Consider the following 121744-nt stretch of genomic DNA (forward strand, 5'->3'; position numbering starts at 1 on the left):
TATTATTCCATGAAATGCTTTACTTTTTGAGAAAACAGCAAAACAATACAAATTATCGTTAACGAGAATTACGGATTTATTTTTAACACATGTCATGACACGGCGAAACGCGCGGAAACAAGGGTGGGGTTTTCCGTTGTTTTCTCTCGACTCCGATGACCGATTGAGCCTAAATTTTCACAGGTTTGTTATTTGATATAGAAGTTGTGGTACACAAAGTGTGGGTGTTGGACAACACTGTTTACCGAAAGGGTCCAATGGCTTTAAAATTGCTCTCAGGTTGAATATTTACAAGGAGGTGATTATACCTATGAAAAGGGGTGGATGTGTGGTGAGAGTAGAGGGTGTAGTTAAAGGAACACGCTGCCTTGGATCGGACGATTGGTCTATAAAAAGCGTTTGTAACTATTTTTTTTATAAAATGCATGTGGTTGGAAAGATGTTTTAAAAGTAGAATACAATGATCCACACAAGTTTGCCTCGAAATTGCGTGGTTTTCCTTCTACTGTGCGAACTAACACCGTCGGCCATTTATGGGAGTCAAAATTTTGACTCTCGTAAATGGCCGACCGTGTAAGTCGATGTAACAGGAAAACAGTGCAAATTCGAGGCATGTTTGTGTGGATCAACTCGACCGATCCAAGGCAACGTGTTCCTTTAATGACTATGGACATTAAAGGAACACGTTGCCTTAGATTGGTCGAGTTGGTCCATGCAAAGCGTTTAAAACCGTCTGTTATCAAATGCATATGGTTTGGAAGATGTTTTAAAAGTAGATTATAATGATGCACACCATACAATGCCTCGAAATGGTAGGGTTTGCCCTATAGGCCGTGAACTAATACGGCACGCCATTTTGTGGAGTCAAGTTTTTGACTCCATAACATGGCCGACTGTGTTAGTTCGAAAATAAAACATATCTTGGCGGGGGCTCGGGCTTTAAGAAGCCCTTTAAAGACACTGGACAGTATAACGTGGTAATTACTCAAAATAATTGTAAACATGAAAGTTGCTTGTTAACATTGGGAGCTGTTGTTAGTCCAAACGGCTCCCTCTGAAGTAAACTAGTTTTTGAGAGGAGCTCAAATATTTGTTACAAACTTACGGCCTGTAGTCTTGTTTTAGACATCTGAAAACATTTTGTGAATCTATGGTGTTTATCATTCTCTTGCAACTTCGACGACCGATTAAAACCTAGTTATGTGACATTTTATGTATATGTTGGGATCCACCAAGTGTGAACAGAGTCAGAGGGAACCGTTTAAAACTAACAACAGCTCGCAATGTCTATGACAGTTACCAATTGGACCAGTGCATTCAAAGGCAATGTATACCACTCGGTTTTGTTTAAATCGGCTAAGTCATAAGTACATTATGCAACAACACTGAGCATGTGAATTTCAAAAGGTGATCGCGTTATGAGATATCGCCGAATTTCCATGGCGAATAACGTCCACGCAGAAAAAAAGACTAATCTGCAATAGGAATACACAATCTGAGCAACGTTATTTACAGTAAAGCTTCTCAAATTCGAAGTGAAATTTCCCAAATTTAAAAATGCTTTATAGGCCTTAACTTAAACGCTGTACTGAAAGCTTCTGACAAAGTTTGTAATGTAATTTATGTTCAGTTATTACCAAATGTATATCCTTCCTTTACTACAATCTGGTTGTTTGGCTGTGCCCAGGATATTTCGGATGAACGGGCAAAAAAACAAAAAGAGTGAAAAAAAAAAAACACAACAAACAAAGATTTTGGTTCTGTCCACCTACAGGGTGTTATGTGTCGAGTTTGAAGAAGCTTTACTGTACTATCAAAAATTATGACTGGTGTACCGTTTCCTCTGCTACGCAATTATTATTATACAAAAACATGTTTGCTTAAGCAGCATAATGAAATTTCGGGACTTGACTGCCGAAACCCAGCAGTAGGTAAAGGAGAAATTTAAGGGTCAACTCATAAAAAAAAATTAAAAATAAAAATATGTTGATTCAGTAAGAGATGAATATCAATTGACAACAATAAAACAACAGAAACAAAAACAATACAAAACAAATGCTGGTTAAATCTGGTTAAAGGAACACGTTGCCTTGGATCGGTCGAATTGGTCTTTGAAAAGCGTTTGTAACCGTTTTTTATAAAATACATATGGGTAGAAAGATGTTGTAAAAGTAGAATACAATGATCCACACAAACATGCCTCGAAATTGCGTGGTTTTCCTTTTACATCGTCGACTAACACGTCGGCCATTTATGGGGGTCAAAATTTTGACCCCCATAAATGGCCGACCATGTTAGTTCGCACAGTAGAAGGAAAACCACGCAATTTCGAGGCAAACTTGTGTGGATCATTGTATTATACTTTTAAAACATCTTTCCAACCATATGCATTTTATAAAAAACGGTTACAAACGCTTTTGTTTTGACCAACTCGTCCGATCCAAGGCAACGTGTTCCTTTAAGGCATTGACAAACAAAAAACAAACAATCAAAAATATAAAACAAACAAAAACATTTCGAAAGGGTGGCGATGGTGGCAGTGGGGCGTGGTGACGGTGGGTCGTTGGCGGCGCCCTTCTGATAAAAGGGATGCAAGAAGAACCGGTTACACAATACTAAGAATACTAATTTCACATTTTTATTCAATCAACACAGATGTTAGTACAAAACCTACTTCCAATCTCAACAAAGCGCTCCGTCTTTGTTAATCTTTTCTTCGTGTCATCAAACAAAAATATGTATTTCGGTCCACACCCTATGGGTGCCCCGCCTAACAAATTTCTCGCCCGACTGCTCTTTCATGAGGCATATTCTAATGGGTAGACACACTCATTGCTGATTTAGAACTAAACAAAATGAAACTGAACCAGCAGAGGGCATTATGGTAGGTTTCTTTAGTTATTACTAATCAACCAAACATGGTCAATACCTTTTGACTAGCCAACGGGTTTTCAAATTGCTTGAGTAAAATACTAATTACTTTTTAAAAGAAACATGAAACAGCCTAAGGCTGGAAAGAAGGACTAGAAGATATTGCGTCAAATTTTCGAAGAAATGAGAAATGAGAAACGAGAAATGTTGAGACCGTCAACACTCTTCAAACAGGCACTGTACAATCCCCTGACGTCTTCTACAGGGTGTGATACCCAGAAGACTATGGTAATGAACAAGGAAAGAGGAGCGCCATATAGTTTTACTTTGTAGTATGTTCAAGTTAATGTATACACATGACTGCAATATTGGAGTTTTGCTTTTCAGAACCATTGTGCATAATAAATGTTTAAAAGTGTATCTAGAGAAATACACTTGTACGAGTCTAGTTCGATGGGAGACTTAAACAATATTGATGCGACAAAAGAAATTGTCAAGACATGGTGTTTCCTCTTTGATTTGTACGGAAGCTCTTTAAGTTCAGAGCTGACTGAAGCCCTGTGCTTTCAAAATAACAGAGAGAAAGGCAATAATGTAGTAGGACATTACTGAAGAGATATCTGCATAAAATATTAACAACTCCTATCGCACACATCATGGGGATATCACGGAAGATAGTTAGAAAAAAAGCAAGACAGATTAAAGACAACGAAATTAAAGTTCAGATAATTGTTCATTGGTTTTACACGGAGCCGATGACCACTCTAGACTGGCGCCTTTGCCGAACGAGGAAGACAGCGACCAGTGCAAAGATACCAATCACGATGATGACAGCGACGACAACACCGACTACAGTTCCTGCAGCGGCACCAGCGTTTACCACTTCATTGGCGTTGGATTTATCTTGCATGTCTTTTGAGTCGTACCCTCCGTGAGCATGACCGGCCATGAGTCCAGGTCCCATATCATAACCACCGCCGCCACCATCGACACCGAAAAAGCCATTCGTTTGCTCACCTGAGTTTTGATTCGTGTTTCTGCCCCCAGAGGGAGCCGCGGCTTGTGGGGCTAGGACATCGGGGCCGGTTCCGCCATTGTAATAGTCGTGGGCTCCGAAGCCGGTCAGGCCACCCGATGAACCACCTGATCTACTCGGGTCGGCGTTGGCTCCTACAACGGCTGGGAGTTGGGGGTTACCGATCGGGGCGGCGCCATGGGGAGGCTTGGTGCTCGACTGAGATCCACCCAGTTGGCCACCGACTGGTACAGCTTGCTGTGCAGCTCCTCCACCGACCCCTGGTGCAGGATGGGCCCGCGGTGGTAGGGTGCTGGTTGATTTCCCCACGTCATTGAAGAAGCCATCTCTAGTGTTGTCATACCCTTGTCCTTGCATTTGAGCTGCAACCAGCCCTGTATCAAGAAAAGGGAAATAGCATTTCGGTTTTATTTATAACTGTTCAACAGGTGTGTGTAATCGATTATGATAACAAGTTTTTTAGAAACACAAATAAAGCCCAATACGTGCCAAGACAACCCCTGCTGATGTTTTTTCATAAACGAAATCAATGTATAAGATGCAACAAAATCATTCACATTTTGCTGGGGGAAAAAAAACACATTATGATTTTATTAACAGGCACCCCATTCGTCTTCAATTTGTTAATGCAGAGACAAATAGGATGACTTACAAATGACTCGAGAAACAAAAACAAGAAATGACTCTTAAGCCCAATATCCTGACCGGAAGTAACTGCTGATTAGTTCAGAATTCCTTAAGAAGGAAAACTCCCATTGTTTCTATTTTAATATCGTTGATCTTTGTTATGACAAGAAGGATTGATGACGAGCTCAAGAAGGGAACGCTTCAAAAGTTCTTAAAAGTTTCTCAGAGGAAGTTCAACTTTTAGAAGAAGCTAAACTCTTCTGATTAAGAACTAAACAATGACTGTCTCGAAACGCGCGAGTTGTTTAGAGAGTTGGTCGATGAAAGTTGCGTCTAGAAGAAGACGGCCGATAACATAACACCAAACTGAATACAAATCGTGCTATAAAACTCAAAGAGAAGTTTTTAAGGAAGTAATTACGACTTATCTTTCATTGAACAAACAATGTGTGCTTCTTTCTGAACTGTACGTAGCATTGGGTAAACCAAGCCAGCAATGTTTAAAATCGGAACACAATTAAACTATCAGAGAGTAAAACTTTACTTCAAAGGTGTTTTAAAACAAGACGCTGAAAAGGCAAAGTCAGTCAATAAATATATTAAACTTACCCAAAAGGGGGAGTAAAGTTAGCAGCATTCTCATCTTGAATTCGTCTTCGGAACTTTCTAATCTGTAGCCGGGTTGATTTTGTTGGTTTGAGGAGACGAAGTGTGTTTTTTTGCAGTTCAATCGTCTAATGCCGACTACAGGAATAACTGTATCTACTTATACATGCCGGCAGTGGCGCAACAAAGTAGTTCGTCCTGATGTCCTGCTGTGCGCTGATCCGTATGTAGGTTCTGATTGGCGTTAAGTCTTTCCGGAAGTAAACTGGATGACTGGGGTGTAAAATCAATCCGCCCTATAAGGCATGCGTAAGCGATACTGGCCCACACGTAATACCCTTTTTTACATTGACGTATGTATAGTCATCTTTTTATAGCGCACGTCAAAGCGATTAAAAAAACCTCACCCGTCACTAATAATAATACTTTAATTTTTAACAACTTTATGCGGTTGGTTTTGTTTCTTACGAATATGACATTTAGCCTTCTTTGAGACTCTGCTAGGGTAAAAATATCCTTCCCTTAATACTACGTTTTGGTTCCTATTGGGCAATTTGAAACAGCTTCTATTTTCTCACGAAAAGACATGATGAAGACACAACATTCTGACATATCTGAAGTTATTCAAAACATTAATTCCGTAAATCTAAGATTTGTGCGTGTGCTATTGATCCATAATTTAAACATTTTGTTTTATTATTACTTTGCATAAAATTAACATTTCACAGAAACTCGAGTTTTGTTTCGTTTTTATTATATTTTAACCTTAAATGATGAGCGTAAAACAAAATGTAGTCTGATACCCGAGCAAGATGCCTTTAGTGTAATTGGTTCTCTTTACCCACCACGTGTATGAACGTATATACGTACCTCCCAGGGTAGAGTTTGATACTGTCCTTGAAAAAGGCAGCTCGGGGCTGTATTTATACTCCCAAGGGAGCTGAGAAAAGTCACACGAATGATACTTGCTCAATGATAGGGCACTATCCTGATACGTCTTCGTAAAAATAAATGTGATATTTCAAGATCTAGTTATTATTATTGAATCATTTTTATTTAAATCAATAAGTGAATTAACTAAACAATGTCACTTTATGTTTACAACTCCATTCTGCTGGAGCAATCTTATCTATACTTCTCTACACAAATCATTCCGATCAAAGCGAGGCTGGGTATTAAGCACAAACTCCATGATCTCTTTAATCGCACATCTCACTGGGTCCAATTTCATAGAGCTGCTCAAGCATTACAAGTTGCTAAGCACAACTAAATCATGCTTACCAGAATAGCTTTACCTGAAAAACTACCATTCAAAATGTTCAACCTATGACTGGTATCCTGTTCATTTCTGCTCAGCAGACAGTATTGTTAAGCAAGCCCCTGACAGGGCTAAACAGGGGGGGGGGGCGGGGGCTCTGGGTCAGTAAAATTAACCGGAAGAAAACAAAGTTCAGACACTATAGAGATCACTAGTAAAAACCCAAATTGACCTGACATTAGTTTTAAGGAATAACCTTATTCAGGTCAATAAAATGACCCGTAAAAAAATCGAAGGTGACTAAACTGATTGTGTTGTTCGTTTGATAGTGATTTGCCCCAAAGAATTCCCCAAAGTGGCATGTGCACAAACATCGTGCGAGGGAAAACGCGGATTCACTAGTGACACCTGCCCCCGTCAGATTTTATTGATTACAAGTTCACTGGCTGGGAGTGATCAGCATCTCTTGGGGTCGTTCATGAAGTGTCATCCCCATGGCTTTTCAGGTGTTGGATTTTAGTTCATTGTCTTTCCTTGAGGAGTGACTGTTGCTTCTCAAGGCAAGGGCGGGATGTCATTTTGTTTGCTATCTTGGGGGAGTTTGATTTTACCTCGCCCTCTGGAAAGTTGATTCAAACTGATAAAAACAAATTAGAGAAAAAAAAAATCATCAAAAGACTCAAAAACAATACAGAAATGGGTGACTGTCTACGACTACGGCCATAACACCGTGGATTTGAGCGACTCGTCCCTTCATTGTGATCTTGAGACGACGACGAGGACATGTTGGGACACCGATCACAACACTCAAAACGAATCATCTCAAGCACGCCCATGTTTCAACACTTTATACTGGTCATAAACAAAGGTTTATACACACCCACGTGACGCGCTCTCCACCAATTGGAATAGCGAAAATGTCCGGGGTATTTGCGAACGTAGTATTTAGTTTCTACAACTAAAAGTGTTGAAATAGTTGGTGATTAGCGGTTAATTGATTCATCTGGCTTGGCAAAGCGCGTACAGTGTTTTGTTTAACACCTACAACCACAACCACCTCTTTCGGATTTGTTTTTTCTTTTTTGAAAAAGTAATTATTTTCAATCATCTTTTTTTTTTAACGAGGAGAAATAAGTAAACAATTGCGCCTTATACTTAATTAGAGCAACTCAAAAGCTTAATTATGAACAAAGCAACTGCATAATTGCTTAGCAGAATTCTATAAATACTTCGATTTTATTTTTTGCCAGATCAGGATGTGTCATTCTATAGGCACACGTGTGGCGGAAATACAATGATTGTCCGGGGGTGGAATGAGGTGGCCAACTGGCATTTCTCACTACCCCCCAGGTAAAAGATTGCTGTCAGACATCTGTGACGTAACATAGTAACTCACTTTTGCACCCTGTCTCGATGCATCATTTCCCCCTTTTGGATAGTTAATTGAGGGGGGAAGGTTATGAAAAGGTTATGATTATACGACCTCATTCCGGTCATGCAAATGTCACATCAGAGGGTCAGGAAATAAAGCCACTGGACACCTTTGGTTATTGTCAAAGACCAGTATTCTCACCTGGTGTATTCCAAGTGAAGACTTGGATAAAATGTTGGGTACATTTTTGGTTTATTTTGGTAAATACATTAATTGCAAGGGAATAATAAAAGAAAAACATCCTGGTAACGTTTTCTCCGTGTATTTTCAGATACATAACATAATGCTTCAACTGGTGGGGGGCGTTAAGTTGAACATTATCTCTACCTCAAAACTTTTTTTTTTTTTTAAGGGAGCCGTTTCTCACAATGATAGCCCTCCATTGCTCGCCTCTAATGAAGCTTTTGTGTTAAGGATTATTTGTTAGTAATGTCCAATACAATTGACTACCTAACGATTAATACCTGAACAAGAGACGTATGGCTTTGTTCTTTGTTATAAATGTGTGTCCTTTTTTGTTAAACTTGGTGTATAGCAAATAAATTCAAATATGAATAATTATTGCGAAGTCACTTCTTCTTGGGTAAGAAGGTTTTTAACGGAGTCGGAAGGAAATGTCTCTCTTCTTGCGGTTTTAATGTGAGTAGTTTGACTTGAAGTGAAAATACACTTATAAGTGTGACTGTACCGGTGATGACGCAATTACGTCAAGAATAATGAACACAGCTGTCGATGACATTGACCTTCAAGAACTGGCTCCTATTTAAGTCACTCTTTCTGTATAGATAGAGTCTTAATTAATACTCATAATGTTGAAAAGTGTCACTTCTTAGTTATGTATTACCATTATCTTAATCACCATTTTGTTACAACTGTAATATATTTTGAAAACTAGAATTTGCATATGTTCATTATTTTTTTTCATTTATAATCATTATTTATTATTTAAACAGTATTTTATTTTTTATTTTTAAACTAGTAATTGATATAATAATTGAGAACTAAATCAATTATTATAAAAAAACCCATTAAAGTACCAATTTTAAAAACATTACCATTATTTATCTATTATCATTAGTTGTATCAGCGGGAAACTTGTTTCACTTGCAAATCCCACTAATAAGCCATGATGACTTCTATAATAACACATTGTTCTTTTAAGAACCGCTTGTTCTCAACTTTGCTACAGGCCGATGTCAATCATCGCGAAACCTTGCAGGTTCGCCCTCACTTTAAAATCAGTAAACTTATTGCCGTCCTCTTTAGTGTGTTACTGACTCATCTAATAAACACCAATCATTGTCCTTTACCTTGAATAATAATTGCACCATCAACCGTCCTATATACCCTTTTTGGATTTATCACCACGAGTCCTTATTAAAATGGTCTATATGTTTTAAAGCCATTGGACCATTTCGGTAGACAGTGTTGTCCAAGGCCCACACTGTATACCACAACTTATTTTAAATAACAAACCTGTGAAAATTTAGGCTCAATCGCTCATCGGAGTCGGGAGAAAATAACGGGAAAACCCACCCTTGGTTTCCGCGCGTTTCGCCGTGTCATGACATGTGTTTAAAATAAGTCCGTAATTCTCGTTGACGAGAATTGATATTGTTTTGCTGTTTTCTCAAAAAGTGAAGCATTTCCTGGAATAATATTTCAAGAGAAGTCTTTCACCACTACCTTCTGTAAACCCTGTAAGTTATTTGTAAATCTGTGAACTTTTTTTTTTCTTAACCGAAAGGGTGCAATGGCTTTAAAATGACTCATATTTGATGTAAACAGGCACGTGACAAGACGTACGTCAGCTTTGGAAAGTCTAACACATTATTGAGAAAAGTACTGCGGTTGTTGAAAAAGATATCACTTATAATGCAAACAAATTTGAAGTTAAGAAGCAATACTGACAGTGACATTTCTTATGTCGTGTATTCGCATATTATTCATCTTGCGTGGACAACGTTGTGAAAGGTTTTTCAACGTGACACAATTCTTCTTTTTCGGGAGATCGTCGGGTGCCCCCCCCCCCCCCCCTCAAGGGGATGGCGTAAATTTTAGACGTCTTTTGGACAGGGCCGACAGGATCAATACATTTAAGGTAACCATGGATACGCCTCGTGACTGGTTCCTCGCGTGGGACGCCTTTATATTTATAGGAATTTAATAAATTGTGATCTATTATTATTTCATTTTATCACAGCATGCAAAAGAAAGATGTCATTTTCCTTTGTGCCGGTAACTCCTCGAGTCGGGCTACGTCCCGTAGCCTTAGATCTCAAGAGTCTTTCTCAGGATCCTCGCTGTTCCCAAAAGCGCTGCCTTCTGTAACAGATCTACCCTCACATTTGTCCCTATTTCATCTAGATGTTTCCCCAGTGCTTTGGGAATGGTGCCAAGTGCTCCAACCACCACGGGGACTACTTTCACTTTCACCTGCCAAATCTTATGAAGTTCCCTAGCCAGGTCCTGGTACTTCTCGATCTTTTCCATCTCCTTCGAAGCTACCCTTATATCACCTGGCACAGCTAGGTGATATTATTATTATTATTATTATTATTATTATTATTATTATTATTATTATTATTATTATTATTATTATTATTATTATTATTATTATTATTATTATTATTATTATTATTATTATTATTATTATTATTATTATTATTATTATTATTATTATTATTATTATTATTATTATTATTATTATTATTATTATTATTATTATTATTATTATTATTATTATTATTATTATTATTATTATTATTATTATTATTATTATTATTATTATTATTATTATTATTATTATTATTATTATTATTATTATTATTATTATTATTATTATTATTATTATTATTATTATTATTATTATTATTATTATTATTATTATTATTATTATTATTATTATTATTATTATTATTATTATTATTATTATTATTATTATTATTATTATTATTATTATTATTATTATTATTATTATTATTATTATTATTATTATTATTATTATTATTATTATTATTATTATTATTATTATTATTATTATTATTATTATTATTATTATTATTATTATTATTATTATTATTATTATTATTATTATTATTATTATTATTATTATTATTATTATTATTATTATTATGATTATGATTATGATTATTATTATTATTATTATTATTATTATTATTATTATTATTATTATTATTATTATTATTATTATTATTATTATTATTATTATTATTATTATTATTATTATTATTATTATTATTATTATTGTTTCCAACAAGGGCCAAAGTTTTCAACTATCACATGGGTTAAATCCAACAAATAAAAAGAGTTTTGAAAAAAAAACAAAAAAAAAAAACAAGGGGTTAGTCCAGCACTTTTTTCAAATTTGATTTAGGATGGAAAAAAAGAGGTAGGTCCTGTATCTGTATACATTTTGAACCAAAGTTTGGAGAAACAAAAAATAAAATAAAATTTTCATCCATTTTGGGACAAAATAGAAAACAGTCACAAGGGTAAATCCAGCGTTCACACAAAAATGTAGGCAGAAATCTATGAAGAAAAAAAAACGAGGGCTTAGACAAGCATTCTTATCCAATTTGAATCCATATTTAGAAAATCACAACAGGTTAGTCCAGCATTTTTTCTCAACTTGGGCCAAAACGGTTAACAATCACATGGGGTAAATCTAGCATATAAAATTAAGGCCGCCGAACAACTAATAAAACACAGATTATATGGTTTGTTTCCAACAGGGGCCAAATTGCCAAGTATCACAAGGGTTAAATCCAACAAATAAATAGAGTTTTGAAAATACCCACAAGGGATTAGTCCAGCACTTTTTTTCTTTCAAATTTGAACCCCCATCCCCCCCCCAAAAAAAAAAAAAAGAAAAAAAAAAAAAAAAAACGAAAACAAATCACAAGGTATGTTTCCAACAGGGGCAAAATTGCCAACTACAGGGTTAAATCTAACAAATAAATAGAGTTTTGAAAAAACAAAACACAAGGGGTTAGTCCAGCACTTTTTTCAAATTTGACCCACCATCCCCCCCCCCCCAAAAAAAAAAAAAACGAAAAAGAAAAAGAAAAAAAAAACTACAAGGTTTGTTTCCAACAGGGGCCAAATTGTCAAATATCACAAGTGTTAAATCCAACAAATAAATATAGTTTTGAAAAAAAAAAAACACAAGGGGTAAGTCCAGCACTTTCTTTTCAAATTTGACCTACCATCCCCCCCCCCCAAAAAACAAAAAAAACAAACAAAAAAAAACAAAGAGAACACATCACAAGGTTTGTTTCCAACAGGGACCAAATTGCCAAGTATCACAAGGGTTAAATCCAACAAATAAATAGAGTTTTGAAAAAAACAAACCACAAGGGGTTAGTCCAGCACTTTTTTCTTCAAGTTTGACCCCCATCCCCCCCCCCCAAAAAAAAAAAAAGAGAGAACAAATCACAAGGTTTGTTTCCAACAAGGGCCAAAGTTTTCAACTATCACATGGGTTAAATCCAACAAATAAAAAGAGTTTAAAAAAAAAAAAAAAAAAAACACAAGGGGTTAGTCCAGCACTTTTTTCAAATTTGACCCCCCCCCCATCCAACCCCCCCCCCAGTAAAAAAAAAAAAAAAAAAAAAAACAGAGACACCAAATCACAAGGTGTGTTTCCAACAGGGGCCAAATTGCCAAGTATCACAAGTGTTAAATCCAACAAATAAATAGAGTTTTGAAAATAAAAACAGAAGGGGGTTAGTCCAGCACTTTTTTCTTCAAATTTGACCCTCCATCCCCCCCAAAAAAAAAAAAAAAAGAAAACAAATCACAATGTTTGTTTCCAACAAGGGCCAACGTTTTCAATTATCACAAGGGTTAAATCCAACAAATAAATAGAGTTTTGAAAAGTAGAAAAGAGTGGGTTCGTCCGATATTATTTCTCCAACTGGGGCCAAATTTGTTTACAATCACATCGGGTAAGTTTAGCATTTAAGCAAATTTTTAGGCCGAACAACTTTGTTTCAAATTTGACCCCACAAATTGCTAAAAAAAAAAATAACAAGGTTTTTTTCCCAACTTGGGCCAAAATTTTCAACAACCACAGGGGGTAAGTCCATCAATTAAATACAATTTGTTAAACGAAAACAAGGGGTTAGTCCGACATTTGTATCCACCTAGAATCCAAAATCAAAAAGTCACAAGGGGTTGGTCCAGCATTTTTTTTTTTTTTTGTTTAACTGGGGCAAAAAATGTTAACAAAAAAAATTTAGGCCGATATCGAAGAAAAACACAAGAAGATAGTTTTGCATTGATATCCATTTTGAATCCAAAATTTTGAATCAAAAATCGAAAAAACACAAGGGGTGTTAGTCCAGCATTTTGTCCCCAACTTGAGCAAAAACAGTCACAAAGGGAAAATTCAGTATTTAAATAATTATAACATAGGCCGAATTAAAAATAATTAAAAAAAGCGGGTTAGTCCAACATGTTTATCAAATTTATAAACATTTAAAACAAAATCACAAGGGGTAAGTCAGTATGTCAAATTTTAACCAAAATTAAACAAATCACAAAGGAGTAAGTCCAGCATTCAAATCTAACTGAGGCTGGAAACTATAAAGGTAGGGCCAGCATTTTTTACTAAATTTAAACCCATCAATTGAAAATAAATCGACATTGTTATCCAATTTTGGAAAATAATTTAAAAATCCCGGTTGGTAATTTTAGCATATTTATTCAATTTTATCCTAAAGTTGAAAAGAAAAATTCTACCAGGGTAAACTCAGCAATTTTAATAAGATTTGAGCCAAAACCGATAAAGAAAACCACATAGAGTAAGTCTGGGCTTGTTGTCACATTTAACCCCAATTGTTATTAAAGTTAAGGTAGTCTGTATCGCTAACTAATGTTGACTTACATTGAAAACAAAGCCACAAGTGGGTAAGTCCAGGAATTGTATCCAATTAAAAAACACAACAAGGGGTTAGAGTTCCAATTGTTTGTTCTTCCTATTTTAAACCCCCCAAAATAAATAATGAATAATCACATTTTTTAGTAGTTTGAGCAAGTGAACAAATCACAAGATCGACATTTGTATAAAATTCTGGGCGGAACATTTAGATTTTCATGTTTTTCTCAGCCCAATTTTATTATAAATGCTGTACATAAGGCCTACCCAATGAAATTGTATTTTAAAAATCAGGTCTCGATACTTAAGTCAACAGTTTATAATGTTCAATAAAATAAAACTAAAGTAAATTTGTGCAGAAAGTTAGTTAGAGTGAAGACCAGGCATTCAGGGGACTCAAAGTCTGATCGAAACCAGCGTGGTGATCACCCATTAGAACCCTTAAGGGATGGCTAGTCCCGGTCCCTCCTTTACTTTCCGACCCGGGATAATCATCCTACCCTAATTTGGGGAGAGACATGACGGACCCCAATCACTTACTGGTGCTAGCAGTAAAAGTCATGTCCCTATGGTACGGGGCGGGATTCGAACCGGGTCTCCCAGCTCTGGAACGCACGCAAGCGAACGATCCAGTGCACCGTGTCGCCACAGTGCCCGTTGGTGTTTTAAGGTGGTTTTTCGTACTACTTATATAATTCACTGGCATCTATAAGCAAAATGAAAAAGAAAGAATCACATCCGGGAATCGAACCCGGGTCTCGTGACTCTCAGCCAATTTTCACTTCGTGTAGCCACGACCCCGGTTAACGTATTTGGACAATCACATTGAAACCAAATTAAGCAAACCAAATCAAATCAAACACGCCACTTTACACGGAGTTGCAGAGTTTATAACAGTCTTCTTATTTTATGCATTAGTTGAGATACACCAATTGAGAAGAATTGTCTTTGACAATTACCAATAGTGTCCATTGCATTATTGTCAAATTTGTTATAGGAGTGTATACATATTATTTTTAGTTAACCTTCTCTGCAGTGTTTAAAGACACTGGACACTATTGGTAATTGTCAAAGGCCATTCTTCTCAATTGGTGTATCTCAACGGATGCATAAAATAACAAGCCTGTGATAGTTTGAACTCATTTTGTCGTCGAAGATGCGAGATAATAATGGAAGGAAAAAAAAAACACCCTTGACACACGAAGTTGTGTGCTTCAAATGTTTATATATGCTTACATATACCAATAGGGTCCAGTGTCTTTAAACACTGCAGAGAATGTAAACAAAACATAGTATGTTTATACTCTTTTATCAAATCTGACAATAATGTAGTGGACACTATTGGTAATTGTCAAAGACCAGTCTTCTCACTTGGTGTGTTTAAAGATAAGCATAAATTTAACAAACTTGTGATCATTTGAGCTCAATCGGTCATCAAACTTACGAGAAAAAAAAAACACCATTGTCACACGAAGTTGTGGGCGTTTATAGTTGATTTCGAGACCTCAAGTTCTAAATTTGAGGTCTTGAAATTAAGTTCATGGAAAATTAGTTCTCGAAAACCATGGCACTTCAGAGGGAGCCATTTCTATACATCAACCTCTCCCCAGTTTTATGCAAATAACTATTTTGAGTAATTACCAACAGTGTCCACTGCCTTTAAAAAACAATAAAGTTCCTTGTATGAACTTGATTGAACATTAAAGCCCCCAAAACGTTCGTATAACTGATATTTTCTGAGTTTTTCCTGTAAATTAGCCATTTCCTAATTCCCCAGAGGGAAAAAAGTGTTGTTTTATTTATAAGGAACGTATGATATTCACCAAGGTCAGTCTGTGGGGAGATGGTGTGGGACTGTGTCGTGACATCTCCATCTTAAATAGTCAGATAAATAGTCCCTCTTGAACATGAGGCACAGTGAGTAACAAGTCCCCAAACTGATCCATCACTTTTGTGAAAGATCTCCCTCAAGAATGATTTAGATGTTCTTGTTTTCCGTATATCGTTCCTTGCAACCCCCCCCCCCCCCACGCACAAAAAAAAATGTATGTTTATGGTGTAGACCGTGCACTTCTACTTGCTCTCCCATTGTTTGGTCACAGTTTATTATTTCCAGACGTCCCCATTGGTTTTGTGCACAGACTACCGAGAACTGTCCCCGGTGTGACTTTTTCCGGATCCCTTTTGTTAATGTCCTCGGTTATCAAAAGTAGATATGTACACAAACACAAACCCCACCCCTTAACAAACAACAGACGCTACAACTACGGCCATTTTCGAAACAACGTCCTCGGCTTCGGATTCTGCTTTAGGCTCCGTCCTCTCGTCTGAAGCCTTGAGCGCGTACGCAACGCACGCGCCAACTGTCAAAACAACCGCGCGCGGGGCCAAGCTAGACTGAGCCGAATCAAGGCCGAAACCGTCGTTTCGAAAAGAGCCCGTGTATATGAAAAGATGACATTTCCGAAAACAAGATTGTTATTTTCTATGAAGGGTGTTATTATGATCTCATTTCATAATGTATGGAAATCCAGTTGATGATTGGGGCTTAAATATGTTTACCTTTTCGATGGGTTCCGCGGGAAATTTAAAGAATCAACACTCGACTGTGTTTGAGACTTAGGAAGTGACCTAGTGGGCGACTTTAGAACGCTAGCTGGAAGCAGACATACTAGGGCCCAATTTCATGTCTCTGCTTACCGTACGTAAGCACATAATTGGGTACGTAAGCACATAATTGGGTACGTAAGCACATAAACGGGTACGTAAGCACATAATCGGCGCTTACTGAAGCAAGGAATTATGTGCTTACGGCAATCGCATTTCATCGACTAGCGGTGAAGTTTAGCTTCTGCGCCTGCGTACTACGTAAGCAACTTGTTCATTTCTGTCGCATCATGCAATTAAAAAAAAAGATAACCAGCAAATTTAATATTTCACTTGAACAGCGTTCAAATTTGCAGCTGTTTTCGCACAAAATATGTAACTGCATTAACTCTGCTAAGGTGATGGCGATTTTAGCACGTCTTATTAATTAACTAAAATACTTGCTCTAACATAAATTTAGTCTAGTTGGTTTATGTAAATCAGTGTGCCCAATGTGAAATTGAATGACAGTTTCAAACGCCAACGTTAATCCCTTATCAATAATCGAATGGCTGTTGTTTGAACTGAGCTCAATGGTAACCAATGAGACATAATGACACAATCAGTTTTACATTGAGTTTGTTATAAAATTAACAGCTTCTTTATTCACCATACTATATTTAACAAACACTATACCAACACAATGCATTCGTTCTCTCTTGTTTGTTTTAAACCCGATGTCCATACACACATTAACGGTGGGGCACACTTCCTGTTAAAAAGTTGTGGAACGTATTATTATATGAAGAAACTTCAAGGAGGAAATTATTTAACATATTCATACATTCGATCTTTACCATTTCACGGAAGTATAGTTTCAATCGTCAATACATGTATATTGTTGTCGTCAAATCGGTCCGATCCGAAAACAATTGTGCCTCATATATAGAATAAGGCTACCATTTATTAATCCATTTTCACTGGCACCATTTGTTTCCTGCTTAGATTTGCTTAGCAAGAAACATTTCCAGCACTAAGCCAGTCTGTGAAGTTGTACCAAGCATTAGAGGCATGAACTCTATGTAGACAATGCATGTTAAAAAACATAACGTAAAATATCTGATACAAAATAGGTGTATATACACTATTATTGTTGTATAAACCTTTACTTAAAAAACAAAGATTTTCCAAAGGTTTTACATAATATAAAACTGTTGTACAGCCAGTTTTCGTATTTACTTTTTTTTGTACACGTCATCATGTATGCAAAATAGAACATATAATTTGTTATTCATAAGTTTTATAAATCTGTAGCATGATGTTACACCTTGACGACGCAAGCAACACGTATGACTCACCCCCCAAAAAATACTAATCACACAATATCAACTTCTGTCAGATAAATCTTAAAGTTTCCATGTTCACATTTTGTTCAAACATTACACAATGATCATTACATACATCAACTCTCGTCGATTGTTAATAATTTCTGTATAATAACATTATGTACACGAGGGGGGAAACGGAATAATACAAATATATACAGTGGTGTTACCAACCAGATTAATTAACAATAACCAAATAAGATTATACAACAAAAACCACTCGAGTTAAGTAATAAAATAATGCAGTTATAAACTACATTTCTGGTAACAAGAAAATAATAATAGTAACTAAAATTAAAGGGTCATGTACTTTTGTAGGATTTACAAATTTACATGAACCTTGTACAGTTTAAAGATGATGGTAGTAGAAAGCTCCCCTGAAAATATTACATGCTGAGGTGCTGTAATTTCAGAGAAACGAGTAAAACAATGTCCTGAAAATAATTTTCGTCTCAGTGATCATGAGACGGAAATTATTTTAGCATGAACAAACGTATTTTCATGTCAGTGTTTTACTCATTTCTAAAAAACTACAGCACCTTTAGCAACTAATATTTTCAGGTAAGATTTCTACTATCATTATCTTCAAACGGTGTAAGTTTATATGTAAATAATTTACGTGGATATTGTGTTTTGTGTTACAAAAAGTACCCAAATCCTTTAAACAAACACAAGTATGTGCTCAAGATATTTTGGGTCCGAATTTCCCCATGTGACCCAGACTTGACCCGGATCTGGGTCCCGTAGGGCCTGACCATTCAGTGTCAGCCTGATCACGAGTATAAAAAAAAAAGATTGCGACAACTTTGATTATTCGTCAGTTTAACCGGTTTGTGTCTTTTTTGATCGGATTCTGTGTAACATTAACTCATAAATGGTTCGGATACGGGTCAATTCTGACCATAACCCTGACCATTCTGGGTAAGCTTGACCACGACTTAAAAACAAAATTATTATAAGGTTACAACAACTCTGATTCTAAGTCAGGTTGACCCATTTATGTGTCTGTTTGATTTGGATTCGGGTTTAACTTCACCCATAATCGAGTCAGGTCCAACGTGAACCGGATACGAGGCAATTCTGACCCGGATTTGTTTTATGTTTATTTTGTTTTCCCCGTTCAAGAAAACAGATAAAAATGGGAAGGGACCCAACATGTGAAGATTTAGGCTGAACAGGCCTAGAAATAAGCAGAAATTGTGTTAAACTCTCAAAAAGATAGTTTTAAACATTTGTTTCAAGGGAAGTTTTTCACCATGACCATTTTTATGGGGGTACGTGCAAATTGGGTAACATGTGTGTGTGTGTACGGTCAGTCTTACCAATGTTAAATCCACATTTCGGTGCATAGACTGTTTGAAATGTTTTAGTTTAAAGTTGTATGGCTCCAACGAACTGTTGGAATAGCAGTGTCAGTTATAGTATAACAAAGCTCTATTATGTCGGCTCGCCTGGACACAAATTGGTGAGCAAAAAATTAACTCATCTATCATTTGGCATAAAATCGGGAAGTGAATTGGTGATATTAGGACTGAGGTAATTAATGGCAATACATTGCTTTATATAAAACTGTTTGTAAATTATGATTGTTATTATTATATAATTTTAAATCATTGTTGTTGTTCTATTTTTGCATAGAAAAGATATTAAAGGAACACGTTGCCTTGGATCGGACGAGTTGGTCAAAACAAAAGCGTTTGTAACCGTTTTGTATATAATGCATATGGTTGGAAAGATGTTTTAAAAGTAGAATACAATGATCCACACAAGTTTGCCTCGAAATTGCGTGGTTTTCCTTCTACTGTGAGAACTAACACGGTCGGCCATTTATGGGAGTCAAAATTTTGACCCCCATAAATGGCCGACGTGTTAGTCAACGAGGTAAAAGGAAAACCACGCAATTTCGAGGCATGTTTGTGTGGATCATTGTATTCTACTTTTACAACATCTTTCTACCCATATGCATTTTATAAAAACGGTTACAAACGCTTTTCAAAGACCAACTCGACCGATCCAAGGCAACGTGTTCCTTTAAAAACAGATTTTGTAAAACTATACACAAATTCTTCAATATTTGATGAAAACTTTAATACAAAGTTTTCTTTTTTATTATTCTTTACTGCATTTAATTTTGAAATGTTATAATAATCATTTTGATATTACGTTCTTTCTCTTCTGGATAACATTGAAGTCGCTATTTACCAAGCACTATGTACAAGGGCTTATTCTCAAAGGTCGAAGGAATGCAACAGCGTTCCCCGCTGGTCGAAATTACCCGTTTTAAACACACAATACTGCTTAATAACAAACTTTCTGCTAAGCAAACGCAAACAGGAAAACCAATCGCAAATGGTACATTAGGCATGGTAGATTGGCTTGTAACCATCTTCCTGTAAGCAGGGTTGGTTTGTGCTTTGCTAGTTGTTGTTAGGGAACTAAACCCGGAATTGCTAATTAACCGTATAAAAGGTGCCAGTACCCACATAGGTCAACTGACGAAGCAAAACACGAGTGATGCACCAGTAGCAATGTTGCAAACCTTAGTTTCGGCTGGTAACCAGTTTATCTTAAGCAATATTTGTTAAGGTTGAAGCAAACTCTCTTTCCCTGGGGGGGGGGGGGGGGGGGGGGCTTGACCTAATTATTGGTCAGGTTGACCTAGAATCGGATTAAATCTGCGTCTTCATATTTGACACAGTTTCGGGGTGTTTCCCTTTATAAAAATGCAACCCGGCCAAACTATTTACAATTTTAGTACAAAGTCAATCATGAAAATATTGTGTACCAACTTTCATGTTTTTGCCCACTTTGTCGTGTCCAGAATTACACTGAAAATAAAAGCTCTGGCATAATGTATATGCCGTACTCAAATCTATGACACATATCCGAGCTGGTATTAAAGGGGGCTTCAAGTAGGCTTCACGCGAGCCAAATTGTGAACGTGAACGTCAGAAAATGTTGTTGTACAAAAACTCACGTTTAAGCATACGTGAAGTTACCATTTCTCACGTCAGTTACGTCCGTGCAGACATCATTATGTTAGCATGAAACAAGCCCAAAGTGTTGACTTCACTAAAAACGAAAGAATTTCATGACGTTCACGTTCACGATTTTGCTTGCGTTACGTGCAGCCAAACCTCCCTATTATAGGGGTCGTTAACCTCACTACATGTTTGAACTTTCTGTTGTGATCGAATCATTGAATGATCTTGAGTCCATTTCTTTCCACGCCACTGCGTCCTTACTGTCCATACTGAAGTGTTCGTACTTGCCAATGCGTGACTTTCGCCTCTGTCGCACCACGACGATGACCAAGAAGGCGACAATGGCAACGAACATCAACGCGCCGAACACCACGGCGACAATGTGTCCCGTGGCCGGTGGGTCTTGGTCTTTTTGTTGGCTCCTGTCCACAGGGTTGATGACGTTACCAATAGTCGTAGTCTGCCTGTCGGGTTTCACCTCGGGTAATTTGTTATCCTCCTTTGGAGTAGTCTTCGGCAGAGTGGTCACATGGTTGGCTTTCACGGTTGTCACACTCGCCTCCTCTTGGTCGTTGACCGTGGTCTCAACCACCTCCAGACCGTCGGTGATGACGGCCGGGTTGGTCTTAGGGGTACCCGGCCCGTCGGTGCCACCACCTGACGGTCCTTCTTCATCGGTGTTGTCCGGTTCTTCATCCACGGGGGTGGTGAAGTCATGACTACTCTCACCGAAGGAAGAGTCGACCGAGAAAATGTCGATCTCGGGCCAGGAGTAGTCGACTATTGGACCTGATGTCGTCTGCAGTTTCGGTGGTGTGGTCTTTACAGGAAGGGTTGTGGGTTGCGGGGTGGTTGCAACTATAGCGAGAAGAACAAATAACAGTTTTAAACTCTTGGAGACCTGCGTATTATGGACGATCCTCGTGTATTTGACTATTTCGTATCCCCTATTAAATATTCAAGTTATAGTTAGTTATAATTCATAATTTGTATGTAATCATAATAATGTTTAAATCATTTGATGTTAAACTCTTCCTCTTTTTTTCTTCGGAAAAAATTTTAGAAAACTTGTAAAATAACAACGATGATTCATTGTATTATTTTGGATGGCAAAAAAGGCCCTGGACCTTTTGTGTGACCTTTGCTCAGCAGTACCAATTGGGTGTTTCTGAGCTGCGTTATTAATTGATTGCTATAATTTTGGTGTTTAACCTTACACTTATTAAAAACACCGTAGACTAATTGTACTTTCCACAGATCCATTAAAAGAAAGTCCATAAAGGCAAATTACTCTGAGCATTATTGCCTGTGGATGTGTTTTCAAGGAACTCGGCCAAGAATTGATTACAAAGTGCCAATACACAATGGGGGTGCGTTCGTTTAGCTTCCCTAGGTCGACCCCGCAGTGCTCACTCGGGTGAGCTCCTGACAAGAGCTACTCGAATGATCACACTCGCCCTCTCGTGGTGACGGCATGCACCTCAGGTCACCCCCAAGTAACCCACTCCACAAGCAGGGCACTGGGGGCTGACCCCGGTGAGCCCCGTCAAAGCTATTCGAACGTACCGGGGCAGACCGGGGTCGACCCAGGGAAGCTAAACGAACGCACCCAATGTTGTATTACAGAGTAAAAACGAAAACATAAAGTACATAATATTGAATAATTATCCTTAAAAGCTTATTTTGATTTTAAACCCATACTCTTTGCATTGTACTGTGTGTTCAACCAACCCCAACAACCACATGCCTATATAGTATCTATCGTAACGGAGTCTCAAAACTCAACCATGTAACAAACTGAACGTTTCCAACTGCAGGATCTCAGATACCTTTGTTTTGTAACCAGTTCCTCCCGCCCTTTAATTGTGATGGTTTATCCTTGCACACAGCATTTCCCCTTCTCCCAAGTTTCGCAACCAACCTTGAGCTAAAACTATGCCCCCGCTACCCCGCGTGTCTTCACGGTGACCCTAATGTAAAAATAACCCCCCTCTCCCCCTCTCCTAGGATCAGGAAAACGCAGGATATCCGGACTGGGGGTCTAGTCATCAAAGTGACTCATGACACCAGCAAGTCTCGAAATAAAACGTGACCTGTTTTAGTCACACGAGACCCGTACCTTGTACAGCCCGACACAGTCTCAATGGAATGTATTTATAAACCACGTTATTGAATGGTCGCGATTGGTTGGGAGATGGCAATTTTGGGGGGAAGTTCGTGGGGTTACTTTGTTGCTTCGGAATGGGCACGTTTTTGGATAAGTTTATATTTAACAATAAAGTCACATTTGGAAAATGTCAGAAAGGCGTCACATTTTTTTTTTCTCAGAAATGTTTTCGTTTAAAATTGTTTGACTATTTGCCGTTCGATATAAGCAAGGTGAAACGCAAGTATGAAAACAATAACCTTCTAAAGCCCCATTTGAATATCATGTTGAAATACTTTCTGGAGACCAAGGGAAAATAAAAGGACTCCATAGGGTAGTTCTAAAGACAGGGTAGGGGTGCTCCACAAGAAATTGTGTGTACAAAGGTTATGGGAAAATCTTAAGAAGGCCTACAGGACCAATGGAAAGAACAAAAGATGTCTCCACGGAGATGCATTTGAGAGTTCGTGAACTTTTTAGCATAAAGGTAGCACAGAGCTGGTCTATACGGGTTTAAAGTGTGTAAAACCAAGGCTCTTGCCTCACCACTTATGACCGTCATGTTGAATTTCCCGTACGTCGTCGTTGGCTGAAATAAATAACAGTTTCATTGTATTGTCCGGGCTCATCAACGCGTCAATTTGTAAACGGTTTTATAATGGTATCTTTAAGAAGGTCAAGTTTTCACTAATTTGCCTTTGAATGACAGGGCCTTTATACACAATCGGTGACGTAATATTTTAGTGCTGTGCGCAAGTGCCTCAAAATTGGAGCTGGTGGCTGTGGCTGTCGGCTTAGTTCTGCCTATGCTTTAACATAATGTTCGCAGGAGGTTGATCAAGCCAAAGCCATACTGCAGCCGTACGCAACCGCACGCAACCGCATACTCATAAAAGTCAACACATCGGCTGTCCCAGATTAACTTTGATTCGTACAGTCACATGAGGGCGCTGTTAACGATTCTTTACAGGCCTTTTTCGGCCCGAGTGTAGTAGACTAGTCCCCTAGATAAGGCCGTGTCCGAAACGGCGACTTCGGCTACAGCTACGGCTAGATCGCGCGCGTCTGCCTATTCTTCAACACTGGTAGACGCGCTGATCTAGACGAAGCTGTAGCCGAAGTCGTCGTTTCGGACACGGCCTAAGAATAAAAACAGGCACTGCTCTGTACATGGCAATAATGGTTTCAGTGGAAAAACTTATAGTGACGTAAGCTTTTAATGTCGTTGTTAAGATTGGTCTGCTCTGAACACTTGGTGTATCCCAAATGTGCAAAGGTAATCCAGGGAATCCCATTTGGGGGGAATAGATATGCACTGAAGGAAAATGATTCAAAAGAGGGCGCTATCAGAAGAAGTTTGTGCACAGTTGCCGTATCAGGGGTTGGGGTTGGGGCTGACTTCAGATGTTCAGATGTTCGCGTTGGTGGCGCTCTGCCAAGACACTATGTCCCTTTCGAAACCACGGCTTGAACTTGGGTTTTGGGTTTAGACTCTGTCTGCTGCCTGCTCAAAGCACCATACAGAAACGGCCAAAACAGGTGACGTATTATTGTCAAAAGGTCTAAAGATCGTTGCTCAACATGAGCAAATTTGTTGAATAGCTGACTTTAGGCATGGCCTTTGGGTTCCATCCAGTCTAATGTAACGTTTGTGTCATAGGGGATGTTGTCCCCTGGTGAATCTTTGTCCCCATAATGGTAACACGGGCTGAATGAAGTTGGCTCAAAAGAGGGCGCTCTCGGACGATCTATTTACACATTTCGCCATGGGCATGGTGGGGTTTTGTGGAAAAAAACTTCAGAGGACAGAATCTCATGTGCCTAGATTGTTCAAGGGGGCTCAAACGATCCCAAATCTTGTTTTACAATTTGCTAGACTACACGGATAAAATATAATTACCTTGTTCACAATAATGTCCATCGAATCCTACTGGACAGGAACACGTATGATAATTCTCTAAATCCACGCAGGTCCCACCATTAACACACGGGTTGCTTGCACACTCGTCAATGTCTTTAAAATAAAAAAAAAAATAAAAAAACATAAATTATGGCACACAAAAAACATATCTGGGGCCGATTTCACAAAGTTATTTTCAGTGTTACCATCGTGGTGATTTGTACTGTGACATCACACTTTACTTACCTTTGAACTACGATTGATTTGCAGCTTCTTTTCGGTCACAGAAGATCCTCAGCTTTGGCAAACAGGAAAGCCAATACAAGACCTTATCACCGACCATTTATTTTCCCTTTGCACTATTAATTCACGTTCCGTTGTTTGCCCCACAAATGAAGCGATTAACTGTGACAACGTATACGGCGCCCTCTGTTGGTTATGATGATAATGTGGATTGATCAGTAATTGAACTCACCTGTTTCGCACAAGACGCCTGTGTATCCAGGGAAACATAAACATTGATACTGGTTCTGTCCTTCAATGCACACACCTCTGGAACATGGACTGCTTGCACATTCCACAATGTCTGAAATGAGAACCAGAGATCACGTTTTAAAAATGGTTGGAAGCTTTGAATATTCCCCACCATAGGCTGGAGCTCCATCTTAGGTCCCGTAGCACCCCCCCCCCCCCACCCCCGATACGGCGAACTGTGTACAAACTGATTAGCGCCCTCTTTTGAAACACCCTCCCTTCAGCCGACGTTAATTTCCTCTTAATTTTGGACGCTGATCGGTACATACATCGACTATTCTCATGTGTGAACTTTCTAACGTAAAAAAGTGATCATTCAGTCTTTTGTCAGCCTAGGGTCAGTTTCACACTTTTTAGGAAATCTCGCAACCTGCGTCACCCTTTATGAGTGCAATTTGAACGAACTTCACTCTAAATCGAGATGAAAGTACCCGCCTTTCACTCTAAAACATATTCGCCCGCCATAATGGCTCTTTGCAAGAGTGGTATGGCGGACAAAACGAGTGGTTGGTCATTCTTTTACATTATGAGAGGCGCTCTGTTATTTGTGTGGTACCCTGTCAAGCTGCCCCAAATAGCGATTTGTGTAGACATTTCATCCGATAGCGCCCTCTTTTGACTCAACTTCAACCAATGTTGTACCATAGGGCTGGGTGGACACACATTCCCATACTGACCCCAATACTCTCCTGATCATGATCTCTGTTTAATTGAACTCAACATGGAACTCACTCAGTGGGGACATTGATTCAGTTACCAACACTGGCATGCACACAAAGAATATTCAGTGCAGTATAACATCCTTACCTTGTTCACATGTTGGTCCTGTCCATCCAGGCATGCAGGAACAGTTAAATCCACCCACCATATCCCCACAAGTAGCGCCGTTCATACAGGGTGCACTTGCACACTCGTCGACCTCTAAATTCAATAAATACATAAAATCTCGAATTTGAATCTGTCATTTAGGAATTTAGTCCCTGCTGTTTTTAAATGTGGACTAAATGATTTTGAAGCATCAATTTGGTATAGCGCACACACTCCAACTGTGTATACCAGGTTAATTTACCGTGTTTATGTAGTTTTGAGCACGCTTACATTATTGTTATAATTAGGGCCATTTTCGAAACGGCTGGATTTGGCTTTGGATTCGGTTCAGGCCAGCTTCGTCCCGCGTTGTTTTGACAATGGGAGACTTTTTGGACGCTTGGTGGCAGCAGATTTACCAAGAAAAATTTTTCTCGGTAATGTGCGCATGCACTACGTAAACAATGGAAATGTACCTGGTAAGTCTGCTGCAACCTAGCGTTCTAAAGTCTCCCAACGCGCGTGCTTTGCCTATTAATGCGCCAAGGGTTCAGACTAAAAAAAGATGGTGCATGAAGCCAAAATCCAAAGCCGAAGCCCTGGTTTTACAAAAGGCCTATGAAAGAGATTGGTGTACCTGGTATGTCTGCTGCACCTTGTGTCACTAAAAGTATTACCACATGCAATGTATATCATTAAAATTATACTTGTCTCTGAAGAAGGTCCGGTTTGGACATAGAGCTATATATCTAGCTCTATGGGTTTGGATCGAAAGCTAAAAAGGTCATCTACCCTATCATCATTTAATACAATTATACATCAATACATAATAACTCACAACTGGCCTTTAGGCAATAACTGTTGATGAGTATGTGTCGTCCTTGGTGGTTAAGGGAACGTAGCTGGACGACATTTTAGTTTTTTAAACACTGCTGTTGATGATACCTAAAGAAACGAAAATAACACAGAGCGGAGACGACACAAAGGACCATGCTGGTCTTTGTGCCACCTTTTTACGTCTGTACCGCCCTCTCTTGAATTATGCCAGGCAATGAACTCGGGTATTCTTGTTTTGATTGGGGCTCACCTAGTTCACAAGAGGTTCCCTGCCATCCTGATGGGCAATTGCATATGAAGAGCCGTTGACCAACGCCATGGTAGCACGAGCCTCCATTCGAACACGGGTTGCTTCTGCACTCGTCAAAATCTACGGGCAGAATAAACAAGATTAATTTGTTGTAAGGAAATTGTTGGTTAAAAGCACTGGGTACTATTTGTTATTATTCAAAAGAAAAGGTAGGCATCAAAACTTACTTCGTAAAGAGCAATGGAGAGTTGTTGTTAGCTCCCTTTAAAGTGACGTATCGTTTTCGAAAAAAAAGGTAATTTCTCATTTAAGCCTTTTTTTAATTGTGTGCATATGTTGGGAAACACCAAGTGATAAAACAAAATGGTCTTTGATAATTACGAAAGGGGTCCGGTGCCTTCAAGAAAAAGATGCCTTTTTCATTTTTCTGTTTACTGATAAGCAAGTTGTTAAGCTACCTTTGCAAAATAATCTGACATTGCCAAATATTGTTAGAGGAACCGTTTGAAACCATGTTCCAATGGGCGAATGACATTTAAAAGATTTGGGTACTTTTTCAAAGTGTCCCTAGATTTACATTAAACTTACAGGGTTTGAAGATAATGGTAGTGGAAAGCTTCCCTTCAAATATTACTTACTGATATGCTGTGGTTTTTGAGAAATGGGTGAAACAATGTCATGAAAATACGTTTGTACAAAAGTATGCTTAAAATAATTTTCGTCTCATGAGACGAACATTATTTTCATGACATAGTTTTACTCATTTCCCAAAAGCTACAGCACCTCAGCACATAATGTTTTCAGGGAAGCTTTCTACTATCATTATCTTCGAACTGTGCAAGTTTAGTGTAAATCTGTGGACATGGTGTTTTTTTGTCAGACAAAAAGTACATACACCCTTTAACACGGGGTTATTCAACAATATTTAACATCTAGTCATTTTGATATAAGCATAGCAAGACAACCGTCGATTTCACAAAGAGTTGGGACTCTTCTTATCTCGAGTTAGGACGAGTAACTCGTCTTAACTTATGATTAATCTTAAGGTCTGCATGCTACAGTGCAGGGTTGGGACTCGTCCTAAGTCATAAGATTAGTCTTAAGTTAGGAAGAGTTTTGTGAAATCGACGGCTGTGCTCTTAGATAAATCAGCCTGTGTCTTATTTGTGTCCGGTAATTTGGCAAAGTCGCATAGTGGAACTAACGATGAATCCATGAACCTATAACATCACAAAAAATACTCAACATCAACGTTTACAGAAATGTTTTTTTTTTCAGAAGGCCTATGACAAAACAGTTGAATATCTGCATTCTAATACAAGTCAATGTACAATAATTTTATAAAAAAAACCGTACCGTATTGGCATTCTGTACCCGTCCATTCCTGTGGACAGTGACAAATATACCCATTGGCTAAATCTTCACATCGTCCACTGTGCTGACAAGGGTTAGAGGCACATTCATCAATATCTGTAGGGTGGAAACAAAAAATATCGAGTGATTTGTGACGTCAAGGGAATCGGACGTCAATAAAACGTGTGAAATTAGTATGCAAATGTTTCTACATATTATTAACGTTTTCCAAGCCAATTTCAGCAAAATTTCATTCAATTTCATATATCCATTATTTACGCATTTCCCCTGGTAAACTTTTTTTTAAAGCTATTAATTAATTCATTTTTTTTCTGTGTAAACATAATTTCGTTTTACTCATTCACATTCATTTCAGTCATTCTGTTTTATATAGGCATTCAAGACTACACTTTGACCATTATTTTTTAAGTTGAATTTCTAATCTATCTTAATACTTGATGAAATTGAATAGTTGACCACCTCGTGTTGCTGGCTTTCACGAAATTAAGTGAATTATTGTGGCCTAATGAAATTGATTGATCTTATTTTTGATAAGTGGGTGAAACCGAATAACTCTATTTGACTGTTGAATGCTGATTCCACATTAATTTCAAGTCAAATTGATATGGCCATGTGTTAAAAGTTACATATTTTGTTTAATAATTGGACGGGAAACCTTTTAGTACAAAAGTTCAGCTTGTTTTGATATAATAATTATCAGTTTACCTGTTTCGCAGAGATTTCCTTCGAAACCAGCGAGGCATGTGCAGTTGTATCCTAAGAGGTCGGCTAAGCATGTCCCGTTGTTCAGGCAAGGGTTGCTTGTGCAGATATCCACATCTTGAAGATATAAACATATAATGACACATATTAAAATCAAGAGTTTACAACACTGTAACAGTAACATATTGCACTTTGCATTAATGCCCTGGGCCCAAAGCTGCTTAAGCTCAAATTGAAGCTAAGCACAACACAATTATGCTTACCAAAATAAAATAGCCTAACAGCCTAACCACCATGTCACTTGTACAATCTGTGACTGGTATCCTGCTTATTTCTGCTTCGCAGACAATTGTTTGGCTGTATTTTCTGCTTAAGCAGCTCTATGAAATTTGGCTCTGGGCATTAGGCCAATATTTAACCCTTCTGCAATTTGTCTCAGTTCACTGGGGAGTATACAGCCCAGAGTGAGCGTGGCGCTCTAAAATGCATTAAAAAAATCAACCTCTCTCCAGCATGTACCCTTTTATAGACCCGGGTGAAGAGAAGCAATTAATTAGTGAAGTGTATTGCTCAATGACAATGGTCATCATTGAGTAGTGTGTTCCCATCCTGCAGGATGGGAACCAAACTCTAATGATTACCACCAGAACTGAACGCGGTGCCCTAAACCACTCGGCCATGACTTTTGTAGCCTTGCTCAATTCAAGGAAGTCGAAATTATTCACTCAAAAAAAAAACCGCCGCTGTATAAAACCCACCCGTATTCACTGTGCGTAACATCGCACGACACGATGCCCCCGTACACTAGCCGCATGCGTCGGCTGACGGCCTCCGCATGCGGTTAGTGGTACGAGTGCGGATGACTTGTGTGCACAGTAGTCGTACGATGTGACAGTGTGTATACGGGTGGGTTATGCTGTGATCGCACGCACCACGCACAGGGTGTATGGGTGGGTTTACAGCGGCGTCTTTTCAGAGCGAATAATGCGACTGCCTTGAGCAAGGCTATGACTTTTGAAACATTGAAATAAATTCATTTATGCCTACACCAATTTTCCCTTGACTCAATATACACACTAAACAAAACAATGGTTGGGGGTAATCCAGGAATAAGAGCATTTTTGTATGACCTTTGACCCACAGCTTACCTGCTTCGCAAATGTCGCCTCTGAACAATGATGTACAAGCGCACTCGAATCCGTTTGGTCTGTCTACGCATGTGCCATTGTTTAAACATGGGCTGCTGGTGCACTCGTCGATATCTTGAGAGGGAAAAATAAACACGTGTAATCTATACTCTCTCATAAATTACAGAAACCTTTCCCCAGATTTGCATTGTCCATAGTTATGAAAATTACAAAGACATTTCACACGATTTTGTTGATTTAAAAACTGGAGGGTTTATATGGAATGCACAAAAAAAAAAGTTTAAAGTGGTTACTTCTCTACAACAAGCCCAGGTTATTAAGTACCAATTGGAAAGAATCAAACATTGTTAAAAATGTTTATAATTGTCGATTAAAAAAAAATGATTTGTTTTAAGAATCCGTCCCCTGAGATTAATGGCAGGTATTATAATACGCGTTGGTAACAAAGGAATCGATTGACCAATCAGACACTAATTGCATTATAAATACCATTTTTTTGTGTTAGCACCGATTCTAGAATTTAAACAATCGTGCTAACAATTCAAAATAACACAAATCAAATCCTCTCAAAAACAAATCTGATGACTGAGGTAATTTTAGAAACAAGAAATCTATAGCCAATGTTACTATTAAAGGAACACGTTGCCTTGGATCGGACGAGTTGGTCAAAACAAAAGCGTTTGTAACCGTTTTTTATATAATGCATATGGTTGGAAAGATGTTTTAAAAGTAGAATACAATGATCCACACAAGTTTGCCTCGAAATTGCGTGGTTTTCCTTCTACTGTGCGAACTAACACCGTCGGCCATTTATGGGAGTCAAAATTTTGACCCCCATAAATGGCCGACGTGTTAGTTGACGAGCTAAAAGGAAAACCACGCAATTTCGAGGCATGTTTGTGTGGATCATTGTATTCTACTTTTACAACATCTTTCTACCCATATGCATTTTATAAAAAACGCTTTTCAAAGACCAACTCGACCGATCCAAGGCAACGTGTTCCTTTAAAATCACCACCAAATTGTTCACATTCCTTACCTATTTCACAGTTGATACCCTCGAAGCCCGCTGCACACGTGCACGTATAAGAATCGATCCCATCCACACAGGTTGCACCATTCTGGCACGGACTGCTAGAACATTCATCTGGAAATTAAACACAAGCAAATTAAGACAAAGTTCTCGCCCATCAACTGCATGTTGTACAGGAATCACATTGATATATAAGATTATGCTTCAATTATTGTATATTTCTTATTGATGTCCAGTGAAGATATATGCTGGATTTTTACGGGCCGATATATATTTGAAAAACAAATAATTATTACAGACATTTCAAACGCGTTTCTGCTGCTGCATGCCGATAACAGAAATTATGTTAGCCCGTTTGAATTCTTCAATACTGATTACCATTTCACGTTATGTATGATAAGTGGTGTTTGAAACTTTGCATGGTGTGGATAATCAGAAGTAAGTGAAGTTTTAACTGACAGGTGTTATGGGTTCATTAAATTAAGACGCAACGGAAAGAGACAATGACTGCTTGACTTGTTTTAGAATTCCTTGTCCAGTCCAAGTGATGACAATTACCAACAGTGTCCACTGCCTTTAAAGACTGATGTCATGACTGGATGAAACTTCCAGAAATTTACATAAAACTCGAACATCTGCGCATAACAAAACGCAAGGATTGAAGATAAAAATGTTATTCGTTTTGAAGCCAAGGATGACTCCGGTACATTCGGGAATGATTGTCGGTCTTCAAAGCCCGAGACCAACACCCACGTCTTGAAGATGAAATTTGTTCCCTGCACAGGGGCTTCGAACGGACGAACCTCTATGTCAAAATGTCAGGGGGTACATGTTAGTTTTGAATGATTCCAGATTGTTTTAGGAACTTGTGCATTTGATGATGTGTGTGTTAATAAAGCTCTAATTTGAATTGACGTTGGGGCATGCGTGTGTGACGTGCTCTAACGGTATTGACTTTTAAACTTCCTGTAACGTTTAAAATTGAAGGTTTCGGGTTTCAGGAAAATAAGTAATAAACCACATGGAAGCTGACGTGGTGAACAGTAGAAAGAACGAAGAACTAAATTGACATAGAGCGGGACTTGCACCGGTGACTTCTGTCTCCCTAGGGATTATGTACTCCGTGAGCGCCCTCTCTATAATCAACCTCCTTTGGCCCAAGTTATATTCCCGCATAGGGGACAGATTCTCTAAGGAAACACTTTCCTATAACAACGGAGATTAAACTGATAATTACAGCCCTATGTTGCCGGTCGCCAGATACTGTCAATAATATTTGTTTCGGGATGTAAGTCGGAAGTCTATAATGAAAGTCAAGTCGTTGACTGTCTTTACTGTCGTCTTTGAGTATTTTTTTCCCGAGCCAAAATCCTCACAGAGAGCTGAACCTGGGAACCTAAGTATATATATATTTTGTTACGAACAGTGTGTTCACTCCTGTCATAGCATTCCCATGAATATGACTAAAGTGACTGCTGCATGATAGGTATAGAGGTGTGGTTGTTCTTTCATCAGGGACTTTAAGCCTGTCCACCAATCTAGCTTACCAATGGTGATCGATCTGAACAAAAGCCACGCCCGTTACCGATCACTATCAGAATGACGCTTTATCGTTCCCCTCCCTTATTCACAAGCTTATTCCCCATAACTGCACTTGATGGATTTAATTACCACATTTAATCCCTCCAGTAAGCTGTCTTAGCAGATTGAATTACTGGGAAATTTAGAATATGCTCCTTGACTTGGCTTGATGACTTCGCGTCGAAAATTAATAGTTCCGAAGAAGTAAAACGCCCGGATGAGCGCATCTTCAGAGTTGATGGTCGTCAACAGAGGGCGTGCTTTATACTCACCATCGATGCAGACGCCACAGCTCATGTGACAGTTGGCCATCATGTAGTAAGGGTTCTTCTTACATTCTCCAAGCTGTTCCCACTGAGGACAACTTTCATGGGCGTCTTCGCAAACTGAAATAAAGTAAACAATAATCGAGCGGGTAAGTAAAACAAGAAGTTAAACTTGAAACTTGATCCGTAGCCAATGCATGTATGTTGGGTCCCAAAGTGTAGTTAGTGAGCTAAAGAAAAACAAATGAAGTGCATAGAAGAGAGCTTTTTAACACCAGTGCACTTTTCCCAGACATGGAATCGAACCAGGGTCATGGTGGAAAGAGGATAGCGCTTTTCCCATACATGGAATCGAACAAGGGTCATGGTGGAAAGAGGAGAGCACTTTTCCCAGACATGGAATCGAACCAGGGTCATGGTGGAAAGAGGAGAGCGCTTTTTCCAGACATGGAATCGAACAAGGGTCATGGTTTTATAGAGGAGAGCACTTTTCCCAGACATGGAATCGAACCAGGGTCATGGTGGAAACAGGAAAGCACTTTTCCCAGACATGGAATCGAACCAGGGTCATGGTGGAAAGAGGAGAGCGCTTTTCCCAGACATGGAATCGAACCAGGATCATGGGGGGTTGAGAGGAGAGACGAGCACTTTTCCTGGACAGGGAATCGAACCAGGGTCATGGGGTTGAGAGGAGAGAAGCGTGTTTTTCCTGGACAGGGAATCGAACCAGGGTCATGGTGGAGAGAGGAGAGCAATTTGCAGAGACAGGGAATCGAACCAGGGTCATGGTGGAAAGAGGAGAGCACTTTTCCCAGACATGGAATCGAACCAGGATCATGGTGGAAAGAGGAGAGCGCTTTTCCAAGACATCGAATCGAACAAGGGTCAGGGTGGAAAGAGGAGAGCGCTTTTCCCAGACATGGAATCGAACCAGGGTCATGAGGTTGAGAGGAAATAAGAGATTTTTTTCCCAGATAGGGAATCGAACCAGGGTCATAGCGAAGAGAGGCGAGCGCTTTACGAACTGTAGCCCCGTGCAACCCATTGTAATTTGGACATACCTTTAGGGAGACGGCAATTCTAACGAAGGTAGTGTGATACAGTACTTAAATGAATTTGAGCCATTTTTGGTAATTATTATTGTCAAAGACCAGTCTTTTAGCTTGGTGTATCTCAACATTATTCATAAAATAACAAACCTGTGAAAATTTTAACTCGGTATTGGTCGTCGAAGTTGCGAGAGAATAATGATAGAAAAACAACCTGCTTGCACAAGTTGTGTTCTTGTCATGCCTTGATTTCGAGACCTCTGCTCTGAATTACCTCTTTCTTAAAAACAACGTTATTTCAGAGGTAGCCGTTTCTCATACTGTCAACAGCCCACTATTGCCCACTACCAAGTGAGTTTTTATGCTATTAACAATTATTTTGAGTAATTACCAATAGTGTCAGTGCATTTAAGGACAAAATTATTAAATCATTGCAAGTAATTCCTGTGTGTCAACTTTTTGCTTTCAGTGAGGCACTTGCAAGTTTACTTACTGTATTGCTGGCAGACTCCACAAGATTTCTGACAGTAGAACAGCATATAATTGGGGTTGACCTTGCATTCTCCAACTGCTGCCCAGTACATACAGTTCTTGTTGCTATCTTGACACTCTGATGCAAGAATGAGAAAAACGATTCTAACAACTGAATCATAGAACAACAGACGCTTTTGATGTTGTGAGAATGACTTTTTCGAGAACAATTTACTGGATCGATTTTCATGCTACATGAATGGTTATCTTTGACATGCTTAATTTTATTTACTGATAACATGTCATTTTGTTCTATTAAACACAGTGTTTCTTGTTTGTGTAGGGGAAACAAAAAGTATAAAATGTAAAAAAACTCAAGGACATAATTTTGGTTTGATCAGTTTGAAAACGAATATGGGAATCAACGGTCCAATTTTTTTTTTCGACATCTGCAGCGTATTCCTATACGTTCCCTAACCTGAGACCAATTTCATTGAGATGCTTAATGCTAGCCAAAACTGGTTTTGGCTAGCTGTTCTTTGTGTTCCACATTCCTTGCAGGATACCAGTCAAAAACATCACATGTGACGTGTTACTTTGACCTGGGTACTTACCCATTTCACAGTTCTCACTATGCCAGCCATGCGGGCAGGTGCAGTTATGGCCTCCCTCCGTATTGATGCACGTACCACCATTCAGACATGGACTGACGCTTTCTGCACACTCATCAACGTCTGCAAGTAAAGACCATAATTTCCAGAACATTAAAAATGAACACGAACAATAGTTTGTGAGTTTCTTCATTTACCCAAATTGCAAGCATCAACTTCCCAATTATTTAATTTAAAATATCACTAATGGTCTCAGATGGTCTGTGTATGTTTTTTAATTTGTATAGGTAGCCTAAGGGTGAAAATGAAAAGGTCAGTTGCTTTTAGAAATAAAGTAACACATTGATGTAATGAACAAAATAAAGATACCATGCACCTTCCAAAACGCTGTATCTGCTTTACACGCAAGCGAACAAGCCAAGCGCCCTCTGCTGAAGAGTTTAACGGCAGTTATTGACGAAATGAATCCTGCAGATATTGTCGCTGTTACTGTTGTGTTTGTGTGGATTTGTTTTCAGTTTTCTCAACAACAAGTTTCTGCCTTTGTTCTGGGTTGTTATTCAAAAGAGGGCGCCCCACTCGTAAGATCATGCAAGCATGCCTCATGCCCTACAACCGATGACGACGTTTCAAAGGCATCGACGTATAGAGGCATCAAGACCCGGATAAGAACCAGATTAGCATGCTACAAACAAACACTATCCACGTGCGCTGAAATTCATTCAAAGTAACAACTCTTATTACACAAGCGGTAGCTAAACAACACACACAAAATCAAGGGCAGTTCTAAACAAAACAAGCTGAAATTGGAACACGTGTACGTGTTAGGAAATGTTGTCATCACCATGGGGAAACAACTGCACTTGGAGTTCAAGGTCATAATCGCCTTTTCACACCAAATTGTCTGAAGTGTAGAGTCGCAGATGCTGGACACGGAAAACAGAATCACTTAAAACTTAGTCACCTTAAAATTCAACAAATTAATATTATGTTATTATTTTATTATTGCTGTTATAAATGTTCGTGCCCTGGACACACACCCATCAACTTCTGTGGAGCAAGCGAATTGGTTGTCAAGATATTGTCAAATCCTCGAAAAGAAGTGTTTTTTGTCTTTCTAGTGTTTTTTTTTTTTTGAATGTGCAATGTTTTACTGTGTATTTTTTTTTATCTTTTATCTTAAGTGCACTTCTGTAGATTGTTATTAGCTGGGATCCATGTGAGATCAGTGAGTTGTTCTTACTGAATGGATTTCACAGGATAAACAAGAAATAAATAAATAAATAAAGTAAGAAACATCATTTGGTGGAAATATAAACTGGCGATTTGGAATTGGTACATTCAGATCTCAGATTGGTCGAGCGCAAACAAACCGGACAATACAAGAAGATCTTAGCAAAAAAACAAACGCGCTAAATTTAGGTTAATACTAGGTAGATTATAGCACACGGAGTTTGTTTTTAGTTGCATTGGAGCTATGAAGACTGCAGCGCAACAAATTGGAAATGGGACAATCTTAAAAAATGACTTGGATGAGGGTGACGAGTTTGATGATCACCTTTGGTGCCCTTTGTTGAGTTCCGTAGATTTTAGAAGGTGTGGTTTTGCCGAGCGACTTTCGTTGCGACCGTTACATTGTAACTGATGTCGTTGAATTAAAGCCGGGCCCAATTTCATAGAGCTGCTTAAGCAGATAATATTGCTAAACAAATTCTGCAGGCAGTATTGCTCAAGATGTTTCTGCTAAGCAGAAATGAACAGGATACCAGTTGCAGAGTGTACATGTGACATATGGTTGGTAACACTACTCTGGTAGTACAATTTTGTGGTGCTTGGCTGCTTGTTGTGCTTAAGCAGCTGTATGCAATTGGACCCTGACCGTGATCAAGCCGTAGCCATTATAAGCCATAACCTTTGGAATCTAATGGTCCGTTGTAAGCTTCCATTATGACGTGACATATTATAAAGGGATTAAAGGTCAACGCTTAGTCTGCCTTTGTGATTGATGACGGATCGAGTTAAATGATTCATGAAGGCGAGTTTAGAAGAACCTGTGTTGTTCAGGATGTAATGGACGTATCAAGTCTTTAGTAGGCAGGATAATAAAGTCTCGGGCGCTGACGAAAGATGGGGTTGGATAAGTTTCTTCAAGGTCCAGACACTGGCAACAAACTTGACCTTAGCTTAGGGGGGCGTCGTACTAGCTGTTTGGTTTGTAAGAAACTTGCTTGTTTGTATGACAAGTAAGCATAGAACTTCATTTAGGCAAATAAAAACTAAACAAATATTGCTCCAAGAGATATCGAAAGAAAAAGATGTGCAATTTGAAGATACTTTCTGCGAAGTTGTTTTGAATGCTGTTTTGCTATTGCAAGTAGTTTTATGTATGTTCGAAAAAGTTATTAGTGAAATAATTAAGTACATTATTGAAACGATGTTTGTGACCCTAAAACATTGTTAAATCTACCAGGAGTTTTAATAGTGTCCATTGAGTGGGTTTTAAAAATCAAAATGATATAACCAGTTGCAATGAATAAATTATTGTGGGTTAATAAAAATCAAATGAAGCACTAATATTGGCTTTGAAAAAGTGAACCGTGTTTTTAAGTAGGAACCATATGAGTTTTATTTTAGGCCGAACCTTCTTCACAGTGTTCGCCCGTCCACTCCTCGGTGCAGCCACACTCGTAATGGTCGAAGAAGCTTGTACAAATCGCAGAGTTCTGACACGGGGAACTCAAGCACTTGTCGATGGAATTACGATCTTAGAAAGAAGGGAAAAAACACCATTTATTAAATGTATTAACTTATTTACGGATAAATTTTTAAGTAAAACATCAAGGTTATTTTGATACATTGGCAGGTGGCCTTACTTTAATGTTGAGACTATTTCGGAGGAATGCACTTTTGCATTCTCGCGGCTCGGTTGCAGTGGCTGATTTGAAGTTCGCTATGACGTCAGTGTTCTTTATAAACCATCCGTTTTAAATGTGCCCCTCCCTACATGTTTGATAGTTTTGCTTAAAGCGATATTTTTTTTTCTCGAAAGTCCTGCCTTAAAAAAGTGCAAACGACGAGTCAATGCAAATTTTATGTCATCGCAAGTTAAAAAAATTACACTCCCAAAATCTAGGGTTGAGATTCATTCATAGTTATTGACAACAATCGGAATCCGTGCTTTGGCAGGAAAAACTACTACTTAACTGGTGGGATAAATACATTACAGTGGACTGCAGTTTGAGTATCAATGGGATTACCGGTATTAAGGATTTACCACTGTGTTATCAAGGGGATTACCACTGGATTATTATGGGGATTACCACTGGATTACCATTGGGATTACCACTGGATTAAACATGGATTACCGAAATGCATTAATACCTATTTCGCAGTCTCCTCCGGTCCACTGAGGGGCACACAGGCACTCGTACCTGTCCGGGAAACTCACACAAGTTGCTTCGTTCATGCACGGGTTACTCAGACACTTGTCCAACGTCCGCACGTCTAAAAAAATACAACAATACAGTCAGGTTATTTGTTTAACGTCCGCACTTGTACAATACTATGCAAACATACTGATGATCAATGTTTTATTTCAAACCGGGCTGGACGATATATTCGTGTATCAGTCGTGTTGCATGATGTGGTTTTATATCTTCCGAACGAACACTCTTCGCACAGGTACGAAAACATTGTATGTGTCGTGATAAGCCTTTCACATTGTCACCTTGATCAAGTGGTAAGACTGACTGACAGGCAATCCCAAGGTTGTGGATTTGAATGCACTCAAGCTAACATTATTTCACAATGGCTTTAAAACGGGTATTGGAGTATAATAAACTTTATTCTAACTTCTTCTATCATGCATTGAAGAAGATGATGATTCTGAGATGTAGCTAGCTGTTGACGAAGATGAAAAAGCCAGGTGTTGTAACAGACGGGTAGACAGCAGTGAAGATCAAGAAGCAGATAGTATTGAATCGAGAGAATGTGGCTCTGGATTTACCGATTGATTTGATTAAGGGTTGAGAGGAATTTATGATTAACCAAGCTGGCTGCCATATGCCGTAGCTAGGTGGATTGAACCACCTGCTATTGACAGTTCCAGATTTACGTCAACGAGGATGAGATCTTTAGATTACAAAGAAAAAGTCTCGAAAGTTCCTAAGCCCTTGTAGAAAAATCGGGAAAGTTTATTACACTATATTGATAAAAATAACGCCGGTTTGTCGATCCAGGTGGCTATCGGTTCAAGTCCCGCTAGAGTTTACTTTGCTTTTAGTTCAACCCAAACAATGTGTAACTTTTTAACAAATTCCTAGAAGCGAAACATTCGTGTGGCATGAGATGCTAGTGCGCAAAGCGCTAGCCTCTCATTAACACATTGACTCAGGTTCGATTCCCGGCTGAGACCATAATGAGTGCAGTTGAGGGTTGGTTCTCCCCATTGCCTCGCGTTTTTTTTCCGGGCCTTGCGTTTTTGTCCCCTCAGGAAAAATAGCAAACATCTTCGATCTTTAAGTATGTGCTTGTCATAAATGGGTCAGTGGGGCTGGCTGCCAAAAAGGCCATCGAATGTTGCAGCCACGACCACATTTTACCCGCGTCCTTTGCAATTCAGCGTCATAGCACGGATGATAAGCATCTTCATGGCGGATAGTTGATCAACTTTGAGGATGCTCCTATTAAAAAAACTGTTGGTTTTAATGGAATTAGATATACTACAGCTTTCGATGAACGGAAAAACGTATAGGAAGTGCTGTGTATACGTAAGGCGAAAGTCGCCCACCATTTAAATCGGAAACCACTAAAAGCTTTTCAAAACCATAAGAACGTTTCGAAAGCTGTTCGAAGAATCTCTGATAAAGATCAAGACTATACAAGTCATACTTGAAGACGAACAGAGCATACTGATCGAAACGTCGAGTTAACCCAACGGTTCTTTTCATAACCACCCCAACTCATTTAGAGATTGTTATTACATGGTGTTACCGCAAACTCTTCTATAAGTCATACTTTCGGAACTATGACAAAACCTTACTTACCGATGTTGCAATCGTTGCCGATCCAAGGGTCGGAACATGAGCAAGTATAGTTGCCGTCATTGCTTGCGGCACGACCGCAAGTTCCGCCATTTTGACACGGATTACTCTCACACGGATCAATAATAACTACCACTGTAACAAATAAATGGGAGAATAACAAAATTTAAAATTACTACGGTTTCCCCAAAGCTGTGTTGTTATAGAAGAATATTGTTTGCAGGCTGCGTACACCCGCAAAAACCTACTGGATAAAATTTTTTCAAATCCAACATTATTTTGCAGGTGAACGTCCTTGCTTTGCATTTGTCTCTTTGACAGCCCTGTGTATTGGGTATGCCTTTGTGGAGCGTTCTTCCCCACTTTATTTCCGGCATGAAGATGACGCAAAGTGGTCATAAAAGTTTGAAATTCGGATGCAAACTGCGTCTCTCTATAGCAAGCCAATGTCAGAAGTTACCGTGAAATGAATAGTTAGTGGTCTGACGTTTCAGGGAGTCTTTATCGAAAGCTAAATGAGAAGATTGTTTCATCCATTAAGAAGCTTCGACAAAGACTCTGCTAAGATCGAAACGTCTGGCCGCTAACTAATATATAATGTTTGTTGCTGCATTGTAGAAGAAGAAGACAACATGTTCAAATAGGTAACCTGTTTTCGGACAGAAAGTGTTCCCCCTTTCTATAATTTGAAAATCTTGTTTACCGGCCCATTAAAAAGTTGACCTTACTTGTGTGCAATTTAACTGTAAACTATTAATTATGTGAAAATAAAACTTGAGATGTTTACACATACAACTACAAGTTCAAGACACTGTAAGTACCAGCTACCAGACAATTTACGACCGCTGTCAGTTAATCAGTTCGAGCTGAAACTTATGGCGATTTTGAGAGCTCCCTGAAGTGTGTTTTTAATTACCTGTTTCACAGTGAGCTCCGGTAAACTGCTCTGGACACTGACACCAGTAGCGGCCATCTGGTCTCCCTTGGCAAGCACCACCATTGGTACAATGGTTGACCCGGCATGGATCTGGGATGTCCTCTGATGGGTAAAGGCAAACATCAACCGTCGAAATTATAACCAAAACTCAGTAAATGCAAACGTTTCAACAATTGTACCAACTGAGACTGTTGTAAACAACCTTTTCCTGTTCTTTGTCTGAGTTGCATAAAACAATTGCCGCAATTATGAGTCTTCGACACAACTCCTTTTTACCAGGAATACATTTGAACAATATTACAATCAGTGTTAAAGTGACAGCAGGTTAATACTGGCAGGTATCGCTGACCGAAACTGTCTCTCTAGTTGGCTATGTAATTGAGCATAGAGTGCCTCGACGGGCATAGAGAAGAACAGTTACCGAGAATGGCTGTAACTTTCCAGTCTCAGATACTCGAGTCTACTAAGCAACAACCACCGATATGGGTCATTGAGGGTTGAGACGCGAATAATATACACACAATATTGCTGATGATGCTACCATGTGACAAACTTACACATTTAAAATTGTGCGGGTTTGACGCTCATTGATTGACCACTTTTTGCCGATTGATGGCGCAAGCAACCCTCACTTTGAACAGGTGAGTGTCATGTAAAGACATGAGTAGGCCCTACAACCAGCACGTTTTGTGTGTCCATGTTTATGGCACATACGCCTCTCCTCTGAACTTGAGTGTATCGTTGTTCAAGTCCCTTTAATCCTGTTCGAATCTCCGTCTCGCAAGAGCCTTATGTGGTGACTACAATACACTTGAATTGTCCTAATTTTGTTTTAATATTAACACTAAGTTGCTAACATTATGATCGACAACTCCTACTCACCAACATCACAATTCTCTCCCGTCCAGCCTTCCTTGCAGTCACACTCGAGAAACGTAGTGAAGTTGTAACACGTGGCGTTGTTCTGACATGGATCCGGATCACACATTGAGTGGGATGTCTCCTGCTCTGTAAAATCACAAACCATGCACATGCAAATATTCAAAATAATCAAGGACATCAACACAAAACCCGAGCTAAAGTAGACACAGTGCATACCAATCAAAACTTACTTGCATGCTCACAGATTGTTCAAATGCATCATTCTGTGCAACGTTTCCGGGAAGACATTTTAAAACAGCTTGCTTTACCAGTTTTAATTCATACATCTTCCGCAAGAAAACGTATGGTTTTGTTTCTTGCTGCATCATATTACTTGCAAAATTAACAAGTATTTTATTTCATATTCGTGTGAATGTTGTAGTGTTGTGATTATTCACCTGACGTCATGACAATAATATTGGTTGTGTGAACACGTATACAACTGGGGGATGTGGTGCGTATGCGTTTACAAGTTGACCGATTCCCAAAAATACAGTGAGCGTCGCACGTGATTATGCACAGCTATCGTCCAATTAATTAGCACCTTGAGCTGCTTTTCGAGCATGTAACGCCATACGGAATGGGTCTGTAAGCACTTTAACAAGTTTTTACCACTATGCTTTATGACAAAGATCGATTTCAATATGCAAAACCATGCAATGCAATACCAAATCAGAGGTCAAAACGTCAGGTGTCATCAAATGTCGAGCTCACCAGTTTGACAGTTCTCCCCGGTCCAACCAAGAGGGCACTCGCAGGAATACGTCGTGCTGTTAACAACCACACAGTGTCCGTCATTCAGGCAGGGCTTGCTGGAACATGAGCTGACTAGATGTTCTTAGAAAACAAAACAGAACCAAATGGAGAACAGATTTAGAGTCAGGTTGTCGTATGGTGGTAGCTATCTTTCTCTTAATTTGAAAGGACTCGGGTTCGAATCCCCCTCGAGCCAGAAGTAGAATGTGAGTAGAGTGTCAGCTCCTTGTTAGTTTTCCTAATTACAATCTGGACTTAAGAGATTAAAAGGTAGTAAAAGGTAGCTTTTCAGGTAGTAATTTCGATGTGTTTTTCTAACTATTTTAATATTACACGCACATTTCTGTTACAACCTCCATCCCAGATTATTTTATAGAAATAGTACACAACAAGAGCGCTGAAATAGGGTATTGTCTAAGAAAAAAAAGACAAACATAAACGAAAATTTTCATTGACCAGAAGTGCATCCTATTACACCCTCCTTGTAGCCTTCAAAGTAGAACCCTGTTTCGCCGCTTCTTCGCGTACACGTAGATTACCTAAGTCCCTTTATCAAGAACCATCTGCTTTTACTTTCTGAAGCTACGAAATGCAAAGCCAAATAAACAGTAAAAAAAAAAGTCCAATGTTGGCTATTTAATAAACAGAAAAGACAAATTAGAAAGAGAACACAGCTAGCTTGAAGGGAAATACCTCTGTTGCAATGGACTCCTCCCCATCCTTCCGTACAGTTACACCTGAATCCGCCCACAACAGGCATACATGTCCCTCCGTGTGTGCATGGGTTTGGACTGCAGTGGTCTCGTCTCGTTTCGTTAACTTTCACTGTAGGTAAGAGCATACATTTCTATTCATTTCTATGTTATAGTTTTGTTTTAACACCAGAAATGCTTAGAACAAACAAACAATGACTAATATTGACGAGCTAACTAACTAAGGCCGTGTCCGAAACGGCGACTTCGGCTACAGCTACGGCTGCGTCTGCTATTCTTCAACACTAGCAGACGCGCTGATTTAGACGTAGCTGTAGCCGAAGTCGTCGTTTCGGACACGGCCTAACTTACTAACAACTAAACAAAACAAAATAATCAACCACTCATCAAAATTATCTTTCGACTTGATCTGATGATAATAAGGACAAACCCAAGCCAAGAATTGTGTTGGTGCTGCAGCAACATTTTGAATCCCTTAAAGTTCAATATACAGCATGTATATTGACGATGCCATTGCATAACATAAGCCGTATTTACAAATTAATTAAAAAGTGGCTGAGATGGATGGCACGTACGGAAAGTGTTTTTTTTTTTTTTTTTTTTTTTTTTTTTTTTATGCAAGTCGCCTGACACACAAGGCCTGAAGGCCACTTTAAGGTGTGGGCTACAATTAATTTTTCCAGAGGCCGTATTCACCTACTCCTAGGGCTGAAACAGGGTTAACCCCTTTACAGTCCATACGGATGTAGGCTTGGGTATCATCAATTCGAAGCCTGGCCGGTAGAACAGAAAGCACTACCTCCCCAATTGGTACATGAGAGCATGATCCGGCTATACTTTCTGCTTACGTAAACGAGATGAGACATAACCTAGTTCACAAGCTGAATTACAATTGCTGAACTTGGTAGCCTTGCTGACTCTGTAGCATCTGCTCAAACCCAGCCCGGGTGAGACACTGAATCTAAGGCGGATGCTAGGGGGTAGACACGGTGTCCACTCGATCACCACCTCCCCCCCCCCCCCCCCCCCACCACCACCCTTTCCCCTAAAAACCTTCATCATGCCCTCAACGCAGCAATGTAAGAATAGTATTAGGAAATGAGGGACAGGGTTAATACAAAACATTAATTTCATAAGTTGGCTATCAGCCAAACATGGTCCCCTTTTTATCATTTTGTAAACAACCATTTCCCCCTGAATAGATTCCCGTCACATCAAAGGCAACGTTTCTACCTTATGCTTTTGCAACCGTGCGATCGTTTTTATATCTATATAAATAAAGATGTATTCAACTAAACTAACTGTTATGGGAATATTTCATTTCAATCAAAAAGTGGTTGCGTTGCCGAAATCCAGCATGAATTATGCAGGAAGAATAATCCCCGACAGGAATAAACAAATCTGTGAAGCGTTTACTGCATAACACCTTTTGGGCTTTTTCCAAAGCTTGACTCCAGCAGCTTGGGCTCTGCCATCAAATTTAGAGCAGTTTGCATTTCGGGACTTGGCTTCATAACAGTAGACGGTACAACCCGAAAGCTGGAGCCGGTGCCGAGGTTCGGGAAAAGCCCCCTCTCTCGGTTTAAGGACGGCACACTTCGAGGCTCATGTATCACGTCAGAGATCTATCTGCCCACGTCCAAGATCACTTTTGACCTTCCATTAATTTTACATGACCTTCATGGTTCTGGATATTTGCAGTAAAATTGGACGTACGTTACTATATTAATGAGCCATTGACTTTATCCTTAAAGGCGTGAGGCCAGTCTAGCTGCACCAGAGACTAAGAACGAGTTCCCGGACTTGCAAAAGAACACAATTTCGGTAAAATTATGATGACAGAGAAACAAATCTGAGTGATAAGTGGGGAGGGTCAATAATGTGCTTAGGACCTACATTCTCGTAAAGATGCAGCGGTGACGCAGTCAGAGCCAATAAGCTTGAAGTCATCAATGGCGATGTCCCCTGACGATCCGTCACCACGAATGCCTTCAAAGACAACCTTCAAACATCATAAATAGCACAGAAGAAATATTAATCTTAAAAGATTTATCTTATCATCAAACTGAGCCAGATGGACATACAAGGAACAGGTGTATGGACACAGGTGCGCGTAATTGACCAGGGGTGGATTTCACAAAGGACGTAGTCCTAACTTAGGATTAGTCCTAGGCAATGCTAAGAGATAGGACTGGTCCTAGGACCAGTAACTCATCCTAACTTAGAACTGGTCCTATCTCTTAGCATTGCCTAGGACTAGCCTAGGACTAGTCCTAAGTTAGGACTACCTTTGTGAAATCCACCCCAGTACGGAAATAAAGCACAAAAGTTCCACACCCTTCCATTTTGGCTAATCCTTTATCAAAATTGCCATACACTTTTAAAAATATTTCGGCAAATTTTATTTAAAGACACTGAACACTATTGGTAATTGTCAAAGACAAGTCTTCTCACTTGGTGTATCTCAACATATGTATAAAATAACAAACATGTGCACATTATTCTATGTTGTTGAGCTCAACTGGTCGTCGAAGTTGCGAGAATATAATGGAAACCAAAGCACCCTTATCACACGAAGTTGTGTGCTTTCAGATGCTTGATTTCGAGACTTCAAAATCTGATTCTGAGGTCTCGAGATCAAATTCGTTGAAAATTACTTCTTTCTCGAAAACTACATTACTTCAGAGGGAGCCGTTTCTCACAATGCTTTACACTATCGACCTCTCCCCATTACTTGTTACCGAGTAAGGTTTTGTGCTAATAGTTATTTTGAATAATTACCAATGCTGGTCATTATATAATTGACCTTTGATTTCTTCCAGCATTCATAGTTTCAAACTGTGTTCATCTTTTAAGGTCTGACAAAACGGTAAAAAGTAATTTGCTGAAAATGTTTTGGCAGAAATCAAATCGTTGTGACATTTAATTTCCTCGGGTTCAAATAATCAGAGCTTGGACCGGCTTCCTGAACGTAGCTGGTAATGTTCCATCAGATGATCAACCATAAAGTGTAACTTGTTCAATTGAATTGAATTGAATTGAATTGTTTTATTTTTTGTTTTGCATTTGTTTTTGTTTTTTAGCTTGAGTAAACTCTTGCACTCATTTACTGATCTAGAGATAGTTTTCAAAGAGTCACATTTTGTGTATTTACTCGTTTTCAAAACCTTTAGGGTAGGGCCTGATTTTTAAGTCGATATTACGCAAAATTCAGAAGTGTACGCATATCAAAATCACATTAAAATGGTGAACAAGTGCATTATAAACAAGTTAAAATACCATTTCCGTTGAAAACTTTCCGCTCAGGTAGCTGTTTAACAGTGAGAATCTACTTCAGTGCCATTTTTTCATTTTTTCTTTTTTAAAGAAAACTATCGCTCCAAGTTTAAAGGCTGTTATAACTAGAAGGACACGTCGGCAAATTAATGGGAAAATGAGGGATAGACAGGATGGTTCCAAGCAACCTTTTTATTTTTATTTTAGGGGCAATTGGTTTTAATGAACTATCTCCTCCAACCTTGGGGGAAACACCTGTCACCTGTGAGGGTCACGTGTTTCCACATTCCATATTCCTGACTTATAACGTAAGAAATCAGTAAGACTTCAGCAGTGGTATCTAACGATAACGAGCTGGGTGATTGAACGTAATGAAATCGTTCACTTAAAGGTTGATTACCCCTAATTTATAAAGCTTTGGAAATTATACTGACTTACTATAAGAGCATTTAAGAGAAAGTAAACAGTTATTTACAGGGTATGGTTTAAATGATCTTAAAGACCTATAGTTTTCACATAACCAACTGGGGGTGGCTAATGTTTGTCAAAAGTCTGGGGTTCGAACCCGTTGACTAAGCCAGGTGAACTGGAGGAGGACAATGTGCTCGGCAGCACAGCAACGGCCATGCTGAAACATATAAATAGTGTAGCGTAGGGGTGGGGTTGAACGTTAGAGGTTAACTATAAGATCGTTTAAGGGAGAGGAAAAAATTGTGGGAGGGGTTGGTTGAAAATGGTCTTAAAAACCTAGTTTTTGGATGGCTAATTGTTGTCCACGTCAACAGTCTGGACCGGGGTTCGAACCCGTTGACTAAGCCACAGGAACTTGCTAGACAGCACAGGCAAGCTGAAAGCCTATAAATGGGTTGCGGGGGGGGGGGGGGGGTGGGGGGGTAGGGGGTAGAATTAACCATGGTGTCCAATTAAAGCAAACTGAACACCTTGAGCAACCTTCCTGGTGGTGCAGAAACGGAATGTGACATCCGAAAAATCAATCATGAACATGCCTTTGAAAATGTCGTGCCCTTTCGAGAGGTTCACCGGCTTGTATTCTGTCCAATCGGTTAGCCATGGTAGACCAAGCCTCGTAAGGATGGTGGGTAAGACCGGAAAGGTTCTTTAAAGGTACTGGACACTATTGATATTTACACAAAATCATTGTGGGCATATAAACTTACTTGGTATTACGAGCAATGGGAAGCTTTTGATAGAATAAAACATTATGAGAAACGGCTCCCTCTGAAGTAACTTAGTTTTTGATGAAGAGGTAATTTCTCAATCAAATAACAAAAGACAGTCAGTCTTCAGCTGATAAATTAATGCTAAAAGGTTGTATTTTCTTTTGTTATTCTCTTGCAACTTCGATGACCAATTAAGTCAAACTGTTCAGAGGTTTATTATGTTATGCATGGGATACACCAAGTGAGAATACCGGTCTTTGACAAAACGTCTGAAGTGCCTTTTACTTTAGTCCGCTTTCACCTGTGTGAGTTTTGTCTATTGTGATAGATGCATCGCAAGATAGGTGTACTTGGCACAACTTGGGCTGACGGGACCTTGGCACTCTGTCAGCCAAACCCAGTTGGTTATCTTGTCTTTCGGAAGGATCCAATTACACTATTATTAAGACATCAACATGGAATTAAATACCGATAGGTAAGGTCAAAGCCGTGTAAGTATGGTTGGGTCGGGGAGGGGAGGGGTTACTACTTGAAGACCGATGTTTTGAAACTATTAAACTAACAATACCGATCGTACGACATGTATTTTTAGTGAAAGCAGTGGGCCACTTATGAAAAATGCGTCAATAAACTATAACTAATGTTGATTTTATTTTCTTGTTTTTCCGGGGTGGGGGTTTCTATGTGTGACAACAGCCATGGTGCAAATTCTAACAAACTAGCTTTTGCATTGTAAGTGTCTCTAATGAACCGGCGGTAACTTCTCTGTCTTTTCTCCTGAAGACCATCAGATCATAGTAACCGAAACGTACAGTCGGTAGACCACTGGTTCTTTTCAGAAACTAGCATGAGCAGCAGCTAATTACAGGGTGTATAAACACTGCATGTCATAGAAACCATGAAGCAGTAGTAACTTTTATTCAAACACTTAAAGGCAGTGGACACTGTTGGTAATTACTCAAAATAATTATTAGCATAAAACCTTACTTGGTAACGAGTAATGAAGAGCTGTTGATAGTATAAAACATTGTTAGAAACGGCTCCCTTTGAAGTGATGTAGTTTTCGAGAAAGAGGTAATTATCCACGAATTTGATTTCGAGACCTCGCATTTAGAATTTGTCGTGTGTCAAGGGTGTGTTTTCTTTCATTATTATCTCGCAACTTCGACGACCAATTGAGCTCAAATTGTCACAGGTTTGTTATTTTATGCATATGTTGAGATACACCAATTGAGACGACTGGTCTTTAACAATATTACCAAAGGTGTCCAGTGTTTTTAATGAATTGTCAAAACGAAAGTTGTCAGAATGTTTCCTTTTAGGTGACATGGTTTTAAATGGCTAAAATAATGTGATACACCAGTCGTACAGATAATGTGTATTAAAGTAAAGGGTAAACGAAAGTAGCGAATATTTTCTACCTGGTAACTGCCGACGATATCTGTTATGTTGAATGTGCCTTCAAACCAAATATTTCCATGTTCTCCAGCTTCAGTGAAGTACGGTTCGCCAAGATGGCCTGGACGCTGCATGATATGAACCTGAAGGTAGAAATTTGATTTAATGAACCACATTGATATCGACTCATCAGATAAAACTGACAGTTCATTCCCATGGCCATTTTCATTAATATGAATGTAGGAGCCCAAGGTGTCTCATATTATAGTTAATTGACATGTGATGCGACACAGAAACTACAATTGCGTAAAATAAGTTCGACATGGACATTTATTTCCGACGATCTATTTGAACTTTTTTCGGCCGACCCAAATTGTCCGACGAGCCATGTGTCCTGACAAATGTTTCGACAGACCATTTTAAATTGTCTGGTATCTGTTGTAACCTACAAGGAACAGCCGACCTATTATGTTCGACAAAACATAATTTCTGACCAAGTGTGTAAAACAAACTTGTCGGACATAAAAGTTCATGTCGAACACTATTAAACATTCAGATACGTTTATGTCAGGTAAGATTCCTGTGAACGTATTACTTTGGCTTAAATTTGACAATATCGCTGACGATATGAGCAGTTTACTTAACTTTACTGATCGAAACGTCGAGTTAAACCAGCGGTTCTTTTCAGAACCACCCCCAGTAGAGATAGTCATTACCGCAAACCTTTCCATATCGTATTTCCACCATGCGAAGTTTCAAATCCTACTAAACTTCACTTTATTTTTCAACCTTATCACAATCGAATCATTTATTTCTGAATCAAACAAATACAGCATAGTTTGAGTGTCGGATATGTCAGCTTCCCCCAGGTCTCGAATGTTGACCAACCACATCCCCCGAAAAGAGAAGCCAGGGGAAGTTGTTTGTCAAGCTTCCATTACACTGGGAGGAAAGCCAATTCGCCTCACGGGATATCCTATACAGAAATAAACTAAGACTGTTATTTGTTTACCTGTACCTGTTGCGACTTGATCTTACATCCGAAGGATTTGTTCATTGGTTTGTCGACGTAAATTTACCAGAGGTTTTTCTTTTTGTAAAGGTTCTACGACCAAATTTAAGCAAGATGGTGCAAACTGCTTAAACTTGCAATTCCCCGCCCATGTAACTGTACACCTGGTTGAATGTGCAGCATGTTGTAAACACGTGTTTATTTAATTTGAAATGATTTACTATAACTGCATTGTGATTTATTTTCAAGATGGCGCCTGCGCACATACAGCTGTTGTAGCCTTACCTATGTAATGTTTCTTCCCCAAACTAAACTTTTACTTTGATATCAATAAGACTATTTTAATAGATATTGAAGTCACTTGATCTCTCTTGACAAAACATGTTCTAATTATTTTGTGCAAGACGCACTAAATATTCATGTAAAAAATATATTTTGAAGAGAAAAAAAAAAAAACATTTTTAATTACCTTTAGGTGGCCTACATGTTCTCCATACATGTGATACCAGAATGAAACATTGCACTCTCCAGCAATCTTAGTGTACCTGGGGCTGATCAGGTGGGCTTTCTCGGCTATGTTTGGACCCGTTGCCTCGATGTACATGTAGGTACCTGTCAGGAACAAAATCATAAGCGTTGACACATAAGCATTGTGTTTTATGCAAGTCGCCAGACACATAAGGCCTGAAGGCAACGGTGTGGGCTACAACTATTGTTTTATTCCAGAGGCCGTTGCCACCTACTCCAAGGGCTGAAACAGGGTTACCCCCTTTACAGTCCATGGATGTAGGTTTGGGTATCATAAATCAGACCCCTGGCCGGTAGAGCAGAAAGCACTACCTCCCCAATTTTACGTAGAAAGTGTCGCGACCGGGACTCGAACCCACACTCTGCTGATTAAACACCAGAGCTTGAATCCGGTGCTCTTAAGCACTCTGTCATGACATGCCACGAGCATACGTGTCATTAATAAGCATTGGTGGTAGTACCGTGGAAGTGGTTCTAAATATTGTTTCGTTTCAATAGGTACCGATAAAAATTTTCAGTCACAAACTGTGTTATCTCTCTGGATTTTGTGACCAATGTTGCAGAAACTTCTGCTCCAGAATCATCATTTACAATGCAGAATTTCAGAGGCAAAAATTGGCAATTTCACGTGTTTTGGTGTCAGGATTTCCTTGCAACCGTATTTGAGCTCCATTTTCTAAGCCAGACAGAGATTTCCGATACACAAATGGAAGGGAAATGCCAATATTGTGACATCAAAAATAGTTTCGTATTTTTCTACCGGTGGATGCACTTTTTGCAACGATTGGGGTTCACAGGTAAAACAATTTCCGCAATAGGTCAATCATGCCATGAGTAGCACCAACCTATGCAACTGTCCCCTCAACATGTCATAATGTATATTTATCCCAATGATGTCAACCTCTACGGGGGGTTTCCAAAATAAGTCCAAGGTCACACCGAGGTACACAACTTTAAAGCCCTTTTCCACATTGTGCTTAACAGGGAAACAAATATGAAAAACATGACGGCAAAGTTGTAGGGTTCTTGAATTATTAATGTACGTTACTTCAGCTCTTTACTAAAGAGCCCAGTGCTGCCCTACATTTCCCTTTTTTTTTTTTTTTTTTTTTTTTTCCAATTTCTCTCACTGGTTCAATCTTATGTTATATTCCTCATCTACGATCCATCCATTAATGGTGTGTTTTTGCTTTGAAACAATATTGTTTCGGTCTTAGAGAAAACGATCGAAGTCTAGAAAAGTTGTTTTGTACATTTTGCGAAAGTGGTTTTTTTTTTTTTTTTAGACCAAAGCAAAATTACATTGCCATAATTTGGACAGATTAAACTGCATGCTAGACAGAGACAACAATATTTGTTTTTATTAAATTACTATGTTGTATAAAAGCCACAGTTATTGTCAGTCGAAAATAATAATGCTTTCGAAGATATCTCCACCAAATCAACATCAACATGGATTTATTGTATACATCTCGAAGACGCCATTTTACAGCAAACATTGTCTTTATTTGCCTGTACGCAACTTCACTCAAATTTACCTCTTGATTGTTCCAGGGTGTGGTCGATGGCAGGGCCCGTTCGTCTCGTGGGTGTTTTACCAGTGTTCTCCTGCCAGTCGAAATGGTCCTCGCTAGCCTGCTCGAATCGACACGCCGGAGACACTGAGATCATTCCACCGCCATTCTCAAAGGTGCAGTCAACGTCAAGATCTAATCAGGTCATATAATAATAAGAGTTACTTGATATTGATTCTATTATTTAAAGACAGTGGACACTATTAGTAATTGTCCAAGACTTGCTTTCACAGTTGGTGTATCTCAACATTTGCATAAAATATCAAACCTGTGAAAATTTGAGCTCAATCGGTCATCGAACTTGCGAGATAATAATGAAATAAAAAACACCCTTGTAACACGAAGTTGTGTGCGTTTAGATGGTTGATTTCGAGACCTCAAGTTCTAAACCCGAGGTCTCGAAATCAAATTCGTGGAAAATGACTTCTTTCTCGGAAACTATGGCACTTCAGAGGGAGCTGTTTCTCACAATGTTTTATACCATCAACCTCTCCCCATTACTCGTCACCAAGAAAGGTTTTATGCTGATAATTATTTTGAGTAATTACCAGTAGTGTCCACTGCCTTTAATTGTTTGGTATGTTTATATGTGGCAACACACATTGTGTCAACACCCCGTTTTTGCACTGTATTTTTCCACGAGGACTGCTCTGGGGTGAATTCACAAAGATTGTTCTAACTACATGTAGGGACAGTCCTAGGAGTTACTAAAAACTCAAGGCTGGCCCTTAAACTTGTCCTAACTCGAGATAAGACTATAGTCTTAACTCTTTGTGAATTTCAACCGGTTTATTTTCTCACATGGACGTTGATTGAAGTCTTTAATTTTATGATTAATATTTAACCCAATGCTGACTGTAAACGTTTACAAAAATAAGATGTGTAGACTTATAAGATAATGTTGACCATACAGTATATTCTGTGAATTCACTTAAGCATTTTAATGTTTTGCAGTTGCGGCTTACAGCTGTACAACGCGACTTGCAGGTAACGGAATGCAGCGCATCAAACGAAAACAAACAATTACATTAATTATTACAAACAAGTCATTGACAGTTGTCATCATGTCATTACAATGCAATCAGCGAGTACACGAAACCCACCCATCAGCCAACCTCCTTCCTCGCAGGACAATAACATCATCCGTCATTACAGCTCAGTCATCATTAGTTGATTTAAAAACCACAGACCTTGGTAGTTAGCAATGGTCTAGACTTTCAAAGTTGTATTTAATTGATTTGTTCGGGACTAAATTAAGTACTACCCTCCCAAGTGGGCCCAACGACAGTTTGGGACGCTACGCTTTATTGCAATATCATGTCGATGTAACAGAAGGAAAAACGCATTTACTGTCCAGAGAGGTCTCGGGAAAGGAAAAGTTGAAGTTGCGTTAAAGGCCCTGTTTGGACGCTAATGGTAATTACTCAAAATAACTGTTAGCTTAACAACTTATTGTGGTAACGAGTAATGGAATGGTTTAAAACATTGTGAGAAACGGCTCGCCCTGAAGTAACGTAGGTTTTGCGAAAAAAAAAGGTAATTTCTCACTAAACTATTTGGTTTGAATTCGAGACATCTGCTAAAATCTCGAATGTTTAGGCATCCGAAAGCACACAACTTGTGCGACAAGTGTGTTTTTTCTTCCATTATTTTCTTGCAACTTCTACGACCAATTAAGTTCAAATTTTCACAGGTTGGTTAGTTTATGCATATGTTGAGTTGAAATATGCATCAGGTGAAAAGACTGTTCTTTGACAATTACCACATGTGTCCAGTGTCTTTAATGTACACAACTATTGTGTGTTACCTTTGCAATTGTTTTAAGAAAGGTCACTGAACGTGATGATGGTTTATCACTCATCGTTCCTGGGTCATATTCAATTATTATTTGCAAAGTCACAATAACAACGATGAAAAGTTGGTTTGTGACAACAAATAGAGTTCTCCGTCGAGATTTCTCATAATACATAATTTTTTCGTTTCATACGCTCATTTTCCGGAAACATATTTTGAACCTCTGCGACGACAACTTCTCAAACGAAAATAATCAAAGGATGTCCCTTCTGTTGGCAGTTTGTATTAACGAACATTAGGCATAATGCGTGCAGAAACAGTCTTCAATTGACACATTGCCTTGGATCGGACGTCTGTGCGGCACCATTCAGTATTATGGTGCCGCACAGACGTCGCGAGTTGGTCTATTTATAAAAAGCCGCTTGTAACCGTTTGTTATAAAATGCATAATGGTTGGAAAGATGTTTGAAAAGTAGAATAAAATTATCAACAAAGATTTGCCTCGAAACTGCGTGGTTTTCTTTTTACTTTGCGAACTAACACGGTCGGCCATTTATGGGAGTCAAAAATTTGACTCCCATAAATGGCCGACCGTGTATGGTCGACGAGGTAAAAGGAAAACCGTGCAATTTGGAGGAATGTTTGTGTGGATCTCGATTAAAAAAATATGACAATAATAATAATAATAATAATAATAATCAACAACGATCTCAACGTCACATTATCCGCATACCGTAGTGTAAACGTTTAATCACGTAATAGATGGGCCTAATATATCAAATTCTATAGCCACAAATTTGAATCTATAAAAGACATTACTGTCATACAAAAATGCACTGTGTCAATGACGTCTACACTTCAGAACGTAAACAAAATGAAAAAAATTCAAGCACATCCGAAAGAAAACACAGAGCTCTTTTGACAGGTTTTGAAATCACGTGTTTTCCCGTGGAAGTCCTCCAGGCAACAAACAGTTATCACCTTTGTATTCTTTCTTCCAACTCTAACCACATTAAATTCCCATCCTTCCTGCCGTAATCTCATTAACAATTTTTCCCGGGCGGTTCAACTTGACAAAATCTCAAACTAACCGTTCACACTTTCTTCGGCAACGGAAGTTTGAAAAATGTTGCCCTGGGGTGCGATCTGCAATCACGTAATAGATGGGCAGTAAATTATCGTTTGAAAGATGCTTCCTTCTTCCCAAGAAGTGAATCAATTAGTAATTGACGCGAGAGGGACACCGAGGTGAGAATATGAATATGGTGCAATGAGTGAGCTGGTTATATGTATCACAAATACATCAGATAGTTTCGCTATTATATTGGTTGAGGGCGCGTCACGTGGGATGTTTAAACGGTTGATAATGACCAGCTGGAGCTGTTTAAAACAGATGGCATATACTACGCGCAAGAATGCATATCCGAAACTGTCTGTCATAAAAATGCGGCACAATGTACAGAGCTCATAAGGACGTCGGAAAACTCGTCGCTACCCTAGTATTCCCATATGTAAAAGAGTGATCCATATTCACTCTCTTGTCCGAGTGGTGTCAGTTTCGCTCTTTTGACAGTGAAAGTCAATCTGTGTCACTCTTTTTGTTCGTGAAATTGGAACGAACTTCACTCTAAATCCAGCTGAAAGTGCCCGTCTTTCACAGACAAGTTGTCCACACCGGACAAAACGAGTGGTGTTTCACTCTTTTACATTTAAGAGAGTAGAAGCTGTCGTGTTCGAACTCAGTGACTTCAGTTGTGGATACGAGATGCTAGCAGTTGCGACAACGTTAAAGAATAGGCTTACTCAATGATCTAGCCACAAGCCACTACCATAAGCCACTACTGAAGCCGACAAGTTCACACACAGGCTTCACACGTGTCGTTTCTTGGCTGAGCTGTTAAGAGCACCGTACTCTGGTGCATATGATCAGCGGAGTGTGGGTTCGAGTCCCGGTCATGACAAGTGTACCCTTGAGCAAAACACTTTCTACAGAGATTTACCTTGTCTTGAACCCCCCATCCTTCGCCCCGCCTACCCCCTCATCTATCAACATGTAAAGATATTCCTCCCAATTCTCGTTACATCCTCGCGATGCAAACACTCCACTGAAAAGCAAAAAGGCACTGAGTTCAGCAAAAGGTCATACCGTGTCCATGAGTAATCTAGTTTAAGCAGCTGTGACATGTCAAGTCATGAAACATCACTTCGTCATGCTAAAAAAATAGTTAGCAAAACTGCCTCAAAGATAGGTGGCCCCGTTTTGTTACGTTCCAAGACAACGAACAGGTTGGGGCTATCCAGGAACGCACTGAACAAGCTTCGGGGACGCCCCAGACAGCGAAGATTTAATCATTCTGTATAAACCAGCCCCTTGATACAATCTGCATAACATTTATCACAATTAATTCTGACAACAGACGATTACGCAGCCGCGGATAGCGCTGAGGTTAAAACATGTCTTGAATTAGAGCGGTAAAACAAACAGGAAGTTTCGTACCTCGTGGGTCGATACAATGACGTTACGCCATTGTGTTTATCTATTGTAAACTCCTGGGTTCACGTCAACTCAAAGTTTGTCAGAAAGGGAGCAACTTCTTCTCTGGAAATTGATTTAAGATTTACCTTATGAGACTTTTAAAATAACGTCATTGATTTGGGACTGATTTCATCAGTCATGAGCGGCACGGATTTTCTTAAAAGTCTGGTTTAGCGGAAACAGTAAAACCAGCTGGAATGCCTGAGTCCGTCAATTGGTTCCCTGCTATCATCAACATCAGTCGGCTGCACAGCAGACGGACACAAGCTTTTTACATTCTCTCCTGTATTGTGCTATTCTCCGAATCTCAAGCGGGGAGAACAGAAATAACCCTGCTATACCAATGTATAGCCGATAATTTTGTTAAGCAATATGCTTAACTTCTTTGTGATACTGGACCCTTGGGAAAGTGAGTCCCTAGTTTCTTCGCAGGGAGACTTCCAAACTTAACTGCGAACAGCTTGATTTGATCAAGATACTTCGTATAGCCGACTCTTGAGAGATAGCTGTTGTGTTAAAAAGTGCCGTTTATAATGAGAAAGACTTGTTGCCGTGTTATTATCCTTTGCTTTCTGCTTTTTGCTTTTTACATGAACAAGTATCTTTTTGGTTTTCGTTTTACCATCCGGATAATTTTATCCTAAATAAATGTAGACAATACATTAAAACTAACATAATACGTTTTTATTTCAAAAGGTGGTTGGTTTGTGAGGTAATATCTGCGAACATGTTTATGCAGGAAGAATTAACCGTAACTTGACAGAAACGTTTCTCAGATTAAAATTTGTTGTGATAAAAACTTACATAATTGTTTTTCATAACCACACGACTACAAAGTGAACGTATTCTCCAAGTGCTGTATAGAGTGATAACCAAACGTTTACCTTCCCTTTCAGGCACGATTTTCTCGTGCTATCGACCCTGATACACAGAGTTCCACAGAGAACTCAGTGACTTGTGAATTTGACAGCCATCCCCATTTCTAGCAACTCCAACAGTCTAATGAACTTCTTCCATGATTATTCTATTTTGTCAGACCATTATTAGTGAGCGTCAATGCGTTCTTTATTACACGACGGATCTGCCGCTGGATTAACAGTAAGCTACTGACGATTTGCTTTGGATAACTAATTAATTAGCACGTTAGCATAAAGAAGTAGATAATTATCGGTGTCTGTGTGTTTTTAAAAGATTGCACAAATGTTCACGATTACTGTCATTATTTCTGGTAACCAAGGATGTCTAATAATTAAACAAAGTAGCTGTATATTTGTTTGTTTATACCCATACACCGATGTGTGTTAGGGAGCGTCTCAAAAGTCGGAACGGTAGGAACGTTCTTTTTGGATCGCAAGAGTATCCCCGCCGCTTTTGTTCGTTCCACAGGACCGGTCATTTGGAACGCTCCGCGTATACTTTGTCATGAAGTTGCGATCCTGCGGGCATATGCCCGCAGGAACGTTCTTTTGCGCTAGGAACGTGCCCGACTTTTGAGACGCTCCCTTAGCACTGCATAACTCAGTACTTTCCCGAGTCATGTGAAAATAATATCACAGGCATGTTACTCGGGTGGGACTCGAACCCACGACGATTGCAATTCTAGAGCAGTGTCTTACCAACTAGACTACTACCGAGGTAGCCCGGCAGCTAGAGGCAGTTCGAATCATATGTTTTAGCAGCGGGTACCGCAACAATATACTTTGTTCACAGGACTCGAGAAAGTACTGAGTATACAGTGCTAACACACATCGGTGTATGGGTAAAAACCTCCTTTATCCCCGATACAAACGTAGCCAAGAAGCCTGATCAGGCCCGTAATAAACGATGATGCTTGCTGCGGACCGGAAAAACACTTGGTAGTAACAATTGTATTGCACGGGACCTAGAGTTGAATTGCCCATCCGAAGGTCAAAATAATGTGGTCAAGTAACTTGAGCATGCCGACTAAGCTGCGCACTGCACAATAATAACATAGAGGGAATAATATGTCTTTAAAAAGGGCGCCATTAAGCGTTACGAAGTAATGACGTATGGTGATTTGGGTCACGGTGCTGCCATTTTCCCCTTTACCACCGCAGCACTATTATAACCAAATCGAGGTGATTGAGTTCGAGTCATTTATTATTAGCTGTCGATGACAGGTGCAGGGAACACGTAAGAATGTTCCAACATAAATTTACGTGTGCTTTATTTGGTGGAGTTGCTGGATTTTAGGCCTTTTTCGAAGCCACGGACTGCGTTTGGGTTTGGGCTTTTAGTCTATTTTAGCTCTGTTTGCGTTTTCTAGGGAGAATTTAATCAGGTGGGCGGAGCCCAGCCCACGCCCAAGCCAAAGCCCAAAACCGCAGTTTCGAAAACGGCCATAAACTGTACAACGCACTTACCATGCATGGTGATGTCATCAATGGCGATATCGCTTGCTACACCTTTACCTACAACTGATTCAAACACGATCTGAAATTGAGCAGAATACAACAGTCAATTAGTCATCACATAAATAATAGCCTATCATCCACAGCCATCACCACTCCCGATCGGTCAATGATTTTCAAAACTCCCGCCATTCCAACCAACTTGGCCCAACACAAAAGGAGTGATGTTTCCTTATTTCGTGTCCATCAACCAATATCGTTAGTGCACATAACAGTTGATATAATTGCACCGGTGTGAAGTTATAAGAAAAATTCTAAAAACTAGGCCACTGGTCAGCTGGAAAGTTTTCAATTATTGAGCACCTGTTCTGAATCATGCTCATCCTACTTAAACCGGATGGGATATACCTCCCCTATCCTTCTTCAACCGGATGGGATATATCTCGCCTTGGCAAGCGCTGTATGTAGACATCACCTCGAGCTAAAGACACCAAATCATACCTCATTCGACCGTGGTTTGTTATAATTATGAGTAAGATAGTTTCGAGACGTAAAATGTGACATGCCTCAGACATTCAATTGAAGATTCGTTGTTTTTTTTACCAAAACAAAAATGTGTATCTGTCGATATGTTGTTATTGCTCAATTTTGTCCCCCTTTTTAATACGGTGTTACGCACCGTTGATGTTCGACATGAACTATGTGTCTGAAAAGTTTTGCGGAAAACATAATAGGTCAGACTTAAAGGTAATTGTCTGCCATACTGGATCTGTGGCGATGGTCAGGCAAAGTAACTTGTCGGGCACAATGTTTTTTTCAGAAACTAGAAGTCGTATGAAATGGTTGAAATATTGGTACATAGGTCGTTTTTCAAATCGGTTTCCCCACATGGTTGATAAAGGACAATGTAACAGATGTGACCAGGATGTTAATAGAGTCGATAAGAAGGAATAATGAGGAGAATAGTTTTGCCGTTCATAATAATTAATTATGGAAAATAGGAGAGAGTCCGTTATGTGGTGTGGTCTCTCGTGAATATAATTTGAAAGTGAGTCTAAATTTATACACTCTCGGACTCGTAATTAGTTAACATAAAACATACAATTCTGACATAAATTATTAAAGGAAATCTTACAATGAAAATGAATAGTTGACTGTACAATAAAAGAACTACGAGAACGCACTATTAAACGTACTACCATACGTGAGTAACACAAGTTATCCGCCCGGAACTTTTGTAGTTTGGAAAGTAGCTTTTAGTCTAATTAATCAGAGGGTGATCGGTACCTGTTTCAGATACATGTTTTATGACTTGTTGAATTCAAGCACAATACACTCCCTTTAAATTGATATCAACGAACTGTCCTACCGCGTAATATGCCTTCTGGCCAATCAGGGCCGGACGTAAGGTCTGGTACCCTGTCTGGACACGCTTAAGCAGTGTCCCTCTATGGTATTATTTAATTATTACAAACTGCCGGCAGTGCTTCTTCTCTTCCCAGGTCCAGTCAAAATCATCCAGGGACCAGGGGCGACTTTTATTTATATGACATTAGACTAAAATCTGTACTTGGCACGGGAAGCAGTCTCGCTAACCACAAATCAGGTCCACTGACCAAAAGATTTGAAGCTCAGCCTGGCATTGACAATGAAAATCTAAAAGCTCACTGGGACACCATAATCTCTTATTGAAAGACCTTTTAATTCTTTAAAGAGCCTGAGGTGGGATGAGTCTCGACGATTCGAGTAGTGTGCTCTGTTTGTCTCAATTAAAATGCTACTGACAGTGACAACGTGTACTTTAACTAACATTTTTTGTTCAGCATTATTTGGGTGGTGACCAGCCTGTCAGGGTTTCCCCGTCCTGCCTATAGTGTTGAACACTTTTTCAAAAAAAGTATATGATCGGATGTTTGTAAAAACGAAACTTCCAAAACGGGAGAATGGTTGAGTTTTTGAAACGATGATCTCCTCATCAATGGTAAGAATCGCAACAATGACTCATTTACATGACTCTGAGACCAATCAATACAGCATTGTTTTGACGGTAGCTAAGGAACAATCTGTGATCCTCAAATAGTTACTGTTTTAAAGCAATCAGCTTTTGAAAACCAAGCTGTCATTCAAGAAACTTGTTACCCGGAACGAATTCTTCTTTGCAAGTTGCGATAATAAAAGTTAATTTCAATTCTATATTTCCAAGTATATATCTATCAATTCAGATTTCGGTTATGCTTTTCATAATATTTATTACCTCCTCTGTGCCCAGTACCAATCTATCTACCACTCCCAAAATACTTGTTGTTACACCAGCCATCTCATGTTACCCCAAGCTGCCACACCCTGTCTTTTTTCTGACAACTTTATATAATATTCCAGTCTGCATCTTCTGTCTTCTTTCTGCTCCTGCAGAATATATACTGAAGAAAGGAGTGTGTACAGAGTGAAAGCAACACAGAACTGCTCGTGCATGTGTGGGTTTTGTCACTGTGTAGCCTTTGAGAATGACAGCCCATGGGTCGAAACGTGAGTGGATTACAACTTTTGGTGTATGAATGTAAAACCTTACATACATTACTTCGTGACACAGAGTAGTCCCAACGCAAAAAGTTATGAGACAGAACAGGACTCCCATTACTTACTTCCAGTTAGAATCAAAAATAGATTTTCTCTTGGGACGGGGAGGGGTGGACAAAGAGATCAGAAACAGGCTGGAACACACAGCGGATACAATCTGATGTTTGAGTTAACCATGTGATGATACAAGCTATCATTTAGCGGATCACAATGAGGGAAGTGCGGACGCCGGCAAATGCGTTTCCATGTGAGGAGTACGTGCTTTTGTTCGTCGCAGTTGCATGAGGGTATGGGTGTTAGAAGAAGTCAGGACTGGTTTCAAGATGAATCTTTGACCATTGCTCAACTCAACATGTCATGTTTTTCAGCACTCGGGTACGGAAAAATCAGTTACCTCAGTCAAGTTCTGTTTCATTCGTTCGTTGAGTCTAATTACGTCACGTCTCATGTTAACTATGCCACTGAGTTGTCTCTGTTACTATGCCAAGTGTAGATGTTACTTTAAGTCATTCCAAAAGTTGCCGTTAACAACTAAGTCAAGTCAAGTTGTCCACTTAACTATACTTATGTCAAGTATATGTGTGTGTTTTAATAATTATGTCAAGTCTCTTTGTGCCTATAAACTATGCCAAGTCAAGTTGTGCCATAGATGTTGTCAAGTATAGTTGTGCGTATAAATATACCTGGTCTAGTTGTACCTATTTAACTACAGAATTAACATAGTAACGAGTCCAGCGCCACGTGAGTGGGTAGGGGTCTAGCGCCACAGTGCCACACTCTGGTGAGGGGAACTGAGAGGGGGGGGCGGGGTAAGTGGGAGATGTTGATTTGGAGTGTGAGGGGAGAGGCTATAAGTTAGCCTTGTTGAGGTATGGCGGACGTGATAGGAGTGTACTGTTTGGTTTGGGTGTATAAACACAATTTTACCCCAACCTTTTAGTGTTGTAGCATTGTGTACGCCATATCTCAAAAAGGCTTATTGAGATTATGTGATTTCCAACTGTCAATCATCTTTACATTAAACTAAAAAAACAGTGAGAGTCGGGAGTTTTCTATTGAAAAGCTGTTATAAAAAATATATATTATTTCATACAATGGGCACTTTGTAATATCCTTACCTTGACTGTACTGTTAGCAGGGAGTCGTATCTCTCCCATATGCCACATCATTCCCATGTTACCACTCCGTCTCCAGACTGGTGATGGGGGGCTTACATCACCTCGTATGGCCACAAACACGGCCAGTCCGCCCATCTGCTTCCCGAACATGTGATAGAAGAAGCGAACCAGCTTCCGTTTAGGTCCCACTGTCAGCGTAGGGCTCGTCAGCCTGGCTCTAGACCGCTTGGGGAGGCGTTGTAAGCCCTTCTTGGCCTCCACTGAGGCTCTGGCGTATATGTAACCGCCACCTGAAGAAAAGAAAAAAAAAACACATTAATTTCGGTCACGCCTGGGTAGTTTTAACTAATGTTTACTTTGTTGTAGAGTGTTAACTTGAGGCCTTGCAGGTCCCATGGCTGCCAATTCCCGAGTTGAATCGCACACTTGGATGTGATCCCCGGCTTCATGGCTAATGGCTGGCAACCCCGAACAATGTTGTTGACTAAATTAGGGAAACCGCCAACGTGCAGCTCAGTTAGTAGCTCACGTTAAACTGGAGGTCGTTGGTTCAAATCCCGCTCTAGTCAATGCTCCTTTTCAACCCAAAATCAACCACAAATTAACGCATTCAATTTTCCTTGTGTTTTATTTGTATTCGTTTTTATTTTCGGGGTAATTCAATTCTTGTATCGTACAACTTCTTGAAAACAAATGCTTTTTAAGTAATGGTTATCAAAGACCTGTTTAGAATTATTTGTTCTCAGATGGCACTCATTAATTTGCATCAGATGACCTCATAAAAGTTTGTAGTAGCAAAGTTTGCGGTTTCACCCTCCACTACCGGTTAACAAGGAACTTTGCTTTGACCAGTGGTTAACCACCGGAACTACACTATCCTGAAACGGTTTACCACTGATAGCAGAAACCGATTATTAGAAAGGTCAACCATTTTAACACACATCATCACAACTTACTGCAATAACATCTTTATATTCTGCTTCTTGAGAGTTTAAGTTTCAAGGCTTGAAATGTCGAGTCCCTTTTTAAACTTGAAGCGCCCTCTATTAAATTTTTTTTACTGAAACTTACATGAAATCATCAGATTATGTAACTCCTGTCATTTATTTTATTTTTATTTATTTATTTATTTATTTTATTTTTTTTATTTTTTTTTTTTTTTTTTTTTTTGGGGGGGAAGGTGCAGCCTTTGTGACAACTTCGTGAATTATCCTACCAGCATATATGCTGGTTTGCTTTGTCCCTATTGTCACAGAGACATGTACAGTATACGCAACCAGTTTTTTGAACCGTAATTTGCTACTTGTTATGAATACTCGAGGTAGATTTTTACCTCCTTGCGACTGAAGAAATCACAAGTGTAAACCGACTATATGACTATGAGCCAAGCACCCAATTCATGACGTCACTTCGTTCCCAATTGTGGTGCCAAGCTCAGAAGAAAAAAAAAATCAACTCGTCTAGTGGAACCATTTTACCAAAGTGCATTGACCACTAACACACCGACGTCTCGCTTGAGAACTACCACTTCTGCAGCATCATTCTAAACCTTATCATAACGGAAAGTTCCCTTGACGAATTAGGAATCCGTAAATGAGAAGTCTTACGTCATGCACCGATAGCCCCAGCCGGTAACCATTTCCGAAAAAGTAAAGTTTACATCAACCTATAACTTGATTTGATTCAAATGAAGATAATCGTCTCTCCAGCTATTCGCTGTGACAGTTTTACATTAATAAAAAACAATACCATATAATTTACGCTAGACATATCCACACTAATGTTGGCTAGGTTATTAAGAAAACATTTACGGTTAGCCTCGTTATCACTTCCTTCCCTTCTTATTCAAACTCGCTTTCATCTTGCTTTTGATCACATAGTCATTGTATCGAAGACACTGGCGCCAAAGTCGCATGGCCTACTTATTGTCACGTCATGCGTTTTGGTTTAGCCTCGAGTTTGCCGCCAAAAAGTCGAAAGCGCCAGGTCTATTTTTAGTGTTTGCAAATACGAAGAGTACACGGTTTGTTAGGATCATGTCACTGTGCACGAGGCAGTTTGCAGGCAACCAGTCCCAGGCATTCTCATAGAAAAGATTTCATTCATATGTACATTTTACATAATTTTCATGAGAATCGTAAGACAATGTTTGAAAAGTTGCTCATGTGCTACCAAAGTGGTATTTAAACATGCACTGCAGTTGCCTCCAAATTTGTCTGCAAAAGTTGTCTCATATGACCATGCCCTTGCGCTGCAAAGGTTTTGTAAAATTGAAGTTGAAGTTGTGTAAATTGTTTATTTATAGCTTCAAATTACTTTCATCAAAGTGTTGATCTAAAGTTTGCTCTTTCTTATAATACCAATATGAAAATGGAAACTTGTCATTTTTAAACAAAATTAATATCGTAACTCCACGAATAGTGTTAAAGAGTCCTGACCTTCTTGATGTCATTGAAAACGCAAAAGAATTTCTCCAGAGAATAAAGTCAGATTTTGTACACTCATGTCCATGTGAAGTGAATCATCAACACGGGACCAATGTTCACTTTATAAGAGTTCTGCCGAATAAGGTATCAAGGGAGCGGCTTTATATAAATATGAAGAACCCAACTCATGCATTACAGACGAGAAATCTGCAAGAATTACCAACGAGCTTATTTCATTCTACGGTAGTTATTCAGCGTGTGCACCTTTCTCGCAAATCGCATGGCACCCTGCTTCTCCTCACAACGCTTGCAATCAAGACAAACAAAATCCCCTAGACTGGTGCTTCCGGAAAGTCCCCCCCCCCCCCACACCCCACTTCCCAACATCCAAGGTTACCGTGTAAGAAAAACTCTTATACGTCGCAAGACTGATTTGGCCAAAAAGGACGAACTTCAACTACTAAGGTGACATGTAATAATGAGAGAGGGCTGTCCATACAACTAAACTGTCTCTAGAAATCATGTACGCCCTTTGTCTGCCCACAGCAAAAACACGCCCACAAAGAGGGGGTGATCGGAGACTCTGAGATCCTCGTTGCTGAACTTTCCAGACCAGAAAGACATTTTTGGGGGGACGGTAGGGTTCAAAGTCAAGACTGATTTAGTTTAACTCAATAATGCAGGAAAGCGGGTAATCCGCTAGAATTAACATAAGTCCTCAGATGTCAGAATGGCTAGCTGAACTTAGTGACCGAAGAGATTATTTTTGCGCGTGGCAGGCTTCAAAATGATGGTATCTGATTCGAGGAATCTATATTAAAGGGAATGTTGTAAGTAAGTTGCCTGTTTGTTGTTTGTCTGTTTTGGATGACTTTGGGATTTTCTGTTCTTTGTTTAATTGTTGGATCGTTTTTTATAGTACTGTTTAAAACCATATACACTTTTGTAACAAGAAAAGTCACAGATTTACAAATAACTTACAGGGTTTACAAAAGGTAATGGTGAAAGACTTCTCTTAAAATATTAATCCTTGAAATGCTTTACTTTTTGAGAAAACATTAAAACAATTATCAATTCTCGATATAAAGAATTACAGATTTATTTTAACACATGTCATGACAAGGCGAAACGTGCGGAGACAAGGGTGGGTTTTCCCATTATTTTGTCCCGACTCCGATGACCGATTGAGCTTAAATGTTTACTGGTTTGTTATTAGCTGTTCCGACCGTCCGTCGGAACAGGTATTGTTTTCGTCGAGATTTTTATTATTTTTATTATTTTTATTATTATTATTATTATTATTATTATTATTATTATTATTATTATTATTATTATTATTATTATTATTATTATTATTATTATTATTATTATTATTATTATTATTATTATTATTATTATTATTATTATTATTATTATTATTATTATTATTATTATTATTATTATTATTATTATTATTATTATTATTATTATTATTATTATTATTATTATTATTATTATTATTATTATTATTATTATTATTATTATTATTATTATTATTATTATTATTATTATTATTATTATTATTATTATTATTATTATTATTATTATTATTATTATTATTATTATTATTATTATTATTATTATTATTATTATTATTATTATTATTATTATTATTATTATTATTATTATTATTATTATTATTATTATTATTATTATTATTATTATTATTATTATTATTATTATTATTATTATTATTATTATTATTATTATTATTATTATTATTATTATTATTATTATTATTATTATTATTATGATTATTATTATTATTATTATTATTATTATTATTATTATTATTATTATTATTATTATTATTATTATTATTATTATTATTATTATTATTATTATTATTATTATTATTATTATTATTATTATTATTATTATTATTATTATTATTATTATTATTATTATTATTATTATTATTATTATTATTATTATTATTATTATTATTATTATTATTATTATTATTATTATTATTATTATTATTATTATTATTATTATTATTATTATTATTATTATTATTATTATTATTATTATTATTATTATTATTATTATTATTATTATTATTATTATTATTATTATTATTATTATTATTATTATTATTATTATTATTATTATTATTATTATTATTATTATTATTATTATTATTATTATTATTATTATTATTATTATTATTATTATTATTATTATTATTATTATTATTATTATTATTATTATTATTATTATTATTATTATTATTATTATTATTATTATTATTATTATTATTATTATTATTATTATTATTATTATTATTATTATTATTATTATTATTATTATTATTATTATTATTATTATTATTATTATTATTATTATTATTATTATTATTATTATTATTATTATTATTATTATTATTATTATTATTATTATTATTATTATTATTATTATTATTATTATTATTATTATTATTATTATTATTATTATTATTATTATTATTATTATTATTATTATTATTATTATTATTATTATTATTATTATTATTATTATTATTATTATTATTATTATTATTATTATTATTATTATTATTATTATTATTATTATTATTATTATTATTATTATTATTATTATTATTATTATTATTATTATTATTATTATTATTATTATTATTATTATTATTATTATTATTATTATTATTATTATTATTATTATTATTATTATTATTATTATTATTATTATTATTATTATTATTATTATTATTATTATTATTATTATTATTATTATTATTATTATTATTATTCTTCTTCTTCTTCTTCTTCTTCTTCTTCTTCTTCTTCTTCTTCTTCTTCTTCTTCTTCTTCTTCTTCTTCTTCTTCTTCTTCTTCTTCTTCTTCTTCTTCTTCTTCTTCTTCTTCTTCTTCTTCTTCTTCTTCTTCTTCTTCTTCTTCTTCTTCTTCTTCTTCTTCTTCTTCTTCTTCTTCTTCTTCTTCTTCTTCTTCTTCTTCTTCTTCTTCTTCTTCTTCTTCTTCTTCTTCTTCTTCTTCTTCTTCTTCTTCTTCTTCTTCTTCTTCTTCTTCTTCTTCTTCTTCTTCTTCTTCTTCTTCTTCTTCTTCTTCTTCTTCTTCTTCTTCTTCTTCTTCTTCTTCTTCTTCTTCTTCTTCTTCTTCTTCTTCTTCTTCTTCTTCTTCTTCTTCTTATTATTATTATTATTATTATTATTATTATTATTATTATTATTATTATTATTATTATTATTATTATTATTATTATTATTATTATTATTATTATTATTATTATTATTATTATTATTATTATTATTATTATTATTATTATTATTATTATTATTATTATTATTATTATTATTATTATTATTATTATTATTATTATTATTATTATTATTATTATTATTATTATTATTATTATTATTATTATTATTATTATTATTATTATTATTATTATTATTATTATTATTATTATTATTATTATTATTATTATTATTATTATTATTATTATTATTATTATTATTATTATTATTATTATTATTATTATTATTATTATTATTATTATTATTATTATTATTATTATTATTATTATTATTATTATTATTATTATTATTATTATTATTATTATTATTATTATTATTATTATTATTATTATTATTATTATTATTATTATTATTATTATTATTATTATTATTATTATTATTATTATTATTATTATTATTATTATTATTATTATTATTATTATTATTATTATTATTATTATTATTATTATTATTATTATTATTATTATTATTATTATTATTATTATTATTATTATTATTATTATTATTATTATTATTATTATTATTATTATTATTATTATTATTATTATTATTATTATTATTATTATTATTATTATTATTATTATTATTATTATTATTATTATTATTATTATTATTATTATTATTATTATTATTATTATTATTATTATTATTATTATTATTATTATTATTATTATTATTATTATTATTATTATTATTATTATTATTATTATTATTATTATTATTATTATTATTATTATTATTATTATTATTATTATTATTATTATTATTATTATTATTATTATTATTATTATTATTATTATTATTATTATTATTATTATTATTATTATTATTATTATTATTATTATTATTATTATTATTATTATTATTATTATTATTATTATTATTATTATTATTATTATTATTATGATTATTATTATTATTATTATTATTATTATTATTATTATTATTATTATGATTATTATTATTATTATTATTATTATTATTATTATTATTATTATTATTATTATTATTATGATTATTATTATTATTATTATTATTATTATTATTATTATTATTATGATTATTATTATTATTATTATTATTATTATTATTAGTATTATTATTAGTATTATTATTATTATTATTATTATTATTATTATTAGTATTATTATTAGTATTATTATTATTATTATTATTATTATTATTATTATTATTATTATTATTATTATTATTATTATTCTTTGTTTCTCCCTAAATCCCATAGCGTTTGTACACGTTTTTGCGGCAGCCTAATCTCCTAAACCATAATACGAAAGAGTGATTTTATTACCAAAATACGAAAGAGTGAGTTTATACCAAATTGAAGCTTAGAACATAAGCTTAATTCTTATCGTAAAAAAAATGCTAAAATTGTTAATTAATAAGCCTTAATTAAGCTTATGAATATTTAATTAGCAAACCAAGTTAACACCATATCTCAAAAAGTAGACCGCCGATCCTGAAACTTTTTTCAGCCATACACTAGTCAGGTCCTGTTAAGGTGATTTCTGACATAACATTTCGGACGACGTCACCATGACGTCATGTAATGCACGTTTTGTGTCTGTGCACAAACACAATGGCTTTTCAAATCTATACTTTGAACTGGTCAAAAACACAATAACTTCAAAATAATTTATCTGTTAGTTTCCTAAATATCATATTATGTGTAGAAAAATACACTGATTCTAATAAGATTTGTTTCCGTCCATAAAAGCAATCAATGTTTGTCTATTAATTAATTAATCAATTAGAATCTTGGCGTCATGGGTACAACGTAGTACTTCATAAACTGGGTGCATGCAGTCACTTTCATTGGAATGTTTTAACTTCTCTATATGGCTCTTGCAATACACTGCGGACCTATATGGGTTGAGGCATCCCGGGGAGAGTCTAAGACAATGATGTCGTGATGTTGGCATCTTTTTATTTGTTTTTGAAAAATGTCAACTTGTAACTAATTAACCACATGACCCTCATTTGCATATTAAATTAGAAAATCTTTGCAGCACCATATTTCAAGAAGTACGCAGCCGATTTTAAGACTGTTTGTAACTAAAGACTCTTTGGGGATTGGGGATTAATTTTGAAAAACCGTGACCTCAAGTTGACCCCTACTTCCGGGTCGACCGGAAGTGGGACCATATCTCAAGAACTATACAATCGATTTTAAAACCTTTTTCAGTTATAGACTCCTTGGGCATTAAAGATTAGTTTGAAACACATTTGACCCCATGTTTACCTTTACTTCCGGGTCAACCGGAAGTGGGCCCATATCTCAAGAAGTACAAAGCCAATGTTCAAACTTCAGTTATAGACTCTTATAGGCAATAAATATTTACTTTAGAAAAATGTGACCCTATGTTGACCTCTACTTCTGGGTCAACCGGAAGTGGGACTATATATCAAGATCTTCACAACCGATTGTTTTAACTTTTTCAGTTATAGACTCCTTGGCATTTCAGATTAGTCTTTGGTAGCTGTGGGCCCATTTTGACCTTTACGTGCGGGTCAACCGGGAAGTGTGACCTAATATCAAGAGCTACACAACTTTTTTGATTTTTTTTTTCATTTATAGATTCCTTGGGCAATGAAGCACATAATCCAAGCAAAACATCACGGAACAGCTTCGTGTTTGTTCACAAACACTTAATGTCTAGTTTTATATAGAAGTTGTGATACACAAAGTGTGGGCTTTTGGACAATACTGTTTACCGAGAGTCTCCAATGGCTTTACCTATAGATATTTTTATTTTTTTTAATTTTACTTAATTGTTATAACAATAAAGTAAAAAGTAAAACAAATAACTTGGGTTTGTTGTCTATCTTCTTTTCAAATGTGCAGGCCGACATTAACGTTTCATTTCGGGGACTTGTTTGTTTGTGTGTCTGTTTGTTGGTTCCGATCGAGACTTTCTTGTTAGATTTAACCAAGAGTTGTTTGCTTAGCCTTGTCAACAGAGGTGATATCGATACGGTGTCCGTCGCTCCGTTAATTTATATATAGATCTTCCGAACAGTTTTTAAATAAAATTGTTTCTTAAAGCTCGAGCAACCAAACCCCCATTCTACTCAAACGAAAATACATTTAGAAATGTGTTGTTGTTTTTTTGAGCGTGTTTTAATAAAAGAGCTTAATAAATTTAAGTCACTCCGGTAATCAACGTAAAGTTCATCAAAGTGCAAAACTCAAAATCATTGGTACGTGAGCCAGATCAAATCAGCATGTGGGATTAGTAATTTACTCAGCAAGTACGGCGGAAGTGCCACAGAGAACAGTGCTGCTCCCATTATTGGTTGTTTTGTTTCCAACAATTTTAACACTATGTTTGAATAACATTGTGTAGTATTGTTAAAAACTGTCCCTTTTTTTTTTGACGATGGGATAGGAAAGGTCTACAGATGTATGTACATACCCCCGGAGTGGTCCGTGGAGGGACCCGTGTTCCTTGCCGGCGTGGAACCCCGACGAAGCCGCCATGTGTAGTCGCCACTCACGGAAAACCAACCGCACTTTGGGTTGACGGCGTCGTCGAAAGTACATTCTTGCGATAGCGTACCAGCTAAAAAATAGAATTGGACAAAAACGAGAACGTTATAATAAAGCTTGAAGATGGGTAAATAGAACATCAGCCTAAACCAATAATAGCTTCTAAAGTTCAAAAATTGAACTATTTATTGTGTCATTATGCTGCGCATTGTATGATAAGAAAAACCAAAACGGTTGTTGGTGATGTGGCAACCAACACATAGAAAGAGGAGCAAAATGAAGGCCTGTCCAGACATACACCATGCTTTCTTTAGAAGACGATACTGATCGAAACGTCGAGTTGAAACCAACGGTTCTTTTCAGAACCACCCAAACTCATTAGAGATAGTCATTACATGGCGTTACCGCAAACTTTTCTATATCGTATTTCCACCATGCAAAGTTTCAAATCCTACAAGACATACATCAAAAACCAACTATCGCCCTTTTCGAAACGACGGCTTCGAGTTTGGATTCGGGTTTGGATTCGGCTCAGGCTAGCTTGGCCCCGCCGGTTGATTTGACTATTGCGCATGCTTTGCGTATACGTGTGAAGGGCTTCAGACGAGAGTACGGAGCCTCAACCTGAATCCAAAGCCGAAGCCGTTGTTTTGAAAAGGGCCTAATGTGAATACTCCAACCAATAAGCAATCACAAAAGATGAGCGGGGCGGTTGGATACTCAACTATGGCGGACAGTCCCCCATGAGCATTCCCCAACACTCACAGCCATTTCACGGGCCTAGAACGTCGTCTTGAAAGTCGGTTGAAAACCTGAAAGCCTACTCTCTCAATGTAAAAGAGTAAAAAACACCACTCTTTACATTTCGAGCTGTCCCTCATATGGCTCTTCAAAAAGAGTGTTGGTTATTTCATTTTTTTAGTTTTAGAGGGGTTTCACTCAAGGACAGAGTGAAAAATCACTCAAAAACATGCAAACTTCAATCTAAAAGAGTGGAAGACCACTCGAAAAAGAGTTGTCCTTCATTTGGCTCATCAAAGAGTGCTTTTCACTCTTTTACATTAAAAGAGTACACGAAAATGTTAAGAACGGATATCATTACCAAAAGTATTACAGGGGTCATGGCAGCCATGGACTCTGCAATTTATGGGCCTTGTCGAAACAACAGTTTGGGCTCGAGCTTGGGTGGGCTTGGGCCCCGTCCCGTATGATTGAAGCCCCGAAATGAAAACGCACGTCCTCTAAATAACTGACGGAGCCTAAACTCATCACATGCCCAAGCCTGAACCGTGGTTTCGAAAAGGGCATATGAGAGTATCTCAGTCAAACAAAACGGGGATGGGTATCTTTAAAATGGCTAAAAGAAGTAAAACACACCCTGCTCTGTGTAAAGAATGTTTTCTGAACTTGACTTTTCCTCATTAATGTCAGGATGAGTCAATGCAATCAATTACAACAATATGCTTATTTACAATCGAATCGGAAGACGTCTATTTTTGAGGAAGGAAAAACAAATTAACAAAGTGGGATATTGACGAATGGGTGTCCAGAATAGTCCGCGATGCAAGTCGAGTGAGTATAATAGGTCAACCGTGCTGACGATGGCAGAAGAATAGTGCACTTTTACATGTGCACACATGGGAGTGGTGTAACGTGTAGTACTAATTACGAACTTTACAGTTGCCCAAGTATCTGTTATCTAATTTTACCATTAAAGGAAAGTGTGTCGTGCAATAGTAATAATATGCATCACTGTTTGATAAAGAGCCCCTCCAAGGAACATTACATAACTGTTTATTTTGCTAACAGTTGCTGGAAGTGTAGGCACTTTATGTAGTCCACCATTAAACACTGAAACGGTCAACTGGGTCACAGGAACGGTATAAACGATTACACAATTCGATGACATCGATTTAAACAGGAAATATGCATTAAACGCTCACTTGGAAACAAACTCCAAACGGCAAATTAGCTGTATTTACTTCTCATTAAATATAACATTTCAGACATAAATAGTTCAAGGGATGTTTTCTACTATCATCAACATTAGACCGTGTAACTTTTATTGAAATCTGTGATCTTAGACGATTTTTTGTTTCTTCATATCAATTCTGTAATTGTTGTTTAAGTACTTTGGATTTTAATATGTTATGACCTTTCACATACAGTGTGTGATTCTTTGCGATAATGGTTTTCATATATAAAGACAGTTAAAAGAGTACATTTTCAAACAATTTCCGAGCACACCTCTTACACCAGCGTATAACACTTTAAATGCGTCCACAGCACAATAGAGACCTACAAAAAAAAAATGTGCAAGGTAAACGTCGATCCCCAGGAGTCGGGGGTCGGTGGGTGGGTGAAGGGGGGAAACGCTGACGGATAAGCCTGGCTGGGTCTGGCCTGGGGACGAGGAAGTGACTGATGATGTCAACCCTACGTGAGTCGGAACTTAAAACTTTCCCAACTTCTGGTTCTGCCTGTTTTTAATTTGTGGACCGGAACGGACCCCTTCGTTTTTGGAATCAAACCAGAAAAGGGAAACTTGCATCTGAAATTTAGTTCATCATATCAAATGTTGTTATAATCAAATATGGCATTTTAAACTGTACGAACGTCATCATTTGTTAACTCATAGTAAACTTAAGAAGTCCCCCTAAGAAAATGGGCGAAACTTTTTAATTGATACCGTACCGTACGTAACACATGCCTCTTCAGATCTTCAACAGGTTTCCGAATCATTGTTCTATCGGTTCATGAACTTATATCCAGAGTTAGGTTTGGTGTCGGTAACCACAATCAGATTCCCCTGAGCAATCTGATAACAAAGACATCACCTTGATTTCATCAAATCAAAAGCCACTCAATACCTCCACCTCTATGACACATCCATTCCATTGTCATGAAAGCGGATTTCCCTAACGGAAACTACACACGGTAACACATTCCAAGCGAGTCCCGAATGGACCTATAGAATTACCCTGCTAAAATAGATACCCTACTTTGGCGACCACCTTGTTTGGAGTTTGCGGCCGGTTCCAGAATGGGCAAACAGAAAAATGGCGTATGACTTCCGGTTCGCAATGGGGCTTTGGGTCTATACTGCCCTTTTCGTTAGGCTCCAGTTTCGGCCAAGGTTTGGGCTCCCTTTGGTAACTTTGAAAACGTCTGCTTTCGGTACTGGACTTCAATCGGGCGGACGGTGGCCGAGCTGAAGCCCAAGCTAAGCTAAACCGTGGTTTCCAAAATGGCACATAGAGGATAGTTATTACCTTCGCAGTTCCGAATGAACAGTGTTTCTCGCATTTCAAAACGGGCAAGCAATAAGTTTTAGCTAACATGATATCTCCAAAAGAACCCAGGGTTTATTTCACAAAGAGTTAAGACTAGTGTTACCTCGAGTTAGGACGAGTTGCTCGTCCTAAAACTTAGGACTAGCTTTAAGCTTTTAATAAACTCATAGGAGTATAGTCCTAAATTAAGACTATTTTTGTAAAATCAATCTCTGGTATAAAAAAAAAGTCAAACAGATTTGCGAATGGGCTTTGTGCTTTAAGGCTGAACTATGGATGTCCCTCGGGCTATGTTATTCTAAAGCTGAGTCTATTTCCAAATGGGCGGGGGAAGTGTAACCCTTGGAGTCACAGAACACAGATAAGTTTAGGCGCGGAAGTCCCAGCGGTAATGCGACAATTCCTTCAAGATCTTGTTTTTATTTGACTAAAAAAGTCATGCGTTATCTCTCCATTTATCGATGATTTCAATGAAAGAAAAGGTCTTTTTAACACGGACGTCGTTGATACAATCTCTCTAAACCCATAGCGTTCGCATTTTGTTGAATAACAGGTCTCAAAATAACCAAAGCTTCCACCGAAGTTGCCGAGATGCTCTGTGATTTTGTTGTAGTGCCCTTTGCAAAGTTCCATTATAAATATTAAAAGTGTATTCATAGAAGTGCCCCCTTACCGGAGGAAACTTGCTATGCCCCCTTCAAGATCGAAACCCAAGGGGTGGAATAATGATTGCAATGCGCCTTATTTTTGACCGCGCGAGGGCGCTACAAATAGTTTTTTTTTTATCACTTCCGGGGGTATACGCGATTCGCCCTGCACAATTCAAATGGCGTTTTGTCACTTTTGTTGCGCCGTAGTTTCAATTTGCTTTAGAGGTGGATTATAACGGCTCCTTTAAAAGTCTTATTGTCTGTGATGGATTAGATGTCTGTGGTGGTAATGTGTTTCAATCTTTAATAACTGTTTTGGGTATGAATGAATATAACCCCGGAAGTGATTGAGAGCGCCCTCACGCGGTCAAAAATATGGTCCATTATAATTATATTCTTTGATCCAACAATAAGCAGCTGTATATATTCATCAATTGGAATTTAGAATAAGAATGTTACATTCAAAAACCATCACAGGAATTTGAAGTATTGTCTCACTTCATAAAACATTATATTTATCCACATTACAGTACAAGTATAAGTATAACAGATCCGATGCTATCGAAAGCCTTACCCGATTGTTCTAACATGCATGTTGGTCAAATGTTCAACAAATTGGTTAAGGCTATGCCAACTGAACTCCTACAGCATAAAGGTGCACTGTAACTATGGTCAAATTTTGTGAATGACTAGAATATCTAAAGTATTTTTCATTCCGTAAAGTCACACCCTTTGATTATCTCCTTCGTCTGTTTTCCCAACCCAAGGATTCTTCAAGAAGTCACAACAGTCCCCTGCACCTGTGTGTCTTTGTGAGGAACTGCGAACAGCCAGACAGATATACTTAGAAGACACCATACAGTACCAGGTTCCAAGAAAGTTCAGCGTGGCGAGACATCTTCACAAACAGCTGAAGAACATTTATTTAACTCATGGAATACAGGTGCGATGTCTGGAACATGGAGGCCCCTCAATAGAGAGGTGAAATGATGCAAGGCAGACATGGAGAAATCGGGATATACCGACATTGAGAAGAAGTGCTGCCTTGAAAACCATATGTCATCCAAGGAGAACGCTGTGCTAATCCTGGCCAAACACTCGAAGGGTATAATATGTGAGTGACACGAAACAAAAAGGTTATGAGATGGGAATAGGTTTTCAAAATCTTAAAAACTAAAACCACACCATGGCTACACCAAAATCTAAACTAATGTAAGCAGTCAAGTACTAAGAAGTACTAAGAAAGAATCTATCCCTTATAAAACAGTCGTAAAACTTCAAACAAACAACAGTTTTAACAAACAATAATATGGTGGGGTTCATGAATACTATATAATATATAACTCTATGTCGAATAATTTAATAAACCACCTCCTGGAAGCTACATTCAATATGGTGCTTGAGCACAACATTTAGCATACCAAAAAACAATTGTCCTACAAAAGGTGGTCACTAGCCTAAAAACATCCGAGTGTTATGTTTGTGACTGGTTTCCTCGTTATGTTTGCTTTTAGCATACATAACTGTCTGCTCTAAACAGCTCTATGCATTTGAGCCGAGCTGGATGAGGATACTACACACACACCTGTGTATTAAAGACAATCAACTAGCATCCATAACAATTACTCGCTCGAGGAAATGCATCAAGAACTAACAAGGGCACATAAACCATGCCAGCCTTCGCTGCTCCAAATATGGGTTGATGTTTACAGTGGTAGGAAATGAAGTATGTAAAGTAATTAGTAAAAGACCAAAGGTAATTGGCCGTTGAGGGATATCACACGGGTCTATAGAAGTCACCTCGTAATGACTGACACCTAATTAACCATATGATTTACTTTCAGTGCATGTTCATGTTTCAAAAGATGTACAATTTGACATTGGGTTCACGTTTTTGCCTTGGACTAGGTTGCCTCAGTGGATTGTCCAATGCCTTTCACCTCTAAGACATGGGACCCGCGGGTGGGTTGGGCTTTTAGTCATTGTTTGCATGGCTTCCCCTATTGGGTTCCTTTCTGCATATAGAACTTACATTTCTTCGTCATATTTTCTCCACAAATACTTGAACCTCACTCATCAAAATGCTAGTCACATTTTAAGGGTCCAATGGTTTCAATACAATTTATATTTAATTTATTTAAATAATGTAACATATTTAAAAACTTGGCTTGTTACAAAACAAATCTGTGCGTACACATACCAGCAGATTCGACAGTCCCTAAGGTAGCTTAATTTTATGTAACCATAGATATGTTATATTTAACTGAATTTATAAGTGGTTTGTAAGTACCTTGGACACGACACAAGCTGCCCACTTGATTATTATAAATAGTCCCTGTGGCGAATGTCAGTTTCATTGTCAACTTCAATTAAGCCAAGATATTATACAACTGAAATACCTGGCATCGAACTGTAAGCGAAAGGTAGTTTCCTGACTTATTGGAAAGGAACAGACAAGAGTAAACCATGGGGGCTGACCCTCCTGTCCATCACACTTAAGATCCTTGCCAGACTATAACACCAAACCAAACGGTCATCAAGTTATTAATAATAATATAATACTAAACTGCGATACATATCTATAATTGCCTAAGCCGTTTTAAGTTATTGTATTAGTGCATAAGCTCATAAGTGACCTATGTTTGTACATGTTGTAATTGTATATGAGCTCAATATATTATGTTTAACGTTTACCGATGGTGTTTGGAACCGTTCGGTTGATGGAATCCTTTAAATGTAGATATATACAACAGAACTAACCTGTGAACATTTTAAATCAGAAAGTTCAACTTTTAAGCGATATCACCGAAAACGGTGATGTCCACACAGGAAGACTAATACTTATTTGGAAAGCAAAATCTTGAGAAACGTTTTTGACAGGATAACGTTCCTCAGATTGTAATTTCGGGGATAAAGACATTTACCCTTTTTCTAGAACCGCACTACTTTGAAGTGAAACTATTCTCAAAATACTTTATACTATAATCGAGAGCTGATGTACATAACCAAGTAACTGTTCATTGCGATTAAATTTAAAAATGACTACAAAAATACATTCTCTTTCAACATCTATACATGATTTGCACATAGTGTCATCGACCGCCATGATAAATAATGGAAAAGTGCACGCGTGTTCGCGCTGCGCCCAACTCTCAGTCAATGCTAGCCTTCACGATTGCACGGTGACGTTTCGTTTCATCAAAGCTGGTCTTCAATGACGTCATGTGCAATCCATCTATTGATCTAAGGCTTCGCAACAATTCTCATGGGGTGACCCTGTTCTTGTTCATTGTTCTTCATTCTTGCCGCCCAATGTCCAAGATTCAGTTTATGAAGTTCAGGCTTCGTCCTGGCCCAATTTCATAGAGCTGCTGAGCACAAAGAGTTGCTTAGCATGAAATTTCTTCCTTGATATAAACAGGATTACCAACCAAATTTCCGTTTTTTGCATATTGCTTGGTACTGGTATTCAGCTGTCGTTTGATTATCCTGAAAATCACGTTGAAATTTGGTTGGTAATCCTGTTTTTATCAAGGAAGAAATTTCATGCTAGGCAAATTGTTGTGCTTAGCAGCTCTATGAAATTGGGCCCTGGTGGCCTCTATCCTCCTTCAGCAAGACCCCTACCAACTTCACGTGGTTTTGATCCCTACCCCCGGAACCCCAAACCGGGAAGGGTTAACTCTCACAATCACCTCCAGAGGTGAGACGTGCGAGGGCTCAGACAAGTGTTATCATGGTTCAATGGTCTCCAAGGAAAGGGTGCTCCATTCGCAACTCCTGGTGAAGAAAAATCTGCTTTTCATAAGAGATTTTGCTTTTTATCTTTTGGGGCCATCATTTTGGTCCAGTTCCTCTGTCTTTGATTACCGGCATGATGTACAATCCACAAAATGAACCAGAGTCTAATTTCTTGCAGCCTCATTTTTGATTTGGTAAATTCTTGCAGAGTTTGATTCTCTAGTTCGGTTTGTAACAGTCTACTCCGTTCCAGCCTCGTTTTGGTTTCGACCAACTCGACCTGCACGGTTTGACATAGAGTGCGATGCACTAGCCATCTCGGCCACGGCATGCTATACACAACAAACCACGGGAGGGTAGATGAAATTCTGAAATTAGCAAATGAAAAACTATACAACAAGAAGTAGGAAGTAACTGTTAACATGTTTTTAAATCTTCAGTAAACTTTCGGGCACAACCATTTGGGAATTTCTTTAGAAGGAGATTGTTTTGCTCATCAAAACAGTATTTTCAATGTAAAGAGCAGAGTTTACTGCTCGAAACGTCGAGACCATACCAGTACAGAACCAACACCTTGCCCAATAGATTAACACATGGTTGCATGCTCCCAAGTTTACAAGTTTGAGCTCAATACTGTTTTTCTTGTTTTCCACATAACGGATGCTCCGTTACAGAAGGTCAGTACTTCTCTGGATGTCAACCCCATTCACACTTTGTTCTGCTTTATGTATAACACATTTTGTATTTACCATTATCATCTATTGACCATTATCTTTTTTGTTTATCATCATGAATATGTATGTATGTATGTATGTATGAATGCAAAAAAAAAATAATAAAGAAAAGCTTCAAACATCACTATAAAGTGTGTATAATTGCATCTGGGTGGAAAATGTATCATGATTTCTATTATTTAATGTAATGAATATGGTAGGTGGCCTTAGCTTTTGATCCAATACGGACCTTCTTCAGAGGCATAAAACAAGTACAAACAAATACATATCCAGTTATAGAAAAAGAGAAGGGAAAGGGATTAAGGGAAGGATTAAGAAAGAAGTGGGACAATAACAGCCAATCAAAGTTTCTATTTCAGAAACAATATTGATTTATATTATTTCTAATAATATATGGACTCTGATTTGACAGGGCCAAAATTGTATGACCTTATTAAACATTCGGGTCGGTATCGAGAACTTTAACACTGGAACGCTTGTCTTGTGTGCGATGAATGCAGTTGAAGCTGCCAGAGAGCAGATAATGAAAACTTCGGGCTATACATCTTTAAAGTTTGACAGAGACGTATGAAGATGATGAAAGACATCTGCTGAAGACGGAAGCACATCTTCCCCGGACAAAAATCCAGGATTAAGACAATCTAAATCATTCTGAAGACCTTGACTCATTGCAGTGCTTTAAAGGCAGGACGCGATACTAAAGGTCTACGACACGAAATATATAGGTCTGGAATAACATACTAATCAAACTTCTAGGGGATTTTCATCCGAATTAATTTTTAAATCTAAGTCTTTGATTTGGGCGGCTAGTCGAAAGGGCTTAAAGGGTCCGCATGTCCGTCGGACGTTTAAGCAAAAGCTCCAATGCTCGACATTGCGTGCATGGTTGAAGATACACCGTACATGTTACATTCGAAAGGCTTCATGATCACTTCGTACACTCTAAAAAGGACCAGCCTGGACGAGAATGGCAACAAGTAAACTTTGCTGGAAAAAAAAAAATTTTCAACCAAGAAGGAAACTCTCAGATTTTTGCCCGGAATCCGGTTCCCAGATGGTCAGACCCTAGAGGTGGTAAATAGGAATTTGTATTCTGCGTAAATTGTGTCCCTTTCTAGGTCAGTTTGACACAGAGTCTGGTCATACGAAGGAAGACATTGGTCAGGTCCCACGAGACCAAGCAGCAGATCAAATTGACCCGGACGTTTTTTTAGTGTGTTGGCAGTAATGCTTTTTCACGAGACCGTCTTTGTAAAAAGGTACTTATGCACAACAAGGCAATGTATTGTCGTTTGTTTTACCACAAAATTATAAACCTAAACATCTTGAGAAATCCTATTTAATAACCTGTTCACAACTGTATATTACAGCAAGGCATTCTCCGATCTAACGGTATTCCTAAACTAGGTCGGGTCCTCTAGGATCCGGAATCGGGTCGATTCTTAACTTGTGAGTGTTAAGAGTGTGATTCTCAGATCGTCATGTACTCTTTATAAAGCTGCACAAGGTCGCCCGATCGCGGTATGTGCCCATTTGAAGAGTTACAGTATCTGACATGCCTTGTCATCTTTCAGTTATCTGTATCATGAAATCGATCCCCAAGTAATGATTCATTTCCACAGATTAGAAAGAAATACCACAAACCTGACTGTAATACTTCCACTATACCCAAGTGATATGTAATTTAATGAGCCAAAGTGACAAGGTTAATTTTCTGTTCATGCTATCCGCCAGTGGGGTGGTCCGGGCCCGATTTCAAAGACCTGTTTTAGGCAGAAGATTATGCTTAAAAAGATTGCCTGAGCACAAGGCAATATTAAGCGGAACACCAGCCACAAATGTGACATGGTATAAAAATGGGTCATACCTTATTCTGATGAGCATTATTTTGTTGTGCTAAGCTATCGTGGAACCACAACGATGTCTTTTAAATAAACTTAATTATTGGAGCTCGCACGCCTGAGGAAATCTGTAAACAAGGGTGTTTATTGCTCTTTTGAACCAAAAGCACCGGGGATAACCCTTACTGTTTTATTTTTACGTGCACTACCAATCCGGATACACGGGACTTGCAGCTCAATGTCCCATCTGGCATATTCAGTTATGGTAGACACAAGTGCCACAACCGGGACTCGAACCCACACTCTGCTGAACAGAAACACCAGAGCCTGAACCCGGTGCTCTTAGCAGTTCGGCCACGAAACTTGATAACCAAGGACTTCATTGAAACCAACACAGCGTCAAAAGTTTCATTGTCAAAGTTTGCACACACGCATTCAGAAACATCACAAACTAAGTTAAGACGTTTCTCATCGACCTAAGAACACTCCACTGATCCCTCTTAAAATCAAGGCCCTCGTTCAAATCACGGCATACGCGCCTAATCATCAAAAGCCACCACAAAACATGGCTGAGATTTCCCCCAAGCCCAGACTGCATTATAGGGTGCATACACAAGGGTCTAGGCCTCCATGCCATTCACACGGGGCGCTGGGATATCCCCCAAAGGACATTGTGGGGGAAGGAAGTGTAACTTCCCCCTGCCCGGACAAAACGTAATGTCATGCGCAATCTTTGCATGGCATGATCCCATTTGCTTGCTGAGCCTATGAATACATTGACTGTCTGAACATAATGGAGACCATATTCCACCCAATGGTGGGCGACCTATGAAAAGTTTGACGTGATATTTGGTATCCATTTTTAAAAGTGGGTATATCACTGGAACATGTTCATTTTTGGGTCTGGGAGGGCACATTGTTTGTTTTTTTTCTTCTTTTTTTCTTTTTGTGGGGGTGGGGTTTGTCTAAAAAAATTAAAATAAATAAAATAACATAAATTTTAAAGTACTGTGTAATTAAAACTATAGAGTTGACATGATGATCTTCATCGAAGCAGGGAAAGTAATTAATGCATCCTATTAAATTTAAGGGAATACAGGGAAATCCCACAAATGAAGACAATACCAACTAAACATTGGCGTTTTTGGAAAACGAACACCATAATAAATGCACTGGCATAAGCCTATTATTTGGCACACATCCATTGGATTCTGTTATAATGTTTGAGGACGTCGAAAGAGATTATTAAATGGCTCAGTTTCTCCCTCAAAACATCCGGACCCCTTTTGTTAAAGCCATTTGTTTCAACTTAATGGGAGGACACTCCCTATTCATAAAACATTACACAATGAAAACTCAGAGACATAATTTGCATAATGAGCACGTGCCCACATTGAAAATGTTGCCGTGGTCGAAAAATTGGTTTTACGATCTTCGTCTTATTATCAATATAGTATAGAAGCCCGGTTTCATGCTATATCTTACTGAATTCAGCCTTTATGAACTACTTCAACGTCGGGTCTGATCTGTGTAGTAAACCATTACTCCCTTGAAACATACTTTTAAGTTGATTGACTTTTGAAGCCCAAAATATCGCACACATTTTGTCTTTTTGTGTGGATGCTCTACGTATTTCATTAAATGAACTGGCAGAACAAATTTGCCGAGCAAGAAGAAGTGCTTCGTTTTGCCAGACATACACAACGGACTTTGCCTAATGTTCGTGACTGGTATCTGTTTAATTTGTTAAAATATCCATACAGTAAGCAAAACTGCGTGCCGTCATACACTCATGCTACCAATTAGCCTTTTTGGGGGCAAAGGAACTATGTATTCGCCAAGTCTTCAAAAATTAAAAGAAATGTAGTGTTTTATGCATGTTGTACTTCGATATCCCGCAGTTTCTTATCGTTCTTTCGTGTTGTTGCGTGTTTTTCAGCATGCCAGTGGGTGGTTCTTGTTCTGCACAGTGAAGCATCCCAAAAACACAAACCTTGCATGTCTACAAAACAGCTCAAACCGGGGTAAAATTACTTCCTCAAAAAATTTAAATAATTACGAATTTTTGTTGAAGATGACAACGTAAAAAAAAAATGTGGAAAGAAGAAAATCAGTGAGTCACTTGTATTTATTAAGATAGAGTACAGGGTACGTTCCAGGGGACCGGGCCGGCCGCACCAGGAATACAAGCCGACGATTGACGCTTATACCCTGGGGAAGGTTTGCGAGGCGTAGCTCCTATCAACGCGGACTTCTCGCGTATATGTTATTTCAAGACATGGGACAACACTGTCTGAAAATACCTCTGTTCCTTTCCCTTCTTTTTTTATGGGTGCCCCTTTTTTTTGACGAGGGAGTGAGTTTGTAGGTTTCCTAAATTCAAATTGCGTGACTAGATTCATAAGTGAATTTTCCTTGGCGTAACCCGTAATATCCGGCTTTGTTTCTCTCCCCTTTGTAGATTGCTTTGTTTCAAGATGCATTGCCCGATTTCTTACTTAATTTCTTGCCGACTTGACGCTGAAAAATATACTACTAATATAGTACTATTATGAAATAGAGAAAATGCTCTAAAACGAAATTTAATATAGGTTTTCTCGGTCAAATTCGGCAAATGAGCAGTCAATTTCATTTTCATACGTTCGAATTAAAGCTGTTTTGCTTTTCCAGTTGTTACTGCGTTTCAAATTCAGAATTCGGCCATTCAATTTCGTTTTGGGTCGAGTCAAATTCCTTTAGCACTCTGTTCAGTTTAGCGTAGCGTCATTCTTTTTCGTGACACACACGACTCAAGAAGCGTCTGCGAATTTGAATGCTGCTTTGATGAATTGTTAAATTGAATGACTATTTTGTTAATTCGAATGACGCAACATTACATTTGACTAATCCCAAAACGAAATCGAACGACCCTTTTGAGTAGCATTCGATTTTGCGCGAAATAGAATAGCTTGGTGGTTAAATTGGCTGCTCATTTTCCGAAATTGACCGAGAAAACCTATACCAGTTTGTGTGCATGGCTTACAGTAAATCTGGCTCAGTCAATAGTATGTATTGTCTTTACCAACATAGTTGCATTTGTAACAACAGCAAAAAGTATGTGCACAACAGCATGTGGATCATAATGATATACGCGCATTTTATGTTCACGCCCCAAAATTACACCAAGTAACGTGCCCGTATGAATTGATCTGAGAAGTTTCTTCAAGGCCACCACAGCTTTCAATAATATCGGACATTACCATGCAATCAAAATGCCTCTTCTTATATAAAGACACATTTATATGAATGTTATTACGTTGATATATTTTCAAGTGGAGTGGGGAAGTGAGCAAAATCCAGATGGGCGAACCAACCGAGGGGCACGTGGAACTTCAGTCCATTTCAAAAAAGTGCGGGAAGGGGGGAAATGCTGGGGAAAATTAATATTAACTATGGTTACATGTGACAGTGGATGGATCACGGTACCCTCTTGAAACGGTCCCATTTGAAGGCCGTACTACGCCTCAAGAACACAACACGATGTTAAATGATTCAATCCACGTCTCGTTGTCATTCGATGATTCAAAACTACCTCTGACGTAATCACAACAATGTTCGAAACAGTCGCTCGTCATCATCAGACCAACCCCTGCAGAATGATATCTTCTCAGCTTGTTTAAACTGAATAAACTTAACTTAGGAGAGCTGTATATGAAGATCTATATCACCATTGCGTTGCACACGGAGCCCAAGGCGTTTAACTGCTCTGTTATTGCCTATGGTCATCCGGCTAATTAAGTCATTACTGAAAGACAGGACCATCTCCCATGGGAGTCTACCTCCTTCAGGCATGCTAGTACAAACTAGCCTGAGGTGGTTCATACGCACACACAGTGTGCTTTATAATATATAGGAAGAAAAGTTATACGGGCGTGTTTGTCCGAATGATTTATGATTAAAGTGGACAGGATTCGAACCTCAACATACCAAGACTTTCAATCATGGAAACAGCTCATCAAGGTGAACCAGTGGCCAGCTGGCAAGAAGGTGAAAAGATAATATTTGTAGATATGGTACCTGTATCGGTACTCGAAAACAACCGTGCTTGAAGGCTTCGAATGTGGGTCATACCTTGGAGGTTACACTGATGCAGTCATCCAGTGTGACCTTTCATCATGTGATTTAAAAACCCAACTAAAGCGCGCCCTGTAACTAGGAGCAGACGGAGATCCAGGGTTGCTAAACGTGCAAGTCCAACATGAACAGTTTATCTCGCCAATTCGGCTTACTGAAGCTGAGATGTCGACCTGCCCTGGTAATAAGTCTCATCAGGTCTACTCACTGAACCTGGGATGACGAGTTGTCAAATCGACTGACTGAACCTAAAGAGTCGACTTGTCCCGGCAAAAAGTCTCACCAAGTCGAGTATCTGAACCTGAGATGACAAAGTGTCCCAATGAATTATTTCACTAAGTCAGCTTACTGAACCTGAGAAGTCGAATTGTCATGTAATAGATCTTGACCAAGTCAACTTTCTGAACCTGAGATGCTGTCAAAGAAAGTCCAAGTAATGTTTCTCGCCAATTCGACTTTCTGAATCTGATATGTCAAGCTGTCCTGATAATAGATCCACCAAGTCGACTTACCGAACTTGTAATGGCAATTCAACTTTCTAGTATCGCAACGATTTTTAAATTAAAATTGCTAACGAGACCGATATAATTTTATCTTAAAAACTGGGCCGTCAATAATGTCGGACTTGCTGGTTTTACTCATAAAGCTAAGATACGACACTCCTTTATGTAGACTTGTGGACAAGTCGTTTACGGTCCCACGCGGTGAGATAGTCGAGTTGCAGCGGTGCTCTCGCCAGATCTCTGCTCTTGCGCGAACTGCAAGTTACCCGAATCAACTCCGCATAGAAGTGAACACAACTAATTTTGTTTTAAGCAAGTAAGCTAAGCTTTTAAGATTATAACATTGCTAAAGTGAGAGAGCGACAATCATTAAAACTAACCGTCCAAACGATACTGACTTCTTCCGAATGCTACTTGACTCCTCACACTTCCAAAGGTTCTGATCAAGGATACATGGGATTATGAGCTTCTGGTGCTACTCTATTAAACCTAGGCTACAACATGAATATGTATTAGAACCCTCCTTTCACCTCGCACAAACCTGCACCGTCATGACTCGATAAGTGCCTCATTAGGCACCTTCGGCTAAGGCATATACCTACCTTCACGTCCTATAAATCAACTTCCTCGGAAGACTCGGGATTCAAAACGGATATTAGTAATTATTGTATTTTTCCTTGAATTATCATCGTGTAAATTAATTTTCTTTATGGTTTAGCCGTAGCAATATTTGGGGTTTGGATGTTCCATAAGGTCATAGACATCGACGAACAGTGTAATAGTAGGTCATTATGGGTGTTGCAGGAACACAAACGGAAATTTCACAAACGGGGTACAATGCAAAATCGCGCTCTGTACCCTTTAACCATTTGCGACCATTAAATCGTACACGGCACCTTACACCTAAATGTAGACCGAGTACTTCAAGGCAGTGGACACTATTGGTAATTACTCAAAATAATTAATTAGCATAATACCTTCCTTGGTAACGAGTATTGGGGAGAGGTTGATAGTATAAAACATTGTGAGAAACAGCTCCCTCTGAAGTAACTAAGTTTTCGAGAAAGAATTATTTTTCAATGGTTTGATTTCGACACCTCAGATTTAGAACTCGAGGTCTCGAAATCAAGCATCTGAAAGCACACAACATGGCGTGACAAGGGTGTTTGTTCTTTCATTGTTATCTCGCAACTTCGATGACCAATTGAGCTAAAATTTTCGCAGGTTTGTTATTTTCGACATCGGTTGAGATACACTAAGTGAGAAGACTGGTCTTTGAAAATCATCAACAGTGTCCATTGTCTTTTAATGTAGCCCAAATCATGTATACCCTAAATCGAACCGAAATTGTAATACACAAGTTTCTGTCTCCCTTCTGTTTAACAAGGTATTTGTTCTTTATTAAATTAAAACATTTATAAATAAAAAAGTATCAAACAAAAAATGACCTGAATTCAGGATCTCAGGGGGCTAACACAATTTGTATCAGGCTGACCTGGAAACTTGTTTTAAATTAGTTGACCTCAGTTTAACCTTTTGTACGGGTCATTTTGACGCATCGATTCCAGCAGATAATTCTGAAAAACTCCCATGGCAGGCCGGAGGTTTCCAGAGTGTATGACGCTCTGCACCTTGTTGCTGAAATTCAAAATACTCCACCAATTTCCATGACGACATTCAAATATTTTGAACGGCAGCCAAACCAGGAAAACGTTTGAGTTTGCCCCTCCCGCATCTACCTTAAGACGTCAATGTCTTAATTTCTAATCGAGTTTAGGCGAAGTCTTTGGGGGACGTTTCAGTACAAATATCTCCCGAGAGAGATGTTGTTAGCGGCAATTACTCATAAGAAGCCGGGGACAAATTAACCCTTTTTGAAAAGGTCAATTACTCCTGAAAGGCAATGTTGCTCAAAGTGGAGGGGTTCTGGATGAACTACAACGTCAAGTTTTCCTGAACATGTATGGATTAAATATCATAATAATATTAGCAATGTCTAGGGTATTGGGGTCCCATTCCTACCTTACACCACTTGAGAACTAAAGTGTATGTAAAACGTGCCTTGAGGCCAGGGGTGGATTTCACAAAGGTAGTCCTAACTTAGGACTAGTCCTAGACAATGCTAAGAGATAGGACTGGTCCTAAGTTAGGACCAGTAACTCATCCTAACTTAGGACTGGCCATATCTCTTAGCATTGCCTAGGACTAGTCCGAAGTTAGGACTACCTTTGTGAAGTATGACAAAGGTCAGCTTGAGGTAAAATGGGCGGTATTTGTTAAAATCATGTGGTTCAACGTTGGTCAGCATCAATAGCTATTAGTGTGGTTCTTACACACACTGACTTCTATAAGCACTCTATACTCTGTGCTATGCAGGGGGAATCCGAAGGCATACTACTCTGGTGAGATAGCTATTAATTTATCACAAATTGGTACCAGGATAAAACCCCCCTTGCAACTATTAAATGTAATGTGGTTGGTTAAGCCTTGCTTCGCCTTCCACCTCTGGGGCACCGGTTCGACTCCCACCGGGGTCCGTATGTTGATTGGGTTTTCAGACTCTGCCTGGGTTTTCATTGGAACAATTCTCTTGGGTTTTCCTTCCACATCTAAGACTGAAATTCCGTCAATGTCTTCTCCCTTCTCGTTTGGCTATAATAAGAGCGTTTCTTTAGTACTGTAACAAAATCCCCAAAATCCAAATAATTTAGCAAAAGTTGGTTCTTTAACAAGGGTCACATCATAACTGTGCTCTAAAATAAAACACACAGCTGTGCCAACTGATGTTGGAACCGTTCCATGAAAAGGGGTGTTACTAAAACAAACCTGAACTTGAGACATATATCATTTCCTTTTACTAGTCCTGGATGACACACAAGTAAATTAAGACATCTCAACATTATGAGTGTGGTTTTTTTCTTGATATCATGAGCCGAGCACCACATTCTACACAGAGCAAATTACTGGTTTTCATCGAGTAAAGCTAAATGTATTAAAGACACTGGACACTATTGGTAATTGTAAAAGACCAGTCTTCTCACTTAGTAATTATTTTGAGTAATAACCAATAGTGTCCACTGCCTTCAAGTCTGAAAGTTCCCTGATTATATAAAGTTCATACATATATACTAATCCTTCAAAGACATTATGTCCATCTGAAATTATGTCAAAATCAATGAAATAGCATTAAGACCCTATACATTACTCATACTTATTTCGATTGCCAAAATCGAAATAAACTTGTATGGATGTCACTATAACCTTTTTGAAAATGGTGGTCACTATTGGATTGCATTGTTTGGTTTGGTGGATGATCAGACTTATCTAAGTGTTGTGTCCGCCATACCTCAAAATTACTTATGGACTCCTTGACAAATAATATCAAACATTATTTTTGCAGTTTGTGTGTAACCGTGAGTTGGGACTGAATGTACCCGTGAAACGGATCAATTTAAGAAGCAAATATGAGTAAGCTGCATACTCTACAGATCGTTGTTTGATGCAGTTTGATTTCACAACAACCGCGACTGGCTGCACATTGTTTACAAATTCAGTCATCATACTTTTCAGGAAGATTATCATGAATTTTACCTCCGTGAAATCACCTTCAAGTGTATTGGGGGTCCTTTTCGAATCTGTTATGTTATTAGCTAGCACCGAAGGTTCATTGGAAACAGTACCATTTACTGAAGGTCGTCAGAACAGGTGGACGGAGCCCAAGCCAATGACCTGGTTTCGAAAAGAGCCTATGCGCTGCAAGCAATGGTTGAGTACGAGTGATGGTGCCAGTAAAACGTCCAGTATTTTCTCAAGCCAGTTGTCATGCCAGTTGTTTGATGTCTATATTTAGGCTCGTTGTTAGTCATGACAGGTGGATACAGTGCCTTTTTTTGCAGATGTGGCTTCTGCACAGGTGTTACTTGCTATAAGGACAGCCAATGTTTGAACGCGTGTGAACGGGATTACTTAAGCCGTAGCTAGAGCCGAAGCTGCATTTAGGTAAACAGCATAACTATGGCCGCCATCTATGGTCGCTCTCAACGCCACGATTTCACCTGAGCTTCGGCAACGCTACATCACACCCATGCGTTGGCTGCCCTCTTTGACGAAGCATGCACGCGTGAAAGACTATCATTGGCTGAGAGTTTCGTGCAATACATCTGTTGCCGCCTTGCGCAGAAAGGGCACGATTTTAAAATCGTTTGAAGCGGTGGTGGTGCATGTGCATATTCCGACACCATTATGATCCGACATCATGTTCCGAAAAAAACTGACAATTAACACATAAGGGTAATGGTTAAATAGGGAAATACACTTAATGTGCTGGAACATATCCAAATCAGAAGCCTTCATTTTCATAAGCACCATCGGGGAGAGGATTTTGGTCTCGAGGTCAGGGGGTCACTTAGGGAAAGGGAGGGGTCTGTCCGGATAGGATCACCTGTGGGGTTAATCGGCTACCTACACCTATCATCCTATAACACTTCATACGGCAACTGTGAAGACTGGGTGGGGCGGGGAAGGGATAAGTGAGATGGGCGGAGTAGCTGGGGGCACACTTCCTTCATTAGGTATCAGTGATAATGAAGAGCCAGCTTGGCCTTTGCTTACTGTGCTTTTTTAGCGCTTCATCTTGTTTATAAATTCGTCTGACTCCCAATCCTCTACGTGTAGCTTACTCAGCCACAATAAGCAAAATGTGATTTAACGGTCTTTTAAGGTTAACTATTGCTGTCACATGAAATAAAAACAACCAACAACCAATTGTCTGAAGAGAAAAATATTATAAAATAATAAACAGTAAACTTATTTTTGAAACATATTTTAGCCTGATCATTGTTCAAAGTGTGAAAAACAAATTAACAAGAGAAATATTTCGGAAGTCACGTAATGGCATGCATTGAAAACGATTAGATTGGCTTGGTTTCAAACAGACAAACAGATCCTAAATCTGAAATAAAAGAGTGTCTCCTGTGTATGGGTCATCTCCTGTGTATACATTCTCAGCCTTAACGACAGTGGACACTATTGGTAATTGTCAAAGACTAGTCTTCTCACTTGGTGTATCTCAACATATGCATAAAATAACAAACCTGTGAAAATTTCAGCTCAAAGGTCGTCGACGTTGCGAGGAAATAATGAAAGAAAGAAAAAGACCCTTGTCACGCGAAGTTTTGTGCTTTCATATGCTTGATTTCGAGACCTCATATTCTAAATTTGAGGTCTCGTAATCAAACTCGTGGAAAATTACTTCGTTATCGAAAACTACGTCACTTCAGAGGGAGCCGTTTCTCACAATGTTTTATACTATCAACGGCTCTCCATTACTCGTTACCAACTTAAGTAAGGTTTAATGCTAATAATTATTTTGAGTAATTACCAATAGTGTCCAATGCTTTAACCCCCCTAATTTCCAAGTTTATGATAAATTATTACTTAAATTCTTTTCCCCGTTACCGCTGCACGCAATAGAACACATTGTCTTTTCGTCCCAGGTACATTGCTAATTCGTTAAGTGTACCCTTAACCCAATGTCAAGACTCCTCGATCCAGTTTCATTTATGGAGATGGCAACGAACAATATTACAAGTCGTTCCTGACAGGTTATTTCCCACAATGTGGTGAGGGGTGCATAGTGAGATTGATGGTGGGGGAAATATGTGTCATCCTGGGGTATAAAAAAATGTAGACAAACTGTGAAGTAAAATGTGCTGCTTCCGGGTTCTGCAATATACTCATTCTCTTAAAGGCAGTGGACTCTACTGGTAATTACTCAAAATAATTATTATCATAAAACCTTTGTTATGGTTAATTTGATTCTGAGTTTTAACAGCCTGAAGAAAATATATTAAGTAAGGTATAGAATACATGTCTCATACTATAAAACAATTATATTTATTACAAACTGGATATTGATTTAATTTTGAAAAAATCGCAGTTTCTTTTCAATAAAGGGAGTCGACTTGTGACTAAAATAGATTTCCATGATTTACATTACTGTGCTCAGAACTCTGCCTTAATGATCCCTACCTCTAAAAATCAAAACATTTCTGATTTCGATTGATCATTTTTAAATGAAAGAATATTAATGTGTGTATGGGTTAATAGGGGACTACAGAAATATCCAACAGGCCAGCACACGTCCTACGATGGGGTCCAGGAAGCTGTCATCCATGTTTTATCTTGGCGTTATCTATCGTTGGATATGATTCACTGACCTAATGTCCACAGCTGTGGGGGGTTTCTCTGCACTTTGTCTTTAATTGGCTGCTCATGCAGATTAAAAAGTGCCATCCGCCATATTGAAAAGATGTTCTTGCGCACCGCGACGGTTCCTCGCAAATTTGGCGCGCTAATAGTTGATCAAACTGTTCTGACAACATTGTACACCATTGTTACCAACTGTGGGTAGATTTATAGAACACAAGTTCATGTGTATACCCACTTGCTTTGATCATGTTTACTTATAATGATATTTGTTATTCATTTTTGACCTATAGACTCACAAAATATAAAGCCAGCACATACAGACAACTTTTCTACGCATTAGGTGCTAATAGATGGATTGCATAATTATGACGTAACTGGCCACAATCTTTGATAATGCAGACATTGAACATTAGTGCACGCGTATACGGGTCCATCACACACGTTCATATTTTGTTGAAATACCCGACACTGACATTCGGCAATTTTGAAAGTATTTCTAATGGAAGCATTTATACTGGTAAACTTATTAATCAGTATAAGCTTTTATCAAGACATTAATAAACTATGTAATGCTTCCTTGTAATAACTACTTTTACTAAATCATAAACTGCCATCCATGGGGTCCACTTTAAGGTGCAAATTATAGACCCTTTTAAGTGGTCACTCAAGAGTCTTATTTAGACAACTGCGCCTAGAAAGTTTGCAGTTAAATGTCAACCGTGGAGGTAGCTTTGCTAAGCTAACGTTACCATTTCCGGACAGTACATTGAAAAAAAAAAAAAAAAACTCAAAAGACATCGTTGACACTACTCAAAGCGAGGAACTATAAACTGGCAATTGGCCAGTTTTTTCTATATTCATCTAAATACAGAATGGGTGAAGCCTGTCTCACTTGTCAAACCGGAACATTTCATATGCCTGTATTCTTGAGTCCCTTTTCCACGTCTGATATACATCCCACTTAATTAAGAAGCTGGAATGGGTGTATTATACTTTACTCTTGGCCTGTTCCGAGTCAGGAAGTGTACTTTGGGTGAAATATCCACAAATGCGTCATCACTCAGATTGGAACAATGTGACGGGAATCAAAACGGGGATCAACCATTCAATGTCTCAAACTGGATACAGATGTGGGTTGGAAAATGAGAACTCCACTTTCTTTCCTATTGTTTGAAATTTACAGTCTAAATAAATACTCCAAAATACCGTAACATGCATTGTTTGTATTGACAAAAAGTACATAGACTCTTTATAAAGTTCAAACTTTAAAAAACGTTTATCCGTCCCGATTCTTTCGTGATTGTTCATATTAATTTGATTTCAAAAAATGGGGCACATGTCAGTGTTGCAGTTTGGACTTGTTCGATGACCTTCTCTTGCGACCAATAGGGTTACCATAATCAGACACGGACATTTATTGTGTGTGCTGGCTAAGTTGTTGCATAATACAATCCAAAGTTTAGGAAAGTTTTATCTATGTTTAAACTTTGCAGATGAAATGCAAAGGAAGCCTACATCTGAGTTATGCACATTTTGCGTATCTGCGGGTAATTTTGCTTTAAAAAAAACAGTGTTCTGTACAGTTGTTCAGGAGGCGTGCATTTTACACCATATGTGGTCCTGGTTACAAATTAATTCAATACAAAAAATGTTTACGGAGTTGGAACACTAATTGATGTTGAAGAATACGTTTCTTTTGTTGTTCTTTTTGTGTATGGTATACAGACGTTTGTGTCTGGTCCCGGCAAAAACTAACTATAATTGCGTTAACCAATTTTTCCGAAAACCAAAATTATATTGCCACTTTTTACAGACGTTATGAATTTTCCTTTTTTTCTCTCATCTTTTTTTGTTTACCCAAATTACGCTTATTATTAATTGTCTCGATAATCAGATTATAAATCATTTCAACAACAACAAATCAAACTTTCAAAATCGGACTTTCTGTTAAACTCGGTCAAAGTTTACCGGGTTTTGCCAAAGAGTCATTCACATCTATACTTCCTCTATGGTGATGAACTTCCCAATAAGTTCAACACATACATAGGCATTATATACAATCATCTTAGAGGATCATTTCCGCCAACTCCAACGGTATCTGCGGAAAAGCCAAGTCACCTTCAACCAATAAGTTACATGAACCAAGATAAACAAAACAACACATCTAACAATATCAGATCCTTGCACAGGAACAAAGATCACGTTCTTATTATGCCCTAGATCCATCTAATAGATTAACAAGACTATACTGCTGAAATTGATCATGTTGCCGGCTTTACCATATTGGACCCCAGACTGTGTTAGTAAATAACGAATATCGATTCTTATTCAACAAGAAGAACTGCTTCCTCTGCTAGCCTGCTCTGCTTAGCTTCAATTTGGAGAAATGTTAATTGGGGGGAAATGTTGCTGAAATAAACTTAGCAGTCAGGAAACATAAGAAGCTATCGCATGGTGGTCACGGATAAATGAAGTTCTGCGGTGATGTTGTGTGGTTATCTTTTGTTGACTCCAAACATGAGAGTCAATTGCAAGATTATAGAAAATACAATGTTTCAGTAAGGGGTCTCCACCAAAAGCTTGTAATTTTAAGGACACCAACTTTTCCCCTTTTTTTCTTTTTCTCAAACTGGTTACGGTTAATTTTTAATGTGCTGTTTATAGATTATACATAATTGATTGATTAGCCGATTGGCCAATTCGACCCGAAAACTTAGATTTGTTGTAAATATCTATTTATTTTTTGATTTATGCAAGATTCGAGGCATAGTGCGAAAGTTTGTGTACTATACTTTTTGTATTAAAACTCCATCACCTATCACAACTCTTTCCGTTGATCAGAATAGAAGGAAAACAATGGGTTTTTTCTCTCTTAAAATCTCTATTACAAAACTGGATCTAGATTTAAACCAAAAGCGAAAAATCAAGTTTTTAAGACACTAAGAATGTACGTTATTAAATTAAAGAAAACAACTTGTTTTGTACAAGTTATCAAACTGGCATGTGGTTTAAATGCAAATGATTGTAAATCTCGCGCTGTTACCCTATATTTTATTATAGCAAAATATTTATCAACCGCTCAACATTGAGAAAAACTCGTCCATCCTCAAAACGTCACGACATTTGAATACATTTTCGTAAAATGTATTTTTAATTCTCTCGTATTATTGCTTTTAATTGGAGATGGATCCGAATCATTCGACCTCTTGATTGCAAACTCCATTGCTATCCACCCAGGGACGTTGGCAACGTAGAAAGGAAATCGCATTTTCAGTCACGCTTCTAATCAGCGGACGGCACAAGGATGTACTTAAAAGCTTTCCCAAACAGTTGGAAAATGTCGACAAAGAAAAACGATAAAAGGTCACTTCCGTGTAAGTTTGGAGAGGATGCCTAGAAAGAGTTAACAAGGCCGCGGGTCAATTAACTGCCATTTATTAGCTATTAAATTATAAAGGGACTACTTATACATCAAGTTCTAGACATTAAACGGATGGTAGATCATTAGTGGTTGAAGGGTGCATGATTTGAAGAGAAGTGTGTTACAGGTTACAGTAACTTTTGAAGACAAAAGTTCAGGATAGGTAATTATCAAAGGGATCTGAAAGCTCTACATTCTTACTAGGGCCAATCCACCATAAGTATTTCCGTCAGAAGTACTATCCAACCAATAAAACATTATTTGAAGCCCACCTGGAAAAAAAACCACATTGCTTAATTCCATTGCTGCAATTGACAAAGCGTTTGAATTAAATTGTCAATATTATTAACACATGGGCAAATTTTTAGTGTAATTTTAACAAATTGGTTGATGGTGTGTTGATTGTAAACTAGGAGAATGATCTCTTGTTCCCAAAACTGATGATACCATGTACTTTTAGAAGTAAATAAATATTAGTTTGTACTGCGTCAGTTCCATGCTTAACATATCAAACAAGTGTAGATGTACTCAAAACACACTCACACAGCTGTGTTTATGGTGTAAACCGAGGACTTCTCTTTGTTCTCCCATTGTTTGGACATAGTTTATTTTTCAGACGTCCCCATTGGTTTTGTACACGAAATCAAATTGAGGACATCCTCGGTGTGACTTTTCCCGGATCCCCTTTTGTTAAAGTCCTCGGTTTGAATGTGTAGACATGCCCACTGATGGCGCAAGCCAGACAAACCGGGAGCCCAGTCCTCTTTTCAAGAAAAGTGTCATGAAGGGCTGTGTTCTCTACATTACACAGGGTAAAAGACCTAAGTCCCAACCAAAAGACGCCGTCTTTATATTATAGAGCTTCATCATGCCACTGCCACACCACCGATCATGACAATGGAATTTGGTATCCCATCCACTTATGGAGCTTACATTGATAGTTTTACCACTGAGCTCTGCCATTGTTCATTTTGAAAAACAACACTATAATACCAGATGTTAGTTGCAGTTCATGTCTGACCTAGTTATTAAAGAACCACTTATCGAAAAGATAATAGTACGCCCCGGTGTTCCTGGCTGTGGCTGCATGCTATATGCGCCGTAGCACCTTGTAAACCCTTATAAGGTGCTAAATAATTGGGTCTCGGAATTCATCACTGTAATGACCTATCTTTCTGGAAGTTTGTATATACTCAGTGCCTTGAGTACCTTGTTTGGAAGATCTGGCGCGTTATAAGAGTTCGATATTATTATTATACAATTATTGCCTTTCCCAAACAAGAAGTTACAATAATATCAGACTGAAATATAAATAGTCTCAGATTTGATTTCATTCGGATTTTTTGATATTTTACTGAATGACTACTAAATCTAAAACATCAGCTTAATATCAAACCAAGGTTTAGGCCTAAAAGTGTGGTATAATTCTCGTCTCGTCGCCATTTTAACCCGTGTTTGTATAAATTGAGTAGGATTATACAGGGCGGATCCAGGGGATTCGATGTGGTCCGGACAACCTAGTTCCAAGGTCCTTTTGGGGGAGTTCAAGTCTAAAAAATAAAATTAAGATACGGTAGGAGAACATTATCGCAAAAGCTGTTTGTGTAAATTCCTTTCAAGGGACAACCTTCAAAAAGCCTGTCTGGCTTAAAGGGTCTATGTACTTTTTCCAAACAAAAAACACAATGTCCACAGATTAACGTTTACACGGTTTGAAGATTATGATAGTAGAAAGCTTCCCTTGAAATTTTACTTACTGAGGGGCTGTAGTTTTTGAGAAATGAGTAAAGGTAATCATTTTCGTCTCAGTTTTGGCATGTAAAAACGTATTAACCAGTTATGCTAGGTTTTGGTATAATATCATAACTGGTTAAGGGGATTTCACATGCTAAAATAATTTTGGTCTCATGAGACCAACATTATTTTGTGACTTGTTTTACTCATTTCTCAAAAACTACACAACCTTAGTTCGTAATATTTGAAGGGAAGCTTTCCACTATCATTATCTTCAAACCCTGTGTAAATCTGTGGACATTTTGAAAAAGTACCCGAATCCTTTAAAGCCAAAAAGTAAAATCTTATCACGTATGTCACTGTATAAAGTTGCTCATAAATGTCGAGCTTTTTAGATACAATCCCTTCGTTCCTTGTGAACACATTTCTGAAGGCTTATTTACATCAACGGTATGGGGAAGAATACATCCTACCTGGTGGAAATACGATATCGAGTTCCCTGTTCACGTTAGTAGTGTAAACAGCGAAGTAAGTAAGTGGTGACTGGTGAGAACACCGGCTCTTTTCAGAGCCACCACTCCCACAGCAGAGATGTATAATACATTTTTGTAACCCGCAAAGTATTTTATGGTTGTTCTTAGCGAAATAAGAACTTTTTAATTGACATTGTGTGTGACTTCAAATACTATTCTCTCGACTCTCGACTAAGATCGTCTGTATTAGCACTTGAGTGCAAAGGACATTTTTAGGGGTATTCCCGAATTGTTCTAAAACCAGAAGAACATATAAATGGCAACAACAATCAGTGAGCTTTGATGCTTAACTGCAAACAATGTAATCCGTTGTCTTTAAGAACTCCTTGACATTTCAGTCACATTAAACGTACATGGTGACTGATACACCAACTTTAACAGCAACAAGGGGTTACATATATATTAATTACTTCATTTTAATAGTCTTCTCATACAGCAAAATTGAATGTTACTTTCATTGGAGTTGATTCGGTGCCGTACGCACCAGATTAAATAAAAAAGCTCAAATTGCCGGTTATGAAATCCTACACTGATATTATTCACGCCACCCTTAAAGGAACACGTTGCCTTGGATCGGTCGAGTTGGTCTTTGAAAAGGGTGTGTTCAACCGTTTGTTATGAAATGCACATGGGTAAAAAGATGTTGTAAAAGTAGAATACAATGATCCACACAAACACGCCTCGAAATTGCACGGTTTTCCTTTTACCTGGTCAACTAACACTTTCGGCCATTTGTTGTGAGTCAATTGTTTGACTTCCATAAATGGCCGACCGTGTTAGTTTGCAAAGTAAAAAGGAAAACCACGCAGTTTCGAGGCTAATTTGTGTGGATCATTGTATTCTAATTTTAAAACATCTTTCCAACTGTATGCATTTTATAACACAAACGGTTATAAACGCTTTTTATATACCAACTCGTCCGATCCAAGGCAACGTGTTACTTTTATTGATACCCAAATTGAGTGTACTTTCCGTCCACACCGTGAACGTCTCAGTGTCAGAAGAAGCTACTTTTGTGAGACACAAGCAGCTGTCCTATCCTTTATTAGTCAAGACAGATCTCAGAAGGAGATGGATCATATTTTTGGAATGTTGTGTTTCGCTGTGATCCCCGACATTAAACATATCCGGTGAAATCACAGGGTGGGTTGAGTGTACTCATAGGCCACGGTGTGCAGAGGGGGCACCGGGGTGGCTTACAGCTGTCTGATGACACAAATTTCAGCAATGTATGCGTATTACTAATATATAGCCAAGTAATCCCTAACTTGCATTAAGGGCACTGTACACGTTTGGTATTGTCAAAGACCAGTGTTCTCTCTTGGTGTATCCCATCATAAGCACAAAATAACAAACCTGTGAAAATTTGGGCTCAATTGGTCATCGAAGTAGTGAGAAAGTGATGAAAGAAAAACACCCTTGTTGAACGAATTTCTGTGCTTTCAGATAGAAATAAAAGACTTCTGGCTAGAAGTCTTTTATTATTTCAGTGAGAAATTGCCTATTTCTCAAAATCTACGCTACTTCATCAGAGGGAGCCGTTTCTCACAATGTTTTTTGCTATCAACAGCTCTCCAATGCTCGCTACCCTGTAAGTTTCTATGATCATATTTATTCGTTTTGAGTAATTACCAAACGTGTACCTTCCCTTTAAAGGCACTGAACACTTTTGGTTATTACTCAAAATAGGTGTCAGCATAAAAAAATTACTTGGTAACGAGCAACGGATAGCTGTTGATAGTATAAAACATTGTGAGAAACGGCTCCCTACGAAGTTTCTGAGAAAGAGGTTCTTCCTCACTCAAATAGTAAAAGACTTCAGATGAAGCCCTGTATTATGCATCTGAAAGCAAGCCAAGTTGTGCAACAATGTTTTTTTTTATTTATTTATTTATTTATTTATTTATTTTTTTTTGTATGCTCTTGCAACTTCGTTGCCAATTGAGCCCAAGTTTTCACAGGTTTGTTATGTATAGGCCCCCTATGATGAGATACACCAGTGAGAAATATTTGACAATTACCAAGAGTGTCCAGTGCCTTTAAACGACATGAGTTACTAACAAGCCTACTTTTTTCTCATTGATAAATCACCTTGATACAGTTAATTGCGACGTTTCCTATCAGTATCATAATCACCACACCCACAGTTGTCATGTACTTAACACTGTAGATAAACATGCACTTTTTCTGCTGATGGATTTGATATCACTTTATGCTTCAGATTGTCTATCGTGTATCGCTCTCATTACTTTAAAGGCACCGGACACCTTTGATGTTTGTCAAAGACCAGTACTCCCACTTGGGCTATCCCAACATACCAGCGTAAGACAACAAATCTGCCAAAACTTGGGCTCAATTCGTCATCGAATTTGCAAAAATGAATGAAAGAAAACCACACTACATGCACAAATTCGTGTACTTCCAGGTTCCTAATAAAATACTTCAGACTAAAGGCCTGAAGTCTTTTAATATTTTAGTGAGATATTACCTCTTTCTCAAAAACTACGTTACTTCGGAGGGAGCCGTTTCTCACACTTATAATATCAACAGCTCTCCGTTGCCCGTTACCAAGTAAAGTTTTATGCTCACAATTATTTTGAGTAAATACTAACAGTGTCCATGTACACGGTGATATCAGATCTTACAATTGACAATCTGGTGTTCTCTTGTCTCACGAAGTTGTGTGCGTTTAGATGGTTGATTTCGAGACCTCAAATTCTAAACTTGAGGTCTCGAAATCAAATTCGTACAATATTACTTCTTTCTCAAAAACTATGTCACTTCAGAGGGAGCCGTTTTTAAAAATGTTTTATACCATCAAACTCTCCCCATTACTCGTCACCAAGTAAGGTTTTATGCTAATAATTATTTTGAGTAATTACCAATAGTGTCCACTGGCTTTAAGTCTGAAAGTTCCCTGATTATAGGCCATTGCTACATCCAATGTAGGCCTACATTTACATTGACCTAGAGGTCTGGTATCTCACTGCACACAGTTCAAATAAGTTGGAAGTTATTTATAGATAGGTTCTCTGTGCTATTTATATAAGTGGCTTACTGCTGCCAGCGAGATGAAATATTGCGATTTTTAAATCCCTTTTCCTGTTGTTTAAAGCAGAGAGAGTACGGTGTCATATGTTTATATACAATCCGGTACATTGACATGCCCATGGTTTGTATCCAACGCTACTTGATAACTAATAACAAGGATTAGATAATCATGAAACCTCACTCAGATACACTTCATAGAAGTGCATATCTCCCGGTGAAATATTTCCGTCTTGATTACATGCAAAGTAGTATTTGAATATTTCCTTTGATAATTTCAAACGCCCCTAATAAAAATTCTAAAATGTGCATTTTCCTTTGCTTCGAATCACCAAGTTGTCGTCCTAATTTGATCAAATGTTCACTGGTTGTGGTTTAACATAGGAAGTGCGGGTCGACAAATGAGCTTTCTCTGCCCAAAAAAGCAACTCCGTGATTTCTTCGCGCCTTTTTTTTATTTCAATGTTTGTGTTTTCTTTACCATGTTCGGTGTGTATAGTAGAATTTCCACGTGGTGTATTTGGCAGTTAAGGACATACTTTGAACCACCTTTTTATCGTGCAAACACACGTGCAAAGGATATCTTGAGCTGCAACAAGAAACCTGCCTTTGGGAATGAAGACTGAGTTTCCCCTTTACAAATGTTAAATGGCTATATGGAGGGCACATGGCTGTACCACTTTCAGTACAAACCACCCCCAGTGGGGTTTTTCTAATTAGAACGCAGAAAAAACTAAATATAACTCCGTGTCAAATACGTTAATCGTAAAGCGAAACCAAGGCCGTTTCTTTTAAAGGCAGTGGACACTATTGGTAATTACTCAAAATAATTATTATCATAAAACCTTAATTGGTAACTAGTAATAGGGAGAGGTTGATAGTCTAAAACCTTGTGAGAAACGGCTCCCTCTGAAGTGATGTCGTTTTCGAGAAAGAAGTAATTTTCCACGAATTTGATTTCGAGACCTCAAGTTTAGAACTTGAGGTCTCGAAATCAAGCATCTGAAAGTACACAACTTCGTGTGACAAGGGTGTTTTTTTTTCTTTCATAGTTATCTCGCAACTCCATAGACCAATCGAGCTAAAATTTTTACATGTTTGTTATTTTATGTACATGTTTAGATACACCAACTGTGAAGACTAAACTTTGACAATTACCGATAGTGTACACTGTCTTTAAGCATCCTGCAAATGACTTTTACCAAATAGTTTGCATAAAATATAGAAATGAAAGTTGTATATTTTGAAAAGGTCGACTTGCCAATACAAAGGAAGTGTTAGAAATATTTCCTTCATTGCTCTCGATGAAAAATAATTAAATTGTGTTTTATGATTCATTTTAATCTGATAGGCGGATGATTACAACTATTTTAAGCCGTGAAATGAGAACATGTTCTTGGGAAAGACACGTATAAACCAGTGACGGGTTTGGAACATTAATATAACTAATTTGTGAGGAAATCGAGAAATATGGATGACGTTACAAATACAAGAAGCTAGAAGGGATGAATATCAAAGGGAAATCAGATCACTGTGTGGAATTATTTTTGACCAAAGTGCACCAACTCCAACTCAACTGATCCAGCACACGGTGGATTGGGGCTGCATAAATTCACAATTTTGTTATTAACCATCCGTCGTACCTATATATCGCATCATTTAAAGGAACACGTTGCCTTGGATCGGACGAGTTGGTCTTTGAAAAGTATTTGAAACCGTTTGTTATGAAATGCATATGATAAGAAAGATATTTTAAAAGTAGAATATAATGATCCACACAAGTATCATTCGAAATTGCGTGGTTTTCCTTTTACCTCGCCGTCTAACACGGTCGGCCATTTATGGGAGTCAAATTTTTGACTCCCATAAATGGCCGACCGTGTTCGTTCGTAAAGTAAAAGGAAAACCACGCACGTTCGAGTCAAGTTTGTGTGGATCATTGTATTCTACTTTTAAAACATCTTTCTAACCATATCCATTTTAAAACAAACGCTAACGAACGCTTTTTAAAGACCAAATCGACCGATTTGAGGCAACGTGTTCCTTTAAACTCAATCTCAACGGCTCTTTTGCAATTCAATAAATCAACTTCTGACATAAACGGGGCTAATTCTTATTAACGCAGTGTCGATCATCAGACTATGTGTGGACCCTAATAGGTAGACTTTGGGAAAGGGTGTCCACATTTGCTGAAAATTTAAAAACTGGTCGTCACAATTGTTCGCCTAAACATTTACATGTGAATGACAGATAAAACAGTGTGTCTAAATTTAAAACAGGGTGTCCAAAATTAAAACAGTGTATCCAAAAGACCCACAGACCCCCCCCCCCATGGCACTTTGCCGCAGTAAAGATCTTGACCTGAAGCTATAAGATTTGTATAATGTTGTGCCTAATTCACAAGGACGTTCTGAGTGTCTCCTTTTGGCAAAGCATTGAGCAGGCATGTCATGAGGTAAGGATATTTTACGGTCCGCATACATGTATAAAGAACAATATCAAATATATCCATGCCTAAACAGCGGTGGGATTTCTTCTTCAAGCTATGGTGTTACACAAATCCTAAAATCACAAGCGTTGTTTGGACTGTATTGTTTACAAAAAAAATGTAATCTAACTATGACATGAATACAGTTCCATGTGCGCATAGAGACCACGAGCATGAACAAACACAGATCATGTTCGTTTGGCATAATACTGATGTAGGCCAACTGTTTCCATGTGCAAACTGCACTAACAATAATTATTGAATCACTTTCATTCTAAAAGTAAATTTCTGATTTGAAACAGTTCTGTTGACTTTAATAATAAATAAAAAAAAATTAAAAAATTTAAAAAAATCATTCGGGCTCTTTGATTGCAATAATTAATTACTACATCTACAATCAACTGTTTTAGATTTAACCAAACACAAGACTTTATTCTCTTTAGCAATGAATCATAGTTTTAAAACGTGAAGTGGGTTTGTTTCAAATTGACAGGTACAACAGCAAACATTTATCAATTCCTAATACCGGAAACCTAACAATTAATTAAGAACTAGATTAGTATATCAGGTTCCACGTATTAATTCTGATCGGAAGTGTCATTAATACTTTACGAACGAAGAAAGAACATCGTTTCCTTAGCCCCCCCCCCCCCCCTCGACATCTGATCAATATTGGTTATCATGTTGCTGCGTAGGGGACAATGGAGGGTATTTTTAATATTACTCGAGTGGCCCAACACTTTGGGCAGGTTTTTTTTTGTAGCTCCTGGGGTCGATTTCACAAAGAGTTAGGACGTCTTATCATACTCGTCCTAACTTAGGACGAGCCATAGGTTGTTGTATACCTCCTAGGACTAGTCCTAACGTTTTGTGAACTCGACCCCTTGTGATATTAAAAACCTAAGACTAGTCCTAAGCTTGGACGAGTTATAGCTCGAGAAAGATAAGTTTAAACAAACTCTTTGTGAAATCCATCCCAACACTTCCATCAATATTTTGTTTTGAGCATTTACGTGGACTGCTCCAAATTTGTTTTCATTGTGCAGATTCTAATTGTAAAGCTATGCATATAGTTCCCTTATATGGCATCATTATCTCTTCAAACCAGAGCGCAAAAATGGGCGAGCTGTATTTGCATGGTTTGCTGAGCGAGACGGGGGGTGGGGCATCCGTGCTATAGTCTACTGATATAGCCAGAGTGGTTCAAACTGTTATAATCCTGCAGGCTTACACACAAGTATCGGTGGCGAGTCAAAATGCGGTCAATGTACAAGTGCTCAATGGAAACATTGGATACTCATGATCTTTGAAAAGGAGATCACACCCCTGGGTGCTTCCTTTAATTAGCTATTACACACCAAGTTACACCAAGCATGGAGGCTAGCTTCATGCACCAAGTAGCATTGTAAGGTAGTTATGGACTGTTCATGTATTGGTCACACTATCAACTGTTTAGCTTCAAGCATCATGTCAACGTAATGCCTTTGGCCATGGTAATATTCCAATGTAACACCAACAGTTAGACAATACGTTTACTCTATCAAAAAAAAGAACAAGCATGGTTTAGAAACTTACCAGCACACAACAGCAGAGCCAGCACAGCTAATCCAGCGGTATAACAACCCATGACTGTTTCAAACAAAAGTATATGTCACAAATCCTTTCCAATGAACAGGCGCGTGGGCAGCAGCCAGCAGTAAAAGCCTGACTAGTTCACAGTAAAGCCAGCCTGGTAATAAAACATCCGCAACACTGTAAGCCTAGTGTGATAGTCAACTTTGTACGCTTGCGGCACTGCACACTTTCCGCCAGTTGCATTCTCCCATCCGCCTCATTTGAATAATTTATGCAGCGTGCGCTGGATAGACGAATGACTGGAAGGTGTTTCATTGGCCAGGGTGACACAGAGCAGGTGGTTTAATTGTGTGATGACCTTAGTTGAACTCTTTCAGCCTTCTTCGTCAAAAGCATCTACCACTATATAACCTTGCCTAAATGAATAAGCCGTATGCATTGTGGGGTGTACTTTTAAAATAACTCCCTTTTCATTAACTTGATTTAGCAACTTTACAGTGGAAAGTTGCAGTGCATTCCTGCTCGGAGTCTTGTCATAATGCTAACAGTAATAACACTTCTTGTACTAAGATTTCTGAAAATTGTTCAAGTTCACACAGTAACAATAATTTCAACCATTGTTTGTTCTTCACATTTTCTAACACTCTAGCGGAGCTACGGTTGACTGAACTAAATATGAATACAATACATTGTGTTAAACGTAAGAAAAAAACTTGAAAAGCTGAACTTGTACACATTATTATTAAAAATAAAGACTGAAAATTTATCAACTTTTATAATGGTTTATTGCAATACTGCAATAGGCCCTACAGCGGCTTAAAGCCGAAATGTGCTGTTTACAAAAAACAGTCAGTAAAATTATAATATTATAAGCATCCTATCACAACGAAGTAGGCTACTTTTCTCTAATTTCCTACAAACGGTATACATTTTGATAGTAATTTTCGTTATAGAAGAAATAATTATTTCATTTGATTGCCACGAAACGGCAGAAAATCAGCCAAGGTCAAAGTGCACCTCGTGCTTTTGGCTGTTACGAACACTCTCGCTTTTGTGGATTTGTTTTTTTATACTTCGTTTGTTTCTCCCAAGTTTCACAACGGATGTTTCCTGCTCTTTATAAGCCGAGTCAGAGTTAAAATGGCGTTCAAGGTTTTGATTGTTGGGCTTGATTACCCGTACCTCTTCTAGGTCAAGTGGACATCCATCCTGTTCCCAAAGGTGCCAATTCTTTTCGATTCACCGAGATTTTGTCGGTCACACAACAGTCAGCTTTAAAGGCAATGGACACTATTGGTAATTGTCAAAGACTAGCCTTCACAGTTGGTGTACCTCAACACATGCATGAAATAACTAACCTGTGAAAAATTGAGCTCAATCGGTCATCGAAGTTGCGAGATAATAATGAAAGAAAAAACACCCTTGTCACACAAAGTTGTGTGCGTTTAGATGGTTGATTTCGAGACCTCAAGTTCTAAATCAAATTCGTGGAAAATTACTTCTTTCTCGAAAACTATGACACTTCAGAGGGAGCCTTTTCTCACAATGTTTTGTATTATCAACCTCTCCCTATTACTCGTTACCAAGTAAGGTTTTATGCTAATAATTATTTTGAGTAATTACCAATAGTGTCCACTGCGGTACTGGCAATGATTTACATGGTTCTTTGTAAACTTCTCATGTTGCAGACTTCGGGAACTTTTCCCTCGAAAGTTGACATAAAACAAGTGAGGGCAAAAGTTGTGAGGTTTGACATTGAAAGTGACTATAATATTATACGCTCTGGAATATCATCAATGAGAGGGCAAGGTCGTTTTCCTTTTTGAGAGTCTAAAAGAAACCTTTGAAGGGGCACCAGGGCAAAGACTAGGGTAAAGGCCGTGGCCTTCGCTCATTGAACATTTCAGACGGGTTAATTGTCCCTTTTATATCAGCATTATGTATGCCTAAACGAAAAAGCAAGCACCGTTGTCAAGTAATAAAGTTCACTGATTTAATTATTTATAGTTTCAAACTGTAGAACAGCTCTCTCAAAGCAACTAATGGATAGATTACGTCACCTGCAATCGCGTTTCATTACAACCAAAACGGGATAATATTTTGTTCGTCATGTTTGGGTTCTTTAAAGTTTACGTATGTCTGAAACAGATCTATTGAATCATTTTACATGACCGAGGTATGGTGGTGAACAGTGTAGTTAAAGGAACACTGTGCCTTGGATCGGACGAGTTGGTCTAAAAAAAAACACGTTCGAAACCGTTTGTTATAAACTGCATTTGGTTGGAAAGATGTTTTAAAAGTAGAATACAATGGTCCACACAAATTTGCATCGAAATTGCTTGGTTTTCCTTTTGCTTTGCGAACTAACACGGTCGGCCATTTTTGGGAGTCAAAAATTTGACTCCCATAAATGGCCGACAGTGTTAGTCGACGAGGTAAAAGGAAAACCACGCATTTTCTTTAGGCATATTTATGTGGATCATTGTATTCTACTTTTTAAACATCTTTCCAACCATATTCATTTTACAACAAACGGTTACAAAACGCTTTTCAAAGACCAACTCGACCGATCCAAGGCAACGTGTTCCTTTAAGACTGATTGCCTCTCACTGACAAGGTGACGTAGTCCAACCCATCACCTGCCACTGATAATCCTATCCAAGACAATAGATTGCCTCTTTTCGTCCAATTGTCAAGTCATGACAACATCAGCTAAAGCCTCGACAAAACACTAAGAAATACTACTGAAACACAAGCCACCCACGTCTACTACTGTTAGGTTCCTCAGACAAGCGGGTCTGTCGACAGCAGTCATTGTATGGAACCCAGGCGTCACCATGGAGTAAACAGAAACTAGCAGTGCGAATTGGGAATTCCATCAGATAGTGGAAAGTTTTTGAAGGCGCCCGGGATGACCGAACCAGACGGAAATGAAAATCCCCATCAGGAACAATGCAGAAATGAATATTTCCATACATTAATTAGCAAATCAGCCGTCCACCCACCCATCTGTTACCATACTATTGTTTGGATAGATCTTTGCACCGAGACATAAACCTGAACCCCAAACTGATTAGGCTGTACTTCATTGGGGGGGGGGGGGGGCAGGTTGCCCAAGTGGATTAGGTCCAGAGCGTACAGACTATGATGGGATTCAACGTGACTAGACACCTAGACTGTCACTAGCAATTTACCATGCCCAGTGGTGGCCCGTTAATTTCCTGATCAATTTGTAGAATCACCAACTAAATGCCAAACATCAAAAGAGGAGGGAGGGGTGGGGGTAAACATTTCCAAAACTACACCATTCCCGTTATCTGTGCAAAGATAGATGACAAAAATTGTATATTTGGTTGTTGTGTAGTTCCCTAAAGTTGCTTTGTTACATTTATAAGACGCCATTGACATTATGTTTACAGTTGATCCCATGTAAGGGGTGTATTTAAGAAATGTGACATTATTTTCGCTATTATTATCATCCCACGCCATATTAGATGATGTAAAACGTTAATGGGCTACTCGAAATGCACAGAAGTGTACGCGCGATGCACAGGATGGGCCAATGGTAGGCCAATGGGTGACCTTCTTTTGACCTCCACTTGAGGGCGCCTTAAATAAATGACGTCATACGCACGCATCGGAAACGAAAGAACAGATGTCACAACGTCATCAAAGGTCGCAATACGATGCAAAAGTAAAAAAATACACCAACTTTCCAACTTTGCATACAGTATGCCAAATAAGGGGATAGAGGACAGCCACGCCCCATCCAAATGTTACAATCCTTTAACACACTCTCCACATGTTATACTAGAAGTACTATACCCTCTAAAGATTTCCTGAAATTCTAAGTTCACACCAGGGGTACCACCATTCCCGGTATATCGAACACCAAACGAGTTTAGAGTTAGTTATCCAGCGTAACACAGTTGCTGTGATTCACTTGCCCGAATCTGTCACGAGAGATAACTGCATGTGGTGATACCCCCCCCCCAACAGCCACTCTCAGGGGCCCCACCCCTCCCCCACATCACCTCTCCCATCACGGCTTATTCATGAATACTTCTGACATCTGTAAACTTTACAAGACCCCTGCCTCACCGCTTGCGTCTTTCACATTACCTCACCACCTGCTGTCTAGAGTGAAGAAAATTGGAACAATGTAAGTTCCCCCCAACCCCCCCCCCCCCCCCACCTCCATCTCCACCTCACCGTTTATCACGTTCCATCAAGACCCGTTCCACTCTCGTTTGTTCAATGAAGAAAAGGGAACAATGTAAGTTCCCCCCATACCCCACCCAACAATCCCCCCCCCCCCCCCCCCCACACCACCACTCCGTTTCCAGTGCACTGTTCCAATCACGGCTTATTCATGAATAGTTCTGACATTGTTAAACTTTTACCCTCGTTTGTTTTTGTCCACGTGTGTTCCACCTGCTGTTTAGATACGCACATAGTTTCTGCCAGGTCTGTCAGTCTGGATGAACCATGTGAATACCGACTCTATGAGAACGTATGCTTTGCACGAGAATCCTAAAATAATCCGCTGTACCTGTGCATTGCTGATAAAACAACTTCTTCTTCTTCTGTCGAAGTTTCTCCGAAATTGATTGTATTAAGGGTAAAGCATACCTTTGGTTTTCGAAACCGCTTGATTGTTGTAATCATAATATATACATGTAGGCCTAGATTTCTTTTTCAAAAGATGTCGCGTTTTTGGTGTCGCCGAGAAAATCCGGAGTGACTAATATTATGTCCATACATGAGGTATTATCTATACTATGGACACACCATCTGAGAAGCATTACAGCAGTAACGCTTCTAATATCCAAATTTGTTGCCATACAATCTGATACTTTTACGACAACCACATCATGGCTTTGAAGATAAAAGTTTCTTAAAATGCATGACACTATAAACGCTGCCGTAGGCTTCTAAGACCACAGTTTTTCCGTTGAATCAAAGGGTGACATACAAAACGTATACCTTCTCAGATCCTACTTTGACAATCGCGTCATTAGCAAAAAGCATAATATCCATTGAAGCCGAAGTGGACTACCCTCAAACCACTACTTCCTGACTGTGCCCGTCATTACACTCTGTCTTTACCGGTGCCAGGAAACACACATTTCAAGCCAATGGCATCCACAGGAAATCCAAACCTAATAAAGGAGCTTCCATTTTGTTAACAGCAGTTACCAAAGAACAATACAGATTTCCATAGGAGATAATTTTAGAATAATCGATTTGCAAGTGTGCACTTTGCCTTTCGTAATAGCAATGAACTGGGCAGTTAAAATATCAGTTAAGTGTCGTCACCTTCCTGCAGGCAGATTTTAAATAAAAGGATATCATAACTCACAAAGGTAAAACAAGTACCTATAATAAAAATGATAAATAATTGTTGTGATTGGTGCTAAAATATATCCTGTCTGTAGTAATGCCATAGCCATTAGCGTGATTTCAAACGTCTTGTAAGGAGACCTTTGGCTTCACATCATTTCAATTTAAAACCAAAAACATACAGGCGTATACAAATATTATTTTCTTTATAGATAAATACGAAACTTATTAAATAAACAATAACTTCAGGCAGCGCCTTAATAATAGTAATAGTGTTTCCTTATGGTGCGCATAAATCGTCACTCATAGTGACGCTCAAGTTGGTTGACAGAAGTTTGATTCGCACTTGGTAGCTGACCGAACACACTGAGTAGTCAAGGTCCTGTAATCGGACCATCTTAAAGACTGTGGACAAGATCAATTAACACAAAGGTTCTCCATATTTTTGAGAAAGTTCTCGTTAAAGGCAGTGGACACTTTTGTAATTGTCAAAGACTAGCCTTCACAGTTGGTGTATTTCAACATATGCATACAATAACAAACCTGTGAAAATTTGAGCTCAATCGGTCGTCGAACTTGCGAGATAATAATGAAAGAAAAAACCCTTGTCACACGAAGTAATATGCGTTTAGATGGTTGACTTCGAGACCTCAAGTTCTATATCTGAGGTCTCGAAATCAAATTCGTGGAAAATTACTTCTTTCTCGAAAACTATGGCACTTCAGAGGGAGCCGTTTCTCACAATGTTTTATACTACCAACCTCTCCCCATTACTCGTCACCAAGAAAGGTTTTGTGCTAATAAATATTTTGAGTAATTACGAATAGTGTCCACTGCCTTTAAGAACAATAATATGCTGTTGAAAAAGGGGAACAATATGTGGGTATATGTTTTTGACGAAGATATAAAATGGTCAAAAGTTACAATGAAGTTGATGCCTAAAACAGGAAATTGGGTCATTCAAGATAGCATACAAACCCTGATACTGATCGAAGGGCAACGATGCATAGTCAAGTTTACTTCCTGACAGAGAAACAATAACGTACATTTGTAGATGGATCCTCAGTTTGAAACGATTCGCGAAAACGAAGACAAAACAAACAGAAAGTTCATGTTTAACTGTAAAGTATAACGGGGCCCGATTTCATAATAAAATTTCAAGTATTATCCCCGTTGAACTTTCATTTCATCGGAGCAACTACAATTTATTATGATTATTTGATGAATTCCAATCTGTAGGTCGCAGATTATAATCCAAATTCCCTCGATATTGTGTAACTGTCTCAATGTTAAGACAAAAACCATTGCTGCAGTAGATAACAGCACTTAAATAAACATAAATTATCAAAATTCCGGACACATTACTTCGCAGTTTTCCGCAGTGTTTCACTAACAGAATGCTTGCTGAGTTAGATGAATACTATACAGCATTGGATGAACTTGTTCTTAGAAACTTTAACGATGTTATATGACTGTTTAATGCTTATTCCCTGTTGGTCATTTTGGTTGTAGTCTTCAATTACGTGTAAATTAAACCAGCGTCCTGTGTCCCCGTATTCAAGGAATGCTAAGTTCCCAGGGTGTGCCTATAAACAATCTCTGTCTAGACGCTCTCAGCTGAATTCATGTAAATAATAAGCTGTTTTTTTATTTCCCCGAAAGGGAGGGTTAGCCCCGCCCTCTTTCCTCCCCTCTTTATAGTCTTCGACATCAGTCACCGAAACAGTCAGCAGTGTTTGAAGACAAGACAAATTATGAGAAGCAGCATGAACATCTGGCTTTACACTAAAGGCTCCTGAAGCCAAATAAATACCGTCTATAACATTGTTTTACGTCAATCCCCGTGTCTCACGCATGACAAATAGAAATTCGCAGTCAAATACTACTTACATGTATACATAAAACAAACAACATTACTTGTACTTTGTACAACGAGTGTACGTACATTCAAACGTCATGCACGCTGGGGACGTGAAGGGAGCGAAAAATCGATCGGCGCATGCGCAAAACTGACCATGGTACCGTCCTGCAGAGTTTGTGAACGGTTTCGGGGTGACATAACATCCGTGTCACCGTGCGGTTCACAGCTAGTTATCGAAACAGCTTACAAATTCAGACGGGGCGTGAGCGCCCGTACCGCCGCGTTCAGTTACTTTCCGTCCTGTATGCCCTACCGTCCCGAATCGAAAGCTCCCTAATAATGAATTGCTTTCATCGGATAACTTAAAAAAGAAAAACTCGAACAAAGACTAAATTTCTATGAAACCAAATCAAAAAGAAAACCATAGTACAGTTTATAGCAAGCTGTATGTTATTGATTGACATTGAAACAAGGTTAAACCTTAGGACCAGGATGCTGATTTCCGAAAACGAACCCTTGCAATTGCATATGACGTCATAAACCCAACAGTTCCCTTGTCTAAGAACTACCATTGGCTGAGAGTCGTCCATCCACCACGCTCAAACGCATTGCTCCGTTCTTGGCTTCATCTTGTGTTTAATCATCTCTCAAAAACTGGGGCCATGTATTTTCTCCAAGGTCCAGTAGTACAAGACATGCCCAATATCGGCCTGAAAATTAACTCAAGTGCAATGTTCAATATCACTGTTCTTTATTTCATATACACTGGATTCTTGACAAAATGCCAGAATGGCAACCAACCTGTGAAGGTACTTTTGTAGTGATAAATCCCAATGCCAGAAAAGCTGTCCAACACCAACTTCCTCGCTGTGTTGTTTTGTCGGTTCGAGGTTGACATGAACTTTTGACCGATGGGGACTCAATTCCCCAAGAGACCTTATAATCACGGTGTGGCCATCTTGATTTTATACTCCATTCCAACTCATTGTAATCAAAATGAGGCTGGACGAAATAATAGTCTGGTGCTATGTTTGCGCAATGAATGTTAGCATTCATTGTGGTTATTGGAAACAGGGGACATGACAAAAGATGTTAACAGCGTGATAAAGGCAGCAAATTGGCAGGTTCATTTCATTGTTGCTTTTGCAGTTTCCATTGTACAAGTACATCCTTTTATTAACTAAAAATGTGTTCCAAATGAAGTTTTGAATGGACTAGTGACACTAACAACTAAGGAATCTGAGAAGATTTACCTGACAGTAACAATCATCTGATGTTGTATTCAAATAACGGATTATTTTTCCTGCGTGGACAAAGTCGCTCCGGATTTTGCAGCGTTATCTCATAAACGTGACCACCTTTAACAATACAATTTTCACTGGTTAGTTTTATTGTATTATATATTTAGGCTTAAAAAAAAAACGGTTCCAAAAACGTAAGGTATAACTAATTTCCCTTTAAGTTTCAGTTAGTCATCTTGGCGAGGAGTGGTACGGCACTTTAATAATGAGCACCGTACAAAACTCCAACACTTCATCTTAGTCGTGCATGCTGCATACATCTCGGTGTCATGATGAACAGAACAAAACTCGAAACACATGAATACATTAATGACATCATAACATGTGCTTTATATTTAGACCATGTCAAATTCTAGACACCACTGCCCCCTTGAATAATGCATTGGCTTTTCTCACTCAGTAAATGTAAAGATAAAACCAAGAACAAAGAAAACGTACAACGTAAGAAGAATTGAAATGGATAGCAACATTTGTGCTCCGGTCATGTCTGACTTATATCCAGACCTCGCCGATGGTCCATCTTTGCAAAGACCTGTCAGTTAACATCAGAGGCAAACCGAATGATGTTTCCGGATGAGCAGAAGAGAAAGGGGGAAAGAGAGAGGGAGAGAGGAGGGGAGAGATAACCTCCAAGAGAAAGTCATAATGAAAGGTGAGTCAACAAAGAAATGTTCCTCGGCAAGCTAGAGGTTTCCTTGGGGGTTACTTTTCTTTCCAGGGGGCCAGTGGAGTTTGACATTTCCGATTTCATATCCGATGAATTGGCCTGGGCATCAGTAGGAATCAGATGCAACGAAGAAGATGTTCCCTAGGGATGACCTGTTCGTTTTAAAGGCGAAGTATACTTTATAACCGTTCGATTGTTTTAATCCCATATAAATGGAAATGTAATACAATACAACTATAGGTTTTCTCGGTCAATTTCGGAAATTGAGCAGCCAATTTAATCACCAAGCTATTCTATTTCGCGCAAAATCGAATGCTACTCAAAAGGGTCATTCGCGATTTCGTTTTGGGATTAGTCAAATGTAATGTTGCGTCATTCGAATTAACAAGCAGCATTCAAATTCGTAGACGCTTCTTGAGGCGTGTGTGTCACGAAAAAAAATGACGCTACGCTAAATTGAACAGAGTGCTAAAGAAATTTGACTCGACCCAAAACGAAATTGAACGGCCGAATTCTGAATTTGAAACGCAGTAACAACAGGAGAGGCAAAACAGCTTAAATTCGAACGCATGAAAATGAAATTGACTGCTCATTTGCCGAATTTGACCGAGAAAACCTATATATGTGAACATTTATTTGTAGGTGGTGGCCTATTTTAGATATCGCCGGAAATCTGGAGCGGTTACGTCCACGCAGGCAGAATACTCCCCAACAGGAATACACAACCCGAGAAACGTTACTGCAGTAACGCTTCTCGGATTCAAATTTTGGGGCATCAGAAAACTATATCTTTGTACATAACTACAATACTTCAAAGTGAAATGTTTCTCAAAAAATGCTGTATACATATCAAAAGCTGCTGTATATGCTTCTAACCAAAATTTGGTGTTGCCATTAGATTTAAGAGTGAAACCCACAAGGATTATTAAATTCCCTTTAAATTGAAATTGAATAGTGGGGCGACATTACGTTCGAAAGTACGTCATCTAAGTAGAGAGAACTTCCTTAGCTATGACCCAAGGGTAACATGTCACTCCCACTGGAGATTCAATCATCCAGGTATAAGATTAAAAAAAAGTGCAACATGTGAAGTGTCATCGACATTCATAAAGAAATTAAAAAGGCAGAGAGTGGATCCAGATACTTCTTAAAAATTGAGAGGATTCAATTGCCGCAAGGCGACAACATTCTTGATTTTCTCTTCTTTTTTTCTTACTTTCTGGTAAAATGACGATGACCGTGTAGGGAGTACTGTAAGAAGAGAATGTTTAGTTTGTTTTGACGTGGAAGGAAAAAGTACGGTAAACAAACATCATCAGATGGGAACTGATAAACACCTGATTAATTCGAAAGCTCCGGTCTATGATGGGGTTCGAACCAGGGTCCATAAGATGGAGGGCAGGGCAAGATACCACTAAGCCAACCTGATTAATTTCTTTCTCTTTCATTGGGTATCCTCAACTATTGGAAAGACCATGCTAAGCTCTCGTAGCCTATTATTACTGTGTCAATAAAACAAAAACCCATGGTTTTTCTTTAAAGGCAGTGGACACTATTGGTAATTGTCAAAGACTAGCCTTAACATTTGGTGTATCTCAACATATGCATAAAATAAAAAAAACGTGAAAATTTGAGCTCAATCGGTCATGGAACTTGCGAGATAATAATGAAAGAAAAAAAACCCTTATCACACGAAGTTGTGTGCGTTTAGATGGTTGATTTCGAGACCTCAAGTTCTAAATGTGAGGTCTCGAAATCAAATTTCGTGGAAAATTACTTCTTTCTCGGAAACTATGGCACTTCAGAGGGAGCCGTTATTCACAATGTGTTATACCATCAACCTCTCCCCATCACTTGTCACCAAGAAAGGTTTTATGCTAATAATTATTTAGAGTAATTACCAATAGAGTCCACTGCCTTTAAGGAGCACAATATTGTTATAAGTGTTTATACACACCATAACCAACATAATACAAGTACTAACATCAAATCAAACTAGAAAAAACTGATGATGTTTTGTCACGAATTTTGTACGCTTGTTCATTTCGGTTGATTCGATCCAAATGAGGCCCTATTTTTCTCGAATTTCTCGACAGCAGTTCAGACCGATATAATTTCCCTCGATGAACTGATTTTGGTATAAACTTCGTTATCACTACTGAGCTCTTGTCCGAAAATCTCCCCTGATACAAACTTTATCTCTATGGTATTGTGTTCAGCTACTCCCGTTTGAAAGTGTATGCATCAGTAGGAGTTAAAACTAAGTTTGCGTAAGCACCATGCGTAAATCTCTTTTGAGTAATTTTGGCTCTGAAAACAACCGTTGCTTGACAACTCGACGTTTCATTCAATGTTCTCAGATCGTCTTCAGGAGAAGTGTGTAAACCGTCCGTCCTAAACCATGTTCACAAACGTCAATCAATCATATTGTTTTTAGAATCCGACGCAGATCACCAGTTATCAACTTTGACATAACGAACCGGACGCACAAGTTGAAACATTCAAGGGGGTTGGTTGCCCAAAATAACATGACGGTTTTGTTAGTATTAAAGTTTGCCCCGTTTGTTCTCCTCATATACTGAGATTGCGATCATGCTCTCCACTAAATAAAACCTGGCAGTTACAATTGGACTCCTATTAAAGGGTGTATGTAACTTTTGTAGGACAAAAAAAAACACAATGTCCACAGATTTACAATAAACTTACACAGTTTGAAGATAATGATAGTAGAAAGCTTCCCTAAAAATATTACGTGCTGGGGTGCTCTAGTTTTGGGGAAATTGGTAAAACAATTTTAAGCATTTACAAACGTATTTTCATAACATTGTTTTACTAATTACTCTCAAAATTACAGCACCTCAGTAAGTAATATTTCAAGGGAAGCTTTCCACTATCATTATCTTCAAACCCTGTAAGTTTAATGTAAATCTATGGAAATTTTGAAAAGGTACCCAAATCCTTTAACAGACTGATGTGTTGTCTCGTAGTGTGTCGTTGTCGAGCGTTCAAGTGCATCAACAGAGTGTGGGTTCGACTCCCGGTCACAACATGTATGTCCATGAACAGTATTGCTTCTGTTAACCCAGTTGTATAAACGGGAGCCTGAGAGAACTGACACAGCATTGATGTGTGGATTAGACTAATCCCCTTTGCGCTATTTTCATCAGCTTGGGGTCGTATATGCTCCCCAAGGAGTTGGGACGTTTTGGGGAATGTTTGGAAAATGGTAGCGCATTGATCTCCTACTTTAACATAGTATTTTGTCCAGTGATTTAGTGCAATTGCTATTATTATTCTACATACGATAATGACAATGATGTTGTATTTTCTTCCCTACTTTTAACTTACCCAACCCCACCATAGGTTAGCTTGTTTGTCACCAAAAGGTTGTTAATATTAGTATAATCATAATTGAAATATGGCCACTGTTTGAACTCTCCCATTAATTAATAAGAACCAATTAGTTGTAACTTCAGTTGTGCACCAAACTATGGTCATGTCCCAAGATCTTCTGGAGGTCAGCGACACTTTGATCTGGACCATTAGGCAGCCATGTGAGGATGCGACAGGTTCCTTTATGGAAGTGGTTTGCAAATAAACTGCCTGTAAGAAGGTTACGATTAATCAGTCACTATATTGAAGGTCATCGTGAAGCGTTAAGTTAGTCTTAGTTCAGGTCGTTTATAGTTGTTTGTTCTTCTTCTGGAATGTAAATTGCGGACTGTGAAACAAACTTATTAATGATCAAGTATTAGCCTGAATATCATTTGGTTTCGAATTTACCCGCTCCAGATAAGTTTCTGCCTTAGTACTTTCTTGGCAGTGTGTGTCTCCCTCTTTCTCGCACCTTCCCTTACTTCCAAACCCCACCCCTATCAACACCTGTTCCGCCTTGCCCTCTCCCGCATTAAGACAACAACTCATACGTACAAACGACTCATACTTTTTTAGGCATTTGATCCAATGCATGTCTCTCCATATTGAAGGGAATAATTGTATAACACAAACCTATTTATAGCCCTGCATCCGATTTCACGAAACTTTACGCAACTGCGTAAGTCCACTTGCGCAACGTTTATGGCGCAACTTACGCCATAAACGTTACGCAAGTGGACTTAAGCCCGGTTCATACTTCCTGCGAATGCGAATGCGAAGCGAATTTGACGTGAATTTGACGTCACACCCTCCTTTCGCAGCGATTATTCGCAAGGGAGTAGAGCAGAGTTCAACTGCTGCGAATTGTTCGTTGCGAATTTGTGACCATAAAGCCCGGTTCATACTTCCTGCGAATGCGAATGCGAAGCGAATCTTGACGTCACAAATTCGCAACGAACGATTCGCAGCAGTTGCCCTCTGCTCTACTCCCTTGCGAATAATCGCTGCGAAAGGAGGGTGTGACGTCAAATTCACGTCAAATTCGCTTCGCATTCGCATTCGCAGGAAGTATGAACAGGGTTTAACAATCGCTTCGCATTCGCATTCGCAGGAAGTATGAACCGGGCTTCACGCAGTTGCGTAAAGTTTCGTGAAATCGGCCCCTGGTGGCCTTACACTTTCGTATTGTACTACAGTGAGTGGCCTCAAGCTTATGTCAGTCCCTTTTCACCTACTTTCATATGCACATTATTCATATCACCTACATTCATACAGTGTTCTATTCCTACCCGTCTCATGTTGTTTGTGGGTGGGATAACACATCAATCCCACCTTCTTGTTTCACCACCATGGTCAACCGGTATCTCAAAATCAATGTACATGTGAGATGTCACTTCAGAGCCACCATAGGCAACTATTTTTGTAAATCTGTCCATGAAAATTTGCTGAATGGCGAACCATGCAAAATATTCTTCCTTGATGATAAAGGCATTATATATAACAATTTTATTTTATTTTGCGATAAGTCAAGTTTTATTAAGCATAATTCAATTTCACAGTGGATTCTTCAAAGTTTAAAATACTATATTGTTTTGTTTTCCATTTCAATCGATGCCTTCGCCTTTCCATCGTGTTAGATGAGACCCCAATGTATACAGATGATCCCTGGTGAATAAATTGTCTATAATCATACCCAAATTCAATTTTTTTGAAGATCCCCAAGGGCGTGTTACATCCCTTAAAGACGAGACCGGTTAATGAGTTTACTAGATAGCTAACTGTGGCATCATACAGATAGGGGTTCTTTTGAGTTTGCGCCCAAAATAATCTAACACACTTGTACAAAACAATGATGTTCATTATATACTTCAAAACAGATTAAGAAAATTCAGAAAGAAAATTACCACATATCTATCGTGTCCATGTCACTCGCAGACCAAAAGCTGTCAACTTGAGTTTGTCATCGACCTTTATACTTACGCAAAGTGTGACTAAATTTAGCCATTGGTGAACAATCTGGCTGTAAAAGAAGGCGTGGTCTTTCAAGACGCAGTTTACAAGACAAAATGACAGGCTTGTTTCGTGTCAACTGCAGCGCTCAACAAGTGAAGTATTTATTGGTCAGCCAGCCTTCTGGGCCCAATTTCATAGCACTGCTTAGCGGCCGATTTTGTGCTTACTGTCCAATTTCTATTTCATAGCGCTGCTAACCGTAAACACACGAAAAGGCGTGCTAACCTTCCGGTGCTTACCGCACGAAAATAAATGATGTCACAATGGAAATCCACGGTAAACACGCAATATGGCCGCCCAATGTTTCTGCTAACCTGTGAAATACGCTAAGGCTTAAGCAAATTGTTCTGCTACAGTAAGCTCACAAATTTGCTTACCGTTAACCAGCGCTATGAAATTGGGCCCTGGTGCAAAGCCGTGGCAAAACTGTATAAACCTGATTAGCATAGCGTATCTGACTGAGCAGTATTGGTAGCCACCATCTTCAGGGATAACATTTTTAAAGGATTGATATAATAGGGATAAAAGAACCACTAGTGTTAAATTTAAGGCTGAATGTCTAAAGTAAACATTATAGCAGAATTGTTTATTCTATGAAATATATTTTCCTATTAATGAATTCGTATTCAAATACTGTTTCTGAAACAGCTGAGTTTGGTTGTTTCTTGCTGAAAATTACGTCATGTTTGTCACTGTTTTATCATGACTTACACATGAACGGATTAGCCCAAAATGTTCGGAGGCTAAATTTTGTCATATGCATGGTTGATCGCACACAAAAAATGAACCCTGTCTGCCACTATATTTTGTCAGCTCTACCAATCCTTTATAAAACTTGTTACTGGTAAGTTTGTTGAGGAACTTAACTGCTCCGAGTTCCTTCAAGCGTATTTTGAGGTGA

The 121744-nt window shown here is 38.2% G+C and overlaps 2 protein-coding genes across 2 annotated transcripts in view; both read right to left on the bottom strand.

Moving 5' to 3' along the window:
* LOC139941529 (uncharacterized) overlaps positions 1-5268 on the bottom strand; it is a 9179-nt gene extending 3911 nt beyond the window's left edge. The window contains exons 1-2 of the mRNA XM_071938069.1: positions 5144-5268; positions 3889-4281 (exon numbers count right to left, since the gene is read on the bottom strand). Coding sequence (XP_071794170.1) covers positions 3889-4281; positions 5144-5177 — 427 coding nt within the window. The 5' untranslated portion in view covers positions 5178-5268. The remainder of the gene's footprint in view (positions 1-3888; positions 4282-5143) is intronic.
* A 15058-nt stretch (positions 5269-20326) lies between these two features.
* Positions 20327-106426, bottom strand: LOC139942265 (uncharacterized). The gene is made up of 27 exons (XM_071939059.1): positions 106284-106426; positions 72326-72472; positions 63132-63421; positions 59449-59518; positions 52699-52869; positions 51102-51244; positions 49644-49763; positions 45662-45767; positions 43746-43877; positions 43011-43133; positions 42258-42383; positions 41355-41477; positions 40442-40573; positions 38778-38900; positions 38038-38160; positions 35400-35519; positions 34808-34924; positions 33272-33385; positions 31425-31532; positions 30386-30499; positions 29241-29354; positions 28518-28631; positions 27162-27281; positions 26075-26188; positions 25209-25319; positions 24734-24847; positions 20327-21545 (listed from the first exon to the last, which is right to left on the bottom strand). The coding sequence occupies exons 1-27, from the start codon at positions 106333-106335 to the stop codon at positions 20869-20871; spliced, it is 3918 nt and encodes a 1305-aa protein (XP_071795160.1). The 5' UTR covers positions 106336-106426; the 3' UTR covers positions 20327-20868.
* Between the last annotated feature and the right edge of the window lie 15318 nt (positions 106427-121744).

The sequence above is a fragment of the Asterias amurensis genome, chromosome 9 (assembly GCF_032118995.1).
Source record: "Asterias amurensis chromosome 9, ASM3211899v1".
Lineage (NCBI taxonomy): Eukaryota > Metazoa > Echinodermata > Asteroidea > Forcipulatida > Asteriidae > Asterias > Asterias amurensis.

Coding starts and splice junctions, on each gene's coding strand:
- LOC139942265 (XM_071939059.1), bottom strand. CDS start 106,335: ATGGGTTGTTATACCGCTGGATTAGCTGTGCTGGCTCTGCTGTTGTGT. Junction 26,189..27,161: donor GGGAACCTCTTGTGAACTAG/GTGAGCCCCAAT, acceptor TATTGAATTTAG/AGGTCGACGAGTGTGCAAGT. Junction 25,320..26,074: donor AGGACCAACATGTGAACAAG/GTAAGGATGTTA, acceptor TTCTCATTTCAG/ACATTGTGGAATGTGCAAGC.